Source organism: Eurosta solidaginis, chromosome 5 (assembly GCF_040869045.1).
Source record: "Eurosta solidaginis isolate ZX-2024a chromosome 5, ASM4086904v1, whole genome shotgun sequence".
Taxonomy (NCBI): Eukaryota; Metazoa; Arthropoda; class Insecta; order Diptera; family Tephritidae; genus Eurosta; species Eurosta solidaginis.
In genome coordinates, this window is record NC_090323.1 from 147259921 (window position 1) to 147404099 (window position 144179).

The 144179-nt window shown below is 37.1% G+C and overlaps 1 protein-coding gene across 1 annotated transcript; it reads right to left on the bottom strand.

Moving 5' to 3' along the window:
• Positions 1-7682: 7682 nt before the first annotated feature.
• Crtc (CREB-regulated transcription coactivator) lies at positions 7683-76357 on the bottom strand. The gene is made up of 4 exons (XM_067791138.1): positions 76081-76357; positions 71548-72394; positions 47759-47935; positions 7683-11421 (listed from the first exon to the last, which is right to left on the bottom strand). Exon 4 carries the CDS (start codon positions 11210-11212, stop codon positions 8537-8539), a length of 2676 nt encoding a protein of 891 aa, XP_067647239.1. The 5' UTR covers positions 11213-11421; positions 47759-47935; positions 71548-72394; positions 76081-76357; the 3' UTR covers positions 7683-8536.
• Positions 76358-144179: the final 67822 nt, after the last annotated feature.

The following is a 144179-nucleotide window of genomic DNA, read 5'->3' on the forward strand; positions in this document are numbered from 1 at the left end:
AACTATGACATATGTATAGAGATTACAACAAAAAAATACGGAATCCAAACATTACACCCGAGTCTAACTTCGCGAATCACATGGTCGAGAATGAATGTTCCCCAGCAAACATCAATAAAACAGTTAGGGTTCTTCGCATACAAGAAAAGGGCCGACGTCTCAACGTACTCGAAAACATGGAAATCTAAAAACAGAAAACATTCGACGGTAGAATAATAAACGAACAGATAAACACAATTTCTGACACAATATTCGAGCCTTTAAAACTTGTTTACAGGAAACAACTTAATCACACAGGTACAACAGATAAACACACAACAACAAATAAACACAAAACAATTAACACACCAAAACAAAAAACCGACAAAGAAGGTCAAACGACTAAAATCACAGATGTCTACCTACCCCAGTCAGCCACACCAATCGATTAGTAAACCACCCTCGGCTCTGAATGAACACACAGCACATACACATAACCAAATATACACAAGCATCAATTTGACAATACCTGCTCATATACCTACGAACTATAAATACAGGACAAACGACAACAACAGATCAGAACGAAAATCGACACTGATGATGGCACAACGCCGAAACCGGTTTGTCTCAAAACCAAATTTGACAAGGGATGACGGAAAATCGTTCCAATATACATCATTTATCCACCCTGTCGGAAAATCAACCAAACAAGATAGGTTTTAGAAACTGTTTCGTGTTTGATGTGGTTTCATTTTGGAATAATTTCGTGATGATTTTAAGATATTTTTGGACTCATCTCGGTTAAATTATCAGGATACATTTGGGAACCGCTCAGTATAATATCGGAAATACCTCGGTAGTAATTCGGAACTTATTTCGGAACAATCTTGGGATGAATTACGGAAAATTCAACGAACATTTCGGGAGTATATATTAATTATTTTTGGTATAATTTGCGGATTCATTGCGACCATTTCCAAACTGTTTTACTGGGAACCATTTTCGGATTTTTTCCCGCTAATACGGAACTGCTTTCGCAATATCAATCCGGCATTATTTTAGGATTGTATTCAGGATAATTTTTAGATTTTTCCGATCGATTCGGGGTTGTTTTCATAATAATTTTGGAACTATTTCGGATTAATTTCTGGATTATTTCAGAAACAATTTCGGGATTGTATCTGGTCTCATATTAGGATAGTTTTGGTATGATATTGGGATAATGATAAAATAGTTAGGGATTTAATTTTGTGATCATCTGGCTAGGATGCTTGAGCTGTTAAACTGTTCCTCATCGGGTGTTTAGTTGTGGTGCAAATTCCGATTGTGAACCTCTTGAATTTCGAACACAAATTTTGATAAAAATTATCTTTACGATACCCCCCGTTAAAAATACCATGGCTTATACTGTTAAGTGTAACTTTTTACTTCAAATGTGCTAGATGTTTATTAAATAATTTGTAAGTGAATTTAACAAATGTATGTATATTCATATGTGCTTATTTGATAACAGTTATTAAATGGTGAAAGTTTTGAATTTTTAATATGTACTGTTTACTTGAAATTTTTGCTTTTTAAAAATACTTGGGTATGCTCTCTTGGGCGCATTTGTTGCTTATTATGCCTTGTTTTTGTCTTAGTTTGAACTTCGGTTTGTTTTCTTACTATTTTTGAGGAGTTCCATCATTGTTTTAAAATTATTACTATGCCCAATAACTGTTTTTAATTTAACAAAATGTGAGTGTGTGTTTTGGAAACTGATATTTTTGCACGCTGTGTATGTATTTTATATCTAAATATTTATATGGGTACACACATGTATGTATGTATGGATTCATATCTACATGTACATATGTATATTACGTGGAATTATCTCTAAACATACTTCATACTTATCCCTAATATAATTTATATTCGAAAATAAATAAATTTTGACACTTGAAGGTAAATTTTATAAAAAGTTTGTATATTTCACACAAAAGAAAAGCAGCTAACTGTAAACCAAATAAAACTTTAAGGGAATTAAAAAAATTATAAAAATATATAATTAAAATTAAATAAACTAGGGTATACCCATATCAATTTTTTTTAAAGCAAAGAAAAAACGCCAAAGTCGTAGTTCACTTCGTTTCTCGCTTTGTCTTAAATTTGCATTAAGTATAACCGAGTCCATATTTATAATTCACTCAGAATTGGCACGTTTTAGAGGTTAATGAATTTAGTTTTAAAATCAATGTTTTTAAAAGTATTTTGATTTAAAAGCTGTATGTATAAGTCTTTGTTCGAAACTTTGTTCATACAAATCACGTATGTTTGGTTTTCATTAGGTCAATATACAATTTTAGTATCAAATTTGCCATGCAGTTGGGAAATTGTAGTTTTCACGAATTGCTCAATAAATTTGTCCTTTGTAGCAAAAACGAACGGCAAACGCAATTGACTTTGTATGACAAGCCGTTTTTATGATATGGTCAAGTCTGTGTTCAAATTTGACCTAGTGAAAACCAAGCATTAAGACTAAAACAAAAATTTCGAAAAATTTTCTATTTTTTTTCCACACAAAAGATGATGGAATATCATCCTTTCGGCGACTGCCAGTTTAAAGACGAAATATCTCAGAGAGGAAGTTTAAAAAATTCTTTTCGAAAAATTTGCAAAAGTATAATTTTTACATAAAGACGGTTAAGTTGTTGATGGAAAGTTTGAAAACGGAATACCTCAGAGAACAAAATTTTTAGTTTTTTGAAACTTATTTGAAAAATATTATCAAATTTAGTAATTATAAAAAACACATGAACAAGGATTGAAATTTATTTACATTTTTATGAAACCGGAAATATCCCAGAGACTTTTGAAACCTTGTTGAAAAATTTCGAAAACTATTTACACTTTTAGGTAAAGACGTTAAGTTGTTGATGGAATATGACCCTGTCAGCGGCTCCCAGTAAAACCGAAATATCTCAAAGCGAAAATTGGAAACATTTTTGAAACTTTGTTGAAAAATTTCGAAAATTATTTACATTTTTACGTAAAGACCGTTAAGCTGTTGATGAAATATCACACTGTCAGCGGCTCTTAGTTAACCCAAAATATCTCTCAGGGAAAATCTCCAAAATTTTTTAGAACTCTTTTGAAAACTTTTTATATTTTCAAAAACACATGAGCTAAGTTTGCAAAATCGATTTGCGTTGCTGTTAAATTGGAATATATCAGAGAGGAATTTTGAAAAAATTTCAAAACTTAATGAAAAATTAACAAAATCATTATTTTTACCTGAAGATGATTAAGCTGTTGATTGAATATACCCTGCAAAAATCGCGAGTACTCCATGCATGCATGACTGGACCATATATTCTAGCTCCGCATTACATCAAAGCAATCCATGGAGTACTCACAGTCCAATAAACATCGTGTAGTGATTACAATCGTTAAAAACGAGCAATGATCGGCTTACACTATGTTCGTGTAGAAACATGAGTTGGTCCATTGCTGCTGCCGGTTTGAAAACAAACTTTTTGAAAATTTTTTGAATTATAAAAATACTTGAGCAAGGTTTCCAAAATGAATTAACCCCTGCAAAAATCGCGAGTACTTTATGCATGCATGTATGGAGTACTCGCTATGGACCAACAGAGTGCTCCAAAATTAACCACAATTCATAAAAAAATATGGTCCAATTAACATTGCGATGTCCTAGGACTGGACCATATACTCCAGCTCCGCATTACATCAGAGTAATCCATGGAGTACAATAAACATCGTGTAGTGATTACAATCGTTAAAAACGAGCAATGATCGGCTTACACTATGTTCGTGTAGAACCATGAGTTGCTCCATTGCTGCATTACAGTGGAGTATAATGGTAAGTACTCCAGTGGACCACATGATCCAATGATTTTTGCAGGGACGTTACTGTGAATTGGAAATATTTCAAAGAGAAAATTTTCGAAACTTTTCTGAAAAATTTGAAAGATTATAACTTTTACTCCGTGGTGTGATGGTAGCGTGCTCCGTCTACCACACCGAAGATCCTGGGTTCACGCCACGGGTAAAGCAACATCAAAATTTTAGAAATAAGGTTTTTCAAGTAGAAGAAAATTTTTCTAAGAGGGGTCACCTCTCGGCAGTGTTTGGAAAACACTCCGAGAATATTTCTGCCATGAAAAGTTCTCTCTGAAAATTCATCTGCCTTGCAGATGCCGTTCGGAGTCGGCATAAAATAAGTAGGTTCTGTCCCGCTAATTTGTAAGAAAAATTAAAAAAGGAACACCACGCAAATTGGAGAAAAGCTCGGCCTAAAATCTCTTCGGAGGTTATCGCGTCTTACATTTATTTTTATTTATTTATAATTTATACATAAAGACAATCAAGCTGTTAATTTAATATAACAATGTCGACGGCTGCCAGTTCGAAAACGAAATTCCTCTGAGAAAAAATTTGAAAAATTTTCCCAACTTTTTGAAATGTTTGAACGAGAAAAACGCATAGGTTTTGAAAATTAATTTACGTTGCTGTGAAATTGTATTTCTATAAATAATTAAAACCTGCTAATTTTAAGAGAGTTATACATATGAATTTGGGGATATTTCAAATAAAAAACAAACTACATAAACACATATATTTAAGGGAGAATCTTTGAGAGCTTCCAGTCTAACTGTCCTGTCGGATTGAGTTGTTTCACTAATTGAGTTTCCGAATACTTGTATTCTGTCATATCACTTCCTTCTTCCACAGTTGTACACTGTCTGTCGCCTGCTGTCTAGCGCGATGAATGACAGTCAATTGTTTCTGGTGTTGCAGCACATTGTTTCGCTGGATATACATTTAAGTATGTAAGTAGGTACCTACCAGTGCATTCAATGACGTTAAGTTTTAAAAGTGCCGGTATTTCGTGATTAAAAAAAATTGACTACGGATGCGCTGAGCTATTTCGCTCTTTAATACAAATTTTATCAAAATGAGCCGATTCAAAAGTATCAAACAATATTTTCAAATGTATGTTAATTTTATTTTCACTTTATCTTCACTTAATGGAGTAGAGAATTGGAGAGAAATTTATTAAAACAAAAATTTATTAAAATTAAATTATATTAAATACTAATTATTACAAATTTTGCACTTCATTCTTACATCTCCATAGGATTTCTTAGAAAGGATGTCTTTTAAGAAATTCGACATATGTTTTTTCTAAATTTAATCCAAAATATAATATTAAACAAAGGTTTGCCTTGAGCACAAATATCCAAAAACAAATCATATTTATTTTATCTTTAACAAAAAACATCAAAAAAAGCTCATTCCGAGAAATTAGTTCCTAAATAAAAATGAAATCGCTGTCTTCTTCGTTAGAATTACCTAATAGTTCGTTTAGAGAAAAAATTTCGTTTTTCGGAAATGTTGGGAGCTATTTCTAAATAACTTCGGAAACAACTTTTGATCAGTCTGGGAGCATTTGCGTATTATTTCCAGAATATTTGCGGAACTACTTCAGCCGTACATCGGGATCAACTAGGAGCTGATTTGGAATAATTTCGCCTTTTTTTGGGCATATTGGAACAGATTTCGGAATCTACGTAACATAGTTGAAAATTTTTGGATTTTTTCATAAATAATGCAATTTTACTCAAAGATGCGAATAGTACGAACTAAAATATTTCACAAAGTAATTATAAAAAAGTTGTATAAAATACTGTGAAGAAAATTTAGGAAAACTGATAAAAGCCGAATACAATTTTTATTGCATGTTACAACAAGACATCTATATTTCAGGGAACTCTGGGTTATAAAGTCCCTCAGTAGGATGATGCAACGAACGTTTCCTCTATATTTATTTATGTATCATGGAAGTGACGCTAATGTGAGGGAAGAATACCGGTTACACTACATGAAGTAAGTTAACACACTTAACTAATTGGAGAGCCAGATTCATATTTCTAATGCGCCCAGCAACTTGAGAGGGTTTGCTATTTTGAAATAGATTCAAACTGTATAAATAGAAACAAATTGTAGAACAGTGATGGACATAAATAGCTTTTCTATTAAAGCCTTGATAATCAATTCAAAAATCCCTGTGATCGTCTGTCAGTATTGTGAGCGCCGCAAACTAATGTCACGTTGACTGGGTCAGTGTTCCTACTTCATTTAAATAACTCTTTGAGGATTGTGATGTTTCAGTCATTTGTATAATTTATTTTATTTTAATATTTATCATAGAAATCTTATTCAAGAGCTATATAAGTATGCATTTTTAAAAAAATTTTAAACTTATGAAATTTGAAGCCCATTGGACTATGAGATACTTTTAGATCGTCAAATTCACATAGGCGTCGATATATTCCTTCCCAACATATATAAGTAAAAAAGGTGCTATACCGAAGGTCCAAGTTTTAAGTCCCGAGAAAAGTAACACCAAATTTGTACTTCGCACCTCTGGGCTGTGTTGAGTTATTGCTTTGATACCGAGGGCGGCGCCACTGACTATTTTGTAAAACCTAGGGGCAAAGGCGTAAGTAGTGCAAGTCACACTAGGCTAGTACAAACTCACTTACAATTACACATAACGCAGCTGACGACATTTGTATACAGGTAGATTCGGTTATCGCATTTTATTGCATAATACCTAAAAATATACGAAAAATAATGTATCTGGTTCAAAACCTGAATTACCAGTTTTGTCGTTATTATAATTTACAAATATTATCAAACGGCAACACTTCAACTCAATAGCACCAGTAGCGCTAAGAACACTAAGAACTTATGTTTGTCACACAAATTTTATTTGTTCTGGGCAGCGAAAAAAAAAAATCACTTGACGCAATTGCGCTACCATATTGCTTTGATACCGGGTGTGTTTATGCTGACAACGACAAAAACGGACTCATCTTTTGGCAGTAGGTTGACAAACACGCGAAAGGTACGGATACAGTTTCAAACGTTGAACTGGAGGGAATTCCTGTTCTTTGAAGTGGGGAAATGATAGGGAGAAGGGAAAAAAATGTATAAGCGGAACAATAAAGAAAGGAAGGAGGAGAGTTGAAGAAAGTGTAGGAGATGAAGAAGTTCAATAAAAGGAAGAAATTGAATGAGAAGTGGGTCATTAAGAACGAGAAGGATGAAGAGAAGGAGGAAGAAAAGGAAAAGGAGAAGGAAAAGAATGGAGGCGTAGAAGGAGGTGAAGAGGGGGAAGGAGAGGGAGAATGAGATGGAGAAGGTTGAGGGAAAGATAATAATAAAAGAATAAACAGTATCCGAAGAAAGCGAAAAAGACGAAGCAGAATATAAATAAAAGAAGATTGGGAATGGCAAAGATGAGGCGGAGAGGAATATAAAGGAGAAAGAAGCGGGGAAGAAGGAGAAGTTAAACGAAAAGGACGTGGAGAGTGTAAAATTAAAGTAAAATTACTACAGGAATTAGAAGGACATGGAGAAATAGTTAAAGAGAAAAGAACAAAGAGTTATGGAGGCAGCAGGAAAGGAAAAGAAGAACGAGAGGAGATAACCGGCCAAGTAATGTAAACTACTTTTTATAAGTAAAAATACTTACCTTTCAAACCATTTACTATGTCTAATCTCTCAAAATCTAAACGCCAAAATTTTTCACAATGCAGGAAGCAATAGGAATCAGAAAATTGATTGTTCTTCCTTCAACTCAATTCGCAAGCAGCATCATTAACTCCACCGAATGCTCCACAAGCATAGCATACATTATTTAATTAAAATTTATTTTTTTTTATCTTATATTAGAATGTAAACACATTGGTATATACAAATATTTATGTACACATGTATGTATGTACAAGACATTTACTTTTTAAGTATTTCCTTTTTTTGTTTTGTTTTGTTTTTTTGTATATTTTATTAGTTAAGAATCCTAACTACTGCTTAGAGATTTTAAAAGCTGTTGCTACCACTTTTTTCTTGCGCGTGTCTGTATGTTCTCTATAATTCATAACTGCTTAGTATAAGTTTGTTTTAATGTGCTGATGTTTGTATGACTGTTTGTTGTTGTATGCATGCATCATTGAGTGTATTTGTATGTGTGCTGTATTTTTTGTTGAAGAACTGTGTGCGTTTCTTTCTTCAGCTTAGCTTTTTGTGTACTTTTCTCTATATACCATTCTCGAAAGCTGTCCATCTTTGAAGATAATTTTCTATATATTTAAAAAAAGAAATCTCCATCATTATCATAGCTGCCATTGCCACTGGCCATACTACCTATACCAATACTCAGACCCAAACCGATACTGATGTTATCATCAACATTACTCAATTCATCGTCGGCATTAGTTTCACTTTCGCAAATATTTAGCGTAATAGGTAGCTGAGAGTCTGTGCTTGTGTCATCAGCATTTGAGGTTATGTCAATGGCTGCCGTTGCTGCTACTGCTGCGTTAGTCGTGGTGACCGTGTCTGTGTCGTGCGTGGACTTCGTTGTATCCGCCAGCGGATTGTTGCTGCCCAATACCTCATTGACATCGACTATGGGACCCAACGGATCAAATGCATCATCGAGCAGTACGCCACTCTCAATAGCTGCAACAGCTTCCTCATAGTATCAGTTAAGATCTTTACGAAAACTATCCTCGATTGTGGGATCGGCAATCATAATCGAATTTTGATCTGCTAATAAATCCAGCGCAGTCTCATCCATTTGACCCAAATCGAGATCGAGCGAATCGAATATTTCACGTGATGAATAATCAGAGAAAATGATAGCCGGGATATTGGTGGCGGTCGGTGTTTGGGCATGATTTTGTTGCTGTTGTTGGTGATGACGGAGTTGTTGCTGCTGCTGATGATGATGGTGTTGTTGTTGTTGGTGCTGCTGTTGCTCGTGTTGTTGTTGGTGCAGTTGCTGTTGGTTATGTTGTGCGTTTGCTGTATTATGCGTCTCTGCTGATGTGCCACTCCCAGCTAAAGTCGTTATACCCGGCGAAGATGTTGAGAGCGGAGAGTTGTGGTGCGGTGAATGCTGTGGCGTATGTTGCGGTGATGGTTGCGCCGAATGTGAGTGCAGCGATAGCGACGTCTGCTGTTGATGCTGATGATGGTGTGGCGATTGTGCTGTCATAGGAATTGGTTGCGGTGATGAAGGCGAACAACCAAGCGGTGACGCGATGGGTGAAGAATTCACATCGCCGCTCTGCGTCAGATTCACGTTATTATTACGGCAGGTTGGACCATTTGTATTCATGCTGCTGTTGCTTCCGCTGCCGCCGCCCGCACCATTGTTGTTAAGCAGCTGCTGCGATAATATGCGGTTGTTGGCGTGTTGTGAATGTTGTGGTGTGTTGTTATTATCATGGGTGTTGCCGGAATTGTGCGCGCCGCCGCCGCCACCGCCTCTGCTATTTTGTGGTGCCCTCGTTGTCGTTGATGACGCTGTGCTTGCTGCTGATACGCACGTCAGAACACTAAAATCCAATTGTTTGCTTTGCGACAGAGTCTGCGCGCCATACAGCGTACCATTACCAACACTGACGAAATCATCGAACCCTAATACAGCAAAACTATTGTGTTGCTGTTGTCGATGTTGTTCCTGCTGAAAATGCTGTTGCATTTGTTGCTGCTGCTCAGGCGAGGAATTACTATCGCCTAATGTGAATTGCTCAAAATGATTGTGGAACGCTGGATTCAGACTATTGTAACCAGCAGATTCGAGCGCGTTGCCAACCATTGCTGGTGAATAACGATCTAATGTTTGCATACCTTGTCCGATTATGCCAGCTTGTGGGTGACGTGTGGGACTGGCGGGCGCGCTAATGTGTACTACATCATTACCCGAAGCGGAGGCCAGCAAACCGGGTGATGATCCTGGACTGGGTGGGTTTAAAGGTTGACGATAGTCGGTCAGATTGCCGGTCGAGCTGGCGGCACCCAGTGTAGGCAGGTTTGCAAGAGCGAAGTTTCCACTTTGTGCGTTGGTTTGTGTAGTGTTGGGACCCCCACCCGTTGGCGATTGCACAGGGAGATTGGTAAATGACAAATGTGGTGATGTTTGTGCAGCTGTCGGTGCGGCTGATGTTGGTGAGTGCTGTTGTTGCTGGTATGGTGATGATGGCCCACCGGCGGCGTGCCCATTGCCAGCAGGACTGAAGGGACTCGACGATTGCTCACGATCGCGCCCATTATTGTTTTGTGGTGAGAGTATAGGAGAAAGCGTTTGCTGTTGCTGCTGTTGGTGTTGTGACATTTGTTGTTGTTGCTGTGCGGGCGCATAATGTAACAACGTCAGATCGGGCAGCGAACCGGTATTGGCGAGCGATTGCTCTTGTAGTGATTTGAAGAGACTGTTGATTGGCATGTTGCTATTCGTATATTTGGCATTGAAATGTTGTTGTTGCTGATGTTGACTGTTCGCTGGATGTTGTTGTTGGACATGTTGTTGTTGTTGCATATGATGTTGAACATGTTGCTGTTGTTGAAAGTGTTGCTGCAGTTGTTGCTGTTGCAAATGCATTTGTTGCTGACTATGCTGCACTTGTTGTTGCTGTTGCTGCAGCTGCAACATTTGACCCTTGCGTCTTTGTGCTTGTGGACTAAAAGAGCGACCAATATTTGGTGAATGAGATCGTTGATTGTGATGTTGAAAATTCGTATGCAGCACATTCATATCCGCAGGCAGCGCGCTCATACCACCAACCAAAGCTGCTGCCGGTCCGAAGCCACCCTCTCCGGCTACCGCCATATTCAATGTTTGATGCAGCGCTGAATCGGAGTTGGAACGTCGCCAACTGCTATCCATTGGCGGACTGAGATAAGCGTTATTGGTTATTGTTGACGTCATGCCGCCGGTTGCAACAGCAATGCTGCTGCCATAGGGCGAACGATCCTGCTTGCGTTCGGATGGACGACGCATGGGACCGACGCCGACACTGCGCCCACGAGACTCGCGTGCATTACTATTACCACCAGTACCATCGGGTGAGGTCCCACCACTACTACTGCTGGCGACATTTGTGCCAGCGCCTCCATTTCCGCCACCGTCTGCGGCGTTGCTATTACCACCACCTCCTCCAGCGCTTATTAAGCTGGAATTTGTGATGCTGTTATGGTTGTTTTTTATGTCAGTGTTTACCAAACAACATTCAAGTATTTTTTGATTTGCTTGTGTCTCGTCCATTTTAGTTGCGTAAACTTCTTTCATAATGCGTTCAAACTCGGCAGTGCCCTCCTGTTGCCGTTGCTTTTGTAATGCAATTTTCTCACTAAATTTCCGTGGATTCGCCATGTTTGCGCGCACACTTTAATAGCTCAACTCGTCGAGTGGATGTCTGTGGCTGCGTTAGATCGTTGTCGATTATACCTCTATTGGTTGTTGTTGTAGTTCTAGCTGTTGTCGCAGCAGGGCGGGAGCGTGCTTATGTCGTGTGCCGTTCCTCCCCCACTTTCACTGTTCTATTCGATTACGTCTGCTTGTTTCTGTAGCTGTTGTTGTTGCTGCTTGCGAAAATGTCAATATTCGGGGTGAGGAAGCCGGTATTATGTTTTTGTCATTGTAGTTGTTGTTATATTATTTTTAATACAGTTATAACAGCGGCGCGAACAATAACCGGCGATGCGCGAGCACCATCCGTAGCACACGACAACAAACGACGCATTGATAAACACAAACCAACCCAAAAACAGCGGCCCCACAGCAGATGCGTTAGCGCAAGGCAGAATTGTGCAGATAATCGCATATTCCCGTGCATCATCAGAGGCGGCGGTTTATAGCCGATGGCGTCGACAGCACACAATTTGTATATACCCCATTATATGTATATCCATGAATATGATTATTGTTTTCAACGCCATTTTTTCGTTGTGGTTGTTGTTTCGATTTGTCCATTGCCATTGTTTAATAAATTATTTATAAAGCGTGGGGATGGTGGCATAAGAGAGGGAAGAGAAGAAGAAAAAACAATATTCATTTATTAGACAAGGAATGCAAATCTTTACACATACATATATAGGAATATTAAAAAAAAAAACAGAATTGTACGAGAATTCATAGGCAAAGGGTGCTTGATGAGTAAGGAATGCAATGAACACTAAGTATGTACATATATGAGGATGCGTAAAGACAATTAAACCGATTATGGATGCGTTCGTGAAAAGAATTTTTAAACATTTAATAGGTTATAGCAATTGTAATAAAGTAGGCGACACTAAATGATTTGGGCCACTGCAGGAAGGCGGCTATGCAAATGATGGTGGTTCTGCTACTTCTCTTCATCAGAATGTGATGTCTGAGGTGATATGTTAAGTAAATTAGCGCCCATAGTTATACCTACATTAGTATATGCGCAGTAGAGAGTATCACAATTGGCGCTTCACAAAATAGTAAAAGTGTAAACGGGTAATTATAACTTGGATTCATGGGGATTTAAACCTCAATGTACTTCTTTAAAGCTTCAATAGAATATATGTATGAAGAGCGTAGTATTATTTCGCCTTCCCATTGCCTTAATAACCTAGTCGCATAATCGTATTATTAATTTTTGAATAGCTCAAAACCAATACAAATCTTTGTCAGTTACTTTTCGTATCTGAATTTCAAACTTATCTAGGAAATTTACTTTAATGGGTCAAGCCCCAATCCTAAGTCAAAAGTCAGATTGGTTGATCTGTTTCCGAGATATAAGTGGATATACAAAGTAATATACATATGGGGTATTCCATCCCATTTCGACCAATTTTGAACCCGACCCCTTTAGAATTGGCTGAAAGTTTTTCTTCTTTTTCTAGCTTACGAAAGACGTTTTTCAGAAGTTTTTCAAATTTTTTCATCCAACTCAAAAAAAAGTTATGAATTTAAAAAAACACCGTTTTTGTTTTTTTAAAAATGCTATAACTTTTTCAAAAATTGACCGTTTGGGATTTTTTTTTTTTAATTTGTTTTTAAATGGACCTTTCGAAAAAAATTCAAAAAAATGTTTATAGTTTTTTTTTGTAATTTTTCAGTTTTTCGAGATTTTTCGAATTTCGCCCTTTTTTCTCATAAAAACTTCAATCAATTATGCAATCATCCTCACTAATCCCGCAGTGGGCCGAGAATTTTTTTTTTTTATTTAATTGAAAAAAAAAACTTATTTTGAGTTGGAAAACGGTAATTTTTTCAAAATGCTGTAAATTTTTCAAAAATTTACCGTTTGGGATCATTTTTTTTTTAAATATGTTTTTAAATGTACTTTTCGGAAAAAATACAAAAAAAATTTTTAAGTTTTTTTTTTCAGTTAAATAAAAAAATAAAAATTCTCGGCCCACTCCCGGATTAGTGGGGATGATTGCAGAATTAATTGAAGTTTTTTATGAGAAAAAAAGGGCGAAATTCGAAAAATCTCGAAAAACTGAAAAATTACAAAAAAAAAGATTTAAAAATTTTTTTGAATTTTTTCCGAAAAGTTTATTTAAAAACTAAATTTTTAATAAAAAAGATCCCAAACGGTCAATTTTTGAAAAAGTTATAGCATTTTGAAAACAAAAACGGTGTTTTTTTTTTAAATTCATTACTTTTTTTGAGTTGGATGAAAAAATTTTAAAAACTTCTGAAAAACGTTTTCCGTAAGCTAGAAAAAGAAGAAAAACGTTCAGCCAATTCTAAAGGGGTCGGGTTCAAAATTGGTCGAAATGGAATGGAATTCCCCATATATAATTAGGTGAGGGGGCAACTCCAAGTGGCAAACATACTTAAAAATATCTCTAGTAGAATCCGGAGTGAAATACCTTTCGCTTGATACTCATATTGGCATATCCCGTGGATTTTTTTTAATTTCAAATAGATAATTTCAATAGATAGATAGTCTTAGAATGTGATTCACTGTCGATGTTCAAAATTTTATTCAAAAATTCAGCCGTTTCCGCGACAGTAGTGGACATACTAAGATATATAAATAATAAGGTAAGTTGGCAACCCTAAGTGTCAACGCTACTTAAAAATTCCTCTTTTGAAATTCGGAGTGAAACACCTTTCGTTTCATATCCGTATTGGCATATTTCATGAATTTGTTTAAATTACAAATAGGTGAAAACCTTTTTAAAACATCCTCAGTGACAACACCTAGACAGAAAGTCTTAGAATGTGATACACTATCTATGTACAAAATTTCATTCAAATGGGTTAAGCCGTTTCCGCGATAATAGTTTACATAAAAAGAGATATAAATAATAATGATCCCTGATATAATTCTGAAGTCATCCCCAAATGTCTCCGAAATTATCCCACCATGATTCCGTAATGATTTCCAAATAGTCGTCAAATAATCCGAATATGTTCTCCCTACATTCTCAAAATAGTTCGAAAAGGAATCACGAAAAAATCTAAAATAATTCAGAAGAGATTTCAAAGAATCCTTAAATAATTCCAAGATTATAATAAAAACTCTAGACATTTTCTCGAGCAGTCCAGATATCAGATCTCAAAATGGTCCCAGAAAGAGTCCTTTCATGACCCCAAATATATACACTTAGGAAGCAGTATGATCTTTTTGGTTTAAATAATGAGGAATAAAAACTATTTGCAGACGCTGATAGTGGAATAATGTTAAGTTTACATTACGTTTATTATAACGGCGCAGACGAGAGATTTACAAACTCCGAAGCCAATTTCGGTTGTACAAGAACTGTTTTAAAAAACGAACTGATTTCGAAATGATGATCAAATCATGTTAAAAGATTTTACAAAATCACTCTTAAATTATTTAAAATAAATCCCAAAATAGTATGAAGGTAAGAGTCCCGAAATACTTTCGTAAAGCTCCTCTATAGATTCCGAAGGGACTTACCTGATCTGTCGACATGATCTTGAAAATTGCTTCAAAAAACGGCCACAGTAGGAATGCGTCATTCAGAATTGGATGGACAGGCAACTTCGAAAGCCCTTAGAAATACACGATACACGTTCCAAACTAAGGAGAAAGGTGAAGATCTGCTGTAAGCTTAGTAGAAAGATAAATGAACAGATTCTTTAAAATATTTTTGGAAGTTTGAAACTTTCACTGATATTATGTGATCACAACAAATTTCATGGGACTTCATACAGATGTGTGCTTGAACGACAACAGGCATTGCATCTATTCTGGGACGAGTGCGTAGATGGAAATGAAAGAGTCGATGAAATTGAAGCTCTTGAGACATAAGACTTACATATGTCCCAGATTGAATAGGTGAGATAAAAAAGCAACGAGTCGCAAACAATCAACCAGCAAGAAGTTCGTGGAATCGCGTGCGGACCAAAAAGCTGTTCATATGCCTGTGAAAAGATAAACGTAGAAATTTCGGATGTATGCGGCTGTAGTACGAAACATGGACATAATATAATTCCAAATGATATTTGTTTATAATTTTTCCACCCAAAAACTAATTGTGTTCACTGCTTTTAGTTTCTGTTACAAAGAAGAAAGTTTCTGCTGAAAATATTCCTCATGGCAGAAATAAACATGATCGGTCTCCCTAGGTGCCCGTTTCATGGAAATTTTTATATTTTTAGTTCAAAATATATGAAAAATTCGACATCTGTCTTACACGCGATATTATTTAAGCGTTAATTGTTTTAATTTGATAATCGTTGAAACATTTGCACCCTTTTAAAACAAGGACTTTGAAAAGCGTAATTTACAGTAAATAATATGTATTAGGGAGGGTCAAAGAAATAATTTGTTGGTTCCCTTTTGGTAAAGTGAAAATATTGTTTAGGAAACCCAAAAAGATACCCTGTAAAAATTTCAGCTTTTAATTTCAATGTTTAGAGGTACCTCATTGCTACTTGAGTTTTTTCCATACAATTTTTATGCGAAATTATCAAGTTTGTATAAAAAGTGTACCTAACCCTTAGTACACAAATATCTATTTAAACATTTCCTTATAGTAAATTGAACGGTCTACAAAAAGGTACGACAGTTTTTTTTTGCTAACTTGTTTCGTGAGGAAGTTACTCGAGGTTAAATTTCAGCCTCAAGTTCCATGAGATTCCCCATAGGATTGATAAGAAAAAACCCTGATTAGCGATGAGGTATCACGAAAAAAAAAAAATAATTGGCGCGATTTTTCCCCGAGGAGATTAAGGCCGAGCTTCTCCTCCAAATTGCGTCGTGATTGTGAAGCCTAACCTATACTATGTAGTCCTCTTCTGGTGGTCAGCCACATAAAAGAGATTCTTCTTCAAAAAATTCGAGGGGGTATGCAGGCTTTTAATGCTAAGAATTACGGTAGTTCTGAAAACAACTCCGATAGCTGAACTGCATGCCATTCTGCACATTCCATCTGTAGACCTGGTGGCGAAGAGCAAAGCATTGACAACTGCAACGAGGCTCAGTGCCTTCATAGTAAAGCGTCATCAATTACTGGACGAACACACTACCTAAATTTGTACCTTCAAAGGGGTTCTAAATGCCGCAAAAAAAGGTTAGCGTAAGGGTGTCCATATGGCAGACTAGGCGATCCATGTGTATACCGATGGTTTCACAGTCCTTGAAAGAGCGGGATATGCGATATACTGTGATGATCTAGACCCTGCGAGCTGCCAGATTACTTTAGTGTTTTTCAGTAGAAAGTAGAGGCCGTAACCAAAGCAAACACTGAAAGAAAATAGTTTAAACTGCAGCCGCGTCAACTTTTATATTGATAAGCAAGCAGAAAGTTGGTTAGAGTGAAAACAGTTCGGGAAAAATTATCTTTATTGGGTTCAAGGGGATATTAACATATATGTGAATGAAAAGGCACATGATCTGTGAAAAAAGACACTTCCTTCGAAGCTTGCTCCATAGGCATCCTGATCAGATTGGCAGATATTAAGAGAAGTCAAAGTTGCGTAAACTCAAGCACAGGGCTGTAAAGTGTCGAGGATCCCGTGTAGGACTGCGGTCCTATGAGGGATATTGCGACTGAACACTGCCTTATGCTTTAAAATTAGGCCCTGCCAGTAATAACAGATCTAGGAAGTGCGCATAGGAGGCCAGGCTAAGACGTAAGCTCGGAAGCAGCAAGTAGTTCGCATAGGTTCAAAAAAGCTTCAAGTATTTGACAAGACTACGGTGTTTTTTTATGACATAGGTCCTAATTTCTGATAAGGTTTTTCAGTTTGGTCGTTGAGCAAACATCTGGTAACATTTTGGACTGGCTCAGTCTATGTGAGGTCCTTACTGAACATCTTTTTATGGCAGAAGCACTTGATTAGAAAAACTTTTTTCTATTTGACAAATACTTTTCTTAATTTTCAATTTTGCTTTGCCCGGGACTTGAACTCAGGACCTTTGGTGTGGTAGGCGGAGCACTAACCATGGCGGCCGCTGGCACTCGTTTCACTAAAAAAAAATTGAAATTTTAACAGGCTATCTTTTCTGGATGCCATGCACCATATTTTCACTATACCAAAAAGAACAATTTTTTTTAAAGCCACCCTAATATGTATATATTAGGGCTGTACTTAAATATCAAATGTCGTATATGTTTCACCCCTGTAAACGATAATACTACAGTTCCTTCTCGATTAGAGATGGTTAAGGCGTGTAGCACAGGGGGGAATTTGAAAGCCAAAACAATTTAAGTTGTTTTTTTTTATTTAGGCCCGTATTAAGAATGTTACCGCGAGTATTTGCGTCGCATTCACTCACATTCACATTCAAACAGAATTCGTATTTTATAACTTCTTACGTATTCGCGTTTGCCCACTGACGTAGTTACTACGTATTGGCTGCGACTGTTAAACCCAATACGTAGCCAGTATAGCCCCTTATTACTTTTCTTATTTCGGAAAACTTTGCAGTGCCCATCATCCCGAAATCTACTGCTGCCGATGAACTTAATGCATGCCTGAAATCGTCGTATTTGTGCCGGCATGTCAAGAACTTGAAATTGACCACGAACATGAGAGTTGCGTTGCAGAAAGACTCATGGGCTCTTGAATTCTCGAGACAACTGCTGGCGCTTGGCAATGGCCAAATAGCTGTTGATGTTTCCACAGGATTAATATCGTTACCGGCAAATTTTTGCGAGTTCACATCGTCGAAAGAAGAACTCATCACCAAAGTGTTCCCCGGCATTGCACAAAATTATAAAAATCTCGATTGGATTAGTGAACGGGCAATACTTGCAGCGAAGAATAAGGACGTCGGTAGCTTGAATTTGATTATTCAAAGTCAAATAGCTGGAGAACTGCATTCGTACAAATCCGTTGACAGCGTGCCCGACGAGGATGAGGCGACAAACTATCCGACAGAATTGTTGAACTCGCTTGATGTGCCAGGAACTCCGCTGCATAATTTACAGTTGATAGAGGGATCGATCATAATCATGTTGCGGAATCTGAATCATCCGAAATTGTGCCACGATACGCGGCTGTCCGTCAAGTAACTGATGAACAATGTGATTCAAGCTACGATCATCAAGGGTAAATTCAAGGGAGAGGAAGTCCCATTATTCCATCTGACCTTCCATTCCAATTCAAGCGGATTCAGTTTCCCCTTCGATTGGCTTTTGCGATGACAATCAATAAATCGCAAGGCCAATCGTTGGAAGTCTGTGGGATTGATCTCGAATTTCCCTGTTTTTCACACGGTCAGCTGTACGTTGCCTATTCGCATGTTGGGAAACCGTCTTCGTTGTTTGTTTTTGCGCCGGAAAACAAAACAAAAAATATTGTTCATCATACGGCTCTCTACTGATTTCAATTCCGTTCAAATAAATAACATTGAAATTTGACCTATTTGTGTTTTATTATCCTTGAAGTTTATCTGAAGGCGTTAAATTGTGGGGTGCCACACCTCTTTTCTAAATGAAAGGAAAAGGGAAAAAAGGGAAATAGAAAGGGAAATGGAAAAGGGAAATGAATAGGAAGGGGAAAGATAAAAGAAAAATAAAGAAATATTTAAAGGAGAAAAGAGGGAGAAAGCGAACGGAGAGGAAAAGCTTGAGATAGGAAGCGAGGTGCGGAATTTTTTATAGGGGCTTCTAACGCCCCGATTCTGGTTTGGTAACAACATTCATCACCCCGGTAACGAAATCATGTAGCAACTTATACACCCTTTTGATATTCTATCCGCGAAAGTAGCCGGTTAGGTGGTTACATCGAAATAACCACACAACAGCTGTTGTTTAGAAAAAGGCTAAACTGAAAAATAAAGAATTGTATGCGCAAATACGGAAAGATAATTGTAAAAAGTGTTGCCTCTTGCTATACACATTTGTTTACATTATGTACTTTCACAGTATATATTACAATATAGCTATGCAAAAACTTATGCATGTGAGTACATATGTACACATCGTCCCGTTTATTCGTTAACCTCGTATCTACGAATGAAACATTTTCGGTAAAGCCATGGCGGAACCATACAAGGTAGCCGCATGGTGACATACCTACAAACATAAATAAAAATTCCATGTACTTTGTTTTTGTAAATTCGATGGACAAATGTCAAAATCGTACTGTGCCGGAAGTTGATGTATCAAATCAAATAAAAAAAAGTTTATATTCAGCTGTCCCATGCTGCCACCTTGTATCGTTCCGCCATGGGTAAAGCGAAGAAAACCAACTTTTAAATTTCACCACAGACACTGGTGAGTTTTTCGGTGATGACAGCGTTACCACTTTGGCCAGAATCGCGAATCAAGGAACTGGTAACGATTTTCGGTTACATAATGTTCTGGGTACTATTTTACCGGTAACGCTCGGAATCGGGCCGTAAATGACAAATGCTTCCGTTTCCAGGAAAAGTTTGTAAAGCACTGGAAGGAACATTACCGGGCAGGATAACATCTGCCGCGTCAGCTAGTATTGTATATATTTATAACAGGAAATTATAGTGCAAAGGTTAATCAACTCTCTAAGTATTTAAATTTAGATTTGTGCACATTTTTCAAATTCTACATAAATATGTATATTCATATGTATGTATATATGTGTGTATGTATATCGTACAAAGATTGTGAAATAGTATAAACATCAAATATCTTTGAAAGTAATTTTTACTGCATAGATTTGGCACACATTTGCTATGTACATGCAAGTGTAATGTATGAATGTGTGAGTGCTTCAACACCCACAAACTGAATGCATTCACTTTACGCATAAAAACGTAGCCAGCTGTTTTGAGCTGATAATTACATTTGTATGTATGTATGTAGCGTAGTGTTAAAATGGATGCTGCTTGAGGTGACTTATTCTGACACTTTCAAATAAATAATACAAATGTCGGGCTAAAGAGTGATATGCGCATTAATGCCATAAGTATTTAGCTTTGCCGAGAATTTCAGCCACTAAAAGTGTATTATCTCTCTCTGCTAAACTAATTTTTTGCTTCCGTTTGTACCATTTTTATACCCAGTTGCATGAGTACACAGTAGGAATGTCAGAGAATTGTTCATAGATGCTTCATATCTGTCTGCGAATAGATTTATGTTGAAAATGGGCAAATTTGGATGATAACCTTACACCCACTTTTTCAATGCGAAATTTTCGAATATGTAAAAAATGCCTCAATTCAATTAATTTCATGACAAACGTGTTAAATGGGCGTGGCACCGTACAAACTTGTTAAACGCTTGCTATCGCCGAGTAATCGCTTCTTATTGGTTCCTGATTGGCTGTTGGTGAGAGTTGTCGATGACTATCCCATAACAAAGTGGAAATACTCCGTTGACAAATTGATAATTTATTTATGAAAAGTTTACAAATTTTCTATAAAAAATCGATATCCTTGAAATAACAAATCGGTAACTATTCGATAACTTTTTCAAGTAATAAATCGATAGTATTTTGTATAAACCGATAGTTTTCGAAAGCAAATCTTTAACTTTTTGATAGCATATCGAGACCTTTTCGATAAATTTAGATAAATTTTCGATAAAAAACCTATAGATTTTCAGAAAAAAATCGATAACTTTTCGATAAACACCGGATAACAAATTGGGAGCACTCCTTTAAGAAATATATAACTTTTGAAAGTAGAAAATCTAAAGCTGTTTGATAGCAATTCGATAACTTACGATAAAAAACGGATACTATTCCGATAACAAATCGATGTTTTCAAAATAAATCTATAATTTTTAATAACACTTCAATTCAATTTTCGATAAGTAACGCGCAACTTTTCGATACTATATTATAACTCATCCTTTCAAATTTTTTTTCGCCCTTATTACAGTTAATCTCAAAAATATCTCTAAAGCTATAAAAAATCGACCAATCTTAACCTAAAATCTGCGTCGACGTCCGTGAAAAGGAATGGAAATGTCTTTACCAAATTTTAAACTCTTAACTGAACCAATATACACTTGATTTTAAAAATAGGAAAAATCAGTTTAGAACCACAATCAGTGTTTCGTGGATCCGCCCTTGTTATAGTTAATCTCCCCAAAATACTTCCAAAGCCTTAGATCGAACAAAAAATGAATTCCCGAGGGCATTGTTTTAATGTCGGTTACTGTTTGCTGGCACAGAGGTGAAATCGGTGGGTAGTTGCCAACATTTTATATACCCTATCGTCCACTTGTACGGCCGTCTGTTAGTACGATAGCTTGAGAAATATTCGCTTTATAATGAAAACACAAGCTTGAATAAACTAGTATATAGTTTGTATTGAGAAAGGAGAAATTACGCCAAGTTTTTTGATATCGAAAATTTCAAAATATGAAAATAATTGGAATAATTCATAAAAATACATCGTCGAAGTGACTGAACATGGCGAGTAGACTGACACATCAAATTTTGGCCTTTTGTTTATTAAAAATGTTTGTAAATTTTCGAGCTCAATGCCATGTTATTTAATATTGTATGGCCTCGAGCTCGAGAATTTATAAAAATTTTTAACGTTTAGAAGTTTTAAATCAAAAAAGCCATTGAGGAGATCATGTTACTGCGGTTTTGCTCATGCTATTTTATATAGATCCAATTAATCTTACAATTAAACTTCAAATATCTACGTGACCACAATATAGTTATAGGTCAGAAGTTATTTGGTAGAGATATGTAAGTGCGTAAATTTAAACAAATTTAAGAATGGGCATGACCCCTTCCCTTTCCGGTTATTTTTCCACAATACTTGGAGCGATACTAAAGAAATTTGTCGTTTTTATACTCAGTTGAGCACATAGAGTATATTAACTTTGATTGGATAACGGTTGGTTGTACAGGTATAAAGGAATCGAGATAGATAAAGACTTCCATATATCAAAATCATCGGAATCGAAAAAAAATTTGATTGAGCCATGTCCGTCCGTCCGCCCGTTAACACGATAACTTCAGTAAATTTTGTGGTATCTTGATGAAATTTGGTGTGTAGGTTCCTGAGCGCTCATCTCAGATCTCTATTTAAAATGAACGATATCGGACTATAACCACGCCCACTTTTTCGATATCGAAAATTTCGAAAAACAGAAAAAGTGCGATAATTCATTACCAAAGACGGATAAAGCGATGAAACTTGGTAGGTGAGTTGAACTTATGGCGCAGAATAGAAAATTAGTAAAATTTTGGACAATGGGCGGGGCACCGCCCACTTTTAAAAGAAGGTAATTTAAAATTTGTGCAAGCTGTAATTTGGCAGTCGTTGAAGATATCATGAAGAAATTTGGTAGGAACGTTACTCCTATTACTATATGTATGCTTAATAAAAATTTGCAAAATCGGAGAAAGACCACGCCCACTTTTAAAAAAAAAATTTTTTAAAGTCAAATTTTAACAAAAAATTTTATATCTTTACAGTATATAAGTAAATTATGCCAGCATTGAATTCCAGTAATGATATGGTGCAACAAAATACAAAAATAAAAGAAAATTTCAAAATGGGCGTAACTCCGCCCTTTTTCATTTAATTCGTCTAGAATACTTTTAATGCCATAAGTCGAACAAAAATTTACCAATCCTTGTGAAATTTGGTAGGTACATAGATTCTATGACGATAACTGATTTCTGTGAAAATGGGCGAAATCGGTTGAAGCCACGCGCAGTTTTTATACACAGTCGACTGTCTGCCCTTCGGCTCGGCCGTTAACACGATAACTTGAGCAAAATCGATATATTTTTACAAAACTCAGTTCACGTACTTATCTGAACTCACTTTGTATTGTTATAAAAAATGGCCGAAATCCGACTATGACCACGCCCACTTCTTCAAAATGAAAAAAATGCCATAATTCTATACCAAATACAAAAAAGGATGAAACATGGTAAATGGATTGGTTTATTGACGCAAAATATAACTTTAGAAAAAAACTTTGTAAAATGTGTGTGACGGCTACCATATTAAGTAAAAGAAAATGAAAAAGTTCTGCAGGGCGAAATAAAAAACCCTTGAATTCTCGGCATGAATACTATTCGTGGTATTAAATATATAAATAAATTAGCGGTATCCAACAGATGATATTCTGAGTCACCCTGGTCCACATTTTGGTCGATATCTGGAAAAGGCCTTCACATATACAACTACCACCACTCCCTTTTAAAACCCTCATTAATACCTTTAATTTGATACCCATGTCGTACAAACAAATTCTAGAGTCACCCCTGGTCCACCTTTATGGCTCGAAAAGGCGTCCACCTATAGAACTAAGGCCCACTCCCTTTAAAATACTCATTAACCCCTTTCATTTGATACCCATGTCGTACAAACAAATTCTTGAGTCAACCCTGATCCACCTTTATGGCGATATCTCGAAAAGGCGTCCACCTATAGAACTAAGCCCACGCCTTTTAAAATTCTCATTAACATCTTTCATTTCATACCCATATCGTACAAACAAGTTCTAGAGTCAACCCTGATCCACCTTTATGGCGATATCTGGAAAAGGCCCCCACCTATAGAACTAAGGCCCACTCCCTTTTAAAATACTCATTAACCCCTTTCATTTGCTACCCATGTCGTACAAACAAATTCTAGAGTCAACCTTGATCCACCTTTATGGCGATATCTCGAAAAGGCGTCCACCTATAGAACTAAGGCCCACTCCCTTTTAAAATACTCACTACCCCCTTTCATTTGATACCCATGTCGTACAAACAAATTCTTGAGTCAACCCTGATCCACCTTTATGGCGATATCTCGAAAAGGCGTCCACCTATAGAACTAAGCCCACGTCTTTTAAAATTCTCATTAACATCTTTCATTTCATACCCATATCGTACAAACAAGTTCTAGAGTCAACCCTGATCCACCTTTATGGCGATATTTGGAAAAGGCGTCCACCTATAGAACTAAGGCCCACTCCCTTTTAAAATACTCATTAACCCCTTTCATTTGCTACCCATGTCGTACAAACAAATTCTAGAGTCAACCCTGATCCACCTTTATGGCGATATCTCGAAAAGGCGTCCACCTATAGAACTCAGGCCCACTCCCTTTTAAAATACTCATTAACCCCTTTCATTTCATACTCATATCGTACAAACAAGTTCTAGAGTCAACCCTGATCCACCTTTATGGCGATATCTCGAAAAGGCGTCCACCTATAGAACTAAGGCCCACTCCCTTTTAAAATACTCACTACCCCCTTTCATTTCATACCCATATCGTACAAATAAGTTCTAGAGTCAACCCTGATCCACCTTTATGGCGATATCTGGAAAAGGCGTCCACCTATAGAACTAAGGCCCACTCCCTTTTAAAATACTCATTAACCCCTTTCGTTTGCTACCCATGTCGTACAAACAAATTCTAGAGTCAACCCTGATCCACCTTTATGGCGATATCTCGAAAAGGCGTCCACCTATAGAACTAAGCCCACGCCTTTTAAAATTCTCATTACCATCTTTCATTTCATACCCATATCGTACAAACAAGTTCTAGAGTCAACCCTGATCCACTTTTATGGCGATATCTGGAAAAGGCGTCCACCTATAGAACTAAGGCCCACTCCCTTTTAAAATACTCATTAACCCCTTTCATTTGCTACCCATGTCGTACAAACAAATTCTAGAGTCAACCCTGATCCACCTTTATGGCGATATCTCGAAAAGGCGTCCACCTATAGAACTCAGGCCCACTCCCTTTTAAAATACTCACTAACCCCTTTCATTTGATACCCATGTCGTACAAACAAATTCTAGAGTCAACCCTGATCCACCTTTATGGCGATATCTCGAAAAGGCGTCCACCTATAGAACTAAGCCCACGCCTTTTAAAATACTCATTAACCCCTTTCATTTGCTACCCATGTCGTACAAACAAATTCTAGAGTCAACCCTGATCCACCTTTATGGCGATATCTCGAAAAGGCGTCCACCTATAGAACTCAGGCCCACTCCCTTTTAAAATACTCACTAACCCCTTTCATTTGATACCCATGTCGTACAAACAAATTCTAGAGTCAACCCTGATCCACCTTTATGGCGATATCTCGAAAAGGCGTCCACCTACAGAACTAAGCCCACGCCTTTTAAAATTCTCATTACCATCTTTCATTTCATACCCATATCGTACAAACAAATTCTAGAGTCAACCCTGATCCACTTTTATGGCGATATCTGGAAAAGGCGTCCACCTATAGAACTAAGGCCCACTCCCTTTTAAAATACTCACTAACCCCTTTCATTTGATACCCATGTCGTACAAACAAATTCTAGAGTTAACCCTGATCCACCTTTATGGCGATATCTCGAAAAGGCGTCCACCTATAGAACTAAGCCCACGCCTTTTAAAATTCTCATTACCATCTTTCATTTCATACCCATATCGTACAAACAAGTTCTAGAGTCAACCCTGATCCACTTTTATGGCGATATCTGGAAAAGGCGTCCACCTATAGAACTAAGCCCACGCCTTTTAAAATACTCATTAACCCCTTTCATTTGCTACCCATGTCGTACAAACAAATTCTAGAGTCAACCCTGATCCACCTTTATGGCGATATCTCGAAAAGGCGTCCACCTATTGAACTCAGGCCCACTCCCTTTTAAAATACTCACTAACCCCTTTCATTTGATACCCATGTCGTACAAACAAATTCTAGAGTCAACCCTGATCCACCTTTATGGCGATATCTCGAAAAGGCGTCCACCTATAGAACTAAGCCCACGCCTTTTAAAATTCTCATTACCATCTTTCATTTCATACCCATATCGTACAAACAAGTTCTAGAGTCAACCCTGATCCACTTTTATGACGATATCTGGAAAAGGCGTCCACCTATAGAACTAAGGCCCACTCCCTTTTAAAATACTCATTAACCCCTTTCATTTGCTACCCATGTCGCACAAACAAATTCTAGAGTCAACCGTGATCCACCTTTATGGCGATATCTCGAAAAGGCGTCCACCTATAGAACTCAGGCCCACTCCCTTTTAAAATACTCACTAACCCCTTTCATTTGATACCCATGCCGTACAAACAAATTCTAGAGTCAACCCTGATCCACCTTTATGGCGATATCTCGAAAAGGCGTCCACCTATAGAACTAAGCCCACGCCTTTTAAAATACTCATTAACCCCTTTCATTTGCTACCCATGTCGTACAAACAAATTCTAGAGTCAACCCTAATCCACCTTTATGGCGATATCTCGAAAAGGCGTCCACCTATAGAACTCAGGCCCACTCCCTTTTAAAATACTCACTAACCCCTTTCATTTGATACCCATGTCGTACAAACAAATTCTAGAGTCAACCCTGATCCACCTTTATGGCGATATCTCGAAAAGGCATCCACCTATAGAACTAAGCCCACGCCTTTTAAAATTCTCATTACCATCTTTCATTTCATACTCATATCGTACAAACAAGTTCTAGAGTCAACCCTGATCCACCTTTATGGCGATATCTCGAAAAAGCGTCCACCTATAGAACTCAGGCCCACTCCCTTTTAAAATACTCATTAACCCCTTTCATTTCATACTCATATCGTACAAACAAGTTCTAGAGTCAACCCTGATCCACCTTTATGGCGATATCTCGAAAAGGCGTCCACCTATAGAACTCAGGCCCACTCCCTTTTAAAATACTCACTAACCCCTTTCATTTGATACCCATGTCGTACAAACAAATTCTAGAGTCAACCCTGATCCACCTTTATGGCGATATCTCGAAAAGGCGCCCACCTATAGAACTAAGCCCACGCCTTTTAAAATTCTCATTACCATCTTTCATTTCATACCCATATCGTACAAACAAGTTCTAGAGTCAACCATGATCCACCTTTATGGTGATATCTCGAAAAGGCGCCCACCTATAGAACTCAGGCCCACTCCCTCTTAAAATACTCATTAACCCCTTTAATTTCATACTCATATCGTACAAACAAGTTCTAGAGTCAACCCTGATCCACCTTTATGGCGATATCTGGAAAAGGCGTCCACCTATAGAACTAAGGCCCACTCCCTTTTAAAATACTCATTAACCCCTTTCATTTGATACCCATATCGTACAAACACATTCTACAGTCACCCCTGGTCCACCTTTATGGCGATATCTCGAAAATGCGTCCACCTATAGAACTAAGGCCCACTCACTTTTAAAATACTCATTAACCCCTTTCATTTGATACCCATGTCGTACAAACAAATTCTATAGTCAACCCTGATCCACCTTTATGGCGATATCTCGAAAAGGCGTCCACCTATAGAACTAAGCCCACGCCTTTTAAAATTCTCATTAAAATCTTTCATTTCATACCCATATCGTACAAACAAGTTCTAGAGTCAACCCTGATCCACCTTTATGGCGATATCTGGAAAAGACGTCCACCTATAGAACTAAGGCCCACTCCCTTTTAAAATACTCATTAACCCCTTTCATTTGATACCCATATCGTACAAACACATTCTACAGTCACCCCTGGTCCACCTTTATGGCGATATCTCGAAAATGTGTCCACCTATAGAACTAAGGCCCACTCCCTTTTAAAATACTCATTAACCCCTTTCATTTGATACCCATATCGTACAAACACATTCTACAGTCACCCCTGGTCCACCTTTATGGCGATATCTCGAAAAGGCGTCCACCTATAGAACTCAGGCCCACTCCCTTTTAAAATACTCACTAACCCCTTTCATTTGATACCCATGTCGTACAAACAAATTCTAGAGTCAACCCTGATCCACCTTTATGGCGATATCTCGAAAAGGCGCCCACCTATAGAACTAAGCCCACGCCTTTTAAAATTCTCATTACCATCTTTCATTTCATACTCATATCGTACAAACAAGTTCTAGAGTCAACCCTGATCCACCTTTATGGCGATATCTCGAAAAAGCGTCCACCTATAGAACTCAGGCCCACTCCCTTTTAAAATACTCATTAACCCCTTTCATTTCATACTCATATCGTACAAACAAGTTCTAGAGTCAACCCTGATCCACCTTTATGGCGATATCTCGAAAAGGCGTCCACCTATAGAACTCAGGCCCACTCCCTTTTAAAATACTCACTAACCCCTTTCATTTGATACCCATGTCGTACAAACAAATTCTAGAGTCAACCCTGATCCACCTTTATGGCGATATCTCGAAAAGGCGCCCACCTATAGAACTAAGCCCACGCCTTTTAAAATTCTCATTACCATCTTTCATTTCATACCCATATCGTACAAACAAGTTCTAGAGTCAACCCTGATCCACCTTTATGGTGATATCTCGAAAAGGCGCCCACCTATAGAACTCAGGCCCACTCCCTCTTAAAATACTCATTAACCCCTTTAATTTCATACTCATATCGTACAAACAAGTTCTAGAGTCAACCCTGATCCACCTTTATGGCGATATCTGGAAAAGGCGTCCACCTATAGAACTAAGGCTCACTCCCTTTTAAAATACTCATTAACCCCTTTCATTTGATACCCATATCGTACAAACACATTCTACAGTCACCCCTGGTCCACCTTTATGGCGATATCTCGAAAATGCGTCCACCTATAGAACTAAGGCCCACTCACTTTTAAAATACTCATTAACCCCTTTCATTTGATACCCATGTCGTACAAACAAATTCTATAGTCAACCCTGATCCACCTTTATGGCGATATCTCGAAAAGGCGTCCACCTATAGAACTAAGCCCACGCCTTTTAAAATTCTCATTAAAATCTTTCATTTCATACCCATATCGTACAAACAAGTTCTAGAGTCAACCCTGATCCACCTTTATGGCGATATCTGGAAAAGACGTCCACCTATAGAACTAAGGCCCACTCCCTTTTAAAATACTCATTAACCCCTTTCATTTGATACCCATATCGTACAAACACATTCTACAGTCACCCCTGGTCCACCTTTATGGCGATATCTCGAAAATGTGTCCACCTATAGAACTAAGGCCCACTCCCTTTTAAAATACTCATTAACCCCTTTCATTTGATACCCATATCGTACAAACACATTCTACAGTCACCCCTGGTCCACCTTTATGGCGATATCTCGAAAATGCGTCCACCTATAGAACTAAGGCCCACTCACTTTTAAAATACTCATTAACCCCTTTCATTTGATACCCATGTCGTACAAACAAATTCTAGAGTCAACCCTGATCCACCTTTATGGCGATATCTCGAAAAGGCGTCCACCTATAGAACTAAGCTCACGCCTTTTAAAATTCTCATTACCATCTTTCATTTCATATACATATCGTACAAACAAGTTCTAGAGTCAGCCCTGGTCCACCTTTATGGCGATATCCCTAAATGGCGTTCACCTATAGAACTATGGCCCACTCCCTTATAAAATATTCTTTAATACCTTTCATTTGATACCCACGCCATACAAACATATTCCAGGGTTACCCTCGGTTAGTTTTCCTACATGGTTATTTTCCCTTATGTTGTCACCATAGCTCTCAACTGAGTACGTAATGTTCGGTTACACCCGAACTTAACCTTCCTTACTTGTTTTATAGTAATTTTCTAAAGTGGGACTGATATTTCCAGAGTAGTTGCGGTGCTCACTTTGGACAATTGGGGTACATGCGGCACGAATGGGACTGGAAGACAATACCTCCTGTCGCAGCTGCAAACGTCCGAAGGCGGAGGAAACGGTTGAGCATCTGCTGTGCGCATGCCCATCACACTGTCGAAGCAGAATAAAGTTTCTCGGAAAGCTCTTTTTGGAAAGCCTCCCAGAACTCAAGGATGTTAGGCCGGGAGAGCATCTCAAATTTATAAACTCCACGGGATGGATATAGGGGGACGGGTTTCCCTGAGCCGATTGAAAATTCTTATTAGTCTTTTTAGAACACCCTTTCATTAGTCAAGTCGCGAGTTGTGGTATCAAAACGGCGCATGAGCGCTAATTGGTGTCAATTGGGACTCGCCACTCCAACCAAACCAGCAACCAGGGCGTTCCTGAAAAGTTTTCTGAAATAGGGCCTTATCAAAATAGCAGCTCAGAATGGAAGATATTTAAGGCACGAGGCGATATGTAAGAGTAGTGTATCGTGGCAGTTATGATTGTCGTAAGAGCCGACTAAAATACCAAACTGATTCATAGCGCTGTATAAGCAACCTTTTCTAGGGGTTTCCAGAGCAATATATAGCTTCTCCAACCTCACCTACCCGTGTCGAATCCTGTTTTTTAGCACCCGGGGCTCTGGCGATCCCAATTCCTTCATGAATCTAGGGGGTGGGAGGGCTGTACTAAATCGTTTCCGAGATGATCGGGCTAGTACCTTAATGTTGCTTGTTACCGGAACGTATCGGATCTGCAACCGGCAAAGGACTATCAACATCGATAACACTCCCCAAAAATTCGGGGACTGTCCTTATAGCTACAACGACAATAACAACAGTAGTCTCCTTTAGCTTTCATATTATTTAATATTCCTGATGTTTTTCGTTAAATTTCTAATTAATAAATATGTGTTCCACCCGAACTTATACCATCTTACTTTCTTTATGGTAATATTTCGCATTTGTCCCGTATCTCAGCAAGTGAAATCTTGCAGCCCTGTGTGATAGAGCATACAGCTGCGTATATAATGTTTTGCTTCACTCGGCCTTACATTGCCTTAAACATTATTGCTTTAGTAATCCATTTGTTAAGCCATTTAGAATTATTTCGATTTCGATTTTCTTTTTAGTCATTGGAGATTAGCACGTTTGTTATTTTCATGGTCTTCATCAAATGATAGATAACGTTCTCTGATACAATAAAAATTAGAAATGTTTATTAGGAAGTAGCAGGAAAATGCAGAATAAGAGAGTACTTTATACTTCTGAAAATAAATACTCTGTAGACTCTGTAGTGTTAGTATTTATTTATATAATCTTTCATACATGAAAAGTATATCTTAATAGATATATCTACTTGAGACTGTTAGTAAATATTTGCTAGACGGATGAAAACAAAAGGCCTCAGTAAAAAGTGCTCGTGAAAGGTGTACATCTAGAAAACCAATGTTTTCAAATCAACTATAGCTCACCTATGGGTTGATGTTAAACCTATACAAAGATAACTATACCAAAACAAATAATTGCGCGGCTATTTGAAAAGCGATAGCGACATTATCGTGGTAATGTAGGTTTGTAATCGTTTTGTTGTTCGTCTTTTTATTGGTTTTTATCCACTTATTAATTACAGACCATCGATAAACAAGCGATTAATCTTCGTTGTTATTGAAAAAAAAAGCAAAAAATAAATATAAGAAAGGCGCGATATAACTCCGAAGAGACTTAGGATGAGGTTATATTTTAAATTGGGTCGTCTAGACAGAGCCCGCTACTATACTATCGATAAAAAAACGATAGCCCAAATCCATTTTTAGTTGATAAGACATTAAAGCAAGCCCATAACCTGTCTATAGAAAACCGATAAAAACCTTTTAATATTTCGATAGCAAATTGAAAACACGCCATAAGGTTTCGTTTTCCCCTTCGATTTTGATTTCTTATATTTCCTTTATATCTACTCCGTTTCTTTCCTTTCTTTTCCATTCTTTTCCTTTCATTTCTTTCCATTCTTTTCCTTTTTTTCTTCCATTCTATTCTTTCTTTCCCTTTCTTATAGCTTTAAAGTCTACTGATACTCTCAATAACGTGATTTAAGCAAACAATTTTCGAGATTGCAAGCTAGACAACCGTCAGCTGGCACCCAGAATCCAGCCTTTGTGATTTGATGAAATACCAAAAATTGTATGGAATAAGTTAAATGTATGTATTTAATTAGCGAGAAAAGCTATTATGCTTTATTAAATTTTTTTATTATTGATATTAGAGAAAAATTACAAAATTTGTACAAGGCGATGGTTCTGTTGAACGAACCTAAAATTATTTCCCACAATTTGGCTTAGAAACATATAGTATATATGTATTTACCAACAAAAAGGCAATACTTGAAAGCAAATAACAAAACATGTAGCGGGACATTCGTTTGACTGAGTGAACAGTGGCATCTGCCTTTATATGATTATGAATGTTGTAGATTTAGAGTTCAAAGCTCAGCTCCCGAAAAGCTAGCAGAGGAAGAAGGAAAACTCAGAAACTTCTCCTAGTACCTATAGCCGTGTGCAAATTTCATGTTTGTTTAAGGGATTTAGAATACATTATCATGGCCAAAACGCCATGGGGAAACTTACGCTAACCTAAATGTAGACTTAAGTCTCACAGGCCAGACTTGATATGAATAAGAATACATTAGTAAACCCCTACACTCAGAGAAAAACGCCGTTCTAAAATCCAGCACCACCGTACTCAATTCAAGCTTTTCGTGTTCTTACTTTTTTGTTCTTGAAAAACGAACGACCTGTTCTCAAAACAATAACCTTGTTCTTGAACTGACAACCATGTTCTTGAAAGGAGAACGGCTGGTCATAAAATAAGAACGAATGTTCTATTAATGAGAACAATGTTCTTAAATTAAGTACAATGTTCTTAAATTAAGTTCAAGAAAAAAGAAGCGGTACAATTCGTGTGCAATACAATGTTAAATATAACAATTGGCACAAGCTATCAAGCAGTTGTAATGGGCGGCTATGATGTTGCGGTTGCGATCGTGTGGCGCTAGTTCGATGACTGAATTTTTTTAAAACAATTTTTGTATCTTTTTTTTAACTCTTATCTTTCATTCAGTTCCATTCACATATGCACAGGTAATTCTCAAACTTGTTATGAAATGTTTTAAGTATATATTCAGATTTCATCATCAAATAAGAAGAATTTCTCAATAAGAGAAATTTATGAAAAATGTATACTATGCATTTTTTCTTAAAGTTTTGAATTTTAGTAAACATTTTTTGTTATAAATATTTTTTATTTATGACAAAAAAATTATTATTAATAAAAATAAATGGGTACCTATTGAAAAAAATTCTTCCCCTCCCACCAAAGATCAAGCACGAACCGTTCTTGAATTGTTAAATCGACCTCAAATAGTTCTCGAAGCGTGAGAACGAAAAATCTTCAATCAAGCCCAAGTAGTGCTTAAAATGAGCACAGAAGGTTCACACATCAATATCAAACTGGTAATAAAATACGAACGGTGTGCTTGGAAAAATCGTTCTTAAAACAAGCCCATCGGTCACGAGTTAAGAAAAAACGTACTTAACAGACTTTTGTCAACGAATGTTCTTAATTTTTAACTTGTTTTGTTCGTTTTAGAACGATTTTTTCTCTGAGTGTATTACGTCGCGTAACTTTTGCTTTTCCCACCTGTGTATTTTTTATCCTATCGGCAATTTATTTTTTCAAGTAAGTACATCTAGCTTGAGCCAAAAGAAATTTTATCACAACAAAGAGTTTGAAGACCACCAATATTTATGCATGAGACAATAGTAGTGTATGCAGAAGGTGTTAAGTCGAATTATTGGGGTTTTATCTGTTGGGTGAATTGATAAGTTATTTCAGTACACACACATATTTTTTAGTCACGAAATAATAGCTTTACAAAAAATTTTTTTTTAAACATTAGTTTTATAAGTTTCCCCTTGTATATTTACATCAATATTTAAAACTTAAATTGCACTTTCTTGAAAGTCAATCATTATAAATTTGACGTCATTTAATCAAGCAAATACAAAGAAGAGCAAATACTCGAAATATGTTTGAATATAAAAGACACGAAAAGCCAGTTACTTTAAAGTGTGACCTGAGAAAAAAATCAAAAAAAAAAAAAAAAAAAAAAAAATTAAAACAAAATTCATACAAAGTACGTCCTCTGAGTATCTTTTGTCAATCGTGTATGAATTTTTTAAATTTTTTATTTCTGCCTGTGCGTTAGATATTTGAATTAATTAAAAAATTATTATTAAGTATGTTATGCCAAGTCCAAAAGGGTGCAAACCATAACTCGAAATAAAAATAAAAAACAAAAACAAGAAAGTTAAAAATACCTAATAAAGCAGCAGCAGCAATTGCCACGGCAGCACAACAACAACAAGCACAATAATAACAGCAACAATAAGCGCTTTAAAGTAGTTTCATTTAAATAACGAGAGCGATTAAATTTTCTGCCGAAAATTAAAAAAAAGAAAAAACGCTTTAAAGAGCAGTGTCAATCAAAACTTATTGTTGCTATTACTTTAAGTATGCAATTCGTTTTTAGTTGTGCCCAAAAGTTTAAAATTGAAAGCCTTGATGGTCTAATTTTAACTTTTGCCACTTGTAAATTTGTGTTTTTGCTAAATTTAGTGTTGTTTTTTATTTGCTATGTTTTAAACTTTTCAAAAACAAATAAACAACTCTAAGTTTAAATTTGTATGTATATATATATGTATATTTATGTATGTACAACATTGCATACGCTTTCGCACGTAAATCACTATGCTGTTTGCTTTAATGGTCGAGTAAATAATAATAATAATTATTATTGCAATGCGAAAGTTAATCGCAAACTCTTTTGTGTTTTGTTTTCGCTACATATTTCTACTAGTAAGCATTGCATAAAGAGAGATGTTGTTTTGTTTATTCTTATCTGTTGTGGCCAAGATGGGAAGGCGTTTAAAAAAATTAAGAATAATTTGTTTTGACCAAAGATAGAAAGAGTTTGCTCCTTTTTTTTAATTTTTAAAAAACTACATTTAGAATTTTTTTTTTGATTTGAATTTAGTTTTTAAGTCAAAAAAAGATCGATGTCTGGCATAATAAAATTCAGAAACGTTAAATAAAAGAGGTATTACGACATAGAAATCAATGATGTGAGTTAAAATTTGACATTATGAAAATTATTGCTTTTTTATTTTAATTTTTTTTGTTATATTCTTTTTTTATATTTTGTTAGTTTTATTATTAATGTAACAAAAAAGATAAGTAGTTTATATTTGACATTTATAATCTATTTTATGAAATTAAAAAATAATACTTTATATTTTTGTTTCAGCATAAGATCCAAAATATAAGCTAATTTAAATTTTTAATAAAAAAAAAAATGTTGAAGTTAGTTTTTTTTAAGTTAGTTCAATAATAATAATTTTTTAAAAAATTAGTTCATTTAAACTAAAGTTTTTAAACATACATTTTCTAAATTGTTAATAGTTCATTTTTCATATAAAATAAGTTCAAAAATTAAAAAAAATAAATATTTATAAAGCTGAGTTTCAGTATTTTTTATTTTAACAGTTTTGAAATTTTTTAATTTTTGAAATAAATTTCTTTTCTGAACTACCGTTTTTGACGTTCATACATAGTCTGTTTATTGTAAGAGACTTAAAAAAACGTTTTTGAAACTAAAATTTTTTTCAAATTGTTAATGTTTCCATTTTAGTAAAAACAAAATAAGCAAAAACTATTTCAAGTAATTTAAAAATGAATAATTAAAATTTTAGTTGTATTGTAAAAATAAAAAATAATTATAACAAAAGAAATGATTTGAATTCGATGTTTCTTCTAAAATAAAGTAACAGTAAAAATTATGTTGTTGTTGTATTAACGTTATAAACACTCCCCGAGTGTTATCGATGTTGATGGTCCTTTGACGGATACATATCCTGTACGTTCCGGTAACAAAGCACCATTAAGGTACTAGCCCGACCATCTCGGGAACGATTAATATGATCACATTAAACCTTCTAGGCCATCCGTCCGTCCCACCCCCTAACACCATGAGGACCTTGGGGAGACCAGACCCTCGCCTGCTAAACATGTGTATGATTAAGCTGACCAGAATTTTTTGGAGAAAAAGGAGGACAAATGTACTAAAAACATAAAAATTGCTAAGATGAGCAAAATTTTTGGCAAAAAAGGAGGACAAATTTTCCGAATAAAAAAACACAAATTATTTTTTCATTTATTTATTTAGAAACATATAAAATACGAAAATGAGCACTGTTTTAAACAAAAACAAAAACAATTCACAGTTTATATAACTAAAAACAGGTAAATAGCGACAAACGAATTTTAAAAAATTCTAAGTTAGTCAATGTTGATATACATACGTACATATTTCAAGGTACTGAATATAGATTTTTCCATATTTTTGCTTTTAATGGCTAGTACAAAAAAAAAATTTAGATCAAAATTTGGCATTTGAATGAATTTTCTTCAATAAACCATCATTATTTTTTAATAAGTTATAAAACGACATACAATCTAAATGGGAAACGGTCAACATTCTAAAATCAAAATTCTGAAGTCAAAATTCTGGGTCGACAAAATTCTGGAAGTCAAAATTCCGGAATCATGGCATGGCGTAGCCGGTGTTGGATCGGGTAAGGGTTATTTTTTTAAAGTGCGGCCGAAGGCCTCCTACGCAGAAGGACATCACCGTGGCGGTAGCCACGGTTATACCACACACCCGGACTTGGCATGGCGTAGCCCAGGGTTATTTTTTATAAGCGCGGCCGAAGGCCGCCTATGCAGAAAGGTGTTCTACGCAGAATTACTGTTCATGGCGCAGCCGGTGATGGATCAGCTTTTTCCAGAATATGAATATTAACTTCCATAATATTGATTTCCGGTGTTTCGACTTCCGGAATTATGAATGCAGAATTTTCAAAAAAGCAGAATTTTGACTTCCGGAATTATGAATGCAGAAATTCCAAAAAAGCAGAATTTTGACCCCAACCCAATCTAAATCAATATTACATTTGACAATTATCATTGTGCTAAAGTCTTCACATCAAGTCTTGACTTTTCACTAGTCCATATATCATTAGATATTGAAAATACTCTTTCAACATTTGCGTTTGTGCCCGGTAAACATAGAGCGATTTCTGTTAATATTTTTACGTTATTAAAAGGAATGTGGTGTTTTTTTTTTTTTACAAACAAAATCGGTAGTTTTTAGTCAACTTCTCAAAGCGAAGTGGTATTGTGAGCATCTTCGAAGCTTGCATATAATAATTTAGTGTACATAGGAGATAAAAGTTCGTCGAATAAAATTTTAGCTGACACACTAGAAAAGGAGGACAAGGAGGACAATTTTGACAAAACTGGACATGAATTTTTAGGAGGACAAGCTGCATTTTTGGAGGACAATCCTCCTGAAAGGAGGACGTATGGTCAGCTTAGTATGATACATTCATATTTTTAACAGGATTCCCCTCTCGTAGGTGAGGTTGACAACCCTTTGAATCCCAGTAAAAGTTATATTGTTTATAAGCGTTAAAAATATTAGTTCTAATTTGACTCCTATTGCAAGAATATAAAAAAATCTTTAAATTAAACTTTCATTAAAAAAAAAAAATAATTATTGAAAATTTACATTTAATACAAAATAAAATAAAGTTTAAATAATGTTTTTATTATAAACGTCAAAAGTTTGAATGAAGAGAATACCAATACAAACATTTTTAATTAAACTTTTAGTATAAAAAATAAATTTTTAAAATTTTACTTTTATGGTAAAAAAAAATAGGTAAGACTATAAAAATATTAAAAATAAAAAAAATGTAAAAATATGAATTTTATTTAAGAATAAAAAAATTGTCAAAAAAATTGTAATTTTAAACGCCAGACACAGCAGTTTGTGTTTACATTTTATTTTGAAAATAAAACAGAGTTAAAACCAGGCATGCTTAACCAACGAACCGAATATCATTTCGTTAGGACAATTAACGTTAATAAACGAAACAAAGTCATTTCGTTTCGATTATTAACGTTAAGAACGTCAAATTAACGAAATGATTTTGTTTCGCTTTCTGCCATATCAAAACGAAATCAAATCGGTTATGTTGATTATTAATTTCAAACTATTCTGCCAGAGCTGATTGATGGCGGAGTCATTAAAGGTGAAAGCATTAGCCAAGCTGATTGCAACTTTTCTCATGAATTTTGACAGTACGAACATTTCTCAGAGTATTTTTGACATTACCACCAACGAATTATACAAACAAAATATGCTTATATACGGCATATTTACGGCAAATTCATGTGCAAGAATTATTTTCCTAGCTGGCGTCTAAGGTGGTTTTCTGAGGGTGGCACGCTAACTTTACGTGAAGTTGGCGGTGCACCAGAAAAAAAATTGGAATTTTTTTTTTGAATTTATAAAATACGCCACTTATCTTCGGCAAATTTACAGCAAATTCGTGTGCAAGAATTATTTTCCTAGCTGGCCTCTAAGGTGGTTTTCTGAGGGTGGCACGCTAACTGCACGTGAAGTTAGCGTGCCACCCTGTATTTTCTAAAACATGGCCACGGCAATTTTTTTTGTTTCACGGATAATTCACGGCAAATTTACGGCAAATTCGTGTGCAAGAATTATTTTCGTAGCTGGCCTCTAAGGTGGTTTTCTGAGGGTGGCACACTAACTACGCGTGAAGTTATCTACGGCAAATTTACGGCAAATTCGTGTGCAAGAATTATTTTCCCAGCTGGCCACTAAGGTCGTTTTCTGAGGGTGGAACGATAACTTCACGTGAAGTTGGCGGTGCACCATAAAAAAAATTTGAAATTTTTTTTCCAATTTATAAAATATGCCACTTATCTACGGCAAATTTACGGCAAATTCGTGTGCAAGAATTATTTTCCCAGCTGGCCACTAAGGTCGTTTTCTGAGGGTGGAACGATAACTTCACGTGAAGTTGGCGGTGCACCATAAAAAAAAAATTTGAATTTTTTTTTCGAATTTATAAAATATGCCACTTATCTACGGCAAATTTACAGCAAATTCGTGTGCAAGAATTATTCTCTTAGCTGGCCTCTCAGGTGGCTTTCTGAGGGTGGCACGCTAAATTTATAAAATATGCCACTTATCTACGTCAAATTCGTGTGCAAGAATTATTTTCCTAGCTGGCCTCTAAGGCGGTTTTCTGAGGGTGGCACGCTAACTTCACGTGAAGTTGGCGGTGCACCATAAAAAAAATTTGAAATTTTTTTTTCGAATTTATAAAATATGCCACTTATCTACGGCAAATTGACGGCAAATTCGTGTGCAAGAATTATTTTCCTAGCTGGCCTCTAAGGTGGTTTTCTGAGGGTGGCACGCGAACTTCACGTGAAGGTGGCGGTGCACCATGAAAAAATATGAATTTTTTTTTTGAATTTATATAATATGCCATTTATCTACGGCAAATTTACGGCAAATTCGTGTGCAAGAATTATTTTCCCAGCTGGCCACTAAGGTCGTTTTCTGAGGGTGGAACGATAACTTCACGTGAAGTTGGCGGTGCACCATAAAAAAAATTTGAAATTTTTTTTTTCGAATTTATAAAATATGCCACTTATCTACGTCAAATTCGTGTGCAAGAATTATTTTCCTAGCTGGCCTCTAAGGCGGTTTTCTGAGGGTGGCACGCTAACTTAACGTGAAGTTGGCGGTGCACCATAAAAAAAATTTAAAACTTTTTTTTTCGAATTTATAAACTATGCCACTTATCTTACGGTAAATTCGTGTGCGAGAATTATTTTCCTAGCTGGCCTCTAAGGTGGTTTTCTGAGGGTGGCACGCGAACTTCACGTGAAGGTGGCGGTGCACCATGAAAAAATATGAATTTTTTTTTTGAATTTATATAATATGCCATTTATCTACGGCAAATTTACGACAAATTCGTGTGCAAGAATTATTTTCCTAGCTGGTCTCTAAGGTGGTTTTCTGAGGGTGGCACGCTAACTTCGCGTGAAGTTAGCGTGCCACCCTGTATTTTCTAAAATATGGCCACGGCAAATTTTTTTGTTTCACGGATAAATTACGGCAAATTCACGGCAATTTTCCCAATACGTAATTTTTTTCCACGTAAAAGTTGTCTTGCCAACTTCAGAGAGGTCTTCTTTTGAGGCAGTGTAGAACTAATTTCGAATTAAATGAACCTTTTCGGTGTTTGTGTCATGATTTCAACACCCATTCTAGTTAATTTGATATAACGGATTCACTTTTTACCATAAAGAAAACTGTCCTATCCTATCTTAATTCGTAACAAAAATAAACAAACAAAAAAAAAAAAAATTTTACGTACCAAAAGGTTCACTTACTTAACAATGTAATGTAGTATATGCATAATTTCTAACTGTTATTCATAATACTCAGCTGATGATTTTTATTCTGTAGCTGAGCAGTTTTAGATCCCAACGTTTAATAAACCTCCGCCTATCAACAACTCAGCAAAAACAAATTCGCGCGTCATGCGGACGCGCCCCTCGCGTCGGTTGGGTGGGCTTTGGAGGGTATTAATCTGTGGGGTATTAAAAAAAAAAAAAAAGAACAAAAAATATAGGATTATTATATATTCATGTGATTATGTCGTATTATAAACCCCTGTAGCTACCTCCTTAGATACGCACCTGAGTGTTTTCATTTTAAGTACTTGAATGTGTACATATGAGAACATACGAGTACATATATATAACGCTTATACTAAATACTTACTTATTGAGTAAGCGATGAATAAGCAATAAAAATTCCTTATAATACTTCCGGAAATTGCGATTTAGAAATGTGACGAGAAGATTATTAATGAAATTTTGAGAGCTGAACAAATTACTTTCATGGTAGTATAAATTAGGGTGGTCCTTATTAATCAGACTACCGATTTTTTCCAGTCTCACTCCTTCAGATGGTAATGCATACGTCAACAAATTGTTGGTCCCGAATGGAGCTTTTCAAGGAATGTGTCACACATGGGTTAAAGCTCAGATTCTTCTCCAGAAACTCAGTAACCTAAAAATTAGATTTTTTCGATTTCCAGTAACCAAAATAAATGAAAACAAATTGGCGAGTTCATATATAAAATTTGGTACCGATAAGAAACGGTTAAAAGTTGTTGCGCAGTGAAGCCCTCCTAAACTGTTTCTTAAAATTTATATGTATGTGATTTCGCCTATTATATTATTATCGATTTCAGGTACTAAAAAAATCGAGTTGAAATTTATGAGTCTCCATATAGCAATCCTCGAGTTGAAAGCGAGTGAGAGGAGCTTGAGCTGTAACCCCAGGAATATCGCCCGAAAATTTTACAAAAAAATTCGGCGACAGACGGAAGGTTTTAAGACCGTGGCAAACTATTGTAAGAACGAAAACGGCGACCTTAATATCCAGAGAGTACTTAGATTATGAAGGGAACACTTCTCTGCTCTCCTAAATGGAGCCAGCGATTTACCGCACAGGGACGACGAACTCGATGCCGCAATCGATGATGATGGTATAAATGTCCCCTCACACGATTATGACGAAGTCAGAATAGCAATAACCAGAATGAAAAACAACACGACCGCGGGCGCTGATGCATTGCCTGCGGAGCGATTCAAATAAGCCGGCGAAGAGTTGGTAAGGCGCATGCATCAGCTTCTTCGCAAATATGGACGAGTGTATGCCCGACGATTGGAATCTAAGTGTACTTTGCCCAGTCCACAAGAAAGGGGATACTGCATACTGCGTCAACTTTCGCGGAATCAACCTTCTTAAAATCGCATTTAAGATCCTTTCAAGTGTATTGTGCGAAAGATTGAAGCCCACCGTGAATCGGCTGATTTGCCTTATCAGTGCGGCTTCAGCCCTTGTAAATCTACCGGCCAGATTTCCACAATGCGCCAAATCTTCCAAAATACCCTGAAAAAAAGAATCGACACATCACCTCTTCGTCGATTTTAAAGACGCCTTCGACAGCACGAAAATGAGCTGCCTATATGCCGCTATGTCTGAATTTGGCTTCCCCGAAAAAATTATACGGCTGTGCAAAATGACGTTGAGCAACACCATCAGCTCAGTCAGAATAGGGAAGGACCTCTCCGAGGCGCTGGAAACTAAACGAGGTTTCAGACAGGGGAGCCCCTGTAGTGCGATTTCCAATAAATGCAACTTTTGGAGGCAATTGAAAAGTAAAGCCCTCTCTGCAAACGAAAATCATACTCTAAAAGTCACTTATCCTACCCGTCCTGATATATGGTGCACAAGCATGTACAATGACAACGTCAGATGAAGCAGCTCTGGGAGTGTTCGAGAGAAAAGTTCTTAAGTAATTTAAACGCGGGGCTGCGCTGGCTAGGCCATGCTATGCGAATGAAAGATGACGCTCCGTCTAAGAAAGTGTTTCTATCGGAATCCAAATGAAACAGAAAAGAATCGGGAATTTGATTTATAAGAACCACCCTAGTATATTTTGAACTATTTTTAAAATAAATATCTCCGTATTATAATTTGTGAAGCAAATATGAATACATTATTGTGAACTTAATATATCTCCTTAGGCTTTTATTTAGGTTATACTAGCGTGATTGCCTTCCATTCAAAGCAGAAATACTTCTTAAGATTTTTATATTTACACCAATGTATTATGTGCCCGATTTTGTGAGTTTCTTTAAAGGGGTTTGTTGGCAGGTTTGGTGCAGTTGCACATTTGCTGATAAATAAGAATCTTTATTTGAGAAATGGCCAGCTGCATTTCAGAACAAATCTAAAGTATGAATAAAATATTTCCGTTACCGATTTTACCCTTTTTTTACATAAATTTTCCCGTTCTCACATATGTTTGCACTCTTCTCCTTTACATTTGTCCGTTTCTCAAATAAGTTTGCCAATTTATCAAAAAAATTGTCCTTTTTCACAGATACTTTTGCCCTTTTTTTAAGTAAATTTGCCCGTTTCTCGAACACATTTACCCGTTTCAAATACATTTGCCCGTTTATCTATTACAGTTATCCATTTCTCAAATAAATTTGCCTGTTTTCTACATAATCTTACCCGTTTCTGAAATACATTTCCACGAAGCCGTTTTACGAATATACTTGACTTTTTCACAAAAAAATTTACCCTTCACTAAAATATATTTGCCTATTTCCCAAGGACATTTGCTTGCTTTTATACTGAGCGTGCTTTGCACATATTAACTTTGATTGGATAACGGTTGGTTGTACAGGTATAAAGGAATCGAAATAGATATAGACTTCCATATATCAAAATCATCAGTGTCGAAAAAAAATTTGATTGAGCCATGTCCGTCCGTCCGTCCGTCTGTCCGTTAACACGATAACTTAAGTAAATATTGAGATATCTTCTGGTACGCGAGCTGGTCTGGTCCCAGAATAGATTGGTATTAAATATGAGCGAAATCGGATGATAACCACGCCTACTTTTTAAATATATATCATTTTGGAAAACACAAAAACCTGATTATTTAGTAAATAATAATCCCTGGGTACACTGATTTTCCCTATAGCAGGAAATATTTCTAGAAACAATTTACGGGATCGATTAAAGACCACGCCCACATTTATAGAAAAGATTTTTTAAAGGGTCGTAGATGAAAACCATAAGCTATGTCTTAGCGAAAAAGAGCTTTGTATCAATAGAATTTTACTTTTTAAGTTGAGTTATAACATTAAATTGGAAAACACTAAAATTTTTGAAAATGGGTGTGGCAATGCCCTTTTTATGACTAAGCAATTTTCTATGTTTCGGAGCCATAACTCGAAGAAAAATTAACGGATCGTAATAAAACTGGGCACACAAATTTTCCCTATAGTACAAAATATTTCTAGTAAGAATGGACGGGACTGGTTAAAGACCACGGCAACTTAGATATATAACAAGTTTAAAGGGTTGTAGACTAGAATAATAAGCTATAACTTAGCAAAAAATAGTTTTGAATCAATGCTATTTCACTTATCAAGTTTTATTGTAAGAGGAAATGGGGAGACATTTTTTTTAAACGAGCGGTGCCACGTGTTATATAGAAAAGTAATTTATCTGAAATGAAATGTGCAATTGAAGCTCACGCTGAGTATATAATTTTCGGTTACACCCGAAGTTAGACACCTTTACTTATTAGAACTAACTTGCCCTTCACTTGTATAATTGTGAGTATGCTACTAATTCGGACTTAAAGCCAGTGGCTTATTATTGTTTTTATATCCCACCATATTACTGAAGTACGTTCGCGCGCGATTTGTAAAAAGTACCTAATTATAAATAAGTAGGTACTCGGATCCGGAAAAGTAGCCGGTTCTAAAAAAGTTCCCATATTCGAAAAAGAGGGAGTATTATGAAAAAGTAGAATAGTATCGGGATCCTAAACACCATTGAGTTCTGAAAATTTACCCCGTCCAAAAGGTATAAGTTCTTGAAAAGTTACCGGATCGGAAAAAGTATACGATTTTTAAAATGTAACCGGTTATAAAAAGTAGTTGGATCGAAAATATACCCGTTTCTTAAAAAGCGCATGGTTCTTATATCAGTATGCTGCTCATTTAGTTCAATGTTATACATCGCGAAGACCGTACGTTAAAGTTTCAGCAGATGTTACTTAAAAATATTTTTTCGAAACTTTGAAAATAGTATAACTGTCCCAGATGAAAAATTTTGTTTAGGCCCTTCCAATTAGCCAAGACTAAAAGCAAAGGAAATATTCTCTAGAGAAAAGTAAAACCAGCTGGATATTTTTGTACTATCACTAGAAGGACATTAATAAACCTTCCTTCTGTTATTGAAAGTTTAAGGCGAGCAACATTCCTATTGTGGTTGTATTTTTTTGAAGAGAAGCGTCCAAACATCTGCCTTGCTTTTGTTAACTTGAAAGCTAAGCATCTATAAGCCTGTTCATACTTGTTAGTAAGATTGCAGTGCGGCTGATGTCTTTTGGCTTGTCTTATTATACCTTGACCTATTCAGGCATGTCCTCTAAAGTACATCCGGGCTACGATAAAATTAAATAAAGTAGGCTATACATCACACAATTAATGGTAGATTTGGCGACTATCAGCGGTAAAGAAAAATGCCTAGCAGCAAAGCTCACCACTGTCAAACGAGTGCAATGGGCCTTGCCTACTTTCAGCCCATTCAAGTCACCAGGATCGGATGGGGTCTATCCTTGTCTGTTACAGCAAGGGATAAATCATATAGCCCTAGCCTTATTCACTTTATAGTCTTGGTCTGACACACCTAAACAATCAACCTTTCTTACTTACTTACATAACTGGCGCTTAACCGTTTAAAAGTTATGGCCGTTCAACAAGGCGCGCCAGTCGCTTCTTCTCTATGCCAACCGCCGCCAATTGGTCACATCAAGGGAGTTCAAATCGTTTTTCACCTGGTCCTTCCAGCGGAGTGGGGGCCGCCCTCTACCTCTGCTTCCATAGGTGGGTTCCGATAGAAACACTTTCTTGGCCGGAGTGTCATCTTTCGCATAACATGGCCTAGCCAGTGCAGCCGCTGTATTTTAATTCGCTGGACTATGTTGTTGATGTCTGCGTATAGCTCGTATAGTTCATCGTTAAATCTTCTTCGGTAATCGTTATCGCCAACGCGTGGAGGTCCATAAATCGTTTGAAAAACTTTTCTCCCGAATACCCCCAGAGCCGTTTCATCTGACACAACATGCTTCTGCACCATATAGCAGGACGGGAACGATAAGTGACTTGTAGAGTATGATTTTCGTTTCCCGTGAGAGGACTTTACTTTTCAATTGCCTACTTAGTAGCATTTATTGGCAAGGGTGATTCTTCGCTGGATTTCAGAGCTGATGTTGTTGGTAGCGTTGATGCTGGTTTCCAAATAAACGAAGTCTTTTACTATTTCGAAATTAAGGCTACCAACAGTAGCGTGGTTGCCAAGGCGCATATGCGCTGACTCTTTGCTCGATGACAGCAGGTAATTCGTTTTGTCCTCATTCACCATCAAACCCATCTTTACCGCTTCTTTTTCAAGTTTGCAGTAAGAATAACTAACGGCGCGGGTGTTTAGGCCGATGATACAAATGTCATGAGCATATGCCAGTAATTGCACGCTTTTATAGAATATTATTACAGAGCGGTTATGTTCTACAGCTAGTATAATTTTCTCCAGCATCAAATTAAAGAAATCGCACGATAGCGGGTCACCCTGTCTGAAACCTCGTTTAGTTTTGTATGGCTCGGAGAGGTCTTTCCCAATTCTGACTGAGCTGATGGTGTTGCTCAACATCATTTTGCACAATCGTATACGTTTTGTGGGGAAACCAAATTCAGATATAGCGGCATATCGGCAGCTCCTTTTCGTGCTGTCGAAGGCGGCTTTAAAATTGACGAAGAGGTGATATGTGTCGATTCTTTTTCGCGCGTTTTTTCCAAGATTTTGGCGCATTGTGAAAATCTGGTCGATAAGGTCCAATAAGCCGCTTCACAGTGGGCTTCAATCTTTCGCACAATACACTTGACAGGCCCTTATATGCGATATTAAGATGGCTGATTCCGCAATAGTTGGTGCAACCTTTCTAACCACCATTAATTACCAATTGGCGACGACGTCGAAGCATTTCCACTGCATAATTATTCAACAAATTAACAGAACGACTAGTGGAGAGAGACATTGAGACCATTTTCCCCAATAACAAATCCAAAGTTATCTAAATGTCCTATATGCGAGTACTCCGGAAATTCACAAAACTTATGCACCCAATTTCACACACAGCCCCGCACACACAACCCTGCGATTGGCACATGCTCCTCTTATACAAAAATGCATTTCGAGAACTATGACCTATTACCAGAAAACCCAGATTCAGATTAAATCTGAAGTCTGCGCTTTCTGTCACAAACGAAACGTCCCGGATGTACTCGAACATTGTCCTACCATTATAACTACTTTCCCATTTATACATTACAACCCCCTCCAAATGACTACTAAATACCTCCCCTTCTCATCATTTTCGGTGCACCATTCACGTAGCAAAAACGGCATGCTCAGCCGCCTTTTCAATCTGAAGGATACTGCTCTACGTTTAACTACAAAGTCAAGAGGAGGTGCCCAATTAAAACCTGCATAGCATCCGTAGAGACAGAAAGACACACCAGCAAGCATACTATCAACATACACCGTTGAATATTCAGATACCATGATCAGTAGTAAACGTTCAATACCATATGGCAGCCCCAAATATAGCACAAGCAACAAAGAGACCACGATATGTAGTACGAATAGCAAGGTGACTCAGACCACAGTCGCATCGCAACTGCCCACTAACTCTCAAAATTTTATCTTTCACATATCCAAGTGTGGAAGGTAATTCAACCTTTTACCCATAGTCAGTCTAAAATATTTGACTTGCATCGAATATCTGAGGCTGACCTCATTCACACGTACAACCGGTGGACGAATCCGCGACAATCTGCCCTTGAGCAGCTTCATCGCAGTTTTGGCCACCGATATGTCCAAAGCTGTAGCATATAACGGAACTATTGTGCAGTGAATGCAGATGATGAGATGGGCCACGGCCGTTATACCTGCCTAGCTTGGATTACAATCAGAATTGTTTTGGCCTCGTAATTTTATTCATTTCAAATTTAGAAATAAAACCACATCAGATGAGGGAGAGATAGATAGATAAAGAGTGAGGGAGAGAGTGAGACATATTAATGTGTTTCAATTGTAATTTTTTTTCGACGTCCTTTGACGTTTAACATATTCTTATCAAAATCAATCAAAAAACAACTAAGATTAGCAATGATGTATTAATGAAATTAATGAAGGAAGTTCAAGAGATTTGGTTTTGTTTTTAAATGTAAAAAAAGAAATAAACATAATAATTCACAAATCAATTACTTACATGAAAATCTTGAACTTCAAAAGCACTCGTTGTTCCCCACAATTACAATTTTATGAATGTGTTTTTGTTGTTTTTTTCTTCTTTGCTACAGCTGTTGATCTTTCGTTTGTTATATTATTTGCTTGTTTAATATTTGTATTTATTTCAATTACGTTGTCACCTTTATTTCTTTTCCGTCTTTGTAAATTAAAAAATTGTTGCTTTTTTTACAAATTGGCGCGCGCGCTTTTTTTTTATTTATTTGAATAAAAAAAAAGCAACGCGATACGAATCCCACTCAATGGTGTAAGCGTAAAACACAGAATCAAATCAAGAAAACTAATAAACCAAACCAAAGTTAAAACGTAAAAGTATCTATTTATTATGTTTATTAAATATAAGTAAAAGAATCAAATATTAAGCGACACCACAACAAGACGTTGACGAGATACTTGAGAGAGAGAGAGAGTGGGAGCGAGAAGCTGAAATAAGAGCGCTAGGGTAGAGGTGACGAGGCATAGAGCGCTGGCGAAACGTCATGCACTGGAACGCGTTGGAGTGATGATTTTTTTTAATTTTTTTGGACGGAGCGTTCATGTTTTGGAAAGTGAATGCGTGGGGTATCGAAGGGCTTTTATTAGAGGTGGTGACTTGATTTGCGACGCCTGCTGTTTTTTTTTGCAATTATTTTTCTCTTTTTGGCTGCAAATATATTTGGTTGCGGTATGTGGCACTTTTCGCGCGTTATATTGTTTTGGGTGTGTGATGCGAGGGGTTAGCAGACAAGCAGCTGATAAAGCAAGCTTTATATATTTTTATTCCTATTTTTATACTCAGTTGAGCAGAGCTCACAGAGTATATTAACTTTGATTGGATAACGGTTGGTTGTACAGGTATAAAGGAATCGAGATAGATATAGACTTCCATATATCAAAATCATCAGTATCGAAAAAAAATTCGATTGAGCCATGTCCGTCCGTCCGTCCGTCTGTCTGTCCGTTAACACGATAACTTGAGTAAATTTTGAGGTATCTCGATGAAATTTGGTATGTAGGTTCCTGGGCACTCATCTCAGATCGTTCTTTAAAATGAACTATATCGGACAATAACCACGCCCACTTTTTCGATATCGAAAATTTCGAAAAATCGAAAAAGTGCGATAATTCATTATCAAATACGGATTAAGCGATGAAGCTTGGTAGGTGAGTTGAACTTATGACGCAGAATAGAAAACTAGTAAAATTTTGGACAATGGGCGTGGCACCGCCCACTTTTAAAAGAAGGTAATTTAGAAGTTTTGCAAGCTGTAATTTGGCAGTCGTTGAAGATATCATGCTGAAATTTGGCAGAAACGTTACCCTTATTACTATATGTCTGCTTAATAAAAATTAGCAAAATCGGAGAACGACCACGCCCACTTTTAAAAAAAAAATTTATTTAAATTCAAATTTTAAAAGAAAAGTTAATATCTTTACAGTATATAAGTAAATTATGTCAACATCCAACTCCACTAATGATATGTTGAAACAAAATACAAAAAAAAAAAAGAAAATTTCAAAATGGGCGTGGCTCCGCCCTTTTCCATTTAATTTGTCTAGGATACTTTTAATGCCATAAGTCGAACAAAAATTTACCAATCCTTGTGAAATTTGGTAGAGGCTTAGATTCTAGGACGATAACTGTTTTCTGTGAAAAAGGGCGAAATCGGTTGAAGCCACGCCCAGTTTTTATACACAGTCGACCGTCTGTCCTTCCGCTCGGCCGTTAACACGATAACTTGAGCAAAAATCGATATATCTTTACTAAACTCAGTTCACGTACTTATCTGAACTCACTCTGTATTGGTGTAAAAAATGGCCGAAATCCGACTATGACCACGCCCACTTTTCGATATCGAAAATTACGAAAAATTAAAAAAAATGTCATAATTATATACCAAATACGAAAAAAGGGATGAAACATGGCAATTGTATTGGTCTATTGAAGCAAAATATAACTTTAGAAAAAAACTTGGTAAAATGGGTGTGACACCTACCATATTAAGTAGAAGAAAATGAAAAAGTTTTGCAGGGCGATATCAAAAGCCCTTGGAATCTTGGAAGGAAACTGTTCGTGGTATTACATATATAAATAAATTAGCGGTACCCGACAGATGATGTTCTGGATCACCCTGGTCCACATTTTGGTCGATATGTCGAAAACGCCTTCACATATACAACTAAGGGCCACTCCCTTTTAAAACCCTCATTAATACCTTTAATTTGATACCCATATCGTACAAACACATTCTAGAGTCACCCCTGGTCCACGTTTATGGCGATATCTCGAAAAGGCGTCCACCTATAGAACTAAGGCCCACTCCCTTTTAAAATACTCATTAACACCTTTCATTTGATACCCATATTGTACAAACGCATTCTAGAGTCACCCCTGGTCCACGTTTATGGCGATATCCCGAAAAGGCGTCCACCCATAGAACTAAGGCCCACTCCCTTTTAAAACACTTATTAACACCTTTCGTTTGATACCCATATTGTACAAACGCATTCTAGAGTCAACCCTGGTCCTCTTTTATAACGATATTCCGAAAAGGCGTCCACCTATAGAACTAAGGCCCACACCCTTTTAAAATACTCATTAACACCTTTCATTTGATACCCATATAGTACAAACAAATTCTAGAGTCACCCCTGGTTCACCTTTATGGCGATATCTCGAAAAGGCGTCCACCTATAGAACTAAGGCCCACTCCCTTTTAAAATACTCATTAACACCTTTCATTTGATACCCATATAGTACAAACAAATTCTAGAGTCACCCCTGGTCCATCTTTATGGCGATATCTCGAAAAGGCGTCCATCTATAGAACTTAGGCCCACGCTCTTTTAAAATACTCATTAATACCTTTCATTTGATACCCATATAGTACAAACAAATTCTAGAGTCACCCCTGGTCCATCTTTATGGCGATATCTCGAAAAGGCGTCCGTCTATAGAACTTAGGCCCACTCCCTTTTAAAATACTCATTAACACCTTTCATTTGATACCCATATAGTACAAACAAATTCTAGAGTCACCCCACCTATAGAACTAAGGCCCACTCCCTTTTAAAATACTCATTACCACCTTTCATTTGATACCCATATCGTACAAAATAAATTCTAGAGTCACCCCTGGTCCACCTTTATGGCGATATCTCGAAAAGGCGTCCACCTATAGAACTAAGGCCCACTCCCTTTTAAAATACTCATTAACACCTTTCATTTGATACCCATATAGTACAAACAAATTCTAGAGTCACCCCTGGTCCATCTTTATGGCGATATCTCGAAAAGGCGTCCACCTATAGAACTAAGGCCCACTCCCTTTTAAAATACTCATTAACACCTTTCATTTGATACCCATATAGTACAAACAAATTCTAGAGTCACCCCTGGTCCATCTTTATGGCGATATCTCGAAAAGGCGTCCATCTATAGAACTTAGGCCCACGCTCTTTTAAAATACTCATTAACACCTTTCATTTGATACCCATATAGTACAAACAAATTCTAGAGTCACCCCTGGTCCACCTTTATGGCGATATCTCGAAAAGGCGTCCACCTATAGAACTAAGGCCCACTCCCTTTTAAAATACTCATTAACACCTTTCATTTGATACCAATATAGTACAAACAAATTCTAGAGTCACCCCTGGTCCATCTTTATGGCGATATCTCGAAAAGGCGTCCATCTATAGAACTTAGGCCCACGCTCTTTTAAAATACTCATTAATACCTTTCATTTGATACCCATATCGTACAAACAAATTCTAGAGTCAGGCCTGGTCCACCTTTATGGCGATATCCCTAAATGGCGTCCATCTATAGAACTATGGCCCACTTCCTCTAAAAATACTCTTTAATACCTTCCATTTGATACACATGTCATACAAACACATTCCAGGGTTACCCTATGTTCTTTTTACAACATGGTAATTTTCCCTTACTTTGTCTCCACAGCTCTCAACTGAGTATGTAATGTTCGGTTACACCCGAACTTAGCCTTCCTTACTTGTTTTTTTTTTTTGTTTTTTGTTTTTTTGCTGCTCAAACTGCTTATTTGATCACTTATTGTTTTTTTTTATAATTTATTTGTATTCTATTTGCTATAATTCTGCGTGATTAGCGTTACTCCGCGTGACGTGTTCGCTTATTTGTTGTTATCATTTGTAGCTAATCGCAGCATTTAATGCGATTCTGTTTTCTATTTTTTTCTTTTATTTCGAAGGAACGCTGTTACAAAATAAATTTTGTGTTTAATCGTGTTATTTTAAATCGCAATTCACTACATCGAGTAATAACCGCCAAAAAGCCAAAAAAGTAGCTAAGCTTTGCGATAGCTTGTAACGGCATAACCTAATCAAGATAAAAAGGTATTTCCTTATATCAAAATCAGGGTGAAAAAAGAAACTCATTAAGTCATGTCCGTCCGTCTATGAACAAGATAACTTGAGTGAATTGTGAGAATTGTGTGAACAGAATTGGACGATAATCACGCCCACTATTAAAAAAAAAAATTAAAAAAATAACTACACTATTAAAGTATTCGAATACTAACCCCAAAAAAAATTTTTTTTTAATTTTCAAAAAGGGGCGTGGGACCGCTCACTCCTTATAAAATCATTTTTTTCAGCTATCATCACAAAGTTTGGTAAACTGATGCCGCTTGTCATAAAGAAGTAGACTGGAAAAATTTACGAAATCGGTTAAGGGCCCACGTCCACTTATATATATATAAAGTTTTTAAAGGGATCATAGGCGAATGTAATATAGAATATCATTGTGAAAAGGGAGTTTATAACAATAGAATTTTACATCTAAAGTGTATTTGTTATAGGGAAATGAATAAATGATTTTGCTTTTTTTTAAATTAACCGCCACCGCAATCCTTTTCTAAGCTGACTATTTGAAGTTCTGTTATACCAGAGCTTGAATGTCCTTAATAGTTCATACTCACAAAAGTTCCCCAAAAACCTTTCAGTCGTTATCCAAGAAAAAATATGCAGTGAAGTGCTCAAAAATGAGCTAATTCGTAGTACCCAGTAGATGCGCGTGGATCTAAAGGAACTTCGTTGAAAAATGTGTTCCAGAGAGATACTGCTCGCAATTTCTTGTTTTTATTAGGTATTTTCAATGTTGTGCGTTTTTTTCGTTTTTACGAAATTTTGCAAAATTTTCTCTTTGCCTTACGTCGCACAGTGTTTCGAATGTAAGGAGACATGTGGAAAAAAGTGACAAATTTAAACCAGAACCTGTTTATGTTAGAGAGGAATAACTAAAGGTTGGGTATTCAAAATTTCATTCACGTTGCTGCTACCGTTCTACGGCAAACAGTATTTGTAGGAAAATTTGTGAAATCGGGTAATATTGACTAAACTATTTTAAATATAAATCAATATTTTTTCAACTGACTCTATACACTTCAAGTCATGGATAATTTAGTTAAAGATATTTATCACTTATATTGTGTTTTTATTCAGTTTTTCTTGAAAAAAATATGTGGAATCGTAATTTTTTTTTGGTTTATTAACAAAAAAAAAATAATAAGTGAGTGCGGAATTTAATCTAGTTTCGATCATAGCGCAGACTATGCAAATTTATGCAATTTCAAATTTTCTAAATTTGTCGATTTTCAATTTCATATTGTGTAATTTCACTAAAAGAATTTTTCCAACAATGGCCCATCCTAAAGATAAAATAAACAAGTAAGGAAGGCTAAGTTCGGGTGTAACCGAACATAACATACTCAGTTGAGAGCTATGGAAATAAAATAAGGAAAATCAATCTGGGGTAACCCTGGAATGTGGTTGTATAACATGTGTATCAAATGAAAGGTATTAAAGAGTATTTTAAGAGAGAGTAGGCCATAGTTCTATGGATGAACGCCATTTAGGGATATCGCCATAAAGGTGGATCAGGGCTGACTCTAGAATTTGTTTGTACGATATGGGTATCAAATGAAAGGTGGTAATGAGTATTTTAAAAGGGAATGGGCTTTAGTTCTATAGGTGAACGCCTTTTCGAGAAATCGCCATAAAGGTGGACCAGGGGTGACTCTAGAATATGTTTGTACGATATGGGTATCAAATGAAAGCTGTTAATGAGTATTTTGAAAAGGATTGATCCTTAGTTCCATAGGTGGACGCCGTTTCGAGATATCGCCATAAAGGTGGACCAGGGGTGTCTCTAGAATGTGTTTGTACGATATGGGAATCAAATGAAAGGTGTTACTGAGCATTTTAAGAGGGAGTGGGCATTAGGTCTATAGGTGGACGCCTTTTCGAGATATCGCCATTAGGGTGGGCCAGGGGTGACTCTAGAATGTTTGTACGGTATGGGTATCAAACGAAAGGTGTTACTGAGCATTTTAAGAGGGAGTGGGCATGAGGTCTATAGGTGGACGCCTTTTCGAGATATCGTCATTAGGGTGGGCCAGGGGTGACTCTAGAATGTGTTTGTACGATATGTGCATCAAACGAAAGGTGTTACTGAGCATTTTAAGAGGGAGTGGGCATTAGGTCTATAGGTGGACGCCCTTTCGAGATATCGCCATTAGGGCGCGCCAGGGGTGACTCTAGAATGTTTGTACGATATGGGTATCAAACGAAAGGTGTTACTGAGCATTTTAAGAGGGAGTGGACATTAGGTCTATAGGTGGACGCCTTTTCGAGATATCGCCATTAGGGTGGGCCAGGGGTGACTCTAGAATGTGTTTGTACGATATGGGTATCAAATGAAAGGTGGTAAGGAGTATTTTAAAAGGGAGTAATCCTTAGTTCTATAGGTGGACGCCTTTTCGAGATATCGCCATAAAGGTGGACCAAGGGTGACTCTAGAATGTTTGTACGATATGGGTATCAAACGAAAGGTGTTACTGAGCATTTTAAGAGGGAGTGGGCATTAGGTCTATAGGTGGACGCCTTTTCGAGATATCGCCATTAGGGTGGGCCAGGGGTGACTCTAGAATGTGTTTGTACGATATGGGGATCAAATCAAAGGTGGTAAGGAGTATTTTAAAAGGGAGTAATCCTTAGGTCTATAGGTGGACGCCCTTTCGAGATATCGCCATTAGGGCGCGCCAGGGGTGACTCTAGAATGTTTGTACGATATGGGTATCAAACGAAAGGTGTTACTGAGCATTTTAAGAGGGAGTGGGCATTAGGTCTATAGGTGGACGCCTTTTCGAGATATCGCCATTAGGGTGGGACAGGGGTGACTCTAGAATAATTGTACGATATGGGTATCAAACGAAAGGTGTTACTGAGCATTTTAAGAGGGAGTGGACATTAGGTCTATAGGTGGACGCCTTTTCGAGATATCGCCATTAGGGTGGGCCAGGGGTGACTCTAGAATGTTTGTACGATATGGGTATCAAACGAAAGGTGTTACTGAGCATTTTAAGAGGGAGTGGACATTAGGTCTATAGGTGGACGCCTTTTCGAGATATCGCCATTAGGGTGGGCCAGGGTGACTCTAGAATGTGTTTGTACGATATGGGTATCAAATGAAAGGTGGTAATGAGTATTTTAAAAGGGAGTAATCCATAGTTATATAGGTGGACGCCTTTTCGAAATATCGCCATTAGGGTGGGCCAGGTGTGACTCTAGAATGTTTGTACGATATGGGTATCAAACGAAAGGTGTTACTGAGCATTTTAAGAGGGAGTGGGCATTAGGTCTATAGGTGGACGCCTTTTCGAGATATCGCCATTAGGGTGGGCCAGGGGTGACTCTAGAATGTTTGTACGATATGGGTATCAAACGAAAGGTGTTACTGAGCATTTTAAGAGGGAGTGGACACTAGGTCTATAGGTGGACGCCTTTTCGAAATATCGACATTAGGGTGGGCCAGGGGTGACTCTAGAATGTTTGTACGATATGGGTATCAAACGAAAGGTGTTACTGAGCATTTTATGAGGGAGTGGGCATTAGGTCTATAGGTGGACGCCTTTTCGAGATATCGCCATTAGGGTGGGACAGGGGTGACTCTGGTATGTGTTTGTACGATATGGATATCAAATTAAAGGTATTAATGAGGGTTTTAAAAGCCCTTAGATGTATATGTGAAGGCGTTCTCGCGATATCGACCAAAATGTGGACCAGGTGATCCAGAAAATCATCTGACGGGTACTGCTAATTTATTTATATATGCAATACCACTAACAGTATTCCTGCCAAGATTCCAAGGGCTGTTGATTTCGCCTTGTAGAACTTTTTCATTTTCTTCTACTTAATATGGTAGGTGTCACACCCATTTTACAAAGTTTTTTCCAAAGTTATATTTTGCGTAAATAAACCAATCCAGTTACCATGTTTCATCCCTTTTTTCGTATTTGGTATAGAATTATTGCATTATTTTCATTTTTCGTAATTTTCGATATCGATAAAGTGGGCGTGGTTATGGTCAGATTTCGCCCATTTTTTATACCAAGAAAAAGTGAGTTCAGGTAAGTACGTGGGCTAAGTTTAGTAAAGATATATCGGATTTTGCTCAAGTTATTGTGTTAACGGCCGAGCGGAAGGACAGACGGTGGACTGTGTATAAAAACTGGGCGTGGCTTCCACCGATTTCGCACATTTTCACAGAGAACAGTTACCGTCATAGAATCTATGCTCCTACCAAATTTGAGAAGGATTGGTAAATTTTTGTTCGACTTATGGCAATAAAAGTATTCTAGACAAACTAAATGAAAATGGGCGGAGCCACGCCCATTTTGAAATTTTCTTTTATTTTTGTATTTTGTTGCATCATATCATTACTGGAGTTGAATTTTGACTTAATTTACTTATATACAGTAAAGATATTAAATTTTTTGTTAAAATTTGAATTTAAAAAAATTTTTTTTTTAAAAGTGGGCGTGTTCTTCATCCAATTTTGCTAATTTTTATTTAGCACATATAGAGTAATAGTAGTAACGTTCCTGCCAAATTTCATCATGATATCTTCAACGACTGCCAAATTACAGCTTGCAAAACTTTTAAATTACCTTCTTGTAAAAGTGGGCGGTGCCACGCCCATTGTCCAAAATCTTACTAGTTTTCTATTCTGCGTCATAACGTCAACCCATCTACCAAGTTTCGTCGCTTTATCTGTCTTTTGTAATGAATTATCGCACTTTTTCGGTTTTTCGAAATTTTCGATATCGAAAAAGTGGGCGTGGTTATAGTCCGATATCGTTCATTTTAAATAGCGATCTGAGATGAGTGCTCAGGAACCTACATACCAAATTTCATCAAGATACCTCAAAATTTACTCAAGTTATCGTGTTAACGGACGGACGGACGGACGGACGGACGGACATGGCTCAATCAAATTTTTTTTCGATCCTGATTATTTTGATATATGGAAGTCTATATCTATCTCGATTCCTTTATATATGTACAACCAACCGTTATCCAATCAAACTTAATATACTCTGTGAGCTCTGCTCAACTGAGTATAAAAACTAAAAGAGAGCATTGCGAATTTTGATGTCCTAAACAAAATTTGAATATTCCAAAACAAACAAAAACTGTTTTTTTGGCCCACCCTAATAAACACACGCGCATTGATTTATATTTTAAAATAGTTCAAACTTTTGTATTTTACAGATTTTGTTACTATTAGAGCACAACAATAACTATTTTGAATTTTGTTCATCTGCCTCCATACAGTCGAAATATTGTGCGTCGTTTATGGCGGCTTTGATTCGATTTAGCACAATTATTCTTGTTCTAATTATTGCCATTTTGGATACAAATTGCCGGCAACAAATTTCTTTTCGTCCGATTGATGTGCGAGAGCGTGACGAGGAAGGAAGACGGCTACGGGCGACTCTTCTTATAGCCAGGGCCGCGGAGAGGGGGGGCGCCAGGGCAATTGTCCTGGTTCCCGGAAGGGTTTTGGGGGCCCGGTAAGGTAAAGCAGTATTGACAGTGCTCTAACTAGGATTTTATTTCGGTTTGGTAGTATTGCTTTTTAACTACAGGCTGATATTATACCAGAGCGTTAATTTGTGCAAACATATGAGTATGCCGTGGATAAGCTTACATAGTTCATTGATGAGTTGAAGAAGTTCAGGGATCAATGGTCGATCATACTTCAAGAATGTAAGGTTCTGGCAAGGAGTATGGGAGTTGTGAATACCTTCGCAGAGAAGAGAAGGAAAATAAGAAAGCGCCAGTTCGATGAATTACCTGGCGAATCACCTGAGTGTGATTCCGAAACTCAATTCAAACAGCAAGTTTTTACGTTCTACGTATCAGGATCTGACGGGAGAAGAGCTCAGAGAAAAGACAGCGGCATTCTGCACGATTTATGGCATCGATATTTTTACGGATCTGATAGATGAAATCATTCATCTCAAAGCCATCCACTTAGCAAATTTGGGATGTGATTCGCTGCCACCATTTCAACTTCTGAACAAATTTCATGAATTGAAGATGGAAGTATTATTTCCTAACATCTGCATAGCATTAAGAATATTTTGCACACTTCCAGTCAGTGTGGCTGAAGGGGAGCGTTCTTTTAGTCTATTTTCTCGCTTGAAAAATTTTTTACGTTCTACTATGAGCCACAATCGCTTGACATGCCTTGGAACATTGGCGTTGGAGTCCAGCCTTGCTCGCAGTATTAGTTTTGAATCGGTAATTTCCATATACGCAGACCAAAAAGCACGGAAGGTTTTCCATGACTGATTCAAGCTCTTAAAATGTACATATGTATTTAGAAAAAGTTAATGTAAGCAATCAAACAATGAAATCTAACATTTCATTTATGTAAGTGCTCCAGTAAATCTTATTTTATATGAAATAAAACTGAAAATGTGAATTGAAAAATGTATGTATGTTATGTTATTTTTTACTGGATTGAGTTTATTTTTTAGGGGGGCCCGTGAACGCGAACTGTACCAAAGTGCTCGAATCGGCTTGCGATGTTCATGTCTTTCTGTTTTGATTCCATCCGTCAACAATATTCGCTTTCGGGCGCTTTTTTAGATTTGTTCCAGGTTCAGTTTTGCCTTGACCTTTACAATATTTTCCTGTTTCAGTTTTCTTTATTCGAGAATGTTCTCGATAAGAATTAGGTTTCGGTTTTGGTCAATCTCAGTTTTACGTTCTTTCCCCAAAAATATTTCGGATTAAATTTTTGCTCGAAAATTTTTAAGGTATTCTGTTTAAGTCTTAATTTCCCCTTTGGTTTTTCTTCATTTTAAGATTTGAGTTTTTGTTTCCTTCCTGTTTCGGGTTTTCAAAGTGTTTACGCTTTTATTTTTGCTTAGCTTTCGTTACAACTTTGGTTTCGTACTACAAATTAATTGCTGTAGTCGCTAAATTCCTCCAAATTATTTCAGTTTCATTCCTGTTTCGGGGTTTTGTAGGTTTAGTATCAGCTTTTTTTTGCTCAACAAAATTTCGGTTTAGTTCTTATTTTATTTTCTGTTTCTGTTTGAGTAAGTCTGTACTCTTATTTATTCTTGAAAAAGAAACAAAAAAATAATAATTTTATAGCTAAAAAGGGGACTTGAAACTAGACTCCATAAAACCGAAGAATAAAATCGTTATAAGAGTGAAGTAGAAAACTTTCAGAAAAAAGTAAGGAAAACCGAAACCGGGACTAATAAAAGGCGCAACTGAATGCTAAACAAAAATGAGCAATGAGCTTTAGAAGGCAGTTAAAGAAACGTTAAAGATAGCAAAGGTCACGGAAAGCGAAGAGTTCCGGAACGAGTATAGGGATCTGTTGAGGATCTAGAAGCGTGAAATTTCCAGAGTGAAAAGAGTGTCATGAAAAATTTTCTTTTGCGGACGTCGAATGCTCCAGCGAAACAGCATGGTTGAGGAAAGTCCTAGCAAGTGGAAACATAGTCCAGGGACTAATAAAAAAAGAGAACGAAGAATGGTCACGCAATAGTGAGGAGTCCCAAGAGGTTCTTTTCAAGATTCAGAAAAATCCAGCAGACTCTCCGATCACGTAGCGGGTTATTGCCGGGCTTGGTGAGCGATACCAAGATCGAATGGGCTGTGAAAACTTTCTCCAAGTTTAGATCGCCGTGGCGAGATGGTGTATTCCCAGTTATGCAACAAATTTCAAACAGGACGGTCGTTGAATGGCTTAAAATAAAATTCGATGGGTGCATAAGACTGAATCATGTACCGCACTCTTGGAGAACTGCCTGTGTAGCTTTCCTACCAAAGTCGGTCTTATTATCCCAAAGACTATAGACCCATTAGAATAATATCATTTCTGCTCGGAACTTTTTAGAGGCACGCAAAGGATCCAACGTGGAGAAAAACTGATACTGATTGCGTAGAGTAGTTATGAACATAGAGAAAGCCTTGGAATTTAAGGAATATGCTTTAGGAGTCTTTTTAGAAATTGCCCGGGATTTCAAGAATGTCTCCAAATGGACGATCAGGGATGGTAGTAACCAAATTGAAGTACATCCAGCCTTAATCAGATGGATCGGCTGAATGAGGCTACGAGATTAGTGGATAGGTGTACATCACAGGGCGGGGTGTTATCACCTCTGCTGTGGACGCTGACCATCAAATAACTGCTCAGGCGGTTTGATGAAGGACTCCTCACACTAACGACTTACGCAGATTACGTTGCAATTGTCACAAGTGGAAAGTACATTCCAACAATTAGCACTTTTATGGATCGGGCGCTGCGGGATATAAAGACCTGAACAACTTATGCCAGGTTAACAGCCAACGCAGAGAAGACAGATATGGTCTTGTTTACTATGAGGTACAAGGTCATAAATTGGACCGGGCATAAGTTAAGTGGGGTGACCCGGCTGAAGAAACCTTGCACAAAATATCTAGGAATCATTCTACACAGCAAGCTGTCGTGGAAGCTCAACGTGGAGGAGTGAGTGAATAAGGCCCCGACGGTACTTTATGTAACTATATGTAAAGTAATGCTGCCGGATATGTGCGGTTTAGCGTCCTCCTTCTCTCAATGGGTATTTACAGCGATTTTAAAACTAAGGCCCACTCCCTTTTAAAATACTCATTAACACCTTTCATTTGATACCAATATAGTACAAACAAATTCTAGAGTCACCCCTGGTCCATCTTTATGGCGATATCTCGAAAAGGCGTCCATCTATAGAACTTAGGCCCACGCTCTTTTAAAATACTCATTAATACCTTTCATTTGATACCCATATCGTACAAACAAATTCTAGAGTCAGGCCTGGTCCACCTTTATGGCGATATCCCTAAATGGCGTCCATCTATAGAACTATGGCCCACTTCCTCTAAAAATACTCTTTAATACCTTCCATTTGATACACATGTCATACAAACACATTCCAGGGTTACCCTATGTTCTTTTTACAACATGGTAATTTTCCCTTACTTTGTCTCCACAGCTCTCAACTGAGTATGTAATGTTCGGTTACACCCGAACTTAGCCTTCCTTACTTGTTTTTTTTTTTTGTTTTTTGTTTTTTTGCTGCTCAAACTGCTTATTTGATCACTTATTGTTTTTTTTTATAATTTATTTGTATTCTATTTGCTATAATTCTGCGTGATTAGCGTTACTCCGCGTGACGTGTTCGCTTATTTGTTGTTATCATTTGTAGCTAATCGCAGCATTTAATGCGATTCTGTTTTCTATTTTTTTCTTTTATTTCGAAGGAACGCTGTTACAAAATAAATTTTGTGTTTAATCGTGTTATTTTAAATCGCAATTCACTACATCGAGTAATAACCGCCAAAAAGCCAAAAAAGTAGCTAAGCTTTGCGATAGCTTGTAACGGCATAACCTAATCAAGATAAAAAGGTATTTCCTTATATCAAAATCAGGGTGAAAAAAGAAACTCATTAAGTCATGTCCGTCCGTCTATGAACAAGATAACTTGAGTGAATTGTGAGAATTGTGTGAACAGAATTGGACGATAATCACGCCCACTATTAAAAAAAAAAATTAAAAAAATAACTACACTATTAAAGTATTCGAATACTAACCCCAAAAAAAATTTTTTTTTAATTTTCAAAAAGGGGCGTGGGACCGCTCACTCCTTATAAAATCATTTTTTTCAGCTATCATCACAAAGTTTGGTAAACTGATGCCGCTTGTCATAAAGAAGTAGACTGGAAAAATTTACGAAATCGGTTAAGGGCCCACGTCCACTTATATATATATAAAGTTTTTAAAGGGATCATAGGCGAATGTAATATAGAATATCATTGTGAAAAGGGAGTTTATAACAATAGAATTTTACATCTAAAGTGTATTTGTTATAGGGAAATGAATAAATGATTTTGCTTTTTTTTAAATTAACCGCCACCGCAATCCTTTTCTAAGCTGACTATTTGAAGTTCTGTTATACCAGAGCTTGAATGTCCTTAATAGTTCATACTCACAAAAGTTCCCCAAAAACCTTTCAGTCGTTATCCAAGAAAAAATATGCAGTGAAGTGCTCAAAAATGAGCTAATTCGTAGTACCCAGTAGATGCGCGTGGATCTAAAGGAACTTCGTTGAAAAATGTGTTCCAGAGAGATACTGCTCGCAATTTCTTGTTTTTATTAGGTATTTTCAATGTTGTGCGTTTTTTTCGTTTTTACGAAATTTTGCAAAATTTTCTCTTTGCCTTACGTCGCACAGTGTTTCGAATGTAAGGAGACATGTGGAAAAAAGTGACAAATTTAAACCAGAACCTGTTTATGTTAGAGAGGAATAACTAAAGGTTGGGTATTCAAAATTTCATTCACGTTGCTGCTACCGTTCTACGGCAAACAGTATTTGTAGGAAAATTTGTGAAATCGGGTAATATTGACTAAACTATTTTAAATATAAATCAATATTTTTTCAACTGACTCTATACACTTCAAGTCATGGATAATTTAGTTAAAGATATTTATCACTTATATTGTGTTTTTATTCAGTTTTTCTTGAAAAAAATATGTGGAATCGTAATTTTTTTTTGGTTTATTAACAAAAAAAAAATAATAAGTGAGTGCGGAATTTAATCTAGTTTCGATCATAGCGCAGACTATGCAAATTTATGCAATTTCAAATTTTCTAAATTTGTCGATTTTCAATTTCATATTGTGTAATTTCACTAAAAGAATTTTTCCAACAATGGCCCATCCTAAAGATAAAATAAACAAGTAAGGAAGGCTAAGTTCGGGTGTAACCGAACATAACATACTCAGTTGAGAGCTATGGAAACAAAATAAGGAAAATCAATCTGGGGTAACCCTGGAATGTGGTTGTATAACATGTGTATCAAATGAAAGGTATTAAAGAGTATTTTAAGAGAGAGTAGGCCATAGTTCTATGGATGAACGCCATTTAGGGATATCGCCATAAAGGTGGATCAGGGCTGACTCTAGAATTTGTTTGTACGATATGGGTATCAAATGAAAGGTGGTAATGAGTATTTTAAAAGGGAATGGGCTTTAGTTCTATAGGTGAACGCCTTTTCGAGAAATCGCCATAAAGGTGGACCAGGGGTGACTCTAGAATATGTTTGTACGATATGGGTATCAAATGAAAGCTGTTAATGAGTATTTTGAAAAGGATTGATCCTTAGTTCCATAGGTGGACGCCGTTTCGAGATATCGCCATAAAGGTGGACCAGGGGTGTCTCTAGAATGTGTTTGTACGATATGGGAATCAAATGAAAGGTGTTACTGAGCATTTTAAGAGGGAGTGGGCATTAGGTCTATAGGTGGACGCCTTTTCGAGATATCGCCATTAGGGTGGGCCAGGGGTGACTCTAGAATGTTTGTACGGTATGGGTATCAAACGAAAGGTGTTACTGAGCATTTTAAGAGGGAGTGGGCATGAGGTCTATAGGTGGACGCCTTTTCGAGATATCGTCATTAGGGTGGGCCAGGGGTGACTCTAGAATGTGTTTGTACGATATGTGCATCAAACGAAAGGTGTTACTGAGCATTTTAAGAGGGAGTGGGCATTAGGTCTATAGGTGGACGCCCTTTCGAGATATCGCCATTAGGGCGCGCCAGGGGTGACTCTAGAATGTTTGTACGATATGGGTATCAAACGAAAGGTGTTACTGAGCATTTTAAGAGGGAGTGGACATTAGGTCTATAGGTGGACGCCTTTTCGAGATATCGCCATTAGGGTGGGCCAGGGGTGACTCTAGAATGTGTTTGTACGATATGGGTATCAAATGAAAGGTGGTAAGGAGTATTTTAAAAGGGAGTAATCCTTAGTTCTATAGGTGGACGCCTTTTCGAGATATCGCCATAAAGGTGGACCAAGGGTGACTCTAGAATGTTTGTACGATATGGGTATCAAACGAAAGGTGTTACTGAGCATTTTAAGAGGGAGTGGGCATTAGGTCTATAGGTGGACGCCTTTTCGAGATATCGCCATTAGGGTGGGCCAGGGGTGACTCTAGAATGTGTTTGTACGATATGGGTATCAAATCAAAGGTGGTAAGGAGTATTTTAAAAGGGAGTAATCCTTAGGTCTATAGGTGGACGCCCTTTCGAGATATCGCCATTAGGGCGCGCCAGGGGTGACTCTAGAATGTTTGTACGATATGGGTATCAAACGAAAGGTGTTACTGAGCATTTTAAGAGGGAGTGGGCATTAGGTCTATAGGTGGACGCCTTTTCGAGATATCGCCATTAGGGTGGGACAGGGGTGACTCTAGAATAATTGTACGATATGGGTATCAAACGAAAGGTGTTACTGAGCATTTTAAGAGGGAGTGGACATTAGGTCTATAGGTGGACGCCTTTTCGAGATATCGCCATTAGGGTGGGCCAGGGGTGACTCTAGAATGTTTGTACGATATGGGTATCAAACGAAAGGTGTTACTGAGCATTTTAAGAGGGAGTGGACATTAGGTCTATAGGTGGACGCCTTTTCGAGATATCGCCATTAGGGTGGGCCAGGGTGACTCTAGAATGTGTTTGTACGATATGGGTATCAAATGAAAGGTGGTAATGAGTATTTTAAAAGGGAGTAATCCATAGTTCTATAGGTGGACGCCTTTTCGAAATATCGCCATTAGGGTGGGCCAGGTGTGACTCTAGAATGTTTGTACGATATGGGTATCAAACGAAAGGTGTTACTGAGCATTTTAAGAGGGAGTGGGCATTAGGTCTATAGGTGGACGCCTTTTCGAGATATCGCCATTAGGGTGGGCCAGGGGTGACTCTAGAATGTTTGTACGATATGGGTATCAAACGAAAGGTGTTACTGAGCATTTTAAGAGGGAGTGGACACTAGGTCTATAGGTGGACGCCTTTTCGAAATATCGACATTAGGGTGGGCCAGGGGTGACTCTAGAATGTTTGTACGATATGGGTATCAAACGAAAGGTGTTACTGAGCATTTTATGAGGGAGTGGGCATTAGGTCTATAGGTGGACGCCTTTACGAGATATCGCCATTAGGGTGGGACAGGGGTGACTCTGGTATGTGTTTGTACGATATGGATATCAAATTAAAGGTATTAATGAGGGTTTTAAAAGCCCTTAGATGTATATGTGAAGGCGTTCTCGCGATATCGACCAAAATGTGGACCAGGTGATCCAGAAAATCATCTGACGGGTACTGCTAATTTATTTATATATGCAATACCACTAACAGTATTCCTGCCAAGATTCCAAGGGCTGTTGATTTCGCCTTGTAGAACTTTTTCATTTTCTTCTACTTAATATGGTAGGTGTCACACCCATTTTACAAAGTTTTTTCCAAAGTTATATTTTGCGTAAATAAACCAATCCAGTTACCATGTTTCATCCCTTTTTTCGTATTTGGTATAGAATTATTGCATTATTTTCATTTTTCGTAATTTTCGATATCGATAAAGTGGGCGTGGTTATGGTCAGATTTCGCCCATTTTTTATACCAAGAAAAAGTGAGTTCAGGTAAGTACGTGGGCTAAGTTTAGTAAAGATATATCGGATTTTGCTCAAGTTATTGTGTTAACGGCCGAGCGGAAGGACAGACGGTGGACTGTGTATAAAAACTGGGCGTGGCTTCCACCGATTTCGCACATTTTCACAGAGAACAGTTACCGTCATAGAATCTATGCTCCTACCAAATTTGAGAAGGATTGGTAAATTTTTGTTCGACTTATGGCAATAAAAGTATTCTAGACAAACTAAATGAAAATGGGCGGAGCCACGCCCATTTTGAAATTTTCTTTTATTTTTGTATTTTGTTGCATCATATCATTACTGGAGTTGAATTTTGACTTAATTTACTTATATACAGTAAAGATATTAAATTTTTTGTTAAAATTTGAATTTAAAAAAATTTTTTTTTTAAAAGTGGGCGTGTTCTTCATCCAATTTTGCTAATTTTTATTTAGCACATATAGAGTAATAGTAGTAACGTTCCTGCCAAATTTCATCATGATATCTTCAACGACTGCCAAATTACAGCTTGCAAAACTTTTAAATTACCTTCTTGTAAAAGTGGGCGGTGCCACGCCCATTGTCCAAAATCTTACTAGTTTTCTATTCTGCGTCATAACGTCAACCCATCTACCAAGTTTCGTCGCTTTATCTGTCTTTTGTAATGAATTATCGCACTTTTTCGGTTTTTCGAAATTTTCGATATCGAAAAAGTGGGCGTGGTTATAGTCCGATATCGTTCATTTTAAATAGCGATCTGAGATGAGTGCTCAGGAACCTACATACCAAATTTCATCAAGATACCTCAAAATTTACTCAAGTTATCGTGTTAACGGACGGCCGGACGGACGGACGGACGGACATGGCTCAATCAAATTTTTTTTCGATCCTGATTATTTTGATATATGGAAGTCTATATCTATCTCGATTCCTTTATATATGTACAACCAACCGTTATCCAATCAAACTTAATATACTCTGTGAGCTCTGCTCAACTGAGTATAAAAACTAAAAGAGAGCATTGCGAATTTTGATGTCCTAAACAAAATTTGAATATTCCAAAACAAACAAAAACTGTTTTTTTGGCCCACCCTAATAAACACACGCGCATTGATTTATATTTTAAAATAGTTCAAACTTTTGTATTTTACAGATTTTGTTACTATTAGAGCACAACAATAACTATTTTGAATTTTGTTCATCTGCCTCCATACAGTCGAAATATTGTGCGTCGTTTATGGCGGCTTTGATTCGATTTAGCACAATTATTCTTGTTCTAATTATTGCCATTTTGGATACAAATTGCCGGCAACAAATTTCTTTTCGTCCGATTGATGTGCGAGAGCGTGACGAGGAAGGAAGACGGCTACGGGCGACTCTTCTTATAGCCAGGGCCGCGGAGAGGGGGGGCGCCAGGGCAATTGTCCTGGTTCCCGGAAGGGTTTTGGGGGCCCGGTAAGGTAAAGCAGTATTGACAGTGCTCTAACTAGGATTTTATTTCGGTTTGGTAGTATTGCTTTTTAACTACAGGCTGATATTATACCAGAGCGTTAATTTGTGCAAACATATGAGTATGCCGTGGATAAGCTTACATAGGTCATTGATGAGTTGAAGAAGTTCAGGGATCAATGGTCGATCATACTTCAAGAATGTAAGGTTCTGGCAAGGAGTATGGGAGTTGTGAATACCTTCGCAGAGAAGAGAAGGAAAATAAGAAAGCGCCAGTTCGATGAATTACCTGGCGAATCACCTGAGTGTGATTCCGAAACTCAATTCAAACAGCAAGTTTTTACGTTCTACGTATCAGGATCTGACGGGAGAAGAGCTCAGAGAAAAGACAGCGGCATTCTGCACGATTTATGGCATCGATATTTTTACGGATCTGATAGATGAAATCATTCATCTCAAAGCCATCCACTTAGCAAATTTGGGATGTGATTCGCTGCCACCATTTCAACTTCTGAACAAATTTCATGAATTGAAGATGGAAGTATTATTTCCTAACATCTGCATAGCATTAAGAATATTTTGCACACTTCCAGTCAGTGTGGCTGAAGGGGAGCGTTCTTTTAGTCTATTTTCTCGCTTGAAAAATTTTTTACGTTCTACTATGAGCCACAATCGCTTGACATGCCTTGGAACATTGGCGTTGGAGTCCAGCCTTGCTCGCAGTATTAGTTTTGAATCGGTAATTTCCATATACGCAGACCAAAAAGCACGGAAGGTTTTCCATGACTGATTCAAGCTCTTAAAATGTACATATGTATTTAGAAAAAGTTAATGTAAGCAATCAAACAATGAAATCTAACATTTCATTTATGTAAGTGCTCCAGTAAATCTTATTTTATATGAAATAAAACTGAAAATGTGAATTGAAAAATGTATGTATGTTATGTTATTTTTTACTGGATTGAGTTTATTTTTTAGGGGGGCCCGTGAACGCGAACTGTACCAAAGTGCTCGAATCGGCTTGCGATGTTCATGTCTTTCTGTTTTGATTCCATCCGTCAACAATATTCGCTTTCGGGCGCTTTTTTAGATTTGTTCCAGGTTCAGTTTTGCCTTGACCTTTACAATATTTTCCTGTTTCAGTTTTCTTTATTCGAGAATGTTCTCGATAAGAATTAGGTTTCGGTTTTGGTCAATCTCAGTTTTACGTTCTTTCCCCAAAAATATTTCGGATTAAATTTTTGCTCGAAAATTTTTAAGGTATTCTGTTTAAGTCTTAATTTCCCCTTTGGTTTTTCTTCATTTTAAGATTTGAGTTTTTGTTTCCTTCCTGTTTCGGGTTTTCAAAGTGTTTACGCTTTTATTTTTGCTTAGCTTTCGTTACAACTTTGGTTTCGTACTACAAATTAATTGCTGTAGTCGCTAAATTCCTCCAAATTATTTCAGTTTCATTCCTGTTTCGGGGTTTTGTAGGTTTAGTATCAGCTTTTTTTTGCTCAACAAAATTTCGGTTTAGTTCTTATTTTATTTTCTGTTTCTGTTTGAGTAAGTCTGTACTCTTATTTATTCTTGAAAAAGAAACAAAAAAATAATAATTTTATAGCTAAAAAGGGGACTTGAAACTAGACTCCATAAAACCGAAGAATAAAATCGTTATAAGAGTGAAGTAGAAAACTTTCAGAAAAAAGTAAGGAAAACCGAAACCGGGACTAATAAAAGGCGCAACTGAATGCTAAACAAAAATGAGCAATGAGCTTTAGAAGGCAGTTAAAGAAACGTTAAAGATAGCAAAGGTCACGGAAAGCGAAGAGTTCCGGAACGAGTATAGGGATCTGTTGAGGATCTAGAAGCGTGAAATTTCCAGAGTGAAAAGAGTGTCATGAAAAATTTTCTTTTGCGGACGTCGAATGCTCCAGCGAAACAGCATGGTTGAGGAAAGTCCTAGCAAGTGGAAACATAGTCCAGGGACTAATAAAAAAAGAGAACGAAGAATGGTCACGCAATAGTGAGGAGTCCCAAGAGGTTCTTTTCAAGATTCAGAAAAATCCAGCAGACTCTCCGATCACGTAGCGGGTTATTGCCAGGCTTGGTGAGCGATACCAAGATCGAATGGGCTGTGAAAACTTTCTCCAAGTTTAGATCGCCGTGGCGAGATGGTGTATTCCCAGTTATGCAACAAATTTCAAACAGGACGGTCGTTGAATGGCTTAAAATAAAATTCGATGGGTGCATAAGACTGAATCATGTACCGCACTCTTGGAGAACTGCCTGTGTAGCTTTCCTACCAAAGTCGGTCTTATTATCCCAAAGACTATAGACCCATTAGAATAATATCATTTCTGCTCGGAACTTTTTAGAGGCACGCAAAGGATCCAACGTGGAGAAAAACTGATACTGATTGCGTAGAGTAGTTATGAACATAGAGAAAGCCTTGGAATTTAAGGAATATGCTTTAGGAGTCTTTTTAGAAATTGCCCGGGATTTCAAGAATGTCTCCAAATGGACGATCAGGGATGGTAGTAACCAAATTGAAGTACATCCAGCCTTAATCAGATGGATCGGCTGAATGAGGCTACGAGATTAGTGGATAGGTGTACATCACAGGGCGGGGTGTTATCACCTCTGCTGTGGACGCTGACCATCAAATAACTGCTCAGGCGGTTTGATGAAGGACTCCTCACACTAACGACTTACGCAGATTACGTTGCAATTGTCACAAGTGGAAAGTACATTCCAACAATTAGCACTTTTATGGATCGGGCGCTGCGGGATATAAAGACCTGAACAACTTATGCCAGGTTAACAGCCAACGCAGAGAAGACAGATATGGTCTTGTTTACTATGAGGTACAAGGTCATAAATTGGACCGGGCATAAGTTAAGTGGGGTGACCCGGCTGAAGAAACCTTGCACAAAATATCTAGGAATCATTCTACACAGCAAGCTGTCGTGGAAGCTCAACGTGGAGGAGTGAGTGAATAAGGCCCCGACGGTACTTTATGTAACTATATGTAAAGTAATGCTGCCGGATATGTGCGGTTTAGCGTCCTCCTTCTCTCAATGGGTATTTACAGCGATTTTAAAACATATCCTATACTATGGAGTCCTTGTTTGATGAACAGCCACACAAAAAAAGAGCCTAACTCAAAAATTTATGGGGGGTGTGCAGGCTATCAATGGTTAGCATTACGGGAGGCCTTAAAACAAACCTGACGGCTGCATTGTATGTCATTCTGCACATTCCACCTGTAGACCTGATGGCAATGAACATAGCGTTAAGAACTGCAACGTAGCTCAGCCCCTCGAGGCAGCTTAAGCGCAGCCCATATTATGGCGTTGTCAATTACAGCAAAAACAGATTACCTGATTCCCTATCTGCGCCTGGCGGACGAGGCGATACACGAACACACCGACAGTTCCAAAGTAGGAGAAGGAGTGGGGTCTGCGGTATACTGTGCTGCCAGATTACAGTAGCGTTTTCCCGAGGAAGTGGTAACCGTTATCAAAGCAGTAGAAACACTGGAAGAAAATAGCTTAGACTGCAGCCGCGTAAATTTTTATATTGACAGCCAAGCAGTAATTAAGAGAATAAATGTGTTATAGTGTAAATAATCTCCGAAAAGAATCGGGATAATCAGAAAAATACATCTCTAGAACAGATGGGAACGAAAAAGCGAATAAATTAGCTAAAAGAGGCACAGTCGCCAGATTGAGAGAAGGGGAGAAAAGTACATAATGGAGCAAGTGGGAAAGGCGTGGACCCTAGCGCGGGGCTGCTTGGACTAACAAAGGAACTCCTTTAATTATAGGAGAGGACTGTAGACTCTTTATTCGTTTTGTTTTGCGTTCACTGCCCTCAAATTAGGCCTGCTAAGTGACAGCAGATATATAAAGTGCGAGTAGGAGGAGAAAACGATCGTTTTGTGATCGCACCCTGCGCTTGCCCCAGGCGAAGACTCCAGCTATTAGGAGTGATATGGATGGCGGATCTAGAAGAAGTAAGTGGCATAGGTTCTAGAAAGCTTTTAGTATTTGCCAAGAGAACGGTGCTGGTTTTTTTATAGGAGCTCTTAAATTTGGTCCTTGAACAAACTTCTGGCAACACTACGTACTAATTCTAACTATGAGAGGTGCTCACGAACCGGCCAATTCAAACTAACCTAACCTCAGTTATATGGAAGAATTTCATATTTTTAAAATGCTTCCCCAAATCAATATTTTTTCTTTATTTCGAAACTTCTTAATTGCCGAATGCGAGCTTTTTCATATTTATGTTGTGCAATCATCTCAGCTGCTTATATCTTTTATTTCCACTTGTTTTGTAATTAATTCTTAATCTTTTTATAATGTTGGCATTTCTTTTGTAAATCTTATTCACATACAAAATTTGTGTATGTGTGTAGGTATGTGCGCGTATTTTTTTGTATCGCCGAGTGGTTAGTATTGCATATTTAAACAGCTTGAAATATTTCTCGCGCTTTACCTTTTCCACTTGTATTTGATTTTTCGTTGTGTTTCGTTGCCCTTCGTATTTGTTTTTGCGCATTTCTTTTCTGTTTCTGTGTTAACTACTGTGTTTTCTATTTATGTAGTTTTTTTTTGTATTTCACTACATACACTGCTTTGTTTACCAGATTACTTGTAATAACAACAATTGTAGTCTTCGCTCTTCTTATTGCGTTTCTCTATTTATATTTTTTTCATTTATTTATTTGCCTTTTCATCTATTTGCTTTTCACTTGTTACTTTGCACCTGACTGGAGCACTGACTAACACTTAATTATAGCAAAATTGATTGCGCTCACACAAAATATGTTTATGTATGTGTATCTATGTAAGTATATTTCACACTTATAAATCACTTCTAATTTTAATTTATTTATTTCCACTTTCTTATTTCTTAAGTATTTTATTGCGCTTTATTTCGACGAGCTATTTTCGCGTTTAAAAAGCTCCTTTGACCTCCTTCTGCCGCTAAATTTGCTGTTGCTGCTGATGACAACGATGCTTCTGCTGTCGGCTCTACGCAACTAATAACAGCCATGATGCGTTTCTTTGTTCGTACTGCAACGATTAACAGTCCAAAGAAGTAGAATACACTGCACTATTAAGTTTTTTTCTCATTTTATTTGTTATTATTAAACGTTGTTTAATTTTTTTAACATTTTTTTAGCGCCGCTATCATGAAAGGCGCTGCAGCCAACGCATGCAAACAAATTCGTTAACGTCGCCGTCGTCGTCGCCGAATCAGTCGTTCATTCGTTCAATGTGCTCGTTCGTTCAGTAGAGAATCGCTAATGGCTCGCTGCTTATTTCGTTGCGTTATAATTCTGCATTTTGAAATATTTTCAACAAAAATAACAACAACGCGGGCAGTACTATATGTAGATTGTAGCAACAGTGGCGGATATAGAGGCGTTTGAACCAAATAAAAATTAAGAAAAAAAAAAAATAAATAAAGCTAAATAAGAATACTTTAGGAACACAATTTTTCTGTGCGCTGTTGTTGTTGTAGTTACGGTTGATGTTGCTATTGCGTTATTTATAAAAATAACAGAACGCAGCGGTTTACAAATACAACTAGCGTAGCCCATCAGGGAGATTCTTACAGTGCGAGTAACACGCATACACCCAGCAATACTTTCCACATTTTTGTTGGGAGTGCTGTTGGCATAACAATTCCAACAAAAGACGACCCCAAAGGCAAGCTGAAATATCAATACCGGCTTTCAAGGAAACTGACAGACTAACCGATATAAAGTTGGGACTAAAAATTTAGCAGCAAAAATTAATTGGAAATTTTATTAAATATTTTCCGCTTTTGTTCGAAAATTGAAACTCTATTTTATCAGCTTTTTCCCATAGTTTCGAAAAATTTGAAAATTCGAACTCGAATAGTTTTTAAAATGTATTTTTACAGTTTTAGAATATATTTTAGTACAAAACTTAAATGAATTGTATAATTTGGATTTTAGGGTAAGTTTATTAATATCTAAAAAAAACTGCAAAAAAAACCAATTTCGAAAACGGGTTTTTTTTTAAATTTTTGAATTACTTTTAATACACACATATGTAAATGTATAATGCAACCAACTTCGAAAACAGTTTAGAAAAAATTAGAATATGCGGCAAGTTTTGGTAGCTTTTTTGAAAATTTTGCTATTTTTATTTGGAGTTTCAGAAAAATTTTCGAGTACAAAGCTCGAGCGAATTTTGTAAAAAATTTTTTAAAAAATTTCGAAAAAATTCGAAAAGTCCTTATAAGTGTTTGCAAAAACTTTTAAATTTTTATTTAGAATCGTAGAAACTTTTTGTGTACATAACTTAAATAAATATTATAAAAAAAAATTCGGAAGTGTTCGGAAAAATCGGAAGGGTTTTACAAACCTTCACGAAAATTTCCAAAACTTTATTTAGAACTCTGAGAAATATTTTGAGTACAAATTTAAAGAATCAACAACAGTTTTATGTTAAATTTCAATTCATTTTTATTTCAACTTTTAGGAGCATTTTTCAGTTTAGAATTTGAACGTTTAAAAAAACGTGTGTTTGAAAAGTTTAAATTAAATTAAACCAAAAAAAGAAGATTTTAGAGTTCTAAACTTAGGCGATTGTATAGCGAAACCAATTTAGATCAAGTCTTCGAAAAGGTTCGATTTCAAACTCCAACTCAAAGCTCGCAATTTACTGTTTTCCTACGCGTTTTGGTAATATTTTGCAGATTCATCAGGAAATCTAGTATACTTTTATAATAAATAGCTATATATCGGAGGCATTTCATATCAAATCGTGGCAGGTAATGAGATTTTTTCGAGAATGAATACTTTATAGATCTGTCCATAGTGGTGTAGTTGTAGTTCATATTTGATAGGTATGAGAGATTTTGAAACACCAGCTTTTCAGGAATTGTTTGCAATGAATACTGAAGGAATTCCACACCCTAATCCATAGAAATCGACATAAGTGCTACTGACAGAATAGTAAACTTAAGTGCCGAGCAGAGTGATCGGCAGGCCGTTTAAATACATCATATCGAGGTATCTGCCTTTATGCTTTCACTTCGTGCAGAAAAAGTATACAGACGGACGAACATACGCACTAAATGACACACCTAGCAAAGCACCTTACAATATTTGGTCTGTGGAACAACAGTACGCCTAACTGTTAAACGGTGTTATGATCGGCCCACTATTTTTTGCTGTTTATATAGAACGACACAGAAGCAAACGCACAACTTTAGACACATACATACACAAAGTCACATAATCACAATTGCAGTTATAATGGGAGCTTCATTTAGAGGTCTATTTTGAATGGGATGCAATTTATAGGTTTATAATTTTCATTCGTTGCGAATTCGAGGAAAGAGTTCTATGCTTCAGCAATGTTAGAAAATAAAACAATAATATTACCTATATCTAGTGTTCAGCGCAATCAACTAATTTAATATCGACATCCCCAAAGATGAGTTGTTTCTAGATTTAGTTTTATGAAACATAAAAAAATATTGAATTGTAAGTATTTTCAAATATTCCACAGGTCATCTGATCTAATACTGCTATCTCCGATAATCCACTATATTATATCTGATTACTAGACAAACAAATCTCTATCAGAATTGCAGTAAAGATTGCATCTGCAGACGCTGATTCATGGCTTTTACTGAGCCCCTCGTTCTTGACAATGTTTTCGACAGTTACGGAGCGATCGAAGCTATTCAGGGTATGAGCATTTCATCGAAGCTGAGACTCGGAAATCTATCTGAGGATTTCCAAGATTGGTTGGTAGTCGCTCATCAATGGTTCCATGGTTATCTGTGATATGCAGGGAGGCCACGCTAGGGTAGTCGGAAAACCTTACACTAAAAACTTAACCGCGACACCTGGAGTGCCACACACCTCCGTGTACTCTCTCTTGGTCTTCCTACGATAAGGGACGCACAATGACATATTTTACTCTTATTAGGCTGGGAGATAGCGTCTCAGGTAAGGGTTCTCACAGGACATTGTCTGTTAGATTGGTTCTACAATTACTGTTGCACTATTGGGTAAGAGGAAAGCAAGAAGTGTTTTGGCGTACGGTAGCTGCTACATCCAAAAGGGCCCTTTGATAATGAATGTCGCTTATTTTGAATTTAGAACTACGGTATGATAAGTAAGAATACTGCTCATTAAGTGCTTGAATGGAGCACCCTGTAAGTAAATTCATACATATATATGTATGCGCTGCTTTTGGTATTTTTTCGACTACATTCGCCTCGTCTTGTTTTTTGGCCAACGGCTTTAGCGACTACATGGCCTGTGTCAACAATTTATGCTTCATTTGAAGCAGCTACTTGCTACTAGCTGAAGTTTTTTGTTGCTTTCATAAAGTCGACTATGCCATGCATTTGTTGTTGCACTTCTCGCATGTATACATACATACGTGTTTATATATCCATACATGCAAGTCTAGGTATGTGAATAGGTGTGTGCACAGCACTGCCCATCACTTTTTCTTTAGCTCGAACAGAAAAATGTCTGTCGTATTCTGATTCTGCTTCTGACACTGCGGATATGTGCTGCTTCTTCCTTTTCTATTGCTTTTTCTGTTTTTTCTTAGGCAGCTTCACTCTGCTGCCTCTGCTACGCCTGCCACCTAATTCTATATATACAAAAATACATACATAAATATGTACACACATGTACACATAGGTATAGTATGTATATATATAGTACTGGCGACCACTGCAGCTATTCGTTGTTGTTGTTCTTGTTGCTATTTCTTAGTCGCGAGCCCCCAAAACAATATGATTTTCGCATTCCGCTACCGCTAGCAAAATTATTTTTCTCTCAAGACACATCGTCGGATACGTCAAATTGGTTTTGGTAGATTTTAATTAGTAAATATGAATAAACTAAAAAATAAATTAAGAAATCAGTTTCACTTTGGTTTTTTTTCGTTTTCTATTCACTTCTCTTCACTATACTTCGTCCCCTCATCTTTTGCACTACCGACTTCATTTTCAACGAATTACCTCCATCTAGGCACTTCTAAACTGCTCGCTGCTAGCCAGAACTCTGCGCTGCTGCTGCTTTTTTTTCAATAATTCAATTCTTATGATATTTGGCTTTGGCAAATTAGAATTTCTTAACTAATTGCTTTTGTATTATTTTCCATCGTTTCATGTTTTTGCTTTTCACTTGGTATTTGCTTATCGTATTTGCTTTATTTCTTATGTATTTTTATATTTTCTGTAGATTTAATACGTCTTATGCTTTGCAATTCACAGAACACTTCGTTTTTCGATGGGGTACTACACTAGCACTGCGTCAAAATGACAGCTCCAATATGGTAACAATATTGCCAACATCGCAAACTGCATTACCAACCTTATATGACTTATCATTGGGGCTATTGCGTTGTATGTGTGTGTGTATACCGTTGTGTTTGGCGCTGTCAGTGGTGATTCTGTTATGTTTTCCGATTGTAGTGCGCGTGCATATATATGAATATGTGTGAGGCATGAAGTTGGCTGTAATTAAATATGGTGCTGTGCTTAGCTGGTTGGTTAGGTTGTTATGCTTGATAAACAGTTTCATACGTTACTTTGAAATTTGAAAGTTTCCTGAGTATGCCTTTATGATTTAAATAATTTTCCCTTCATCCCACATCCGCCCGTTTGTTCGTTAACACGATAACTTGAGTACAAAATGAAATATATTTAACAAATTTGGAACACAACAAACCAACTTTAAATCTAAATTTCAAAATTAGCTAGCTATTGTGCATACCGGCTGATGAACTAGCAAAGTCCTCTTAACGCGCTTATATAAACTTCACTTGTATGTTTGGTAGTATGAACACTTTGGGAGCGTTCGTTTGCCGAGTGGCTTACGCCGCTCTAAAAAAAGACATTTCAAAACAGAAACTTGTTCTGAAAAAATACCCGATTTTAAAACAGTATCCGTCTTTAAATAACTACCCGGTTCTCGAAAAACCCGGGTCTAAAAATTACCCGATTCCAAAATGTAATCGCTTCTGAACGCGTACGAGGTTTTAATACACTCTGATTATTTCCCTAAACATAGAAGTAGCTTTTAGCATTATTGAAATAAGCGTGAGTACTTACGTTCGCGATAGAGCTAATATCAACATCCATATGAGCCACTGAACGTAATCAACGCTGGAATCGTGGTACGACAAGTTAGCATGAGTTCGCTAACATACACCAATAGCGTAGGTGGAGGCACTCCACACGGTGGATTTTTCTCTGCAGCTGTGGGTGGTCACAGTGTACTTCACTGAAGCTCTACTGAAATACTGATGTCATCATACCCATCACAACATGTGGGGCGATGTTACTAATGCCATCCTTGTGGAAACAATGAAGAACTAAAAAACCAACAAATAGCGGCTAACTATATCTGCTGTTGAGTTATCTTTGCAGCTTCACACGTAAAACTGCAACCTTGTTTGCAATAAGACTTAGCAGGTAACGTTATACTCAGAAAATTTTCCGATATGGTTACCACACGCCCTCACAAAGTTCTGACTGGAATTGTAAGGTGAGGTTTGCTCAAAAAGGGAATGAAAGGGAAGCAGGGTATGCAGAAATAAGAAAAAATTGCTCTACACGTATGCGCCCAGTATGGAACATATGTTTTTTCTGAGCTGCTTGAAATCTCATTTCAGGTCCATCTTCTAGATTCAGCTAGTATCTTCCAAAAGAAAACACTAGGTACAGAGGAGGCCTTTACACTCCAGTAGGAAGAAAGGGCGGAAGCTACGTATTAAATAAAGCAGCCTTCGTGGGGCTTAGTCATGCTATCGCATCATTTAATGTGGGAAGCAACTTTAAGAGGATATTTTATGAAAAGCAAACTTGGCAACAAAAATATTGTAAGCAACGAAAAGGCTCTGTTGTACTCTTCTGAGGCAGTCGAGATGCATCATCCATGCACAGCACATTGCAGAAGCTTTGAATTTGATAGAGATTGATTGGGTGTCCCATAGAACTTTTAAAGTAGTAGTTGCGGGGAGGAGGACTCCCAAGAAATAACCACACGCATCATATACTACAGCTCTATGTAGAACATACTTAAAACAAATATTGTAAACATTGTATCGAGTAATCGAGTAATCTAGCAGCATTCAGCAACAATCGGTTACAGGAGAAAGTGCATCAATATGTTGCACCGTGCGCTAATTGCGCCCAAGTCTTTTATAACCCATATCTTATTTAGAAATTACTTAAATCAAGTTGTCAAAAAGTTATCCAGAGAGAAGGAAAGTATAACAATTTTTCGCACACGTTTGGACGATATACATAAAGCATTGCTATTAGTTTAAGTACCTGTTTTATAAAAGTCAATTAGTCATCGATTACAAACCGATAACACTCTGAAAAGAAATCGACGACTTTTCGATATCAAACCAATTAATTTTCGATTAAAAATATATATTAGTTGGCAACATTCCGATACAAAGTTGATTACTTTGCGGTTATACATCAATACATTTTCGATTACAAATTGACGGCGATTTGATAACACTTCACTAGCTTTTCGTTAAATAGTCAATAACTTTTTGCTTGTTGATCGATAGCTCCTCAATAACTTTTTGATAACAAATAAAAAACTTGCAGGTAACTCATCCATAGCTTTCTTATTGATAATCGATAATTCTTCGATAGTCAATCGATAATTTTTCAACAACGAACCTATAACTCGTCGATGAAAATCGATAATTCATCGATAGCCTCTTTATCCGATACCAAATTTATAATGTCTCGATAGCAAACCAATTACTCGTCGATAAGGAATGGATAACACGACCATAACTCGTCGTAAAAACGATAACTCATTGATTACAAACTGTTATAAAACTCTTTCTCTGTTACCAATTTTATTACGTACATTGGTTCCGCACTACGCTACGGTGTAGTGACTACCCTTATGCATACGTTATGCATTCCCCCATACATTCTGGATTGCCCTATGTCACAAAGAAATTAAACTGCATGACGGGAGGCTATGAATCAATAGCACAAGTTTGAGATAATACCAGAAATTTAACTATTAATTTTTCAACTCCTATTTGTATGCTTAATTACGAAACAATCATCACATTAAATAACAGTTTGGTTAAAGAAATACTTTTTTGATTGTTGGAATTTCCACTCTCTATAGATCTTTTTAATTACTTATCTACTAACTTCGAAAGTTTATTTTCAAGCAATTTATTGAATGTACAACGGGTTGTATACGTAACAAATTTGACTGACATAATTGCCTCATAAAATATTACTTATACGCCACGTAAGTTGTGTTATATGTACAAGTTATTACAATGTTTCAAAAAACATGAAGTTTACGTTTATTGAACATCACAGAAAAAGCCTCTTTGACGCAAAATATATCTACTGCTACTACCAATTCCAAAAATGAAAAAAAAATATATATATACGAGGCGCGATATTAACGTCTTAGATAGCCTAAGTTTCTCTTCCAATTTGAGGTCGTACTGCTTTTTTAACTTTTCCTACAAATTGGAGTGGGGGGGAGGGGAACCTGACGGATTCGAACGGTACTTGCAAGGCAAATGAATTTTAGCTCACAAGTTTAAGCATACATACACTCAGGGTTTTTGCCAAACCTTTGCCCAGAGGCAACCTACTAAGGAGTTTTTTATTGGAAAACAAACAAAAAAAACCCAAATGGTGAAAGGTTTAATTTAAGTTTCAATTTAAATCTTGCCAAAAAGTTTAACTTGCCGGCTGTTTTTTTGTAGTTTGAATAATTTGTATGAGTTCGTAGCGTACGTAGCGAAGTTTCATTTCGAATTTTACTACTTTTAGTTTGTTCATAAGTGTTAATGTTCATCATGTGCCCTGTTAGACTAGTGAACATATCTGCCTCACGAACATATTTCTTTTATTTCAGCGAACGGTCTTAGCCTCTACCTAAAATGTATATGTTTTCAGCATAAAAACAAGAGGGAGTAAAATTACACGCATAAACAATGATTTAAATAGACGCAACAACAATTTGCTATATAGGAGATGAGATCAATATTTTGAAACTGAATTTCATACATGTTCTTTAGAAATAATTTTATTTGTATATATTCTTTTGAAATACATAAATATAATGCTTCTCTTTACTTAGCGATAAAAATTTTAAAATCTCAAAAAATATGTCCCATATTAAAAGTGGGATACTTTTTCGAATTTGGCACCTTTTATTATTGTAATGAATGCAATGACCTTATTGCTTATTTTGCACCTTCTGTTATCGTTCGAATCGTTGCACTGTCGATTAAAAAACTCAAATATTCAATGTAGCAACACTTTCTTTATTTACAACACTACCAAATTTAATTAATCGAGTACTTCACTTAGAGCGTGATAAAGTCAAATTGGTTCACTATTCCTCAGCTTGCGCTGCTTTTATACTCTCAGTTACCTCGTTCGCATATTTTTCCTAAGGTCCAACACTTCCGCGAACAGCCGTCTCGAACACTTGCGTTTTCATTTCGCATTCCTCTATCACATAGTTGATTATTTAGCTATATTCATGTAAACATTCAGATGTGTGAGTAACATCATCTTCGCTCTTACCTGATTTCATACTGTAACGAATATTGGGTAATTCCGCTTATTTGAAATCTTCTGCTAACGTTCGAATCGCTAAACTGTTGAATAAATCTCTCCAATATTCTATATTGCAAAATGGTCTTTATTAGCCTAATTTGGGATTAGCACAATTATACTTCACAATTACACTTCACTTCGCAACTGATAGCGTGTTTAAATCAAACTGATTCGTTATTATTCAGCTTGTGCTGCTTTTATACTCTCGGTTTCCTCGTTCACACATTTGTGCTAAAGTCTAGTAATTTCGCGAGTTGTAGCTCATGCTTGGTTAGTTACCAGCTATATACATGTATATCTGTAGTCCACGCCTCTCCCATAGCCATATGCGTGTGTATGTGTGAGTAACTTCTTCGGCTGATGACTACATATTTGTGTGTGTGAGATATCTCTTCGTTGCCTTGTACATAAGTGTTGCTAGCTTTAATGTGTACACGTTCATAAGCGTGGTTGCTTTATGTTTTTGCTGTTGCGTGATTATTTACTAACAGCCTAGTGATGTTAACATTCCCCACAATATGTATAACTATGTGTCACTATTTCTCTTTCTTCTTCGCTCTTTGCTGCTGGTTACATGTTTGTAAAATATTCTGTTCGTTCTTAGCTTCGCTGTTCATCTGCTTGTGTAGCTGTTTGCTTTGCTGTTGTTGTTCATTTATTTACTAGGCATATCATAATAACGTACCCGCCACTAGGGTGGTTTTTTAAATTTTTTTTCGAATTTTTACTGGTGCTCAGTCCTTAAAATGTGCTGTTTAGTGCAAAAATGAAATTGCAAAAGTTTTAGCTCAATCGGACTTTGCTTTCCCGTGCCTAAAGACCCCTGAAGTTGGTCAAGTCACAATTTTTCGCGAAAAATCAATTATTATTATTTTTTCATTTGCAATATATTATACATAATGAAATAAATTTATTGTCAAATGAAAGGAAATTTAATGGACTTTAAAGTATATAATAGACATTTTCCTTTAAAATTGGGTGGTTTGATAGATATATAATATTTAATGAATCAAGTTCGTGTGAAGTGACCTGGTATGGTATTGCGCTGTTTCCTAAAAGTTCGAGTTTATTGATGTTGTATAAAACTTTTTAATATGACATATTTTTAGCACCGTAAACGTTCAAACCACGTTCATATTGAGCCATAAGGTGTTTTTTATTTAGCTGCTCTAGCTTACGCCAAGTTGAATTACTTCACAAAATTGTGTTTCATGAACACTTTTATTGCTCTAGGTTGCTCTATCTTTTGTTTCATGAGTATGCTCAAAACAAAACTAGAGTAATCCAGATCACAAATTTCTGCTCTAGCATTTTTTGTGGAGTAAGTTAGAGCAGAGAAGTAATTGTCAGTCAAGAAGAAATAAATTTTTGAAAACTTCAAAAAAACTAGCTTGCAAGAAAAACCACGGTTTAGCATGCGTGCATTTGCATTAATTTTGAAGATTAAAAAAAAAAAACAAATAAATTTAAACTATCGAGATTAAAGGGTTTCATGCCATTTCTACTCTAAGTTGCTCTATTTCTATTTTGTCAGTTGCCCTACTCTACTCTGCTCTAACCTGCTCTGAACTTTTTGTTCATTAAACAGACCTATAAACTCGAGTTTTTTGACAAAAACAATACAAAATAAAGTCAAAAACGTCCCATAAACCATAGTTTATGACTCAGCTTGAATATGGTTTAATAGTGAAATTCAATTATGTGAATATTGATACTTGAAACTTTTGGCCGATTTTAGTTCATTGGATATTTATACATAAAATGAATTTACATTGCCCAACTTTACAGTCCTGTTGATTTGTAAAATTGCCTAGTGTAAACGGGTCGTACAAAAGCAAGAATACCTTGTCAGATGCCGAAAAATGCTGTCTGCAAAGTTGAAAAATTATATAACGAATGGAGATCACTTCAAAGGAATTCAGCATTGAAGACAAAATGCCAGGAAGGAAAGAATCTTGCATTCAAATCCAAGCTGCCCGACCTTTTTGAAGTAGCAGTGGAAGATATCATCTCCAAAATGTCGCATAAAGAAGATGTTCGATTTTTGGATAGTCAGAGAATGAAAGGTCGCAAAGATCACATGGAAGGTGTCGATAGGAATACTGCTCGAGCTGATCAAAGAAGAGTAGAAAGAGAGAAAAGAAGAAAAGAAATAGAATGTAAGGAAGAACAGCGCAGACTACAAACTTCACTATCAAATGCTGGTGAGTTTATAATTATATTTTTCCAATTTCAGCAAAAAACTATGTTCTTAGAAGTTATAGCTTTTATTTTTACCAAATTCAACAGTAGATTCCTCCTAAAAACTTTAAACTTTATCTTCTTTTATCACTGCAGCGGAAATTATCCAAGATAATTCAAAGTCTTTTGAATCCGAAGTGGAAGAAATGAGTTCTGGTGAAGAATTTATTGACGATAAGAAAATCCACAAAGTTAATGCAGAGAAAAAGAAGAAAACAGTACATAGTCGTGGGCAGAAGAATTAATGACGGAAAAGTTGTCGATTCTGCTATATACATAGATGTAGAATTTCTGAAAGCTGAAAGTCTGAACTCTAACGTGGACGAATTAGCATTTAGCAGAAGTACGATAAGAAAACGTAGAATATAATTTCTGGAGCAAAGGGCAAACAAAATCAAGGCGAGATTTAGAAATTCAGACTTGAAGGGTTGTGTTGTTCATTGGGATAGAAAACTTTGCCATAACTTCTTCAGAAGGACTGTACTGAAAGGCTTGCAATCTTAGTAAGCAAAGGAGATGAGGAACAACTACTGAATTAGAGAATAGCACAGGTTTCTGGAATGGCTACCATCATCTCACAATTTTGTTAAACATTATATTCATTAATTAAAGACTGAAAATACATAACTACAACAATTTGTTAACTTCCAGTTTTTTCTCTTATAATAAATAAAGATACTTAAGTGCATCCGTATATTACGGATAAGGTAAAATATCAATAAACGTAAAATAGTTATCGAAATTGGAGGGAACAGCGAAATACCATACCAGGTAACAATCTTTGTACACTAAATTTTAAATATCTTTTCAACAGTCCAGTTTTAGAGAAGCAATGTTATTATATAATTTAAAGTCTATTAAATTTTGTTTCTTTTAATAATACACCTGTTGCAATGCGGATATCTTATCGCAGGCTAAAACAAAAAATTTTCGAGTTTTCGGTAAAAATTGGGATTTTGTCAAATTTCCAGGCTCTTTAGGCACGGCAAGGCGAATTCCGATTGAGCTGAAACTTTTAAAATTGCATTTCTATATCTAATAGAATATTTCTAGAAGTGAGCACATACAAATTTCGGAAAAAACTACCCTGTATTGAAAAACCACCCTAATCCGCCACATTATGTTATTGAGTGTAATTTTCATCATATACCAGTTAGAATAAATTAAATTGAACTGCACCTACAAGGTTTTGTAGCAAATACTTAAATATTTTATTCAAAAACTCGCTGATTGCAATCTGTAAAACGTTCTTCGGTGAAATATGAGCATCGTTTTGTATTGTTACGAATATTAGCGATGCTAAGCAGTGACGTGAATTCACATCAATAATTCAATCAATATGTATCTACATAAACGAATCAATAATTGCGTCTACACATATGTACGTATACGAGCAGCGGAGAACCAATGCACAAACACATGCATATATCTTATCTAAGTTGTCACAAGAGAGGGCAATAATTTGTGCAAGTATTACTCAAATGAGAAGTTATAAACGTAGTTGTGGCTGGCGATTTTGTAGCTGAAACTAACTAGTAAGTTCTGGAATGGAAAAGCCTGGAAGTATGCAATGAGAAATCAAAAAGTATAAAAGGCGCGACAGTAGAGGCGAAGGGAGAGTTTTATTTGAGCTATCAATGAGTTTGGTTGTTAAGCAAGCTAGTTGCAAAGTATAAGTGTTATTGTGAAGTACTTTAATAAAGGCCATTTTTCCATTATTCAATATTGGAGTTATTTATTCAACAGTTTAGTGATTCGAACTTAGCAGAGGGTTGCAAATAAGAGGATTTGCAAGTAAATTCGTAACAGTATATTAAATGTACTCACTTTTATAATTGCATGCTACAACTTCAAGTTAAACGAATCTCAATTCTTTATGTTTCATGGTAATCAAGTTTCGTAAATATGTATATTACTTAAGGGATTACGCTACCTTTGTACTTTTGGAAAATCGTTTTTCCCTCGAAATGCTACTCTATAGTCTTAAGGTAAGATACAACAATTAGAACAATCTATCGGCAAAATGATTCTTTGACACTTGAAGCCATGCGCTTCCAAGCGGTTGTAGTCTTGTTCGTTAACTTTAAACCGATTTTTGTCTGAATGACGTTCTTTAAAACGGTGCGCAACGCTGCTCTAACAATGATTGACCAATTTGTCTTTCCAAATAAAATTTTCGTAAATTTATCAGCTTGTGACATACGTAGGATTTTCACGCTAGAAGGAATACTTTTAAAAGTTATACTGCTTTAGGCGCGAGTGAAATTTAAAAAAATGTGACATTAAAGGCACAGGTTGAAAATGCAGGTCGTGTGTATGTTCGCTGTGAATTGTGCGAGCAAACTTGTTTGACTGGGGTGAATACGGATAAACGTATGTTTTCGAAAAATGCCAGCATGCGCTAGCATTATTTAATTTCGGGAGTGCATTTATAAGGAGATTTAATAGATCTATATATCAAATGTAGGATGTACATATATTTGTATGCAGCTTGTGGACTCCGTTACCACTTGTCTAAGCTTTGGGCAATTGAGGGCGAGCAGTTTAATAAGAGTTATAAGTGATTAATTTTATGTGCTTGTAAGCGTATGAGTCGTGGCACAGTGGCTGACGTACCCGACCAAACGCCCGGGGTTGCGGGTTCAACTCCCACCAAGCATTCCTTTTTTTTTAAATTTATAAATTATTATTATTAATGGACTGTATTGAGTTTATGGGGTTTTTGATTTAATGTATTCCATTTATTGAGTTGGGTAGTTTTAGTGTTATTGGTGTATTTAAGTCATGGGAGGATGCATAGCATCACTACACCTTTATTTATTTATTTGTGTTTATTTTAAGGGATTCAGTTTATTAAGTTGGGTAGTTTTAGTGTTATTGGTGTGTTTAAGTCATGGGAGGATGCATAGCATCAGTACACCTTTTATTTATTTAATTTGGGGGCGAGCACTGGGGGCTCTGAGGCTTCGCTCTACTGAGCCACCTCATCCTCTATTTGAAGAACTCTTTAAAATGTGATATGGAGGCGAGCACGGGACGGCTCTGAGGTATTGGCACCCCATTTTCTACAAGAAAAACCTCTATTTATTTAATTTGGGGCGAGCGTTGGGCACTCTGAGGTTTCGCTCTAATGAGCCACCTCATCTTCTATTTGAAGAACCCCTTCAAAGTGTGATATGGAGGCGAGCACTGGGCTCTGATGTATTTGCACACCATCCGAAGAACCTCGATTTTAATTAAAAAACTCAAACTTTGTCTTTAGAATATTTCACTAACCAGTTGAGAATTACAAGCACACTCAATGGCTACTGAAACAAACGAACGAAAAATGTTCATAGTTTAAGTCGCTTAAACATACTCCCCCTTAGACGGCTTAGTCGTCTAATGAAACTTCCATACGAGCCAGTCATCCGGCTCGAAGGACCATGTCTAAGCTTTGGGCAATTGAGGGCGAGCAGTTTAATAAGAGTTATAAATGATTAATTTTATGTGCTTGTAAGCGTATGAGTCGTGGCACAGTGGCTGACGTACCCGACCAAACGCCCGGGGTTGCGGGTTCAACTCCCACCAAGCATTCCTTTTTTTTTTAAATTTATAAATTATTATTATTAATGGACTGTATTGAGTTTATGGGGTTTTTGATTTAATGTATTCCATTTATTGAGTTGGGTAGTTTTAGTGTTATTGGTGTATTTAAGTCATGGGAGGATGCATAGCATCAGTACACCTTTATTTATTTATTTGTGTTTATTTTAAGGGATTCAGTTTATTAAGTTGGGTAGTTTTAGTGTTATTGGTGTGTTTAAGTCATGGGAGGATGCATAGCATCAGTACACCTTTTATTTATTTAATTTGGGGGCGAGCACTGGGGGCTCTGAGGCTTCGCTCTACTGAGCCACCTCATCCTCTATTTGAAGAACTCTTTAAAATGTGATATGGAGGCGAGCACGGGACGGCTCTGAGGTATTGGCACCCCATTTTCTACAAGAAAAACCTCTATTTATTTAATTTGGGGCGAGCGTTGGGCACTCTGAGGTTTCGCTCTAATGAGCCACCTCATCTTCTATTTGAAGAACCCCTTCAAAGTGTGATATGGAGGCGAGCACTGGGCTCTGATGTATTAGCACACCATCCGAAGAACCTCGATTTTAATTAAAAAACTCAAACTATGTCTTTAGAATATTTCACTAACCAGTTGAGAATTACAAGCACACTCAATGGCTACTGAAACTAACGAACGAAAAATGTTCATAGTTTAAGTCGCTTAAACACCACTCAGCCGATTTTATTCAAATTTACAGGATAGCTTTACAACGACTCGGAGAATGTTCTTGTGAAGTTTCTTTCCGGGTAGTAGACCAGGGCCTATCTTTTTGAAAAAATTCTATACACTGTTCGATTTGCCTAAACTTTGGTATTTCGGTAGCCTTTTGGCTAATTGGATAATGCCAAAGACAAAGAAGGTAAACTTCTCACGCGCAATAACAACGATCAGAAACGTAGAATAGACGTGATTTTTTGCGGAATCCTTCACAGTTTTTAGACAACTCATAATTTAGCAAAATTCTACCTCAGGCTGTAGCTAATTACCTATTTATATTGAAAAAAAAATTGTTCATTGGAGTCAGACGAGAGTTTTGTTCGCCACACTGCGTGCCAGTTGTACCTGACTTGTTGGAGAGGCTTCGTTCAAAAGACTAATCTGATGTTATTTTCCATTAAAAAATTCGAGAAATTCTTAATCAATACTTATTGTATACTTATTGAAGCTGTTGCTATGAATTTGCTGAACATTCTTCGGAGTTCATTTAAAAAAATTCCTAATACATGTATTGATTTTTGGTCGTGAAGGTAGCCTAACCCCAAAAGGTGAAATATATCATAAATTCCGTGGCAAAATCTTTTATGGACATGCATTTCTTGGAGCGTCTAATGTGCGTACTAGATTTGTCACGTGCTTTGGCCCGATAAGTTACTAAGATTGCTCTTTAGCGAAGCAACTTATTCCTGCATACACACAAATATGATATATTAAAATAAGATTTTCTGAAGTAATTTCTTCCGTTTATTCGTGAGAAATTGGATTTTTTTTGGCAAAATGTTGCTCATTCATTTTCAATTTTGAGCAATATTTTTTTGAATTGAAATTTTGATTAAAATTTTGTAGTTAAACCACAAATTCACGAGAAAACGTGTGTAGAGTCTAAAAATAAAAGACTGTAATTAAAACATATCAAAGTAAATGAATAATTGTGCTATGTCGATAAACATTTACCGTTAATTGAATCTGATTTTATTTGCCCTTCTTATCATGCTACTATATGGTGCGAACACAAGTTAATAAACTAATATATCTTGCTTTTGATGGTTGCGGAAGCATCACATCACATCCTGTCATGTCATTATTATCTTCGCAACGCTGATGCTGTTGTTTGCAAACAGCTGATTGAAATTCTGTCACAAAAACATATTCTAGCTGTGCTTGCTGACTTGATTCGAACTGCAACCAAACTCACTTAAACCTTCAACTAAAATTGAAGACAATTTAGTCAGCAATTTGTAATTGTTATTGTCAGACGTCAAGTAACTAATTATGGAGAGCGTAAGCGTTTAACTAAGTATACGAATATTACATGCCAACAAAATATAAACGCACGCAAGTCATTTTCTGTCAGAAATGTCTCATGCACATACAACTTTTATGAGAGCAACCCATATTGAATTTGCTGCGTGAAAACCTAACTTGATTTCGAATTTTTGTTCTGCGTAACATTTAGATTTGACGTTTGTACACATGCTTTACATTGTCGCAACGCATGCTTATTTGTGTTCGGGCAAAAAACGCCGGTTGTTTGCGTGCGCTAAAAAAACGCAGTGCGGTTTTATTAGGTTGGCATGTTAATAAGTAAATTACTAAGTAAGTGGTTGAAAGAGATCGTGTTTCAAATATGAATCAAATGAAGGAATATGACAGTTAAGCTAGAAAAATTAATTGCATTCTCTTTACGGTTCTTCTTGTGCTTAAAATTAAATTTAAAGTTGAGATGTGCGGAAATCATACTTTGGCACAGTGCACTAAGCATTCCAAAACCACAAATAGTTTTTGATATGTAAACATCTTTGCTCACGGTATGGGGGAATACAGAATGTAAGCTTAAATGTAGCTACTACACTGTAGCGTAATGTGGGCACAAAGTACGTGGTTGAGTTAATATGAGCGAAATCAGACAACAAATCAAGTTCAGGCAAGGCAAGGCTATGGAAAGAAAATAAGGGGAAGAAGAGGAAAAAAGAATAGGAGAGGGAGGAAACCTAATCCGTATAGCTTTTTATCAATTTGTTTTCGAATTTGTTGTTGTTGCTTTTGTAGCACTTCCTATAGGTGCGACCACTCACAAATTGTCATCAATATCCCTTAAGGGGAGTCCGAGGAAACTTGATATTTCAAGAGGGTTGGACCAGAGAGGTAACGGGGTCAGAGGCGTTGGCTTCACACTGCAAGTGAAAATATGGTTCATTTAATATGGGGACACGTTAAAAGCAGGACATATATTGGGTATGTCGGGGTTGGTGTAACCTGTTACATTATCCAGAGTTGGAGTGTGAAGAAGGTTGCTTTATTCAACTGCAAGTTAAAGGTATTTGTCTTTAAGAACGGGTTTAAGCCAACAATATTTGGCTTACTTAGTATATCGACGTTTTGTGGATAGCCCTGGGGGCCTTTCATGCTCCTTTTATACATACGCCTGAATTAGTACCCGAAGTTTTAACGATTTCTTATCGATGAGTTACTGCTTTATTATCGACGCGCTGTGGCCGTGTTATCCATTTGTTATACCATTGACAACATCTCGGTTTGTTGTAGGCGCGTTATCCACGTGGACAACTCACTTACTTACTTAATTGGCGCTTAACCGTCTAAACGGTTATGGCCGTCCAACAAGGCGCGCCAGTCGCTCCTTCGCTCCGCCAACCGGCGCCAATTCGTCACACCAAGGGAGTTTAAATCGTTTTCCACCTGGTCCCTCCAATGGAGTGGGGGCCGCTCTCTACCTCTGCTTCCATAGGCGGGTTCCGATAGAAACACTTTCTTGGCCGGAGCATCATCTTTCATTCGCATAACATGGCCTAGCCAGCGCAGCCGCTGCGTTTTAATTCGCTGGACTATGTTGATGTCTATAGCTCGTACAGCTCATCATTAAATCTTCTTCGGTACTCGCCATTGCCAACGCGTAGAGGTCCATAAATCTTTCGAAGAACTTTTCTCTCGAACACTCCCAAAGCCGCTTTATCTGCTGTTGTCATGGTCCATGCTTCTGCCCATATAGCAGGACGGGTACGATAAGTGACTTATAGAGTAAGATTTTCGTTCGCCGAGAGGACTATACTTTTCAATTACCTACCTAGTCCAAAGTAGCATTTATTGGCAAGATTGATTCTTCGCTGGATTTCAGTGCTGATGTTGTTGCTAGTGTTGATGCTGGTTCCCAAATAAACGAATTCTTTTACTATTTCGAAATTATGGCTGCCAATAGTAGCGTGGTTGCCAAGGCGCATATGCGCTCACTCTTTGCACGATGACATCAGGTACTTCGTTTTGTCCTCATTCACCATCAAACCCATCTTTACCGCTTCTTTTTCCAGTTTGGAGTAAGCAGAACTAACAGCGCGGGTGTTTAGGCCGATGATATCAATGTCATCAGCATGTGCACGATTTTATAGTATATTGTTCCAGTGCGGTTAAGTTCTGCAGCTAGTATAATTTTATCCAGCATCAAATTAAAGAAATCGCACGATAGGGGGTCACCCTGTCTGAAACCTCGTTTAGTTTCGAACGGCTCGGAGAGGTCCTTCCCAATCCTGACTGAGCTGATGGTGTTGCTCGACGTCATTTTGCACAGCCGTATAAGTTTTGTGGGGAAACCAAATTCAGACATAGCGGCATATAGGCAGCTCCTTTTCGTGCTGTCGCAGGCGGCTTTAAAGTCGACGAAGAGGTGATGTGTGTCGATTCTCTTTTCACGGGTTTTTTCCAAGATTTGGCGCAGTGTGAAAATCTGGTCGATGGTAGATTTACCAGATCTGAAGCCGCACTGATAAGGTCCAATCAGCCGGTTCACAGTGGGCTTCAATCTTTCGCACAATACACTTGAAAGAACCTTATATGGGATAGTGAGAAGGCTGATTCCACGATAGATGGTGCATTTTGCAGTATCCCCCTTCTTGTGGACTGGGCAAAGGACACTTAGATTCCAACCGTCGGGCATGCACTCTTCCGCCCATATTTTGCTAAGAAGCTGCTGCATGCGCCTTACCAACTCCTCGCCGCCGTACTTGAATAGCTCCGCAGGCAATTCATCAGCGCGCACGCGGACAACTAGGCCATCGATAACAAAGGTTTCCGATGAGTAATCGATTTTTAATGACGAGTTAACTGTTTCTTATCGATTTATTATCGACAATTTGTTAATTACTTATCGATAATATTATCAATTTGCTATCGAAAAGTTATCGATTTGTTTATTTCATTCGATTTTATTTCATTTTTTATTTGAGCCTAACAATATTGACTTAGTACTAACGACTAACTGTCTTAAAATACATTTAAAAAATAAGAGTAATGAGAAAAAACTTTGACAAAAATAGGGATCTAGGCATCGCAAAGTCTAAATCCAGATTATTAAAGATTTTATTGTACTGAGTTGAGGCCCTCATTATGGGCGCAAAATTATAATAATTGTATTTAGTGATTTTTATATGGAAGGGTAAATTGGATCTTAACATCCTACTAGTTACAATGAAGTCTAGGAACCCGCAAATATTCGGAGAATCAATTAAGCTACTATGAATGTCAAAAATGAACTTAAGATAATTAATAGTCCTTCTGCAAGCTAGAGACTTTACATCAATAAGCATACACCAGCCTGGGCAAGAGGGGATAGGCTCACTAAAATGAAGTGGCTGCAAAGTAAACCTAATGAAACACCTCTGTACTCTTTCCACTCTGAGGGAGTGTGAGGCATAGATCGGGTTCCAGATTATGGAAGCATACTCCAATTTAGACCGCACTAAGTAAATATAGAGCATATTCCTTGAGTAAAGCACCTTTAAAATCTTTAGCATATCGCTTTAAAAAAGCTAAGTTAGAATAGGCCTTAGTTGACATGGTTAACGAAAGAAAAATCTGAGTCAAAAGCACGCCGATATCCACAAATTCAGTTAATGTATTGAATTCGGTATTTAAGAGTGAATATACAGAGGGAAATCGAATTATTAACTTCGAAGTTTCGAAGGAGTATTACCAATCTTATCGATTTTTTATCGCAAGGTTATTGTTTATTTTCGAAGAGTTATTGAAGTGTCATCAAAAAATTTATTATAGAAAAGTTATCAATTTATTATCGAGAAGGAAACAAATTGTTAAAACAAGTAATCGCTTTGTTTCATCGTTTTTAATCGATTGTTATCGATTTTTTATCCAAAGTAGATCGTTTTGTCATCGGAGTGCTATTGGTTTGTCAACGGTTTTATAAAAGTGGATACATATCAGTCTATGTGAGGTCTTTATTGACCGGCCAGTTAAACCTTTAATAGTGGACTGTTATAAAACGGATAAAACTTCAATATAAACTTGATGCCACATCTGTAGCCGTCCAATAATGAACCCATACCTAGGGAATAACAGGCCGACCAAAAACTGATAACTTCGCTTTCGAAACAAGCCGATAATAAAATTATTACTAGTTGTTGTTGTTATTTTTGCAGCGATAAGGACACTTCCCGAAGGCTTTAGGGAGTGTCATCGGTGTTGGTGGTCTTTTGCCGAATGCATATCCGCTACGCTCCGGTACCATGCCCGACCATCTCGGGAACGATTTGGTATGGCCACATGCGACCTTCTAGGTCATACCCCCGTCCCACCTCCTAGATCCATGAGAAGTTCGGGGTCACCAGAGCCTCGGCTCTTAATGAAACAGGATTCGCCACGGATAGGTGAGGTTGACAATTGGGTTGGAGACGCTATATATTGCGCTGGCAATCCCATGAAAGGGTTCCGCTACACAACCCCTTGAACCTATTTGGTATTTGATTTGCCTCTTACGACAGCCATACCTACCGCGGGTATATTATAACCCCCTAACCGCTGGGGGTGAATTATTACTAGTCGGCCCCGATGTTTACCGATATGAAGCCGATGAATCTCTTCTACTTGGTATTCACGTGTTTTTTATTCTAATGTTAGTGGGAAGAGACTAATAGAAAATTAATACACAGTGACTAGCTATAGCTGAACTTGTGTACATATATTGTGCAGGGTTTTTAAGGCATTCATAAGCTCCAAATCTGGAAGAATGGTAACAGCTGTTTCATATATCCTTGAGAAGAATTTTTTTCCCCTAAAAGTATTATTTTTACGTTGTTTTTATCATTTGCTTTTCAACTCAAATCAAATTTTGTGGTTACTTGATTATTTACCTCTTGCAGCAAAGCAAATGTTTACAAATTCATAGAATTTCATGGAGGAAATGGCTGTAAGTTTTAAAAGTATACTTATATATTTAATCAACCGCGCAAGCAACAGCTGACCAAATGTCGTTGCATAGCCATTTACACGTAGCATCGCGTATGTGGACAAATATACCCGCGTATATTTGCAGTAAGTTTTTAACCTTCGCAAGAGCTTTTTGTAATTAATGTTATCGGGTCAATTTTGACCCCAGTTATAAATTTAATGTACAAAACGAATAAAGCTAACTAGAATTTTTTATTGAGTACGTTAAAGAAAGTGAAACCCCTCAATAATATTGCTGGCAGGGAGTTCTGTCTGAACAGGAAAATAAAAATAGTAGTTTGTTTACAGTTTGTCAGATATGCCCGAAGACCAAGTCAAAAAATATCAAAAATATTAAACGCAAACTTTTGCGGATATAGTTTTGTTTTTCTAAAATGGGTCGAATTCGATACGCAGACCTTACATATGTAGATTAAAATCAACGAGGAGCCGATGAATGTCAATTGCACTTTCGGGTCTGAAAATGCACTGATCAGATCCAGTCAGTCTGTTCACGGTGAGCTTTCGTTTTTCGCACAACATGCGTATTTAAATCTTGCACAAAGTTTTGAATTATTCAGGCATTATTTTGCTTGGTTCTTGTTTTTTCGCAGTAGTTTAAGTATTGCTCCCGGAATCCATTGGAGACTATTTCGAGGCAGTTATGAACTATTTTCTGATCATTAGGTTACGATTTCGGAATTGTTTGATCATGTCGACACTGTTTTCAATAAAGTCGGGCAGTAAGACAATTCGCATCGTTTCCCTGCAGCCAAACCAACTAGTTGTATATAGAAGAATACTAGTTTGCCAAAAAACCCAACTAGTATGAGTTCTGTAATTGGTCCATATTAACAACTGGTATTTTTAACACGGCGATATTCTAAGACATATCAATTGCCAGTCTCTGCATCAGCATCATACCAATTGACACACTAGTCATTATATACACCAACATCGTACCAGATGCCATACTAGTCAGCATACCCATCAGGGTCATGCCAATTAACATACTAGTCAGCCTTTGCGCCAGCATTATACCAGATGGCATATTAGTTATTATATACATCAATATCTTACCAACTGACATACTAGTTAGTATTATATTCAACATCAACATACCAGTTGGCATCATTATAACACTAGCTGACATAGTAGTCGATATTTGCATCAGCATCCTACTACTTAATATACTAGTCCTATAGGGTTGAAAAATTACTTGAAAATTGATAAATTAGCTCAAATTCACATCGTTGCAGTGCAATCCTCAATAAGTTATCTATCTATCTAACGGAGAAGGAACGAACCGGTTGTTGTTGTTGTTGTTGTAGCTATAAGGATACTCCCCGGACACATTGGGGAGTGTTATCGATGTTGATGGTCATTTGCCGGATTCATATCCGGTACGTTCCGGAAACAAGCACCATAAAGTTACTAGCATGACCATCTCGGGAACGATTTGGTATGACCACATGAAACCTAGGCCATCCCGCCACCAGCCCCTAGTTTCATGAGGAACATGGGGTCGCCAGATCCTCGCCTGCTAATGTAACAGGATTCGCCACGCGTAGGTGAGGTGAGGCACCGTCCTATGATGAGTGTTAATCGAGCTCAGAACGGTGGTAGTTATATGCACTTTACGGAAGTCATGCTGGTGGGTGGATAACCGAAAGATTTCATTTAATTGAGGGGATCATATCGGCTTTAAACGTTTTCGTTACTGACTAAACGGATAATATCGGAAGATACTGGCTGGGTTTCCGGTCTTTGGTAGTGGGTTTATCTTTGCCATTCTCCGTTATTTTGGAATGGCAAAGGCTTTTAACGACAAGTATAACATGTGCTTGGCCGCTGATGCCCTCATGTCCAAGGTGTTTTGGCATCGGCATAGGTTTTCCGTCTATCTATGTTAACTAACACAGCTTCACATGTATGCTTGCCAGGTATCTTCTATTGTCAACATCACACACATGAGTTGACAGTGCTCAGTGTTAGGCTGAGCTCAGGCCAAGGAGGTCACTCCTGGCGGACAGTGAACGGCCTATTAATTAGGTTAGCTGCGAATATCAAATAAGCAGCCCTCGACCAAGAACGGCTGGTGAGAAAGGTTTGGCTTAAAAGTCCTAAATCACCCTGAGAACTTCCAGTGGCAGGGCGATTAGATGCTGCCCTGAATTAAGCATCCACAGCCTAGTACGGGGCTGCTTCGAGGGAATACCTATCCAAGATAGGGAGGCAACTATACGACGTGGGATACACACTCAGGAAAGTAAAGAGGTAAATTATTTGTAAATTTAAGGTGATTGTCACATTAAGACTGAGCCCAGTAAGGCCTTAATTAAGGTATACTGGAATCAACGACTTGGATATGTGTTTTAAGGGCTGGTGAATTGGGCATTCGAAAATCTCAGTACACGGCTTGACACACTATCAAAATGACTTTCCGGTTATTGTCCCATTCGTCTCCGTCCCGTTAAAACCTTGGCAGGCCTTGGGGTAGGTTCATAGTCCGTCATCATTAAGTTGGTGGTGCAGGTTCGGTTGAGATCCTCCCGATTAATACTGATCTGGCTCTGAACGCAGTCTTCATGAGGGACTGCGTCAATCTTCACGTGGCCTCCCTGCCTTCGCATAGACAACCACGGGATCTATATAGGTAACTGCACACTTGGACCAAGATAGCGGCCTCAAGCGGGGACCCAATTAAATAAATGATGAGCAACAACATACTAAAATAAAAAACCAAACACAGGAGAATGAAATGGCGTTCAATCCATTCGGAGGAAGGAAGCTAGCTCACTCTCCAGGAGGGCGTGGCCCATCGGCTGGGGGCCTTAACAATTCGTCGCAAGTGGTAACGAAATCCAAAGGAGCGAAGGCCGAAAGCAAGCAAGGAGCGTTGTCGCCGGGTGCTACACCGAATCTTTGCAAAAAGAGCTCCGACACCAACATTAAGTGAGCTAATTAAGCAGAAGCCAGCTGCGTTAAATCAGCAGAAAAAAAGATGACCAATCTAGGCAAGGCGATTGAGGACTAGATGCAGTTCTTCATAGGGCGTAATAATATACACGCGAAAATCAAGCGCTTGGCCTCCGTAATAAAAGTGTTGTACATAGAGTCGGCCCTAGAAGTAAAGAATTTAGAACATAAATTGCGTGCAAGCGAATGTGCCAAGGATAGAAGTCCATCACCCCCAGGAAATCGACCGAGGAATAATTCGTACTCGACCAAGGAGAACAACGTGGTAAAACCCTCTACTATACTAAAAGACGTCTTGCCAGGGCACGTGGTTGGTCACAAACGACGGCAAGAAACGCAAGAGAAGACGGAGCGGAAAGAGAAAATTGCAGCCCAAAAGACGGGAGAGTGGCAGTTAGCTAAAAAGAAGAGCAAGAAAAAGCACTTAAGGCTAGGCCGGATGCAATCTTCATTTCCAAGGCGGGGGATGCGACGTACGCCGACATATTGCTTAAAGTGAGAAGATGCGACGAATTAAAATCCCTGGGTGATGACGTCAAAACGATTAGAAGAACGGCGAAAGGAGAGCTGTTACTAGAGCTGAAAAAATCGCACGATGGGAAAACAAGCGCGTACCAAGCAGAAATTGAAGCGGTACTAAAGGACTCCGCTAAAGTTATAACAAAGTCCCAAATGGTCACACTACAGTGCAGAGATCTCGATGAGATTACTACGCCCGAGGAGATTTGCAACGCCCTCCACCTGCAATGCAACATCAAACTTCCAGATGTGACTGCCATAAAAAGCATACGCACAGGGTACAGTGGCACGAAGTCGGCACTTATAAGCCTTACAGCGGATGATGCCAAGGCGGTTCTTAATATGCAAAGAATCCGGGTAGGATGGGTTTACTGCCGAATTGGAGAGCTCAAGCAAGAGAAACGCTGTTATAGGTGCTGGGTCTACGGGCATATAGCTCAGAAATGTAAGGAGACTGTAGATAGGTCTAGCCTATGCAGGAAATGCGGCCAGGAAGGTCATAAGGCTGCAAGTTGCGCAAACGCACCGAAATGCGCACTATGCGGGGAACAACATTCAGCAGGCAGTTTTAAATGCCCACAACGAGAGGGCAGCAAAATTACTGTCTCATGAGGGTATTGCAGCTCAATTTAAACCATTGCGAGGCAGCCCAAGAGCTATAATCCCAAACAGTCTATGAAGGAGGATATGACATAGTGGTACTTTCTGAACAATACAAAAATCGCCAGGAGCAGGGTTGGCACTCACGGCAGGGAAAGCCTCAATTTGGGCACCAGGGAAATTTCTCCCACAGGAAAATATGACGCCAACGGTAGCAGGATTCACGTGGGCAAAAATCAACGGTATATAAGTCTTCAGTTGCTATGCCCCTCCGAGCATGACCATCGCCGAGTTCGAAGACATGATATACGGGATCACCATTGAAGCAAGAGGTAAACACCTGCTTTTAGTGTGTGGAGATTTCAATGCATGGTCATCTGTGTGGGGAAGTAGACGAACCAACGAAAGAGGGAGAGTTCTTCTCGAAAGCCTTACTTCTTTGAGGCTAGAACACCTAAATGAACCAGGGATATATACTTTCGACACAGGTACCAGACGATCCATTATAGATCTCACCTTCGCTAGCAGTGAAATAGCAAGACGAGCAAAATGGTCCATAAGCAACGTCTACACACACAGCGACCATAAAGCTATTAGCGTAGAGCTGCTCGAAACTCCACGAACGGTAGCAGCAAGACATCGACAAAGTACGAAATGGAAACAGCACCTTTTCGCCCCACAAATATTTGACATTATCTGGAAGGACGCCACAGTACGAGAATCGAATGCGGAAGACCAGTCGGTTCAAATCACTAAGTTGCTATGTATGGCATGTGATGCTGCCATGCCCAGAAGCCGCGGAAAAGCACAGCGCACTCCGGTATATCGGTGGAATGAGGAAATTGCGGAAGAGCGTAGAAAATGTCACAAAGAACGAAGAATAGCGCAGAGGGCACGCTCATCACCACGATATGCTGAGTTACACAGCACCTATGTCGCACAAAGAAAGGCTCTTAAAAATTTCATAAAAAAGAGCAAGAAGTTGTGCTTTAGGGAACTGCTGGATAATGTCGACCTAGATCCTTGGGGATCAGCCTACAGAACTGTGATGGCCAAAGTAAAAGGACATATATCACAGCAACCTACGTGCCCGATACTGATGAATATTATTGTTGAAACAATTTTACCGGCGTAAGATAGCTGGACTTATCCAAGCGAGGATCTAGAAAGTACGGAAATTCCGCAAATTACAGAGCAAGAGGTACTGGAGGCTACAAAAAGAGTTGCTGATAACAAATCCCCAGGACCCGGCGAAGTACCAAACATAGCCCTTAAAGCCGCGATCACAACTAGGGCTACATTATTTACTGATCTTTTTAATGCCTGTATGCAAGAAGGCGTGTTCCCTCGCCCGTGGAAACGACAAAGACGTGGTAAACAGCCGGACCAACTATCCTCATATAGGCCACTTGTATGCTGGATTCCCTAGGGAAGATTTTCGAGCGTATAATTAGTGAGCGCCTGCAGCTGACTCTAGAAAGGCCAGGTGGCTTATCGAATAGTCAATATGGATTTCGCAAATCAAGATCCACCGTAGATGCAATACAAACAGTCGTCAATAAAGCTAGAGAAACTATATCTGGAGGCCAAAATAAAAGCAAGTTCTGTGCACTGATTATGCCGGACATCAAGAATGCTTTTAACACTGCGAACTGGATTCAGATAATGGCAGCGCTAAAAAGCTTCGGCACTCCAGCTTACTGACGCAGAATAATAGGTAGCTATCTTAAAGACAGAGTACTTCTTTTTGACACGGATCAAGGAGCAAAAGAGTACAAAATCACAGGAGGCGTTCCACAGGGATCTGTTCTCGGTCCAACGCTTTGTAATATAATGTATGACGGGGTGCTAAAGATTGATCTACCAGAAAACACGCAAATTGTGGGATATGCTGACGATATTGCAGTGGTAGTAGTGGCCAAGAAACTGGACCTGCTTCAAGCATTATGTAATGACGCCGTAGCAAGAATAAAGGAATGGCTGACGAATATGGGACTGGAGTTGGCTAGCCAAAAGACGGAAGTGGTATTAGTAAGCTCCAAACGGTCGGCGAACGAGTTAGTCTTAACTGTCGGGGATCATCAAATCACTTCAAAGGATTCCTTAAAATACTTAGGAGTGCACATTGACTGTAAGTTAACTTTCAAAGAGCACTTCAGAGCAGTGGGGGAGAAAATTACCAAAGTTAATGGATCACTTATGCGAATAATGCTCATCATTGGTGGTCCGAGCGAAGCTACACGTCAGCTATTGTCCACAGTAACCAGCACAATAATACTATACGCAACACCAGTGTAGTATGGATCTAAACAGACCCATCAAAAATATATATTAGCAGCGTACCGACTGGCTTCTTTAAGAATAGCAAGTGCTTATCGGGCGGTGCCCGACGACGCGATCCTGGTTCTAACCCGGAAAATCCCAGTGGACTTACTGGCAAGCGAAATGGCCGATCTGTATAACACTAATATCGAGCGACCATCTGAAGAAGACAAGAAAAGAGCAAGGAAACAAACAATAGCTAAGTGGCAAGAACGGTGGGAGGCCTCGAGTAAAGGTCGTTGGACTTTCACGCTAGCTCAATGGAATGAGCAGAAGCACGGCGAACTGAACTACCATCTCACGCAGATAATGAGTAGACATGGCGGTTTCAAAGAGTATTTATGGAAGCGTAGGATAGAGGAAGATCCTCATTGCCCAATGTGTTCCACGGAGTTCGAAAATGCGAAACACGTCATATTCCACTGCCCCCGTTTCCACGAAGAAAGACTCGTCTAGCATGGAGTCTTTGGGGAGGAACCTACAACGGGAAATTAAGTATCACATATGTGCAACAGGAAAGAGTGCTGGACTGTAGTGAGCAAAATGGCATTTATAATAATGACACGCCTGATGGTTGATGAAAGGGAGCGCAGAGAAATGCGCATGCGAAGGAGTGGCGATTATATGGACACTCAGAGCAAATAGCGGGAACCTGGACGCAGGGACAGTAGGCTCTTAAAAAATGAGAAATATGGAACGCCACCCTGAAGTAATGCGAAAGTGGTACCGGGCTGGGCGACGGTTCCAAAACGGGGCTGTTTTTTTTAATCTACGGACACACGGTTGCTCGGCAGCAATGATGGTGCATTAGGCATTTGTGAGCCTCCCCGCAAAAAAAAAAAAGGTTTCCCGTCTGGGATTATCGATATTCAAGACTTGGCCTTTTCAATGGCTTCTTTACCCTCTGTTAAGGTAACGGCGACAGACGAAATTCTCGTCGAATAAATTATTCTAATACTAATTAGTATGAATAACCCCACAAAATTCTAGTCAATGAACTAGAATATTTGCTGACTAATTTTAATTGCAGGGTTCTTTAACGTCGTATGCGCTAAGTTTTTCTCAAAAAATGTATCTATTTATTTTTAAAAATTTCCAATGGTTTTTCGAATAAAATGAACAAGTAAAGGTGTCTAAGTTCGGGTGCAACCGAACATTTTATACTCAGCGTGAGCGTCAATTGTACATTTCATTTCAGATAAATTACTTTTCTACATAACACGTGGCACCGCCCGTTTAAAAGGTAAATGCCTCCCCATTTCCTCTTACAATAAAACTTGATAAGTGAAATATCATTGATTCAAAACTATTTTTATCTAAGTTATACCTTATTATTTTAGTCGACGACCCTTTTAAAAATCTTTTATATAAAAGTGAGCGTGGTCCTTCACCGATTTCGTTAATTTTTCTTCAAAGGCATTCCTTATAGTAAAGGCAACCTCTCTGCCGAATTTTGTTACGATAGGTTTAATGATTTTTGGTTTATGATTAATAATATTTGTAAAATTAATTTTATCACAAGTGGGCGGTGCCACGCCCATTTCAAATTTTTTTTTTTTATTTTTATCAAGAGTCTTAATATCAGTCCACACGTTAAATTTCAACATTCTGGTAATAAATAAATACACTAAATAATCATATTTTTTGTGTTTTCCAAAATGTTATATATATAAAAAGTGGGCGTGGTTATCATCCGATTTTGCTTCAATACCAATCCATTCTAGGTCCAGATAACCTCGTTTACCAAATTTGGTGAAGATATCTCAATATTTACTCAAGTTATAGTGTTAGCGGACGAACGGACGGACATGGCTCAATCAAATTTTTTTCAATACTGATGATTTTGATATATGGAAGTCTATATCTATCTGGATTCCTTTATACCTGTACAAACAACCGTTATCCAATCAAAGTTAATATACTCTGTATGCAAAGCAATTTTGAAAAGTGGGACAAAAAACTAAAAATAAAGACAGAAAACTGTGCTTAGGCAGTTTTGCAAGTGCGTAAAGTGACAGTGACTTCGTATTCGCTATTACGAAATTACTTCGTGAGAATTAACGTAGTATGGCAGGATCATTGCGGGCTATCTCCGCGTTATTTTGGGATTCTTTGGGGGACTTTATAAATCTCAGCCAAAACTTTAGATCCTTTTTTGGCTTTCACTAGTTTTTAAACTTTTTTGTGGTATACTTGAAACTTTTCAAGAGATGTTAAATATTTTGAAAAATATTTGTTATTATTTTTTTTCAAACCGAACAGAAAGAAAGACTTTGTGTAGTAGAAAAATATATGTCGTCAAACAAATTTGCAAAACATCAAAGCAAATTTTGAGAGAACTTTGATTTGCACTAAGTTAGATAAAATTGAAAGAGCTACACAACTGCATACCCGAAAAAATTCAGAAAACCTTTAACATAACGTTCGAGATTTTCGTAAAACTTTCAAACATTTTTTAAATTTTTCGAAAAAGTTTTTGAGACTGGTTTGCATATATTCAGTAACAAAATTTATAATATTTTTGTTTTTCAAATTTTTCTAATATGAAATTTTTATTTAAATTATCGAAAACAAGTAAGGAAGGCTAAGTTCAGGTATAACCGAACATTACATACTCAGCTGAGAGTTTTGGAGACAAAATAAGGGAAAATCACCATTTAGCAAAATGAACCTAGGGTAACCCTGGAATGTGTTTGTATGACATGTGTCTCAAATGAAAGGTGTTAATGATTATTTAAAACGTAGTGGGCCTTAGTTCTATATGTGGACGCCTTTTCGAGATATCGCAATAAGGGTGGACCAGGGTAACCCAGAACATCTTCTGTCGGGTACCGCTAATTTATTTATACATATATGTCATGCCACGACCAGTATTACTGCCAAGATTCCAAGGGCTTTTGATTTCACCCTGCAGAGCTTTTTCACTTTCTTCTACTTAATATGGTAGGTGTCACACCCATTTTACAAAGTTTTTCCTAAAGTTATATTTTGCGTCAATAAACCAATCCAATTACCAATTAGTTTCATCTCTTTTTTCATATTTGGTACAAAATTATGGCATTTTTTTCATTTTTCGTAATTTTCGATATCGGAAAAGTGGGCGTGGTCATAGTCGGATTTCGGCCATATTTTATACCAAGATAAAGTGACTTCAGATAAGTACGTGAACTAAGTTTAGTTAAGATATATTTTTTTTTGCGCAAGTTATCGTGTTAACGGCCGAGCGGAAGGACAGACGGTCGACTGTATATAAAAACTGAGGGTGGCTTCAACCGATTTCGCCCATTTTCACAGAAAACAGTTTCGTCATAGAATCTATGTCCCTACCAAATTTCACAATTTTTTTTTAAAGTGGGCGTGTTCGTCATCCGATTTCGCACACATATAGTAATAGGAGTAACATGCCTACCAAATTTCATCATGATATCTTCAACGACTGCCAAATTACAGCTTGCAAAACTTTTAAATTACCTTCTTTTAAAGTGGGCGCTGCCACGCCCATTGTCCAAAATTTTTCTAATTTTATATTTTGCGTTCATCGCTTTATCCTTCTTTGGTAATGAATTACCGCCCCTTTTTCGGTTTTTCGAAAGTAGTCCGATTTCGTTCATTTTAAATAGCGATCTGAGATGAGCGCCCAGAAACCTACATACCAAATTTCATCAAGATACCTCAAAATTTACTGAAGTTGTCGTGTTTAAAGACGGACGGCCATGGCTAAATGAATTTCTTTTTTCACCCAGATCATTTTGATATATAGAAGTCTATATCGATCTAGTTTAGTTTATGCCGTTACGGATTGCCGTTATGCGAACAAAGTTAATATACTCTGTGAGCTCTGCTCAGCTGAGTATAGTAAAACACGAAGATTTCAGTTGTCAAAGTTTGATAAAAATTGCCACCACTATTTTCATGTCGCTGCTGTATATATAATAAAAAAATAAAAAATGTTTGAAATTAAGACCCAAAACAACAAACGTACGGTAATAATTTTGAAAGTGCTTTGGGATCATATCCGCAATATTCTTTAATAGTTTCTGATTGGTTTTCGGGACTATGTTACCATAATTTTGATATCAACTGGGACTCATAACGAGATTGTTTCTGAGAAAATTAGGGAATATGACGGAATAATTTCGGGATTTTTTTAGCAATTTCGCAACCAGCTAAGCACTATCTCTGGATCGTTACAGTATTTTTTTCTCAATCATTTCCGTGTAAATTTAGGCTCACTTCGTGATCTTTTTGGACTTTTTCGGATTCTTTTTCAATGATTAACTTAGGACTATTTCGAATCCATTTCGGGAGGATAACTTTGTGATACTGGGGGATTATTTCAGAATGGTATTTTCGGAATAACTTCAAGACTGATCCAGCATAGTTAAAGGATTTTTTTCGGGATGATCTCCAGAATGCCCTCTGACCACTTCATAACTGTATCTGGATTATATTAGCGTTGTTATAAAAACAATATATAAAGTATTTTCAAAAAATTTTGGGCCAATAGTTGTTTGAAATAATAAGAGAATATTTCGGAATAACTTCGCACTATATAAACAGTATAAGTTTTGCTATCATTTCGGTAATATTTTCAAAATCGGTTTCGGATTATTAAAGGATTTTTTGTAACCATTCAAATAATGCTTCTGGATCATTGTTGTATTTTTACGGAGTCATCTCGGTTCAACTTTGGGTTCACTTCGGTATAATTATAATTTGCATGAGAATGAAATGGTAAATTAAGGTTGTCATGAGCCTCAATTTGTAATTCCATAAATAAGAAAAGGTAGACCCATCAATAAGTATTCCGAATTGATGTTTTGTCCGTCTGCCTGTTTGAACGGAAACTAGTTTCTAGATATATCGGCCTTACAACCGATTTTTCAGAAGATAGGTTCTTTTTCATACACAGCTTCTTTAATTTATGAGATATAAGCTTCAAATTTCACCAAAAGCTCACGTATGCGTATTGTCTTAAATAAACGCAGAGGTGGGTCGTACATCTTATATACATATATATATATCTTGTGTAAGTGTGTTTGTCATTGAACTCCTTACTTACAACTGGGACGATTTTGATGAAAGTTCGTGTATTGTTTCAAGGGGGATCCAAAATGCTTTAGACTCACAATTTGGTCCGGGAAGTGGACCAGGGTCCGACCTATTCCAAATAATGTCATTAATGGTGCGATTCGCCTGAAATTCGGATCAAGGGTACTTCCTTGACAAAAATATTTGAGGACCTTTTCATTCAGGGAAGTGGATCGGGAGCCTTCGTACTCAAAATAATGCTCTTTATGGTGCGATTTTCTTGAAATGCGGTACAGGTGTACTTCTTTGACAAAGATAATATATGAGAAACTTTCATTCCGGGAAGTGGACCAGGGACCTACCTATTCCAAAAATCTTATTTATGGTGAGGACCTGGGAGCGATGTTTTCCAATAAATCTTATTTATGGCAAGATTCGCTTGAAATTTGGTACAAGGGTACCTCTTTGGGAAAGCTAATACTTGAGAACCTTTTCATTCTGGGAAGTGGATCAGGGGCCGACCTATTCTGAATAACATAGTGTATGGTGCGATTTGCTTGAAGTTTGCTAAAGCTTCTATGACTAGCTCATTACTTAAGACACTTATCTTTGCGGAAAGTGTATTGAGGTTGTTATTTGCTACAAGTTTGGTACAGAAGTACCCTTTTTGTCTAGATTAATATATGAGAAACTTTTCTTTCTGAAAGTGGACCAGTGATCTACCTATTTAAAAGTATTTATTTAGGGTGTGATTTGCTTGAAATTTGATACCGAAATTTATCTTCGACAAGCTATGTTCTTGGAAAACATCGTTTGGCGAACATCAAGACTATTTCGGTACTATTTTTAATTTAACGAAATACAATTTTCCGTAACCATTTACATGTAATTACTTCTGCCATGTTTCTGTTCAACAGACGCATTTGTAAGGGTGGCAACTCTGTTTTGGTCTAAGCAGTAGTAAGTGACGAGCAGCCGACGAGAGTGTACGCCGCGCAAGGCGTATCAATCCTAATTACATACATTCAAACATTATTAAATTTCATATTAATATTTTTATTAACTAACTCATTAAATGTTTAAACTAAAGTGCAAGTGTTCATTTATTTAAATCGAATACATCAAGCCCCTGTTTCCAAGTACCTTTCAGGTCAGAAGGGAATGAATCGGCGTAAGAATTGTAAAATTGCAAATAACGGGATAGTGAGACTCCGGCAGAGTGGCGTTGGTGCTCCGCTGGCATTCTGTGAATTTCGTTGTGTATTAAACGTTGAGTTCAAATACGTATATATATTTGTGCAAAGCATTCATTGTCCGTAAGTAAGAAAGAGATGTTAATGTGACTTACATTTGAAGTAGCAAATGTCGTATGTATACCATTTGCGTGAACGAGATGCGTAAAATACTCCATAATTGAGTTAACCGATGAAGTAATATTCACTAAGTAATATATAAACGTACGGTAGCGAAAGAGAGATGAACGTCTAATATCTCTGAACGGTAGCGTGTAACATATACGCGTGAATGAAACAATAACGTTCCCGGTATCGCAAATAATACGATTCGGGAAAGCAAAACAAACGAAGCAAATTTCTAATTAGAAACTAAAGTCAACGAGATCGTGCATAAACACACGTACAAAAGCGTATAAAAACGAATTTTAACAACGAAAGGGTGATTATAGTAACGAAAAACGTAAACAAACAAAATGCCGCTGGTAAAAATTAATAGTTTAAGATTGACGGAGATTAAACAACTGCTCAGTGAAAGAGGATTGGAGACAGAAGGGCTGAAAAACGAGTTAGTTTTGCGACTAAGCCAAGCGGTTGGCACGGATGTAATAGAATTTACTCAAACGAATGTGCAAGAGCAAATTAATGAGTTGCGCGAAATGTTTACTTCGATGATGCAAATGATGCAAACAAACTCAAACACCCCAGTTAGTGTTGTCGCGAGCACATCGACTTCGCAAAACGGTCAAACGGCTATCGAAACGTCGGTGGTAAACGTTAACAAAAGCAAATATTCGGTGAAAGAAATCGCGGAAACTATACCGGACTTCGATCCAACAAACGAATCGTCAATCACGGTTGAACAATTTATAGACAGAGTTAATAGTGTTATGAGCGCATACCAATGGGAAGAAAAGTGTTTGTTATTGGCAGTGTATAGTCGACTCAAAGGCGCCGCGAAAATGTGGCTCAATTCTACAGATAAGTTATATTCGAATTGGAGTGAATTGTCACAACAGTTGTGTGAAGAGTTTAGCTGTATGCCGGACGAAGCTGACATACATTACAAAATGAGTCAAGCAGTGCGTAAGATAAACGAAACACTACTAGATTATCGTCTTCGTATGAGTGCTTTAGGTAAACGGTATGCTTTGAGTGAACCAGCAGTGGTGAAATATGCGAGAGAAGGGTTGAAGCATCGCGAGTTACAAGTAGCTTTGGCAGTCAATCGGTTTAAAACAATGCGCGAATTTCGTCAAGCGATCACTGATTATACAAAAAACATTCCTGGCCGTTCGGGTAAATACGAAAAGCCGGTTGAAAGGGAGAAGAGTAGTGGCGAAAGAAGCGACAAAAACAAACAACTGATTTGTTTTAATTGCCAAGAAAAGGGGCATATATCTACCAAATGTCCACAACCGCAACGTAGGCAAAGATGCATAGACTGTGATAAAGTGCATCCCAAAAGTGAACCACAAAATTGTGGAAAGAAGAAAACAGTGGTGAGAAAAACGAATACACAGCGCGAAATTATGCACAATAACATTTTTGAGCAGAGTGTTTTGATCAACGGAAAGCAATTTATGGCATTTATCGATACAGGTAGTGAATGTAGCATGGTCAGAGCGACTGTAGCAAATAAGGTAAATTGCGAAAAAGAAAAATGTGTATTAAAAATTAGTGGGTTTTGCGGAGGTGTTATATATGCACATGCAAAGATTCATGTTGATTTACAAATTGAAAATCTAAAACGATTAGTAACATTATATGTTGTTGACGATGAGCTCTTATCAGCAGATTTGTTATTAGGGCAAAACATTTTTAATGATATGCGTGCGGTTATCGTAGACGGGCGAATAACATTAGCGAGCGAAAATAAATTTAATATCGACAATATCAAGTGCGGAGTTGACGATATAAATGTAAAAACTGAACTAACTGAGTTGTTGAATAACTACGGAGATGTTTTTTCAACAAATATACGTGAGATAGGTAAAACTGATTTGGTTGAAATGAAGTTAACTTTAGATACTAACATTCCGATAGCGCAAAAACCATTTAGGGTTCCCGAACCTAAAAAGCAAATAATAGCGGATATGGTTAATGAACTCTTAGCGGCTGACATTATAGGCAAATCAAATTCGGAATATGCTAGTCCGATGATCTTAGTTAAAAAGAAAAATGGTAGTGAGCGATTGTGTGTTGATTTTAGGCGACTCAATCAGCATATGAATAAAGAAATTTTCCCAATGCCAAATATTGAGGAACAACTACAAAGTGCAAAGAAATACGTTTATTTCACGGTATTAGACTTAAATGGTGGGTATTATCAAATACCAATTGCGGAAGACAGTCAAAAATACACCGCATTCGTAACTACGGAGGGGTTATTCGAGTTCAAGAGGATGCCTTTCGGACTTAAAAACGCGCCGGTAGTATTTCAGCGATTAATTGCTAAAATAAAAGAACGTGTCAAATGTGATGATATGATGAACTATATGGATGACATTTTAATCGGTAGCCAAACGGTAAACGAGATGTACGAAAAATTGCAACGAGTACTCAGCGCTATTCGCGAAGCAAACGTTACGTTAAATATACAAAAATGTGAATTTTTGAAAAACACAATCGAGTTCTTGGGTCATGAGTTAACCCCGGACGGTATTGCACCTGGTCTCGCGAAAACTTTATCCATACGTGATTATAAAACGCCAACAAACGTACCCGAAGTAAGGCAGTTTCTCGGGCTTAGCGGTTACTTTCGTAAATTTGTCCCGGGATACGCACTAATAGCTGCGCCACTAAATCGACTTTTACGTAAAAACGAGCCGTTTGTATGGGCGGAAAATCAACAAAACGCATTTAATAAACTTAAAGATATTTTAGTTTCTCGACCGGTGATGACTGCATTTCGAGTTGATGCAGAACATCAAGTACATACCGACGCGAGTTCAATCGGGCTTGCGGGCGTGTTATTACAAAAAGAAAATGAACATTGGAAACCTGTCGTATATTATAGTCGGGCGACCACAGACGCGGAGAAAAAGTATCACAGCTACGAGCTTGAGACGCTAGCGGTAGTCGAAACCGTTGAAATATTTCGGTACTACATTTACGGGAAACGAATAAAATTAATTACCGATTGTAGCGCAATAACGACAACAATGAAAAAACGTGAATTGGTGCCACGAATCGCACGGTGGTGGTTGCGTATTCAGGATTATGATCTTGATATTGAGCATCGCAGTGGGCAGCGAATGGCGCATATAGATGCGTTGAGCCGTTCTCCTGTTGAAGAACCGCGTGAAATTGAAACAGCATCATTACGAACCGACAAAGTCAAAATAGCTGAAGAAGATTGGCTGTTTGGTATGCAATTGCAGGACGAACATATCAAAGAAATCATCGATAAAATACAACGAGGCGATAAAGGCGCTACGAAAGAATTTGAATTGAAGAAGGGGAGATTGTTTAAGGTAGTCAACGGTAAATACGCTTGGGTAGTTCCAAAGACATTACGGTGGCAAGTTGTCCATAACGCACACGACAAAGCTGGACATTTAGGTCTAGAGAAAACGTTACAACGCATTGGTGAGCATATGTGGTTTGCTCGCATGCGAAACTACGTTAAATCATACCTTAAGTCGTGCATTGAGTGCACATACAACAAAGTTCCAGGGGGTATGAAAGAGGGTGAATTACACGTGGGCGAAGTGGAGCCCATACCATTTAAAACGGTGCACGTAGATCACCTTGGTCCATTTCCGAAGAGCGTAAGACGTAATGAACATATACTGGTTATAATCGACGCGTTTACACGATTCCTAATTATACGAGCTGTGAAAAGCACTGCGACTAAACACGTAATCGACGTATTCAAAGACATCAGTAGTTTCGTGGGTATGCCTGGGCGCATTATTTCCGATCGTGGAACCGCATATACTTCTAAAGAGTTTGAACGTTTCTGCAAAGACAACGAAATTAAGCATATAGCTAATGCAGTGAGAACTCCGCGAGCCAACGGGTTGGTTGAGCGTTGTAATCGAACCATTTTGTCAATGCTTTTGCCAACCGTAACCAACGATAAACGCTGGGACGAATCGCTTCGAAATTTACAATGGTGCCTCAATAGTATGAAAAACAAAACAACGTTGTGTACACCGCAAGAGTTACTCTTCGGTTTTCGACCACGCGATGTCCTCCAAAATAAGATTGTCCTGGCATTACAACATGATGACTCATCTACAGAAAATATAGACGAACTACGAGCAACGGCAGCAGACCGTATAGTACGAGAGCGCATAAAAAGTAAGCAGCGATTTGACCAAAAACATGCAATTCCAACCAAGTATAAAGTCAACGATCTGGTAGTTGTAGAATACGAAGCTCCAAGTACAGGTACGTCACGTAAATTAGAACCCCGGTACAAGGGACCATTCCAAATAGTCCGCATATTAAATAACGACCACTACGTGATACGAGATATTCCTGGGTCTAAAAGAACGCAACGTCAGTATTCCTCCATTTACGCCAGCGATAAAATTAAACCATGGTGTACTCTACCACAATTATATGAGCGCGAAGATAATAGCGATATTGAAGACGGCGAAGATTTAACAGAAGCGTCACGGGGACGTTCCGCATTATCAGGAAAGGCCGAACTGTAAGGGTGGCAACTCTGTTTTGGTCTAAGCAGTAGTAAGTGACGAGCAGCCGACGAGAGTGTACGCCGCGCAAGGCGTATCAATCCTAATTACATACATTCAAACATTATTAAATTTCATATTAATATTTTTATTAACTAACTCATTAAATGTTTAAACTAAAGTGCGAGTGTTCATTTATTTAAATCGAATACATCAAGCCCCTGTTTCCAAGTACCTTTCACATTACAAATACAAAAAAAAAAAAAAAGAATTACAACGAATGAAATGTAAAAAAGCAAACATTTCCTGCCATAGAAGCAAAAAATAATTAACAACTACGATTACGTCTAGACGTCGATATTTGCTCCGGAAATGCTTGCCATTATTTCACTTTAACGAATGTTTGACACGAAGATTGGCTATGTTGACGGTAAACTTCCGGCAGCTGAAAGAATGTTGTTGATGTAAAATGCATTACAATGGTATATTTTATATGCTTTGTATAGAAAGTGGCTATTGGTGCGAGTTGAACTGTAAAGAATGAAGCTAACGCTGAGATTTTTGTTGCACTTCGAAGCGCTGGAGCATGGCGTAGCTCTTGTTAGGTTGTCAACAAAATTTATGCGTTTCATTTGAATTCGGTTTAAAAGCTTAAGCAGGGGGTATACGGTTGAAAATGGAATAGGCATGTCGAAAAAAATGTGTTCGATAAGAAAGAATCGTTTTTGTGACGTGGAATTTGAGCAAGATTTCGGGACTGTCTATGTATAATTTTGGGAGTATTTAGGGAATATTTTGAAATGACTAACAATATTTTTGGGGATGAGTCGGGGATAATCTGTGAAAGATTACAGGAGAATTTATGAAAATTTTGGAAGTGATTTCGGGACAGTTTTCGTAACGAATCCGGATTGCTTTCGGAATCATTTCTGCATTATTTTAGGACTCTTTCAGGACTTTTTTAAAGATAATATTGATATTCTTTTCAGAATAATTTTCATTATTTCGGAACGGTTTGCGGTTTCTTTAAGGACTGTTTTCAAGATAATTTCAAAGCTATATCAGGTTGGTTACAGGACATCCTCTAGATAGTTTCCGCGCTATTGCAGATTAGTTGCTGGTCATCAATCTGTTGTGTATCAGTTCAGGGTAACCCGAGACTATTTTTGGATCCATTCGGTAATGTTTTGGAATTATTTTTATCTTATCGGGACTATATATGGTATCCTTTCGGGAATATTTCATTATAATTTCGAAACGCTTTCTGGACCGTTTTAATTTTACCTTCGGGACTGTCATCGGAATATTTCAGAACTGCTTTCTGGATCATTTGGACTGTTACGGGAAAATTTCGAACCCTTTCTAACATTGGGGATTATGTCGGCACTGTCTTGTGATAATTTCGGCACAATTTGGAGTTATTTTGTGATTGTTATCCGAATCGTTACGGAAAGAGATCAGCATTTTTTCGCCTTTTGAAATTAATTCAGGTTTATTTTAAGGTTGATTTGGGATCAAATCAGAACTATTTCGGAACAATTTCTAGATAATCTGGAGACTATTTTACGATTATTTATCGAATAATTTAGGAACAACTAAGTGATACTAATTCGGTGAAATTTCGAAACTATCTACGGCTCATTTAGGTACTTTTTTGCAATCACTTGCACTATTTAGGGAATCTTTTCTTAACCCTTTCGAAGCTTTTTCGGCATCATTTTGGAACTTTTTTGGGAACGCTTTAAGTTTGTGTTGGGGATAATTTCGGGCAATCATCGTACTATTTCGGTACTGCTCTTTGCATCATTTGTACTGCTACGGAATAATTTTGAGATTATTTTCAATATTCGGGATCATTTCGGTACTATTTTGTGATAGCGATCCGAATAGTAATGGGAATATTTGGGAATTGCTTAGGGGTTTTTGAGATCGTTGGATCGTTTCGGAACACATTTTTAAGCAAGTTCGATATAATTTGAAGACTATTTCGTTAATTTTAATTCTAAAAAAAAATTTAAAAAATTTTTAGTTTTATTTTTCATCATTTAGGGGTTTTTTCTGGCTGATTTGAGGACTATTTCAAAATTTTTTTTGAGGGCATATCGGGTTTGTGAGTCGAGTCGACGTAGACCAAAATTATTTTGTATGTGGTTCCGATCGAGATCGAAGCAATGTTGGAAAAAAGGGCAATGTGTAACCGATTTTGCGCCATATCTTATCAAATTTGGTTCGAAGGCAAACCAGTCTAGGCATTGTCATTTTTTCAAAGAAATTTAACCTTAATTTAATAGAAATTTTTCATTTTTCTGAACGCACTTAAAATATTTGCACGAGTAGTCCTATGTTCTCAGATAATTTGAAATAAGCTTTCCTTTCATTTCGCTAAGAACTCAAACCCTCTTACTTGCAAATTTTGCACTCAGCAAAACATGAAAAAAAATATATATATTTTGTTCATTTTTTTCCAGTTGTTTGCAATCGATATGTTGATCACGAAGGACATTGCCGCCACAATCATTTCATCTGCATTAGCCTTGTGGCATTTGTTTATTTTTGCTTTAATTTTATTTGCTCTGATGCCAACAACAACAGCAGCAAATACCATTTTGCGGGAACAAAGCTTAGCTAATGTAAATGCCGCCGCAATTGGAGGAGGCAATTCAATAGCAGACCATCGTGCGGTGAGCAGTGATGGTTTAATGCGAGGACAAGCTGTAATTGATGCGGTACCTGTGGCAGGTAAGAGATTATTTGCTATGTATTTGATTTGATTTCGCGACATCGAAGTAATCCAATTAAGTCAATTAGAAATGAATAATTTGCAATGAAATATTTATGGAATGCGTATACGCAGGAACTTTTTGCAGCGAAATTCAATAAGCAGTGTGAGGAATAGAATTTGTTTCAGTTTAAAACGAAGAGCTTAAAATTTTTCTAGCAATAAGTCATGATGTAATAATAAAGGTGATGTCAATAAATTAACGTCACTCTTTCGGTAGCTCTATTTCACAGTATTTACTTGTATTACGAAAGTACTAAATTTTGATTGCTTCATTTTTCGTACAAAATTCCCCAAAAAATTTTTTTTCTGCAAAATCTTTTCTATATTATTTTTCTGAATACAAAGCTACGTTAATCTTTTTGATTAAACCATTCTAGTAGCGGGTTATATAGTTATAATATTTCTAAACGTATAGCAAAATCTACTGCGATTGTAGTAGAACTCAAAAGCAGTTCTGTATGATAGACAACCCTCTAAAATGTGCATGCCGAATTTGTCAGAATAAGGGAAAATGTCAACGGGATGAGAACACCTGAAAATTCATTTCATCATGACAATAAGTAAAGTCGACGCAGTGTTTGTGTTTACTCAAATGAAAATAAATGAACAATTATCTGTGTTTGTTTTAAGAAATTTTTAATTTAAAAAAAAAAAATATTTTTTAATGTTTCTTCTAAAATTTGCTACAAACATATAGTAATACTCCTATATTGCTAACAGAAAATGCTTGTAATGTGTTTTGAATTCGGAATCAAAACAAGACAGCCTATAAAATTTTTGTGATTGTAGCAGCATAAGTGTGACGAGAAAAAAATTTAAATTTAGGTACATTCGATTATTGAATACAAACAAAAAAAAACGTTTAAATAGCAATATATCGGCACTCTGATGTTTGGGAATGTACCTAGCCTTTTGTAGCAATATAGGATTACATATATAGCTACAAATAATTTTAAGCTTATAATATTACGGAATTATTTACGGATTGATTTTTACAGTTCATTTTGGGGTTGGGTGACAGTTTCGCAGTAATTTAGAGAATATTTTTTAATTCCCATCGGGGTCATTTCTGAAGAGTTTGTGGGATGGTTTTTGTTCTGTTGTCCTTCCGAAGAGACCGAAACCAGGCAGCGCTCTTGGCCCTGTTTTTGATGCATATTCTCCAGAGGCTAATTGTATAATGTACCCAGTGTTATACTCCAACCAGTTCAATAAACCTTCTGTTCTGGCTAGATCAATAAAACCTCTGCTGTCTCTTATGTAACAGTGGATGTGATTCTGCTCCTTGGTGATTTTGCAAGTACCCATAGAGGACCAATTGCTGATTGCGGTTCTATTGAGGTTGATATTAATGTCATTCTGCCTCAGAGTGTCTAAAGATGCACCGACCTTTGTCAGCTCATCCGCTTTTTTATTGCTATCAATGTTCAGCGTGATGGTCGCAAGGCTTGCTGCTTCGCGTAACGCCCTATTAAAGTTTTCGATGGCCTAAGAGAACGCATATGATGAATCTAATGCTTTAATCGCTGCTTGGCTGTCTATAAGCTTATCTTACAACCGCTTACCCAATTAGCTAACAAGAAAATATGGCATCTCTCTTGTATCTCTGCTTTTAAGATACTAGCTGAGTTTGGAAGACGGTGGATATTGCAAATTTTAGCTGTTCGCAGAAAACCCTCACATCAACACCGCAGGCTATTTTGGACTCATCAGTGTAGAGTGAGGTTACGATCTCTTTGTAAACTTGTGTCCGCTAACCAACCCGTTCTTGAAGAAAACCTCACCTTGGAATTTTTGTCGAACATCGATGTGCATAGCATATAATCTCTTGTCACATTCGTGTTGGGGATACCACTGTGGCCATACGTTCCATCTTCTAGACTGCCTTAGTCTGACAACTGAGCTAATAGCTGTCGCGTGTATGTGAAGGTCTTATGGAAGCTTGTTTAGGATAATATTAAAAGCTCCGTTGGACATGACATAAGTTCTCCTATTACCCCCACGCATGCTGCCCTCTGTATATTGTTTAGTTTCTTGATGTTGTATTGCTTGTCCAGTGCTGACCACTAAACTAACGCTCCTTACGTCAGGATTAGTCGAATGACTGCTTTGTATATCCACATTATAGGATTTGGTTTTTGGCAGACCTGTAAAGTACTGAGTACATATTTGTACTAGTAGCAAATAAGAACAAGTACTCAAGTACTTCAAATCTAATTACAAAGTATAAGTACTACAGTACTTGTGTTTCGAATCCAAAAGTACGAGTAGATATACTTACGAAATACTTGCAAGTATACGAAAATACTTTTTCTGATAAAATCTGTCAGTTTCATTCAAAAATGGAAAATGAAAATATGAGTAAAATTCATATTAGAATGCAACAAGAAGTAAAACACCATATTAAATAAGTAAGAATTGTACAACAGCTGACAATATTAAAGTAGTTTTGTGCTTGCTTTCATTATTACTAGCTTTTCAAACGAAAAGCCCATCTTTGATTGCCTTCTAGGACTTTAAACAATGCCTGCTAAGGAAAATAAACGCTCTACGGGGTCAGAGAAAGCTAAGAGCGCATTAATTTTGAGTGATAGTCCTTCATAAGAGGATAACTCTTAAGCATATTGAAATCTGTATCATTGAAATAACCGTAAAAGACCTCTTCAACAATTTTGTTAAAGTTAGGTGATCTCAAGGGTGCTGGTTGATACACTATAAACCCGTTCAATACTTATCAAAGTACTTAGAAAATACTTACAACTACTTTACTTGTACTGCAGCAATTCAAGTACAAGTACTTCGATACTTGTACTAATTTTTCGAAGTACTGAGGTACTGATACTTGTACTTGTACTGGTACTTTTTCTTTACAGGTCTGGTTTTTGGGATGATTTGGAAATGGTTTTAAAATTGGTTAAGAGATTATGTTAAGTAAAAATACGGAGAGTCCGAGAGAACTCACTGTATAAATTCCGTCAAGTTCGACCGAGACGTTCGGACCCTCATTACACTGACACATAGACATATTCGTTTTTATTTATAAGACATGCATATTTGCCATATACAACTAAAAATGTGTTAAAACGTATTCCGAATGACTTGCGAAATGATGCCAAGTGTAAACTTGAGTAAAAATATACATTTTTCTAGAGCATAAGAAGGGCAATAACAAATAATATGAAAACTAAAACTAACTTGTGAAGTTGTTGTTGTTTTTGTTGGAAAAACAAGTGAAACAACGGTAAACATGTGCAACAGTATAAATAGTTGCACTTTGCCACACTTCCCACATATGATGACAACAACGTGACAACCACACAATCACACAAGTGACAAGCAACAAATGACATCATAACTGAAACTATACGCACACACATACACACGCAAGTATATATTCAAAATAAAATATACCCACTCAGCATTTAGATGATTAAATTTTCAATTTCCCTACATATAAATACAATTTGATTACTCTTTCTGACTAAATAATGAGTTCTCATACAATTGAACAAAAGAAATAATCAAATATGAATACTTTTGATGATCAAAAACTGAAAAGAAAATTTCGATCACTTTTTGGAATCATTTTTGAAGTCCTTTGAAGATTAAATTTTAATATTTCATAAAAACCAACAAAAAAAATAATCTAATATGCTTACCTTTGATGCTCAAAAACTGAATATAGGTTTTCAATTAGATTTTGGAATCTTATTTGAATCAAATATGTTTACTTTAGGTAATCAAAAGTTTATAATCATTTTTAATTCAGCCTTCTGAATCTTTTCTGACTATATTTGTTGACTGAATAATGAATTTTATATTTGCTAAAATTTTACTTATTATTGAAAATCTTATCTTTTTCACATACACACATTTTTTCAATCATGAAGCTCAGAAAAAATATGTATATAAAATTTTTATTATTAATACAGTCTTCAAGACAATGTAATACAAATGCTGCTCGTGCCCGAAGATTTCGCCAACCATTTCTCCACTTTCGGCTTCCCAGAAAATACATAATAGTTGGACAATATAAAGGTTGTGACCTATTTGAACCCCAGGTAAGTGAAACTCTCTTGACATGTGTACCTGGATATGTCTTCAACATCCTGTACAGTATCCTATTTTAAGATATTGACGATCACAGCTGATGTTGCATGTTGTAGTCGCAGGTGTATATGGGTCAAGTTTGTTTGCGAGTGACCTGTGATTCAAATAGCTCACTTCCGCATGCTTTCTTCCCCTTATGAGTGTAGCAGCTTATTTTGAATGAGAATGAAGAAAAAATGCATCATAATCGCATTCAAAAATGATTAAAAAATCTCAACCAAAAAGATTGAAATATGTTCACGAATATGATCAGAAAATGACTGTGAAAATCAGTCAAATATTACTCTAAAACAATTAAAGCTCAATTTTGCAATGATATCAAATATGAATAAAAAACGTTTCGAAATAGGAATCATAAATGATTATTCAAGAATGATCACATTTAAAGTACATTTTTCTCCCGACCATACATTAATTTTCGAACAGAAAATGCTTTTAAATTTGAACGTTTTTAATCATGATATTTAAATATTTTTTAATCAAAATTTTCATAAAATGCTGGCTGGGTATAATTGCAGCAAGAAATTTATACACAAGCAAATATAAACGAAAAGTAAGTCAATGTGTTGGGCGTGTCACTTAACTGACGACAATGATATAAAATCCGAAAATGTGCTGCCGCTACTGCTGATGTTGTCACTGCACTTGAATGCTACAATAACAATAGAAAACAAAAACTGTAACAACAAGTAAGGAAGTCTAAGTTCGGGTGAAACCGAACATTACATACCCAGCTGTACACTTGAAATGCTGCTGTTGTTTGTTTAGTGTGCTTAATAGTGTTACAAGGCTGCGCAGTAATACATTTGCATATGGTTATATTCTGAACTAATTTTTCTTCGAGTTATGGCTCCCGAAACATAGAAAATTGCTTAGTCATAAAAGGGGCGGTACCACGCCCACTTTTTAAAATTTGAAGTTGTAGGATGCCGAACTAAAACACGTCCGCTCTGCTCAATAATTATTTTATTCTAAATTCCAAAATACAATTTTTTAAATCCAAAAACAATACTCGTCACAATATTTTTCAACGAGTCACGTACACTTGTTCCCTTTACAAATACAATCAACAAGTCAAACAAGTGTACGTCCTCTTGAACATATTTACACAAACATACAATAATTAAAATTGAAACATAAAAATAATTTACAAAATGGAAGTTCGTACATTCAAAACAACTCAACATATACAATATTAAAATAGACAAGTAAATTAAATACATATAAACATTTAGGGCAAATGTAAATGAAAATATATTGATTTCATTGTTAATCATTTGAGACTTGCTATATCAAACATTAAAATCAAAATCGTAAAACAGTTTAAAGAGATCAGTATGCATACTACGAAGTTGTTCCTATTTATTGTTATAAATCCACTTGGGAAATGAAATACCATTGATATAAAGTTCTTTTTTGCAAAGATATAGCTTATTTTATTCGTCCACTATCCTTTTAAAAATCTTTTATATAAAAGTGGGCGTGGTCCTTAACCGATTTCGTTAATTTTTGTGCAAAGCTTTCCTTATAGTAAAAGCAACCTCTCTGCCGAATTTTGTTACGATAGGTTTAACGATTTTTGATTTATGATTAATAATATTTGTAAAATTGATTTTATCACAAGCGGGCGGTGCCACGCCCATTTAAAATTTGTTTTTTCAAATTTTTATCAAGAGTCTCAATATCAGTTCACACGTCAAATTTCAACATTCTAGGTGTATTATTTACTAAATAATCAGGTTTTTTGTGTTTTCCAAAATGTTATATATATAAAAAGTGGCCGTGGTTATCATCCGACTTCGCTCATTTGCAATACCAATCTATTCTGGGTCCAGATAAGGTCGGGTACTAAATTTGGTGAAGATATCTCGATATTTACTCAAGTTATCGTGTTAAGGGGCAGACGGACAGATGAACGAACGGACGGATGGACGGACGGACATGGCTTAATAAATTTTTTTTTCGATACTGATGATTTTGATACATGGAAGTTTATATCTATCTCGATTCCTTTATACCTGTACAACCAACCGTTATCCAATCACAAGTACAGCTGGGTATAAAAATATAATAACAAACGAAATGTTGTACGAGGATTTTTTGAGCGAAAGAAGCACGCGCTTTCTACAACAACAACAGCAGCAAAAGTAAGCAGACAAGTTGTTAAGTGCAACAAAAATTATAAAATAAGGATTTATGCTTGCATGTACATTAGGGTGGCCCTTTGTTTTATGGAGAAAAAAAAATGTGTTTGGATTTTCGATCTTAACCCCTAGAAAGATGCGAATAGCGCAAAAACAAATATATACAAATATTTATCTATAAAGATTTATTGTGAGATTTGGGAGGCAATTCCGCTCACAATAAATAAATAAGGGTGGACAAAAGAAATATAAAAATTCTTCCTTTTTACGTTTTTAACCTCTAAGTCTTTTTTGATTGGCCTAAAATTTTGCACATACTTTAAGGCTATTTCAATATTTCTTGGAAAATATCTGGAAATAACGGTCACCCTAATGTACATGACCAAAGAACATTAAAAGTGTGGCAAAAGTGGTGTGAAAACACGCGAAATTTTATTTTTTTGTCGAACTGATTGAGTCAAAATGTGTGCTCAAGTGTATTTTGTAGGGCAACGCGACGTGCCATGAAAAAAGCTTCGTTATATTCATTCTTCCCTTGTGTTGCCTTTGTGAGCGCGTCTTCCTTGGCGCAGCGATACGCATTGTTGGATTTGAAGTGTGCCATCCGACAATAGTTTGATGCGACAATTTTATTTGTACTAATGACTTTAACTCTAACGAGAAAATTCTTCAGCTTAAATGGTATGCAAAATTTTGTTCGTCGTTCAAGATGTTTTCATGTGCGGGGAAGGAAATATTGAACGCTTAAGTGATTTAAGAGCTCAAGTTGAAGGGCTTCATTGTGCTTAGTGCAGCAGAAAATTGCTGAAATATTGACTTATCCATACATAATTTTGGTATCAAATTTACTATTAATCATAGTACATGAGAAAAAATATGCTATGTATATGATTCTGCAGAATATTTCTCAAGTCATGCAAGAAATTTGCACAATACTGTTTAGTAATGAGGCTGTTGGCCTCGTTTTTATCAGGGCACCATTTCTCCTAACCTAACCTAGATAATAATAATTATTATTATAATTTGTGCGAAAACTGATGTTGCACGAAAATCCCTGACTGTGATACAATCATAAAAATCGTAAAGAAGACAACCAAGAAGATAAGGTCTGATGTAAATTGGAATGATTTTCTGTCGTCCCTTGTCAAACTTGATATGTAGAAAAACCGGTTTCGACGTTGTGCCATCTTCAGTATAAATTTTCATACATCATGTTGGAAAACTAACAAAACATAATGAAAAAGAAAAGGAGTTTTGGAAAGACTTTATTGTGATAATATTGAAGGATTTTTGGAGGCCAACGAGCTACGTACGATTTTCTCAAAAAGTCCAATTACCCCGCTAGATGGAAGGTGGCCACCACCCAGGGTCATTGAGATCAGAAGTTTCCTCGATTAGAAAAGCATCGAAGACTTTTTAATGAAATTAAGCGTATCTCTTACCATTAAGATGCCAGACCGAACTTGGGCATAACCCAGAAAGTAAACGTGAACCAAAATCTGTTCGTTCTTATATCGCTGCGACGTCTAACCTTCGTCGATGACTCGCCGATATTAGTCGTGATCGTTCCGTGTATGCAGCTGTGCATGTTATCACTACAATATAAAGAAAAGGTTTCCTTTGAAATATTTCACTCTATGCATCCTTCTGGACACTTGTAGAATTTGTGAAGCAACAACCAATAAAAAATAAATACTTGTCGCGATTTACCTCCAGAGTGATTCAAGTCACGGCAATCGCACGAGTAAATTCCAAAGGGAAGATTTTAAACACGGTTCGCATCTCGCGTTATGGTTCAAGAACAGTGATTGCTTCGTTGATAATGCGTCGGAATTTTTCTCATGCTACGCCGAGAGAACGGTGGCATCGCAGCGATGTCACGCCTACTCTACGCTGGCGTTGTGCAGACACTAGGTCTGACTATATTCACGACGGCGGTGTAGCCGCCACATCTGTTATATTATTTTTACAAATGTTCTTATGATCGTCGTTATTTTCTGCGCTACAGAGCAGCACGAAAATCAATCACGAAAGCCGTTGTAGCCAGATTAAACCTAATTCTATTTTTGAGTGGCGTCCTTTTTATTTTGTCAATAAAGACTAAAATAGAAGTAAAAACCAGATAATAAAAGCTATAATCATTTTTTGGACATTTTTTAAACATAATTAATATTTTTTTCTAAATTTTTCGCTACTGTTTGCTGTAAATTATATTGGTGGCTGCCGCTTTCAAAGTAATCAAGAAGCTAATGCTTGGCTACGGTTGTCTTCAAGCTTTGCTTTATTGTGGTTGTGGTGTATAGACACCAGGTTGAATGTGATCAGCCCTACTATGCCGATGTCGCTATTGCGTCGTTGTCTGACAGTACGTTGATGCGCTCCGTTATTGTTCCCATGCAACTTCGAAAGGGTGGTTATATTGAGACAACGTTGCGCCGCTGAATCGCCGATGGCGTCCCTATAACTTGCCGCCAAAATGAAGCCTATATGACGCGCCGATGCTGCCAATACTCCATCGCTACTACGTCAATGTACTCTATGCTGCACGTATAGCGTAGTCCTGTCGAGGCAATGCCACGCCGACTATACGCCGATGTCGCGTCGGCAAAGAAAGTTGACATGAGTGACCATCGGAGATTTCGTATACCGTTTTAGCATTAAAAATTTGTTGGTAGTGTTTTCTATTATTTTTTGTTGAAAAACTAAGATGTTTTATTGTTGCTAAACTTCATTCGAATCGCTTCATAGACATTGTTGCTAGGTCCTAAATATCGTAACGAATTTAGTGCAACTCCGCTTATTTGCAACCTTATACTAATGTTCGTAACGCTTAATTGCTGAATAAATAACTCCAATATTGAATTATGCAAAATGGTCTGTATTAGACTACTTTCACAATAACACTTCTACTTCTCAACAGATGCGTGCTTAAATCAAACTGAATCTATGATTGCTCAGATTGCGCTCTTCTATACTCTTCGATTTCCTCGTTCCATACTTCTAAGCGTTTCCAGAATTTACTTAGTTACCAGCTATAAAATTATAACTACAGATGCACGTGTATAGCTTCTCATATGCGCGTGTAAAATAATTGCCTACTTCTGCGAGTATCTCAGATATGTGCATGTGTTTGTGCGTTGCTCTCCGCTGCTTGTATGGACATATATGTAGACATAATGATTAATTTGGTTATGTGCATACAAGTCACTACTCAGTATCGGTTTAGAGATGATAGCATCCCTTAGCGTTGCTAGCACTCGTCACATGCCCTCCACCTAAGTCTGATCACCCCGATCAGACAAATTTCCTGATCTAAACGCCGCTAGCATCTCCAAATGTGCCACTCTTCTATTTCGTGATTTCCCAATGGTTTTTATGCGGTAGATGGTATCACTGATCTTCTTCACAACTTTGTACGGGCCTTCCCAACTGCACCGAAATTTGGATGGAACACCTTTCCACCGGTGACGGATCAGATCGAATCATGGAATGAGATGCGCCCGTATCTACAGTCAGTACACGTTCTTTGCCATCCACATTCCCTCTTATGGTAAGACTGCTTGAGTTCCTTCCAATTTGCAACACAGATATAACAGTACATTCAAAAGCTGGAGATAGCTCTCGATCTCTACATCTTACTCTCTCTTTCTCATCCCCTCCAGCTTTGTTATTAAGACCACTCATGCTGTTGCAACCACTAGGATCAAGATCGCAATGACGTGCAATGTAACCGGGCTTCCCGCATTTGAAGCACTTGATAACTCTTTCACTCCGCTTTTGCGATCCTTTCAGCGCGTCCAATATTGTGTTCACCCAGTCTGTCCTTTCTACCTCCACACGGCGTGCTTTAACGCTGGCTTACACAGAAACGATGCTGTTTCCCGAATTAGAGCATGTGATACCGTTTCTGTGAATGTAGGTTTTGGGTTTGCGTATGTCGCTCGCTTCGGTTCGATATCCCGTATTCCATTAATAAATCTCTGGATTTTTACCTTTTCGGTATATTCCACGGGTGCGTCCGCATTCGCTAAATGTGCCATCCTTTGAACATCCGACGCAAACTCTTGCAATGTTTCACAAGGCCTTTGGAAGCGCTTCAGTAACTCCATTTGGCATATCTGTCTCCTATGCTCGGTTCCGTATCGTCTCTCTAGAGCGCCGATCAATGCTTCATAACAGTTCCGTTCACCCTCTGGAATGGTTTTTAATATCTCACCTGCAGGCCCTTTCTATGCCATGAAGAGTGCAGCCACTTTATCATCCGCATTCCAGTTGTTCACTGCTGCGGTCTTCTCAAACTGTAGCTTAAAGGCATTGAAAGGAACAGAGCCGTCAAAAGATGAAGTTTTCACCTTCGTATTGCTTGCTGAAACAGCTGGGCGTTTTAATTGCAACTCCCGTATACGACCTCTCAAAGCATCCACCTCGGCTTCGATTTTTTCCTCAAACTGCGTTATTTTCTCGTCCATACGCGCTTCGAGTTTTGATGATATACGAGTTGTACTGTTATGCATGCCTCTTGCTCTTTCAGTTGCGTTTCCATCTTTGATGTAATCTGTGTCGACATTCCTGAAATACGCGTTTCTTGTGCTTCAATCTTTGATGTTATGCGTGTCTGCTGTGATTCTAGTTGAGATGCCGTTTGTGACGTTATATATGTCTTCTGTTCCTCCAGTTGAGATGACATATATGTCTTCTGTTCTGCCAGTTGAGATGACACTGTCGATGTTTGTGCAGATATTGCAACCAATATCATGCTCAAGTCTGTGCTGACAACTGCCTGTGATGTTTCGTTTTTCTCTTCAATTTTTGTTGTAGTCTCGTCCCATTAGGATAAAAGACATACTCGTCCACATCAATTCCTTGCGACTCCATTACCTCTCGTACTCGTGCTTGCAGTTCGATATTATTGCCGGTTGTGTTCAATCCACGGTTTTCCAACTCTTTTTTCAGTTGCTGGATCTTTAATTCACTCAACTTTGCCATGTCCAAGTTGTATTCAAATCTTTGGAATTTATTCAACAATTCCTCTTCTCACACCAATTGTAACGAATTTAGTGCAATTCCGCTTATTTGCAACCTTCTACTAACGTTCGTATCGCTAAATTGCTGAATATATAACTCCAATATTCAATTATGCAAAATGGTTTTTATTACACTACGTTCACAATAACACTTCTACTTCTCAACAGATAGGGTGCTTAAATCAAAATGAATCTATGATTGCTCAGATTGCGCTCTTTTATACTCTTCGATTTCCTCGTTCCATACTTCTAGGCGTTTCCAGAGTTTACTTAGTTACCAGCTATAAAATTATAACTACAGATACACGTGTATAGCTTTTCATATGCGCGTGTATATGTGAGTGTTACTTGCACAAATAATTGCCTACTTTTGGGAGTATCTCAGATATATGCATGTGTTTGTGGGTTGCTCTCCACTGCTCAGTATCGGTTTAGAGATGATACCATCCCTTAGCGTTGCTAGCACTCGTCATAATATTTATTCACCTTTACTAATGGCTTCTTCATCCTTTTGATTACTTCCAATCAATCTTAGAACGCGCCGCTTTCATACGCTTTGAGCTGGCAAAGGCTTTGAATCGATTAAACTTTAACTTCAGCAAAAATGTCTCCCATCATGCCCGTGCTATCAATCCACGATTCTCAGTTGGTGGTAGCTTAACAATGAATACACCACAAGAACAATTATTCGAGGTAAGTCAAAAATATCTTTAGTAAGCATAAGCTAAAAAAAACAAGTAAGGATGGGACTGTCTTCGGCTGTGCCAAAGACTTCATACCTTTCATGAATGGGGCTGAACAATAATCTTATCCAGTTCGTAATCTCCAAATAATCGGATGTATAAGATAAGAAATATAGAGTGAACAGTTGTACATACCTAAACAATTTTTAAGATAAATATAAAATAAAAAATGGCAAAAAAACCCTTATATTATATTATTTATATTTTTACAGGAAATCATCTATGATATATTAGAATATATAACACCAAGATTCATGTTTTTATATTGGAAACTAAGGGAGAAATTGCCAAAAATCTTTCTATCTGAACGATCGGTTGTATGGGATTGGTGACTTGTAGAGCCTTTTCTACAAGTTTCTGTTGCTTATTTAAAAAATTAAACGCGAGACAATTTACCTTTACTTGTTTATTAAAGTGCACTTCATTCGAGTAAAGTTACAATTCGATTGAACTTAAAAACTAAGACACGGTTCAAAATAGGAAATCTGTAAAAAATTAGTCATAGGAATTTTCCGTGGAAAAGTCCTGTTGTTTCAAATTGACAAAATACAAGTTATACATCGGATGATTTCATGAGATGGCTAATTATAATAGGATAGGTGCGAAGAGTATGATATGAAATTCTGCTTGTGATTACGTATGAATGTAGGCACATATGTTTGTATTCATAGCAACATGTTTGTATGTATGCTTGTGATGTATGCTGCAGCGACGAAAGCAATGAAGGTGGATGGGCAATAGTTATGAGCTCAAAGCGAAGAAATAATTTGAATACAAATGATGACAACAACAAAAGCGATGAAGATATGTTAAAATGAGTGTGCATGGAGTTAGAGAACAATTGCAATTTCGATGATAGCGAAGACTGATTGGAAAGGCAGGTGTGGCGATGATAATTTATTAGGTAGGGGCGCGAACAGGGATATATACTATATATAGCTCCGATCAAAGTGATTTTGTCAGAAAATCTTCTATGGTATATTAAAATATATATCACCGGAGAGTAATGGCCAAAATCTTTCTATCTGAACGATCGGTTGTATGGGATATAACTATATATAGCTCCGATCAAAGTGATTTTTTCAGTTTCAAGTTTGTACCAAAATCGTCTTATCTGAACGATCGGTTGAATGGGAGATATATGTTATAGTGGTCCGATCTTACCGGATCCGACAAATGTCTAATATAATACAAAAATACATCCTTGTGCCAAATTTCATTGAGATATCTCAAAATTTGAGGGACTAGTTTGCGTTCAAACAGACAGATGGACGGACAGACCGACATGGCTATATCTACTCAGTTCGTCGCCCTGATCAATTCGGTATACTTAATGGTGAGTCTATCTTCTATATTTCTCAACGTTACAAACATCGGACCAAAGTTAATATACCATTTCATGATCATGAAAGGTATAAAAAGTGATTGAAATTTTACGCCAATTTGTTGAGAAAAATATTAGCAAATCTACTTTGAAAATATATGTATGTACATATGATTAGTAATTGCTTTCTTCCTTCTACCGCTTTCGTGACACCTCAACAGAAGAATAAAGGCAAGATTGAGTTTGGTACAAGATGGCGTATACGCAATTTAAAGTGACGTTTCAATGCGCTCAGTCTCTGTGAATGAATTGAAATCTGCTTTTGTAGCAAATAAACAAAATTGGTAATTCTTAGAGGGAATTGGAATTTTTCAATGTCATACTTTTCTTAAATTTAAACTATTCCCCCTAAGTATATACATATATATAACAATTAAACAATTAATGAATGCCTAAGCACATATGAAGGTAAGAAATTTAAAACCCAAGTCTCAAAAAAAAAAAAAAAAAAGCCGTGAGTACTCAGTACCTGTGATGTGTAAACGCACATGTGTACGTATAGGCTAGGTTAAGTTAGGTTGCGTGATGACTAAAATTCAGGGTTATAATCAGAGCAACCTACCTGACCGATACTAATTCGAAGAATTGTGAAAACTTCTTTTTTCGGCACAAGATTACTGGACGAATCGATGCGAAGCAGAGTCCACGATTGTATCGAGATCCCGGGAATAAGAGAGCAGGAGGTACTGAATGCAACACAAAGAGTTGCAGATAATAAGTCCCCAGAACCAGATGAAGTGTCAAAACGAAGCGAATTAGCGATAAGGTCTAGAACATCAGTATATATGGATGTCTTCAACACCTGTTGCCAAGAATGAGTCTTTCTCCGCTAATGGTAACGTCAAATACTGGTGTTTTTGCTGAAGTCCGATAAGATGCCCGACCAGGCATCCTCGTACAGGTCAATGTGTATGTTGGATTCGACAGGATAGATTCTTCAAAATATTATTATTATTATAGCATCTGCAGCAGACTCTGGAAAGTTGGCTTGTTAAATATTCAGTTTGGATCTAGAAAATCAAGACTCACGATAGAGGCAATACAAACAGTTGTCAGCAGCCATAACTGCAGGTCAAAATAAAAGCACAATCTGTGCACTAAATACTTTGAATATTAGAAATGCTTTTAATAATACGAACTGGATGCTATACTTAGCATAAAATCTAACGCCACGGATTTTGACGGGATTCACCCGAAATTTTTGAAGTGCTTACTCCCAAAGATCTTACCATACCTTACTTACGCTTTCAATACAGTTTTATTTACGTCGAGTTTTCCAGACTGCTGGAAAAAATCTAAAATCATTCCGGTTAGGAAACCCAATGGCGATTTTAGGCCAATTTCCATCTTACCATTCCTATCTAAGGTACTTGAACGACTAATGCACAATCAAATCTGTTACTTCATCAATAAGAACTCACTGCTTAGCCAGTATCAATCTGGATTTAGACCTAACAGGGGCTGTACCACAGCTCTTCTAAAGGTCACCGATGATATAAGATCAAACATAGACAAAAATAACGTAACATTTCTAACTCTACTTGATCACTCTAAAGCTTTCGGCACGGTAGATCAACACACTTTTATGCATAAAACTCAATAAATTGTATAATTTCTCTTCATCGTCACTGAGTCTAGTTCAAACTTACCTTTTCGGTCGTTCACAAGCCGTAAGTATGGGAGACTCAACATCGAAACTTTTGAATGTAACAAAAGGTGTCCCTCAAGGATCAATTCTCGGTCCACTTTTATTTGTGCTTTATATAAATGATATCGTGGATGTTATGAAGCATTGTATCATGCATATCTATGCAGATGACGTTCAACTATATCTTGGTTGTCCCTTAGATTCCATAAATGCTTGCATTGGGAACATAAACATCGACCTAGATCAGATCAATACTTGGGCCTGTCATAATGGCCTAGTCTTGAACCCAAAGCAATATATAAAAAACGATTTGACCTAGCAAATTTTCACGAGATAAAGTTGAATAACACTGTAATAAAATATGTAGACACTGTAAAAAATCTGGATGTGATTTGCAATAGAACGCTAACATGGAACAACCAAATAATCGCTAATGTAGGCCGCGTGTATGGAATGCTGAGATCACTATGGAGTGTCCAGTAATTCACACCACCTAAAATTCGCCTACTTCTAGCTAAAGTGTATCTTATACCTAAATTGCTATATGGCTGTGAACTATATGCCGGTTGTGATAGCATGGGTAGGAGGAAACTTAATATCCTATACAACAACGTGGCTAGGTATATTTACAGTGTTAAACGTTATGATCACATCTCAATTTTTGCTCTAAAAATATTTTCCATCTCATTTGAAAATCTCTTAAAACTCAGATGCTTAACATTGTTACATAAAGTCATAGTTACACATGAGCCAGATTATTTGAAGGAGCGTTTTAGTTTCATGAGATCCTCTCGATCGCTCGCTATCTGTAGCATGAAATATACTTGCTCGGTTACCGAGCGACAGTTTTTTGTTGTCACAGTTCGCCTTTGGAATAATCTATCAATAGCGATTAGAGGTTTGAAAAACACAACCCGGTTCAAACAAGAAGTTATGCAACACTTTGGCAAATGATTTGTATACCTCTCTCTCTATTTCTTCACTGTATATGTTTTTCATTTATTCTAAGTACTCCGAATATTGTTTTTCTTCAAATATTCTCTGGTTATATTCAGCTTAGTTATCCACTTAACTGGTTAAGGATTATTTTATTTTTGAGTATTTGTATGTGTTGTGTAAAATTATCACTTATTAACCAGGTAACCCGATATGAAGGCCTACATGAATTGGTTTCAATATTATAAGTTTTTTATTTACTAATTTGGGAAAAATTTAAACAACGTGACATCAGGACGGACAAGGCGACAGCTGTTTCGATTATACCTTGTAAATCTCTTCAAAGCCTTTTCTCCCGGGAGTGGGAATCGAACCCGCACTCCTACGATAGTTTAAATGGTTACAAACGCATTCAGCTACGTCATGCCTTAGTTGTTGTAAAGTTTTTCCCAATTGCCTTCTTTTTTGCATATCTTAATCTTTTACACATTGTATACTTCGTATGCAATTATGTGTTAAAGCTTTGCTTGTTGGTACAGCGGTTTTCAAAGAAACTTTGGTATTGTTGCTGTTTTTGTTCTATTTATAGAACTACAACGAATTAACCAATTTTGTCTGTTTGTATGATTTAATCGGGGATTGCCCGTATTGCTCTTTTTTTTTTGTTATAAAGTTTTTATTTAAAATGTTAGTGTGTAAGATATCATGCACTGTAAATATAACCATTGGTTGTTGTGTGTGATTAAAGAATAAAGATAAAGATGCAGATAAAAACATCGCTATGAAACTATGACGCACCTGCAAACCTGCGCAGAATCCAATTATTCTATTTAAGCGACAGAGTGCTCCTACACAAACGAGGGACAGAGAAAGCACAACATCACAGGCGGCGTCCCCAGGAATCTGTTCTAAAATGAACGCTTTTGAATGCGATGTATGTGCTACAAATCGATCTTTCTGAATGCTAGCAAATTCTTGGCTATGCAAATGATATTGTCGTAGTAGCAGTTGCCAAAAACTGGACCTTCTCTAAGTATTATGTAATAACCCCGTAGGAAGAATAAAGGAGTGGCTGGCGAACATTGAGCTGAAGTTGGCTGCTATAAAAGAGAGATGGTTTTGGGGGGCTTAAGGTGGACTGTGGATGAGTTCGTTCTGAAGAAGGTTATCAAATAAATTCAGAACCTTGTTTGAGATATTGCAAACATTGACTTAAAACTAACTTTTAAGTAGCACTTAAGGGCGGTGGAATTTTCTAAAGTTAGTGTAGCCCTAATACGAATAATGCCATACATCGGCGGTCCAGGTATGGCTGACCATCAGCGTTGGTCTAATGTAATCAGTTCGATAATATTATACGTCACACCATTGCACAGTGTTTCGTGTAGAACAAGCTGGCTGGACAAAAACAAAGTTCTTATTCCAAGAAAAGTGTAATCAGAAATGAAAGAAAACAAACAAAATAACGGGATTTTTGCTTTTTTTTTGATATTTTTGCTCATATATATTGAGTAATTGAAGTAGAAAAGTAGGAGTGGCCGTAAAATGCATTGATTAATTTGCAAAATTCTTGTTGAATATTAAGCTTCATATTTATTTTAAGTGAACACTTTTATATAATTTTTTTGATGGATTCTAAGCTCGAAGGTAAGTAAAATTTTTTAATAGTAATTCTTTCGCAATTAGAGTATTTTCAATATATTTAACATTCCGTTATTTAGAAGAAAAGCTTTTTTTTGTCTATATTTTTAAATTTAGGGACAAAAAAGTGGCATACATCCGCGGACATCCGGGCTAAGTTTTACATATGTTATAGCCGCAAGTATTCTCTAATAGTCGAAAGAAAAAACCATTGCGAATTCTTTGCACATCTATTTTTAATTTTTTTTTTTTTTCAGATTTAGTTATGCATATTTGCCATATACAACTAAAAATGTGTTAAAATGTATTCCGAATGACTTGCGAAATGATGCCAAGTGTAACCTTGAGTAAAAATATACATTTTTCTAGAGCATAAGAAGGGCAATAACAAATAATATGAAAACTAAAACTAACTTGTGAAGTTGTTGTTGTTTTTGTTGGAAAAACAAGTGAAACAACGGTAAACATGTGCAACAGTATAAATAGTTGCACTTTGCCACACTTCCCACATATGATGACAACAACGTGACAACCACACAAGTGACAAGCAACAAATGACATCATAACTGAAACTATACGCACACACATACACACGCAAGTATATATTCAAAATAAAATATACCCACTCAGCATTTAGATGATTAAATTTTCAATTTCCCTACATATAAATACAATTTGATTACTCTTTCTGACTAAATAATGAGTTCTCATACAATTGAACAAAAGAAATAATCAAATATGAATACTTTTGATGATCAAAAACTGAAAAGAAAATTTCGATCACTTTTTGGAATCATTTTTGAAGTCCTTTGAAGATTAAATTTTAATATTTCATAAAAACCAACAAAAAAAATAATCTAATATGCTTACCTTTGATGCTCAAAAACTGAATATAGGTTTTCAATTAGATTTTGGAATCTTATTTGAATCAAATATGTTTACTTTAGGTAATCAAAAGTTTATAATCATTTTTAATTCAGCCTTCTGAATCTTTTCTGACTATATTTGTTGACTGAATAATGAATTTTATATTTGCTAAAATTTTACTTATTATTGAAAATCTTATCTTTTTCACATACACACATTTTTTCAATCATGAAGCTCAGAAAAAATATGTATATAAAATTTTTATTATTAATACAGTCTTCAAGACAATGTAATACAAATGCTGCTCGTGCCCGAAGATTTCGCCAACCATTTCTCCACCTTCGGCTTCCCAGAAAATACATAATAGTTGGACAATATAAAGGTTGTGACCTATTTGAACCCCAGGTAAGTGAAACTCTCTTGACATGTGTACCTGGATATGTCTTCAACATCCTGTACAGTATCCTATTTTAAGATATTGACGATCACAGCTGATGTTGCATGTTGTAGTCGCAGGTGTATATGGGTCAAGTTTGTTTGCGAGTGACCTGTGATTCAAATAGCTCACTTCCGCATGCTTTCTTCCCCTTATGAGTGTAGCAGCTTATTTTGAATGAGAATGAAGAAAAAATGCATCATAATCGCATTCAAAAATGATTAAAAAATCTCAACCAAAACTATTGAAATATGTTCACGAATATGATCAGAAAATGACTGTGAAAATCAGTCAAATATTACTCTAAAACAATTAAAGCTCAATTTTGCAATGATATCAAATATGAATAAAAAGCGTTTCGAAATATGAATCATAAATGATTATTCAAGAATGATCACATTTAAAGTACATTTTTCTCCCGACCATACATTAATTTTCGAACAGAAAATGCTTTTAAATTTGAACGTTTTTAATCATGATATTTAAATATTTTTTAATCAAAATTTTCATAAAATGCTGGCTGGGTATAATTGCAGCAAGAAATTTATACACAAGCAAATATAAACGAAAAGAAAGTCAATGTGTTGGGCGTGTCACTTAACTGACGACAATGATATAAAATCCGAAAATGTGCTGCCGCTACTGCTGATGTTGTCACTGCACTTGAATGCTACAATAACAATAGAAAACAAAAACTGTAACAACAAGTAAGGAAGTCTAAGTTCGGGTGAAACCGAACATTACATACCCAGCTGTACACTTGAAATGCTGCTGTTGTTTGTTTAGTGTGCTTAATAGTGTTACAAGGCTGCGCAGTAATACATTTGCATATGGTTATATTCTGAACTAATTTTTCTTCGAGTTATGGCTCCCGAAACATAGAAAATTGCTTAGTCATAAAAGGGGCGGTACCACGCCCACTTTTTAAAATTTGAAGTTGTAGGATGCCGAACTAAAACACGTCCGCTCTGCTCAATAATTATTTTATTCTAAATTCCAAAATACAATTTTTTAAATCCAAAAACAATACTCGTCACAATATTTTTCAACGAGTCACGTACACTTGTTCCCTTTACAAATACAATCAACAAGTCAAACAAGTGTACGTCCTCTTGAACATATTTACACAAACATACAATAATTAAAATTGAAACATAAAAATAATTTACAAAATGGAAGTTCGTACATTCAAAACAACTCAACATATACAATATTAAAATAGACAAGTAAATTAAATACATATAAACATTTAGGGCAAATGTAAATGAAAATATATTGATTTCATTGTTAATCATTTGAGACTTGCTATATCAAACATTAAAATCAAAATCGTAAAACAGTTTAAAGAGATCAGTATGCATACTACGAAGTTGTTCCTATTTATTGTTATAAATCCACTTGGGAAATGAAATACCATTGATATAAAGTTCTTTTTTGCAAAGATATAGCTTATTTTATTCGTCCACTATCCTTTTAAAAATCTTTTATATAAAAGTGGGCGTGGTCCTTAACCGATTTCGTTAATTTTTGTGCAAAGCTTTCCTTATAGTAAAAGCAACCTCTCTGCCGAATTTTGTTACGATAGGTTTAACGATTTTTGATTTATGATTAATAATATTTGTAAAATTGATTTTATCACAAGCGGGCGGTGCCACGCCCATTTAAAATTTGTTTTTTCAAATTTTTATCAAGAGTCTCAATATCAGTTCACACGTCAAATTTCAACATTCTAGGTGTATTATTTACTAAATAATCAGGTTTTTTGTGTTTTCCAAAATGTTATATATATAAAAAGTGGCCGTGGTTATCATCCGACTTCGCTCATTTGCAATACCAATCTATTCTGGGTCCAGATAAGGTCGGGTACTAAATTTGGTGAAGATATCTCGATATTTACTCAAGTTATCGTGTTAAGGGGCAGACGGACAGATGAACGAACGGACGGATGGACGGACGGACATGGCTTAATAAATTTTTTTTTCGATACTGATGTTTTTGATACATGGAAGTTTATATCTATCTCGATTTCTTTATACCTGTACAACCAACCGTTATCCAATCACAAGTACAGCTGGGTATAAAAATATAATAACAAACGAAATGTTGTACGAGGATTTTTTGAGCGAAAGAAGCACGCGCTTTCTACAACAACAACAGCAGCAAAAGTAAGCAAACAAGTTGTTAAGTGCAACAAAAATTATAAAATAAGGATTTATGCTTGCATGTACATTAGGGTGGCCATTTGTTTTATGGAGAAAAAAAAATGTGTTTGGATTTTCGATCTTAACCCCTAGAAAGATGCGAATAGCGCAAAAACAAATATATACAAATATTTATCTATAAAGATTTATTGTGAGATTTGGGAGGCAATTCCGCTCACAATAAATAAATAAGGGTGGACAAAAGAAATATAAAAATTCTTCCTTTTTACGTTTTTAACCTCTAAGTCTTTTTTGATTGGCCTAAAATTTTGCACATACTTTAAGGCTATTTCAATATTTCTTGGAAAATATCTGGAAATAACGGTCACCCTAATGTACATGACCAAAGAACATTAAAAGTGTGGCAAAAGTGGTGTGAAAACACGCGAAATTTTATTTTTTTGTCGAAATGATTGAGTCAAAATGTGTGCTCAAGTGTATTTTGTAGGGCAACGCGACGTGCCATGAAAAAAGCTTCGTTATATTCATTCTTCCCTTGTGTTGCCTTTGTGAGCGCGTCTTCCTTGGCGCAGCGATACGCATTGTTGGATTTGAAGTGTGCCATCCGACAATAGTTTGATGCGACAATTTTATTTGTACTAATGACTTTAACTCTAACGAGAAAATTCTTCAGCTTAAATGGTATGCAAAATTTTGTTCGTCGTTCAAGATGTTTTCATGTGCGGGGAAGGAAATATTGAACGCTTAAGTGATTTAAGAGCTCAAGTTGAAGGGCTTCATTGTGCTTAGTGCAGCAGAAAATTGCTGAAATATTGACTTATCCATACATAATTTTGGTATCAAATTTACTATTAATCATAGTACATGAGAAAAAATATGCTATGTATATGATTCTGCAGAATATTTCTCAAGTCATGCAAGAAATTTGCACAATACTGTTTAGTAATGAGGCTGTTGGCCTCGTTTTTATCAGGGCACCATTTCTCCTAACCTAACCTAGATAATAATAATTATTATTATAATTTGTGCGAAAACTGATGTTGCACGAAAATCCCTGACTGTGATACAATCATAAAAATCGTAAAGAAGACAACCAAGAAGATAAGGTCTGATGTAAATTGGAATGATTTTCTGTCGTCCCTTGTCAAACTTGATATGTAGAAAAACCGGTTTCGACGTTGTGCCATCTTCAGTATAAATTTTCATACATCATGTTGGAAAACTAACAAAACATAATGAAAAAGAAAAGGAGTTTTGGAAAGACTTTATTGTGATAATATTGAAGGATTTTTGGAGGCCAACGAGCTACGTACGATTTTCTCAAAAAGTCCAATTACCCCGCTAGATGGAAGGTGGCCACCACCCAGGGTCATTGAGATCAGAAGTTTCCTCGATTAGAAAAGCATCGAAGACTTTTTAATGAAATTAAGCGTATCTCTTACCATTAAGATGCCAGACCGAACTTGGGCATAACCCAGAAAGTAAACGTGAACCAAAATCTGTTCGTTCTTATATCGCTGCGACGTCTAACCTTCGTCGATGACTCGCCGATATTAGTCGTGATCATTCCGTGTATGCAGCTGTGCATGTTATCACTACAATATAAAGAAAAGGTTTCTTTTGAAATATTTCACTCTATGCATCCTTCTGGACACTTGTAGAATTTGTGAAGCAACAACCAATAAAAAATAAATACTTGTCGCGATTTACCTCCAGAGTGATTCAAGTCACGGCAATCGCACGAGTAAATTCCAAAGGGAAGATTTTAAACACGGTTCGCATCTCGCGTTATGGTTCAAGAACAGTGATTGCTTCGTTGATAATGCGTCGGAATTTTTCTCATGCTACGCCGAGAGAACGGTGGCATCGCAGCGATGTCACGCCGACTCTACGCTGGCGTTGTGCAGACACTAGGTCTGACTATATTCACGACGGCGGTGTAGCCGCCACATCTGTTATATTATTTTTACAAATGTTCTTATGATCGTCGTTATTTTCTGCGCTACAGAGCAGCACGAAAATCAATCACGAAAGCCGTTGTAGCCAGATTAAACCTAATTCTATTTTTGGGAAGCGACAGTGAGTGGCGTCCTTTTTATTTTGTCAATAAAGACTAAAATAGAAGTAAAAACCAGATAATAAAAGCTATAATCATTTTTTGGACATTTTTTAAACATAATTAATATTTTTTTCTAAATTTTTCGCTACTGTTTGCTGTAAATTATATTGGTGGCTGCCGCTTTCAAAGTAATCAAGAAGCTAATGCTTGGCTACGGTTGTCTTCAAGCTTTGCTTTATTGTGGTTGTGGTGTATAGACACCAGGTTGAATGTGATCAGCCCTACTATGCCGATGTCGCTATTGCGTCGTTGTTTGACAGTACGTTGATGCGCTCCGTTATTGTTCCCATGCAACTTCGAAAGGGTGGTTATATTGAGACAACGTTGCGCCGCTGAATCGCCGATGGCGTCCCTATAACTTGCCGCCAAAATGAAGCCTATATGACGCGCCGATGCTGCCAATACTCCATCGCTACTACGTCAATGTACTCTATGCTGCACGTATAGCGTAGTCCTGTCGAGGCAATGCCACGCCGACTATACGCCGATGTCGCGTCGGCAAAGAAAGTTGACATGAGTGACCATCGGAGATTTCGTATACCGTTTTAGCATTAAAAATTTGTTGGTAGTGTTTTCTATTATTTTTTGTTGAAAAACTAAGATGTTTTATTGTTGCTAAACTTCATTCGAATCGCTTCATAGACATTGTTGCTAGGTCCTAAATATCGTAACGAATTTAGTGCAACTCCGCTTATTTGCAACCTTATACTAATGTTCGTAACGCTGAATTGCTGAATAAATAACTCCAATATTGAATTATGCAAAATGGTCTGTATTAGACTACTTTCACAATAACACTTCTACTTCTCAACAGATGCGTGCTTAAATCAAACTGAATCTATGATTGCTCAGATTGCGCTCTTCTATACTCTTCGATTTCCTCGTTCCATACTTCTAAGCGTTTCCAGAATTTACTTAGTTACCAGCTATAAAATTATAACTACAGATGCACGTGTATAGCTTCTCATATGCGCGTGTAAAATAATTGCCTACTTCTGCGAGTATCTCAGATATGTGCATGTGTTTGTGCGTTGCTCTCCGCTGCTTGTATGGACATATATGTAGACATAATGATTAATTTGGTTATGTGCATACAAGTCACTACTCAGTATCGGTTTAGAGATGATAGCATCCCTTAGCGTTGCTAGCACTCGTCACATGCCCTCCACCTAAGTCTGATCACCCCGATCAGACAAATTTCCTGATCTAAACGCCGCTAGCATCTCCAAATGTGCCACTCTTCTATTTCGTGATTTCCCAATGGTTTTTTTTGCGGTAGATGGTATCACTGATCTTCTTCACAACTTTGTACGGGCCTTCCCAACTGCACCGAAATTTGGATGGAACACCTTTCCACCGGTGACGGATCAGATCGAATCATGGAATGAGATGCGCCCGTATCTACAGTCAGTACACGTTCTTTGCCATCCACATTCCCTCTTATGGTAAGACTGCTTGATTTCCTTCCAATTTGCAACACAGATATAACAGTACATTCAAAAGCTGGAGATAGCTCTCGATCTCTACATCTTACTCTCTCTTTCTCATCCCCTCCAGCTTTGTTATTAAGACCACTCATGCTGTTGCAACCACTAGGATCAAGATCGCAATGACGTGCAATGTAACCGGGCTTCCCGCATTTGAAGCACTTGATAACTCTTTCACTCCGCTTTTGCGATCCTTTCAGCGCGTCCAATATTGTGTTCACCCAGTCTGTCCTTTCTACCTCCACACGGCGTGCTTTAACGCTGGCTTACACAGAAACGATGCTGTTTCCCGAATTAGAGCATGTGATACCGTTTCTGTGAATGTAGGTTTTGGGTTTGCGTATGTCGCTCGCTTCGGTTCGATATCCCGTATTCCATTAATAAATCTCTGGATTTTTACCTTTTCGGTATATTCCACGGGTGCGTCCGCATTCGCTAAATGTGCCATCCTTTGAACATCCGACGCAAACTCTTGCAATGTTTCACAAGGCCTTTGGAAGCGGTTCAGTAACTCCATTTGGCATATCTGTCTCCTATGCTCGGTTCCGTATCGTCTCTCTAGAGCGCCGATCAATGCTTCATAACAGTTCCGTTCACCCTCTGGAATGGTTTTTAATATCTCACCTGCAGGCCCTTTCTATGCCATGAAGAGTGCAGCCACTTTATCATCCGCATTCCAGTTGTTCACTGCTGCGGTCTTCTCAAACTGTAGCTTAAAGGCATTGAAAGGAACAGAGCCGTCAAAAGATGAAGTTTTCACCTTCGTATTGCTTGCTGAAACAGCTGGGCGTTTTAATTGCAACTCCCGTATACGACCTCTCAAAGCATCCACCTCGGCTTCGATTTTTTCCTCAAACTGCGTTATTTTCTCGTCCATACGCGCTTCGAGTTTTGATGATATACGAGTTGTACTGTTATGCATGCCTCTTGCTCTTTCAGTTGCGTTTCCATCTTTGATGTAATCTGTCTCGACATTCCTGAAATACGCGTTTCTTGTGCTTCAATCTTTGATGTTATGCGTGTCTGCTGTGATTCTAGTTGAGATGCCGTTTGTGACGTTATATATGTCTTCTGTTCCTCCAGTTGAGATGACATATATGTCTTCTGTTCTGCCAGTTGAGATGACACTGTCGATGTTTGTGCAGATATTGCAACCAATATCATGCTCAAGTCTGTGCTGACAACTGCCTGTGATGTTTCGTTTTTCTCTTCAATTTTTGTTGTAGTCTCGTCCCATTAGGATAAAAGACATACTCGTCCACATCAATTCCTTGCGACTCCATTACCTCTCGTACTCGTGCTTGCAGTTCGATATTATTGCCGGTTGTGTTCAATCCACGGTTTTCCAACTCTTTTTTCAGTTGCTGGATCTTTAATTCACTCAACTTTGCCATGTCCAAGTTGTATTCAAATCTTTGGAATTTATTCAACAATTCCTCTTCTCACACCAATTGTAACGAATTTAGTGCAATTCCGCTTATTTGCAACCTTCTACTAACGTTCGTATCGCTAAATTGCTGAATATATAACTCCAATATTCAATTATGCAAAATGGTTTTTATTACACTACGTTCACAATAACACTTCTACTTCTCAACAGATAGGGTGCTTAAATCAAAATGAATCTATGATTGCTCAGATTGCGCTCTTCTATACTCTTCGATTTCCTCGTTCCATACTTCTAGGCGTTTCCAGAGTTTACTTAGTTACCAGCTATAAAATTATAACTACAGATACACGTGTATAGCTTTTCATATGCGCGTGTATATGTGAGTGTTACTTGCACAAATAATTGCCTACTTTTGGGAGTATCTCAGATATATGCATGTGTTTGTGGGTTGCTCTCCACTGCTCAGTATCGGTTTAGAGATGATACCATCCCTTAGCGTTGCTAGCACTCGTCATAATATTTATTCACCTTTACTAATGCCTTCTTCATCCTTTTGATTACTTCCAATCAATCTTAGAACGCGCCGCTTTCATACGCTTTGAGCTGGCAAAGGCTTTGAATCGATTAAACTTTAACTTCAGCAAAAATGTCTCCCATCATGCCCGTGCTATCAATCCACGATTCTCAGTTGGTGGTAGCTTAACAATGAATACACCACAAGAACAATTATTCGAGGTAAGTCGAAAATATCTTTAGTAAGCATAAGCTAAAAAAAACAAGTAAGGATGGGACTGTCTTCGGCTGTGCCAAAGACTTCATACCTTTCATGAATGGGGCTGAACAATAATCTTATCCAGTTCGTAATCTCCAAATAATCGGATGTATAAGATAAGAAATATAGAGTGAACAGTTGTACATACCTAAACAATTTTTAAGATAAATATAAAATAAAAAATGGCAAAAAACCCTTATATTATATTATTTGTATTTTTACAGGAAATCATCTATGATATATTAGAATATATAACACCAAGATTCATGTTTTTATATTGGAAACTAAGGGAGAAATTGCCAAAAATCTTTCTATCTGAACGATCGGTTGTATGGGATTGGTGACTTGTAGAGCCTTTTCTACAAGTTTCTGTTGCTTATTTAAAAAATTAAACGCGAGACAACTTACCTTTACTTGTTTATTAAAGTGCACTTCATTCGAGTAAAGTTACAATTCGATTGAACTTAAAAACTAAGACACGGTTCAAAATAGGAAATCTGTAAAAAATTAGTCATAGGAATTTTCCGTGGAAAAGTCCTGTTGTTTCAAATTGACAAAATACAAGTTATACATCGGATGATTTCATGAGATGGCTAATTATAATAGGATAGGTGCGAAGAGTATGATATGAAATTCTGCTTGTGATTACGTATGAATGTAGGCACATATGTTTGTATTCATAGCAACATGTTTGTATGTATGCTTGTGATGTATGCTGCAGCGACGAAAGCAATGAAGGTGGATGGGCAATAGTTATGAGCTCAAAGCGAAGAAATAATTTGAATACAAATGATGACAACAACAAAAGCGATGAAGATATGTTAAAATAAGTGTGCATGGAGTTAGAGAACAATTGCAATTTCGATGATAGCGAAGACTGATTGGAAAGGCAGGTGTGGCGATGATAATTTATTAGGTAGGGGCGCGAACAGGGATATATACTATATATAGCTCCGATCAAAGTGATTTTGTCAGAAAATCTTATATGGTATATTAAAATATATATCACCGGAGAGTAATGGCCAAAATCTTTCTATCTGAACGATCGGTTGTATGGGATATAACTATATATAGCTCCGATCAAAGTGAATTTTTCCGTTTCAAGTTTGTACCAAAATCGTCTTATCTGAACGATCGGTTGAATGGGAGATATATGTTATAGTGGTCCGATCTTACCGGATCCGACAAATGTCTAATATAATACAAAAATACATCCTTGTGCCAAATTTCATTGAGATATCTCAAAATTTGAGGGACTAGTTTGCGTTCAAACAGACAGATGGACGGACAGACCGACATGGCTATATCTACTCAGTTCGTCGCCCTGATCAATTCGGTATACTTAATGGTGAGTCTATCTTCTATATTTCTCAACGTTACAAACATCGGACCAAAGTTAATATACCATTTCATGATCATGAAAGGTATAAAAAGTGATTGAAATTTTACGCCAATTTGTTGAGAAAAATATTAGCAAATCTACTTTGAAAATATATGTATGTACATATGATTAGTAATTGCTTTCTTCCTTCTACCGCTTTCGTGACACCTCAACAGAAGAATAAAGGCAAGATTGAGTTTGGTACAAGATGGCGTATACGCAATTTAAAGTGACGTTTCAATGCGCTCAGTCTCTGTGAATGAATTGAAATCTGCTTTTGTAGCAAATAAACAAAATTGGTAATTCTTAGAGGGAATTGGAATTTTTCAATGTCATACTTTTCTTAAATTTAAACTATTCCCACTAAGTATATACATATATATAACAATTAAACAATTAATGAATGCCTAAGCACATATGAAGGTAAGAAATTTAAAACCCAAGTCTCAAAAAAAAAAAAAAAAAAGCCGTGAGTACTCAGTACCTGTGATGTGTAAACGCACATGTGTACGTATAGGCTAGGTTAAGTTAGGTTGCGTGATGACTAAAATTCAGGGTTATAATCAGAGCAACCTACCTGACCGATACTAATTCGAAGAATTGTGAAAACTTCTTTTTTCGGCACAAGATTACTGGACGAATCGATGCGAAGCAGAGTCCACGATTGTATCGAGATCCCGGGAATAAGAGAGCAGGAGGTACTGAATGCAACACAAAGAGTTGCAGATAATAAGTCCCCAGAACAAGATGAAGTGTCAAAACGAAGCGAATTAGCGATAAGGTCTAGAACATCAGTATATATGGATGTCTTCAACACCTGTTGCCAAGAATGAGTCTTTCTCCGCTAATGGTAACGTCAAATACTGGTGTTTTTGCTGAAGTCCGATAAGATGCCCGACCAGGCATCCTCGTACAGGTCAATGTGTATGTTGGATTCGACAGGATAGATTCTTCAAAATATTATTATTATTATAGCATCTGCAGCAGACTCTGGAAAGTTGGCTTGTTAAATATTCAGTTTGGATCTAGAAAATCAAGACTCACGATAGAGGCAATACAAACAGTTGTCAGCAGCCATAACTGCAGGTCAAAATAAAAGCACAACCTGTGCACTAAATACTTTGAATATTAGAAATGCTTTTAATAATACGAACTGGATGCTATACTTAGCATAAAATCTAACGCCACGGATTTTGACGGGATTCACCCGAAGTTTTTGAAGTGCTTACTCCCAAAGATCTTACCATACCTTACTTACGCTTTCAATACAGTTTTATTTACGTCGAGTTTTCCAGACTGCTGGAAAAAATCTAAAATCATTCCGGTTAGGAAACCCAATGGCGATTTTAGGCCAATTTCCATCTTACCATTCCTATCTAAGGTACTTGAACGACTAATGCACAATCAAATCTGTTACTTCATCAATAAGAACTCACTGCTTAGCCAGTATCAATCTGGATTTAGACCTAACAGGGGCTGTACCACAGCTCTTCTAAAGGTCACCGATGATATAAGATCAAACATAGACAAAAATAACGTAACATTTCTAACTCTACTTGATCACTCTAAAGCTTTCGGCACGGTAGATCAACACACTTTTATGCATAAAACTCAATAAATTGTATAATTTCTCTTCATCGTCACTGAGTCTAGTTCAAACTTACCTTTTCGGTCGTTCACAAGCCGTAAGTATGGGAGACTCAACATCGAAACTTTTGAATGTAACAAAAGGTGTCCCTCAAGGATCAATTCTCGGTCCACTTTTATTTGTGCTTTATATAAATGATATCGTGGATGTTATGAAGCATTGTATCATGCATATCTATGCAGATGACGTTCAACTATTTCTTGGTTGTCCCTTAGATTCCATAAATGCTTGCATTGGGAACATAAACATCGACCTAGATCAGATCAATACTTGGGCCTGTCATAATGGCCTAGTCTTGAACCCAAAGCAATATATAAAAAACGATTTGACCTAGCAAATTTTCACGAGATAAAGTTGAATAACACTGTAATAAAATATGTAGACACTGTAAAAAATCTGGATGTGATTTGCAATAGAACGCTAACATGGAACAACCAAATAATCGCTAATGTAGGCCGCGTGTATGGAATGCTGAGATCACTATGGAGTGTCCAGTAATTCACACCACCTAAAATTCGCCTACTTCTAGCTAAAGTGTATCTTATACCTAAATTGCTATATGGCTGTGAACTATATGCCGGTTGTGATAGCATGGGTAGGAGGAAACTTAATATCCTATACAACAACGTGGCTAGGTATATTTACAGTGTTAAACGTTATGACCACATCTCAATTTTTGCTCTAAA

Coding starts and splice junctions, on each gene's coding strand:
- Crtc (XM_067791138.1), bottom strand. CDS start 11,212: ATGGCGAATCCACGGAAATTTAGTGAGAAAATTGCATTACAAAAGCAA.